The 136,336-nt window shown below is 49.5% G+C and overlaps 7 protein-coding genes across 20 annotated transcripts in view; 4 read left to right on the forward strand and 3 right to left on the reverse strand.

Moving 5' to 3' along the window:
* The first annotated feature begins 2,464 nt into the window (after window positions 1-2,464).
* Window positions 2,465-15,501, forward strand: LZTS3 (leucine zipper tumor suppressor family member 3). 5 transcript variants are annotated; one of them, XM_017944960.3, is made up of 5 exons: window positions 2,465-4,624; window positions 10,211-10,373; window positions 10,978-11,454; window positions 11,774-12,637; window positions 12,978-15,501. In XM_017944960.3, exons 2-5 carry the CDS (start codon window positions 10,302-10,304, stop codon window positions 13,674-13,676), a joined length of 2,112 nt encoding a protein of 703 aa, XP_017800449.1. In that variant the 5' UTR covers window positions 2,465-4,624; window positions 10,211-10,301; the 3' UTR covers window positions 13,677-15,501. The 5 variants fall into 5 exon arrangements, with proteins under 5 accessions (XP_017800449.1, XP_009214743.1, XP_009214744.1 ...); XM_009216479.4 differs by lacking the exon at window positions 2,465-4,624 and adding an exon at window positions 4,764-4,909; XM_009216480.4 differs by lacking the exon at window positions 2,465-4,624 and adding an exon at window positions 4,777-4,909 and having other exon boundaries at window positions 10,211-10,435.
* Window positions 15,502-18,580: 3,079 nt separating this feature from the next.
* Window positions 18,581-72,488, forward strand: UBOX5 (U-box domain containing 5). 4 transcript variants are annotated; one of them, XM_003905001.5, is made up of 5 exons: window positions 18,581-18,726; window positions 56,523-56,617; window positions 57,353-58,553; window positions 66,617-66,778; window positions 71,786-72,488. In XM_003905001.5, the coding sequence occupies exons 2-5, from the start codon at window positions 56,564-56,566 to the stop codon at window positions 71,992-71,994; spliced, it is 1,626 nt and encodes a 541-aa protein (XP_003905050.1). In that variant the 5' UTR covers window positions 18,581-18,726; window positions 56,523-56,563; the 3' UTR covers window positions 71,995-72,488. The 4 variants fall into 4 exon arrangements, with proteins under 4 accessions (XP_003905050.1, XP_003905051.1, XP_009214741.1 ...); XM_009216477.4 differs by having other exon boundaries at window positions 18,586-18,726; window positions 71,791-72,488; XM_009216478.4 differs by lacking the exon at window positions 18,581-18,726 and adding an exon at window positions 56,739-56,808 and having other exon boundaries at window positions 71,786-72,475.
* On the forward strand, window positions 18,597-32,590 carry FASTKD5 (FAST kinase domains 5). 2 transcript variants are annotated; one of them, XM_003905003.4, is made up of 2 exons: window positions 18,597-18,726; window positions 29,777-32,590. In XM_003905003.4, the coding sequence occupies exon 2, from the start codon at window positions 29,967-29,969 to the stop codon at window positions 32,259-32,261; it is 2,295 nt and encodes a 764-aa protein (XP_003905052.4). In that variant the 5' UTR covers window positions 18,597-18,726; window positions 29,777-29,966; the 3' UTR covers window positions 32,262-32,590. The 2 variants fall into 2 exon arrangements, with proteins under 2 accessions (XP_003905052.4, XP_031512471.1); XM_031656611.1 differs by lacking the exon at window positions 18,597-18,726 and adding an exon at window positions 29,128-29,149.
* A 21,904-nt stretch (window positions 72,489-94,392) lies between the features above and the next one.
* On the forward strand, window positions 94,393-96,691 carry AVP (arginine vasopressin). The gene is made up of 3 exons (XM_021921193.2): window positions 94,393-94,556; window positions 95,904-96,105; window positions 96,289-96,691. The coding sequence occupies exons 1-3, from the start codon at window positions 94,437-94,439 to the stop codon at window positions 96,459-96,461; spliced, it is 495 nt and encodes a 164-aa protein (XP_021776885.1). The 5' UTR covers window positions 94,393-94,436; the 3' UTR covers window positions 96,462-96,691.
* Window positions 96,692-106,598: 9,907 nt separating this feature from the next.
* OXT (oxytocin/neurophysin I prepropeptide) lies at window positions 106,599-108,068 on the reverse strand. Its single transcript, XM_017945525.3, has 3 exons — window positions 107,348-108,068; window positions 106,839-107,040; window positions 106,599-106,754 (listed from the first exon to the last, which is right to left on the reverse strand). The coding sequence occupies exons 1-3, from the start codon at window positions 107,465-107,467 to the stop codon at window positions 106,699-106,701; spliced, it is 378 nt and encodes a 125-aa protein (XP_017801014.1). The 5' UTR covers window positions 107,468-108,068; the 3' UTR covers window positions 106,599-106,698.
* A 22,182-nt stretch (window positions 108,069-130,250) lies between these two features.
* Window positions 130,251-132,590, reverse strand: MRPS26 (mitochondrial ribosomal protein S26). The gene is made up of 4 exons (XM_003904998.5): window positions 132,260-132,590; window positions 132,021-132,167; window positions 131,794-131,917; window positions 130,251-130,770 (listed from the first exon to the last, which is right to left on the reverse strand). Exons 1-4 carry the CDS (start codon window positions 132,469-132,471, stop codon window positions 130,636-130,638), a joined length of 618 nt encoding a protein of 205 aa, XP_003905047.2. The 5' UTR covers window positions 132,472-132,590; the 3' UTR covers window positions 130,251-130,635.
* Window positions 132,591-132,792: 202 nt separating this feature from the next.
* The window catches only part of LOC100997952 (progonadoliberin-2), a 4,294-nt gene continuing 750 nt past the window's right edge, over window positions 132,793-136,336 (reverse strand). The window contains exons 1-4 of one of the 6 annotated variants that reach the window (XM_009216473.4): window positions 134,831-136,336; window positions 133,929-134,084; window positions 133,661-133,818; window positions 132,793-132,854 (exon numbers count right to left, since the gene is read on the reverse strand). The exon at window positions 134,831-136,336 is cut by the window's right edge and continues 750 nt beyond it. In XM_009216473.4, coding sequence (XP_009214737.1) covers window positions 132,804-132,854; window positions 133,661-133,818; window positions 133,929-134,084; window positions 134,831-135,005 — 540 coding nt within the window. In that variant the 5' untranslated portion in view covers window positions 135,006-136,336 and the 3' untranslated portion in view covers window positions 132,793-132,803. Of the gene's footprint in view, window positions 132,855-133,660; window positions 133,819-133,928; window positions 134,090-134,830 lie in introns of all 6 variants that reach the window. The other 5 variants (XM_009216474.4, XM_003904997.5, XM_017944958.3 and 2 more) reach the window with 5 other exon arrangements.

Raw genomic sequence — 136,336 nt, forward strand, 5'->3', positions numbered from 1 at the left:
GGCTTCAGTTCCCTGCCAGTCTGTAGAATTATTCAAACAAGCCAGTTACCTCCCATACAGGAACCAGGGAGCACCTCACTCTCTTATCACTACAAAGCCTGCCCTCCACAACCCCTGGTGGTTCACTCCATTCCTGAGTGCACCTCCTGTATGGCCCTGCATGGCTTGTGGTGCCCTTTCCCATTGAGTATGTAACTAATGAACTGCAGTAAATCTCACCTGTCCAGTGTCAGGTGTTGTGTTTGGTCACTGCCATCACATGAAAGTGGGAACCCCTCCCTCAGCTATGGGGCAAAGAGGACGTGATTAAAACAAACATTCAAAAGACTAATGATATCCCATGCTGGTGAGGCTGTAGGGAAACAGGAACTCATGTAGCTTTTTTTTTTTTTTGAGATAGCAACTCACTCTCTAGCCCAGGCTGCAGTGTGCAGTGGCATGATGACTGTTCACTGCAGCCACAACCTCCCGAGTTCAGGTGATCCTCCTGCTTCAGCCTCCTGAGTTGCTGGGATTACAGGCACTTGCCACCTCACCCAGCTAATTTTTGTATTTTTAGTAGAGACGGGGCTTCACCATGTTGGCCAGGCTGGTCTCAAACTCCTGACTTCAGGTGATCTGCCCACCTCAGCCTCCCAAAGTGCTGGGATTAAGGCGTGAGCCATTGTGCCTGGCAGGTAATACATAATTCTTCATTTCAACTGTTCTTGGTTAATTGGGAGGATTCTTTTTGGGTACTCATTTTTGACTGATTTTTTTTGGCATCTGTTATGATAATTGTTTCTTTTTCTCATTTGACAAACTCATGGCTTATTAATTTCATATAGAATAATCTACAATTTTATTTTCTTGAATTGTATGTAGGATTTTCCCTCCCGGAACTGATGAACTGATGAGTACGGTTTTCAGTTTTCCTTTCTTCCTATGCTATTATTAGGAATTGGTATAAGGGGAATTGTGGCTTCATAAAATGAAATAGACAGTATTCTATCTTTTCTGGGTTCTGATGCAGATTAGTAGGGTGAAAATTATCTATTCAGTGAGTTTGGGAGATTTCTTCCATTAAACTATCTGAGGCCAGAGCCTTTTTTAAATTTTATTTTATTTTTTTGACACAAGGTCTTGCTCTGTTGCCCAGACTAGAGTGCAGCAGCACGATCATGGCCCATTTGCAGCCTCAACGTCCCAGGCCCAAGCCATTATCCAACCTCAGCCTGCTGAGTAGCTGAGACCACAGGTGTGCACCACTGTGCCTTGCTAATTTTTTTTTTTTTTTTTTTTTTTTTGAGACAGGGTCTCACTCTGTCGCCTAGGCTGGAGTGCAACGGCACGATCTCAGCTCACTGCAACCTCCACCTCCTGGGTTCAAGCGATTCTCTTGCCTCAGCTTCCCGAGTAGCCAGCACTACAGGCATTCACCACCACACTTGGCTAATTTTTGTATTTTTTGGTAAAGATGGGGCTTCACTAATGTTGGCCAGGCTGGTCTCAAACTCCTGACTTCAGGTGATCCACCCGCCTTGGCCTCCCAAAGTGCTGGGATTACAGGAGTAAGCCACCGTGCCCAGCCCAATTTTTAAATTTTTTTGTAGAAACAGGGTCTCCCTATGTTGTCCAAGCTGGTCTTGAACTCCTAGGCTCAAGCCATCCTCCTGCCTTGGCCTCCTAAGGTGTTGAGATTATAGGCGTAAGTAACCATGCCAGCCACCAGAACCTTTTTTGGACATATTTCTTGGATGATGTTTTTAACATCTTTTTTATTCTTGTAATTTTATTTCCCAGAAAATGATCCACTTTATCAAGGTTTTCAGGGCCAGACACAGTGGCTCAGGCCTGTAATCCCAGCACTTTGGAAGGTGGAGGTGGGTGGATCACTTGAGGCCAGGAATTTGAGACCAGCCTGGCCAAAATGGCAAAAACCCTGACTGTACTAAAAATACAAAAAATTAGCTGGGCGTAGTGGTGCACACCTGTAATCCCAGCTACTGAGACTGAGGCACGAGAAGCACTTAAACTGGGAGGTGGAGGTTGCAGGGAGCCAAGATCATGCCACTGCACTCCAGCCTGGGTGACAGAGCAAGACTGTCTCAAAAAACAAACAAACTTGTGTGATCATTAATCAGCAAGTGACAAATCATCTTAAGCAACAAAACAAAACAAAACAAGTATTGATTGGTTCGCTCAGCTGATGAACCGAGATACAAATAGTCTAATCTCAGCGCTTTGGGAGGCCGAGGCGGGCGGATCTCAAGGTCAGGCGTTCGAGACCAGCCTGACCAACATGGTGAAACCCTCTACTAAAAATACTCTACTAAACTCTCTACTAAAAATACAAAAATTAGCCAGGCATGGTGGTGGCATATGCCTGTAATCCCAGCTACTCAGGAGGCTGAGGCAGGAGAATCGCTTGAACCCGGGAGGTGAAGGTTGCAGTGGGCCAAAATTGCGCCATTGCATTCCAGAGGGAGACTCTGTTTCATGAAAAAAAAAAAAAAAGTCTAGTTCATGGTTGCTCTGAAAGAAAGGAAGGTGATTGCATTAGTTATTCATTGAACAGTTACACACTATGCTAGAGTTTGTGTAAATTTTAAGTGAGACTCTGTCTCAAAAAAAGAAAAGTTTTCATATGCATTGGACCAGAGTCAGATATAGATAGTATTCTCTTATTTTCCTGGTGTTCTTTTAAAGATGCAAAACCATATTATTCTATGAAATAGGAATGGAGACTATAAAGAGAGATTAAGTTGAGATCAAGACAGAGGTGGAATGGAAGTTGGCTGAAAGAAAATAAAATCAAACAAGCAGAATCAAATGTCTTATTGGAGAAAATAAACAGTACTCTTGACTCTGAAGAAAATCAAATCCGTAATGGTGAAGAAAAACTTGATATAGTCTCCCAGGGTGCAGAGAAAACAGATTTATTTGACATTGGTGATCCAATGTGATAGTTTTAGAGGACAGGAAAGAAAAAACCCAAATCTTTTCACAGAATGGACAGGAAGAAAACTTTTCTAAGCTGCAAAGAAGACCTCTTTTGTTTCTGGAAAATTAATAGATAAGGTCCATATTGATTTATACTGGCAAAATGTTTGACTTCTGAGGGTAAAGAAAAACCCTTGCAAGCACCAAGCAAACTGCTGACCATAAACAGACAAACCCAGCTTTGCATTTTCAGTGCCAGAAGACAATGAAATAAAGACAAGAGTTTTGAGGGGGAAAGCTTGAGACTCAAGAATCCTATAAACAGGAAATCACTGTAAAGGCATTCTCACCTAGGGCAAAGGCTTAGGAAATACAACATTCCAGAGTCCCCCCTGAAATCGCCAGTCATGTGAGAGATAGGTCCAAACGAGGAATAGAAAAATTAGAATACAAAAAACCGGCAGTGACATTGAAACCAATTAAACAGAGTTGGCAAAAGCCAAAAACAAGGATTGAAAAAGAATGTGGCTTAAAAAAAAAGTGTAAACAAAAGCTAGGTCTGTTGTCCTGATTAAGTGGACAAATATAAGTAGTGAGGGCGGCAGGTAGGAGGCAGAAAAGCACATTACATTTCTTATGACATAAAGGGGAATATAAAAACGAATTATTTGTCACTGACTTTACTAATTTGTGAAATGTGAACTATTTTCATTTGATTAAAGGCAGTCGCGAGAAGAATTAAAAACACTTTCTGCCTTGAAAATCACGATAGAAAATAAAAGCAAATGTGGGAAAATTCAGAAAACAGGAATAAATAAAAACTAGAGAATACAAAGTCGTAAGACCAAACACGACACCTGTAAACAGCAGAGACGTAATGCGTTAAATCCCAGCCACAGTAGAGACTGCAGTTCTTAGGACAGACCCTGGTGCCTCCAGGCCTTTGCTAGTGCTAAACTCTCGGCCAGGCTTGTTTCCCCACCCTATTCAAGGCTGAGGCCTCAATTCAAGGCCGACTTTCTCCTCCCGGCAGTCCTCCCGGGCCGCCCTAGGCTGAGTGAGCACTCCCCACAGTGAACGCTGCCGGCGCGGGCGAGGCCGGTGCTCTAGGTCCGGGACAAAGTCCCCACCTCAATCCCTCTCACCCCGGATTGCAGCGTGTGGTCTGGGGCCACGCGTTACGCCAGGCGCGGGACAGGGTGAAAGCGTTCAATCCTGCTGGGGTATAATGTGCATTTTTTCCCCGTCGCACCTTCCAGACGGTGATCCAGTGTGAGCAGCAAGTTTCAAATCGTCTCCGTTTGATCACGAACGGAGTTTACTGCCCTTCGACGCCTCCTGCACGACAGCCCGTGGTCCTCGCGCCCGGGCGGGTCGTTTCTCGGCCGGGTGGATCCACCCGCGACGATTCGTCCCGACCCCACCTAGCGGACTTGCAAGGTCCAAAGGCGTCCGCTGGGAGGCCGCGTCCCGAAGAGCTGGCGCGGGAGAGGAATGGGGCTCGGGGCTCGGAGTCGGGAGCCCCTTCACCCAAGCAAGAGGAGCTCCTCCCCCTCTTCCTAGACGTGGGATTCAGCGAGGGCGCGGTTCCATTGGATTTGTTGCAGAGGAACGACTGGGCCTAAACCCAAGCCCAAGGGCCTGGGGGGTAACGAGCGATGACCAGAGGGGATTGTGACTGTCTTGCCGCGCCCTAGAGAGGGTGAGGCGGAGGGGTCCCACGCGCGGGCGGGGCGCAGCGACGAAGGGGTTAAGGCGCCTCGCCCCGCCCCAGCCCGGACATTGGCTGTCCCGGGGGGCGTGGCCGGAGGGCGGGCTCGCGTTTGCCGCAGCCGCTGGTGGGCGGGGCTCGGGAGGGGAGCAGGAGGGGCGCGGAGCGGAGCCGGGCCCGCGCCGCGCGCCCCGCCGGGCGTGCTTCGGGCTGCGCCAGCGAGCCGGGCCGGTGGCGCCCGTGTCGGAGACCCCGCGCCGGACCCTGAGGCAGCGAGTAAGTGAGGCAGGCCCATCGTGGCATCCCTCCCGGCTCCGACCTGCCGCCGTGCCTGCTGCACTGCGCGGCATGTCAGACCTGACCCGGACTGGGTAGGGGACGCGTCCCGCTGCTGGGGTCCCAATGGGGAGGGGAGCGGAGAGGAGGCGGATGATGTCATGGATGCTTCGCCCGGCCTGGGAGGAGGTGGCGGCCAGAGGGGGTGCGGCTCGGATTATGTCACCTCTTCCCTCTGCGCCCCGCCCCCCGGGGCCACACGCGTTGGTGGGGAGCCTGGGGAGGTGCGGGCGGGATTTCCCCCATCGCAGGGACTCCTAGGTCCTGTGGCCTGTGGCTGGGGTCTCTATCAGTTGGCTCTGCGGGCCATGGGCTGCTGGTGAATGGCGACCCCCCCACCCCCAGCAGAAGCTCGTGTGTGCGCGCGTGTGTGTGCTCGGGGTGGAGGGGGCGCTCTCGGCCCCCTCAGTCCGGAAACACCGGCTTCATCAGAGCCAGTAGCTAGGTGATGGGCCCATTCTGCCGCCAGTGCTTAGGCCACCGAGGGAAGATGGATCTCCCCTTACTCATCCCAACCAAGAAGTTCTGGATATCTCTGCACCCCAAAAGCCCTGCAGTGCCCCCAGATCCCTTTCCTCCCTCCGTCCTGCTTCCTGGAAACCCCTTCTGCTCCCCCTGCCCAGATTCACTGCCTCTTTGCATTGCCCATAACTAGCATTCCCACAGGCATTTGCCCTGCATTTCTTTGGTGCAGGGCCCAGAGATCCCCAGGACTCTGCCATCTGTGCCCCTGGGAAACCTACAGGCCAGACATGGGGATGCCTCAGAGTGAAATCTCCCTGGAGTGACCTGAGCCAAGTGCTCCAAGACGCCCCCTCGGGTGGGTAGAGATCAGGGATGCTGTCCTGAGGCCAGCCTTTGGACTGGTCTAGAAGCATGTAGGATGGTCACAGAGAGCTGGCAAGAGCTTGTGTGTGAAGTAGAGAGGGGCTCAGGTCAGGGGAGATAGAGGAGGGGCATCAGGAGAGGCCTTGGGGACCCTGCTGCAAGCTGTACTCTTGTTCTGGGGACCAAGAGGAATACCAGGTGTTTCACCCATTATACATTTACTTCTTAAAATGCCTGCAAGGTAAGTGTGAGAACTCGAGGTGAAATTACCTGCATGAGGTTGCACTGCTAATCAGTCCAGCTGGGATTTACACTTGGAGCTGATGCTGCCAGAACTCTGTCTACTGCACTTGATCCTGCTCGTGGAAGGATTTGGACAGAGCAGGGGCAAGATCAGCTTTGCCCTTTAGAAGGAGTTCCCTGGCAGCTGCCTGGGGGAGGGAGTGCAGGAGAAGAAAGTCCATTGAGGAGCCCCCAGCAGGGGTGCTGGATGGAGGGGCTGGCTAGAGATTTTTAGGAGATAGAATGGTCTGGGGTTGGGGCCTCTGAGACACCAAGTGTTCCTAGCTTTGGGAGAGACACAGGTTGGGGGGTGGGTTGGAGGTACCTATACATGTAACTCTTAGGTAGAGTCCGTTTGGCACCTTCATGACGCTAATACTGTGTATAATGCCCCAGGCACTGAGGGCTGAGGTGACAGAGATCGAGGCAGTTGGACAACAGGCTGTCATCCCAGGGTGGTGCACTGATGCCAGGAGGCTGCCTTTGCAGACCATGCTCAGTTACCTGGGCCAGTTCAGGACCTTTCCTCTTGGTTCAGTTCCTGCTTATCAGGGAAACATCCTCTTCCTTGTCCTGCCAGTGCCCTACTGGGATTTTGTGGAAAGAAGCTGCAGCAGCCAAAGCTTGGGAGAGACAAGGGGCAGGGCATGTTTGCAAGGGGTTAACCATGACAGGTTAAAATTACAACAAGAAGCTCTTTAGAGAGTGAGGCTCCAGAGAGATCTTCTGTGGGTTGATAGTCAAGCATTCCCCAGGTAGAGCACAGAGAAAGGAGGCTCAGGACAATGGTCCTGGAAACTTGTTTCCATCCACGACTTGAGGCATCTGAGACTTGCTGGGGACTACACACACTCTAGAGAAACAGTAGGGCAGAGTGGCATATGACCAGCCCCAACCTATGCTCAGGTTATCCTTTCCCGGATTTCAGGGAAGGTAGTACTACATGTTTGTATTGCCCCTTATAGTTTACAAAGCACCTTCCCAAACATTATACCCTGTCACTCAAGATCAACATGATCACTGTTGAGGTTTATTCCTGCCCAGATCCAGGTCTCTGGTGCAGCCACCTTGCTTTCCCCTTGCCTAGATCTTTCATCCCACTATTGGCGCCTTCCCTCAGCATATTAACACTCAGGTTTCTACCATGGTTAATTTTAAAATTAAAAAAGCCCTTGAATCTCAAACCTCCTTAAATGACTGCCTTCTCTTTCAGCAGGAACTCTGCCATGTCTTTCTCTGCACTCCTCTAACCTTGTGGACTGCCTTTGTTTTGTACCACGTTTTTGTTCTGTTTTGTTTGTTTGAGAGGGAGTCTTGCTCTGTCACCCATGCTGGAGTGCAGTGGCGCGATCTTGGCTCACTGCAACCTCCACCTCCTGGGTTCAAGCGATTCTCCCACCTCTGCCTCCCGAGTAGCTGAGATTACAGGCATGCACCACCACACCCAGCCAATTTTTTTGTATTTTTAGTAGAGACAGGGTTTTGCCCTGTTGGTCAGGCTGGTCTCGAACTCCTGACCTTAGGGGATTCACCTGTCTTGGGCCTCCCTAAGTGCTAGGATTACAAGCGTGAGCCACCGCCCTGGCCTATTTTTTTTTTTTTTTTTTTTGACATAGTCTCGCTTTGTCTCCCAGGATGGAGTGCAGTGGCATGATCTCTGCTCACTGCAACTTCTGCCTCCTGGGTTCCAGTGATTCTCCCACCTCAACCTCCTGAGTAGCCGGGATTGCAGGCGTGCACTACTATGCCCAGCTAATTTTTTGTATTTTTAGTAGAGACAGGGTTTCACCACGTTGGCCAGGCTGGTCTTGAACTCCTGACCTCAAGTGATTTGCCTGCCTTGGCCTCCCAAAGTGCTGAGATTACAAGCGTGAGCCACCACATCCGGCACTTGTACCACTTTTCTGAAACCATTCTGACATAGACGTTGGTGATGTCTTCAGACCAGCTCCTAAATCCTCAGCACACTCTCCAATCCCAATGTTACCTGGCCCTGTTATTTTTGACACTGGAAACTGTCCCCATATTCTTGAATCCCCTCAATCTTGGCCTTCAGGGCCCACTTTCTCCTGGCCTTCTTCCTGCTCCCAGAGTGCCTCCCAGACTTCTGGGGCTTTGCTCCCTGGCCCAGTGCGGGACCCCACCCTCAGCACCCTTGAAAACTGATGATGTCAATTTCTCTCCATCTAGTGCTTTTTTTTTTTTTTTTTTTTTTTTAAGACAAAGTCTCGCTCTGTCACCCAGGCAGGAGTACAGTGGTGCAATCATAGCTCACTGAAACCTCTGCCTCCTGGGTTCAAGGGATTCTCGTGCCTCAGCCTCCCAAGTACCTAGGATTACAGGAATGCACACCACGCCCAGCTAATTTTTCTATTTTTAGTAGAGATGGGGATCCACCAAGTTGGCCAGGCTGGTCTGAACTTGGCTTCAAGTAATCTGCCCACCTTGGCCTCCCAAAGTGCTGGGATTACAGGCATGAGCCACCTTGCCTGGTCTCCATTTACTGCTTGAGAGGTATCTTTCTCTGATATTTCCCAAAGCAACTATTTTCCCCAAGCAGTCTCGCTCTATCATGTTAAGAGTGTCGCACCCACCCTGGTGCCCAGTCCAGAGTTCTCCCTTGTCCCCACGACCTGACCTCGTCTGTATGAAATTTTGCCAGTTCTTTCCCAAACCCTGCCCAGGCTTTCCTACTGGTTCCAAGCCTCAGGCCTTTCAGCCTTCATCCTCTCAGTCCGCAGCTGCTCCCCACATTGCACCCAGAGATGGCAAGGGAAGGGGGCCATGCTTAAGGTAGGAGGGGGTTGCGGGGCTGAGGCATAGCGGGCTGGAGTATGCTGGGGAGTAGAGGCAGAGCAGGGACTAGAGTGAGGCCAGAGAGGGACCCAAGGCACAAAGGGAAGGAGGCTATCACTCTCAGGGTTGTGCACTTGCTGATTGCACCCTTCATTTGGCTCTCTGTCCTCATCCTAGTCTTGGCCCTTGCTTATGGGGACAGACAGGTCCAAGGGAGTAGGGTGGCAAAGTGCTCTTCTCCACACCTGTGGGAACAGATGCTGAGTATGGAATTCTACAAAGACAGTGGACAAGCTTGGTAGTGAACTTTCCAACAACCTAGAGCTCTCATTCCTGGTGTAGGGGCCAGAAGACTCCTGAAGGACAACAGTTTTGTCAGGTTCCCTTGGTTTGGGCCAAGGATACAGCATTAGAACCCTGATGCCGTATCCTTGGTCTGGGCCAAGGATAGGGCATCTGGGTAGAAGATGGTCTGTGGGGCCATCGGGTGCCATGTGGACCCCTTAACTTCATAGGGAAGGAGGGCTCCCTGCCTGGTTTATGCAGGGTGTAGTGGGAAAAGGCCTGAAGGGCACCCCCTTCCATTTCCCACACACTTATTTGAGGGTCTAACCCGAGGCAGACACTGCCTAGTGCTCCTGCCCGGCTGCATTATGCAGATCTCTGGGGCAGGTGTTCCCAGGTGCGAACTTGAGACAAAGGAACGAGGAAGCAGGGCCTCCCTGAGCACAGGTAACCCGAGGCCTGGCTCCCACTGCGCCTGTGGGCCGGCCTTGGGGGAGGGGGACGCACACCCACAGAAGGGCTCAGAGGGTTTCATGGTAAGCTGAACAGGGTCAAGGTCCACAGGGAGCGAGAGAGGGGAGTAATCCAGGAAGTCTTCCTGGTGGCAGTGAATTCTTAGCGGGGTTCGGCAAGCGCAGGATCCTCGGGGGCGCTGCAGGGTGCGCGGCCCCTCCCCTCCCCTCCCCCCCCCCCCCCCCCCCCGTGGGAAACGCAGGCCCGGAGGGAGGCTCCGTCAGCGCCAGCAGCTGGCGCCACTGCGTCCCCTGCCCCGGCCTCAGCCAGCCCTGGGACCTCTGCAGAGGACTGATCCCGGGAAGGGGGCCCTGTCTTAAGACCTTGGGGCGGGCAGGCCTGCCACCTACTGCAGCCGCGGCCCCCATCCGTCCGCGGGGGACAGGGCGTGCCCTTGGCGGCGCCCACCCGCGACCCAGATGCGCACCGCCTACCCACCCTCCCCAAGACTCCCGTTTCCTCAGGCGCTCGCCGCCTCGGGGCGCCTGGCACGCGGCAGCCCCGCAAGGTAGGTCCTTCATTCCTCCCATTTCGCAGAGGAGAAAACTGCAGTCCGGGATGGCTCAGTCGGCCCCTCCAAAGCTGCGCAGCTGGTTCGGGCCGAGCCCCGACTGCGAGAGTGAGGCACATGGCCTCTGCAGACCGGGCCTCGGAGGGTCCCAGGCTTGAGGACCCGTCAGCCCCTCAACCCTTTGGAAAGGCAAGGAGAGAAGCCTGCGCTGGTAGTGAGCTTCCACTTCTGCCCTGACTGCAACACCTTAGGTTAGGGGGCTGGGAAGGACCCCCACCCTCAATTTTTGGATAGGAGTGTATTTCTCTCCCTCCCCTATCTTCTGAGGTTGGTTCCCTGTTGGATTCAGGTACTGCTCTCCCCTTCCAACCCCATTTCCCCAGCCCGTGAGGTTCGGATGTTAGGGTCCCAGACCCAGGATAAAGAACCCCAAAATTCTGGGGTTGCAGCAAAAAGTTGAGAGGGTCACTGAACCTGGGAAGCTCATGGCAGAGGTGGGGCTAACGCAGAATTTTAGGAATGGAATGCTGAGCTGAGCTGAGCAACGGCTGGGGGCTAGGTGCATGGAGCCCTGGGGGTTGGGCTTTATCAGGTGGGCAACAGGCAACCCCCATTCCCAAGTTCTCTCTTTTATCCCAGCCCTATTCCTTCACCTTGGATGCCTGAGGACTTTTTGTACCCATTGTAGGGAAGGGGACACTGAGGGGCAGAGTGGTGCTGGGTTGACTTGGCTGGGGTGGTGGGAGTAGGAGTAGGGTCTTACCTATTTCTGCCTTCCTACCTGTGCCCACAGTGCCCCCCTGGCTTAGTCATGGCGAAGCTGGAGACACTGCCTGTGCGCGCTGACCCAGGGCGGGATCCTCTCCTGGCCTTTGCCCCACGGCCCTCCGAGCTTGGACCCCCGGACCCCCGCCTGGCCATGGGTAGCGTGGGCAGTGGGGTGGCCCATGCCCAGGAATTTGCCATGAAGAGCGTGGGTACCCGCACAGGGGGAGGGGGCAGCCAGGGCAGTTTCCCTGGCACTCGAGGCAGTGGCAGTGGGGCCAGCAGGGAGAGGCCAGGCCGCTACCCCTCAGAGGACAAGGGTCTCGCCAACTCCCTCTACCTCAATGGCGATCTGCGGGGCAGTGACCACACTGATGTCTGTGGCAACGTGGTTGGCAGTAGCGGTGGCAGCAGCAGCAGTGGTGGCAGTGACAAGGCGCCACCGCAATATCGTGAGCCCAGCCACCCACCCAAGCTCCTGGCCACCTCTGGCAAGCTAGACCAGGTCAGCCTTTTTCTGGGGGTGGGAGGCAACCCAGAGAGGAAGGCAAAGTGGGCCTTCTTGGAGGTTGGGTTGTAGGGGCAGGATGGAGGCTGGGCTGGGGAGTCATGGACTGGGGACCTGGGGCCAAGTCTAGCGGGTGGATCAAGGACAGAGATCTGGCATTGGGGAGCCATGGGGTAGAACCCCAGATGGGGGACCTCAGGATGGAGATCCAGTAGGGGTGGGAGGTGGGGCTGGACAAGTCTCGGCCAGAGGGAAGAGCCTGGGCCAAGCCCAAGGCCTCATCCTGATGCCCAGCCCCTTCCTGCCTTTCCTACAGTGCTCAGAACCACTAGTTCGGCCATCGGCCTTCAAGCCTGTCGTACCCAAGAATTTCCACTCCATGCAGAATTTGTGCCCCCCGCAGACCAATGGGACTCCTGAGGGACGACAGGGCCCTGGTGGCCTCAAAGGCGGACTGGACAAGTCCCGGACCATGACTCCAGCGGGCGGGAGTGGGAGTGGCCTCTCAGACTCAGGCCGGAACTCCCTCACCAGCTTGCCCACCTACAGCTCCAGCTACAGCCAGCACCTGGCGCCCCTCAGTGCCTCCACCAGCCACATTAACCGCATTGGCACTGCCAGCTATGGTAGTGGTAGTGGCGGCAGCAGTGGTGGGGGGTCGGGCTACCAGGACCTGGGGACCTCCGATAGTGGACGGGCCTCCAGCAAGAGTGGATCATCATCATCCATGGGGCGGCCAGGCCACCTGGGCTCTGGGGAGGGTGGAGGTGGAGGCCTACCTTTCGCGGCCTGCTCACCGCCCTCGCCCAGTGCACTCATCCAGGAGCTGGAGGAGCGCCTGTGGGAGAAGGAGCAGGAGGTGGCAGCTCTGCGGCGCAGCCTGGAGCAGAGCGAGGCGGCGGTGGCCCAGGTACTGGAGGAGCGTCAGAAGGCGTGGGAGCGGGAGCTGGCCGAGCTGCGGCAGGGCTGCAGTGGGAAGCTACAGCAGGTGGCCCGCCGTGCCCAGCGTGCCCAGCAGGGCCTACAGCTGCAGGTGCTGCGTCTGCAGCAGGACAAGAAGCAGCTGCAGGAGGAGGCAGCCCGGCTGATGCGGCAGCGGGAAGAGCTGGAGGATAAGGTGGCCGCCTGCCAGAAGGAGCAGGCAGACTTCCTGCCCCGGATGGAGGAAACTAAGTGGGAGGTGCGGGCTGGGGATCTGGGCCTCCCCCCTTTGCCTCCCTTCTGTTCCTCTGGGAAACCCCAGGGCATTTGCCCCTCACTATCATAAGGGGGTGGGGGGTGGTGAAAGGAGCAGGGAGGACAAAATCAACTGGCAGTGCCTGTGAGGACCAGAGGCCATCCCCTGGGTGAGACATGTCCATCTTGAGTCCAGGCAGGTAACCCGGTGCGTCGCTGCGGATGAGGGGCTGAGCCAGCAGCCCCAGGAAGCTTGGTGCCCCTGGCTTCAGATCTGGTAGCTGGGTTGGGGTGAGCAGAGCTCTGCCTTTACCTGGCTTCTCCTCTCACCTGTTCCTGCCCAGGTGTGCCAGAAGGCTGGTGAGATCTCCCTCCTGAAGCAGCAGCTGAAGGACTCGCAGGCGGATGTGTCGCAGAAGTTGAGTGAGATCGTGGGACTGCGCTCACAGCTGCGGGAAGGCCGGGCCTCGCTTCGGGAGAAGGAGGAGCAGCTGCTCAGCCTGCGGGACTCCTTCAGCAGCAAGCAGGCCAGCCTGGAGCTGGGCGAGGGCGAGCTGCCTGCTGCCTGCCTCAAGCCGGCGCTGACCCCCGTGGACCCGGCCGAGCCACAGGATGCTTTGGCCACCTGCGAGAGCGACGAGGCTAAGATGCGCCGTCAGGCCGGGGTGGCCGCTGCCGCCTCCTTGGTTTCCGTGGACGGGGAGGCGGAGGCTGGTGGGGAGAGCGGGACGCGGGCCCTGCGGCGGGAGGTGGGGCGGCTGCAGGCCGAGCTGGCGGCTGAGCGGCGGGCCCGGGAGCGCCAGGGTGCCAGCTTCGCCGAGGAGCGCCGCGTGTGGCTGGAGGAGAAGGAGAAGGTGATCGAGTACCAGAAGCAGCTGCAGCTGAGCTACGTGGAGATGTACCAGCGCAACCAGCAGCTGGAGCGCCGGCTGCGGGAGCGTGGGGCCGCAGGGGGTGCGAGCACGCCCACTCCCCAGCATGGCGAGGAGAAGAAGGCCTGGACCCCCTCCCGCCTCGAGCGCATTGAGTCCACAGAAATCTGATCGACCTGGGCACTCGGCCTATTGACAAATGTCCTGTCAAAAGGCCACAGTCCCCAGGGTCCCCTACCCTCCATCTCCCCCATAGACCCCGTATCCCCAGACCAAAGAGGTTCTCTAAGCAGCTGTGACCAGGTTCCTCCCTCCCCACCTGCCCTTCCAGCTCCAGCACTGCCCCCGTGGCAGCCCACTTGGACCCTCCTAAAAGGAGGGAATAGGGGGAGGGCAGGATGAGCAGGGGCAATCCTAGGTGGTGGGGGAGTCATGCTCCCTTTCTTGGCACCCTCTTGTTGGAGATGGAGGCAGCAGGCCTGCAGTGCCATAAGGTGCCCCAGTCCTTCTGGGGGTCAGGGCTGCTACTGTTGGGCCACCCTGTGTCCAGTGATGCTCTCTGTGCTCACCTCCTAGGCCAAGGAGCCTGAGGGGGCCTGCACTGGGTTTGCTGAGACTGACAGACCCTGGGCTCCAGACCTCTCTCCCTCCTACAGTGCTCTCCCTCCCTGGGCAGATTGGCAGGACAAGTGGGAGCAGATGGCCTGCCTTTGGTTGAGAGGGCTACCTGCCCAGCCCCTCCCCCCAAGATCTCTTGGGCTCAGGCCTCAGAGCCTGGCCTGGTCGTGAGTGTGTGTCCCTGTGTGTGTGTTGCGGGAGGGGAGGACTGGGGCTGGAAGTCCGGCACCCAGGGAAGATCTGTCCTCCTGTTCTTGGAAAGGGTTGCCTGATGGCTTCTCGGCTCTACCCTCGCCCTTCTGGCCAGGATCCCGCAGGGCAACAGCCCCATCTGCTTGGCTGACCCCACACCCAGGGCCACTGTCCGGCTCCAATACAGCTATTAAGTACTACCTGCCTCTCAGGCACTCTCCTCACCCAGTTTCTGAGGTCAGACGAGTGTCTGCAATGTCTTCCCGCACTCTATTCCCCCAGCCTCTTTCTGCTTTCATGCTCAGCACATCATCTTCCTAGGCAGCCTCTTCCCCAAAGTCTCACCTTTTCTTCCAGTAGAAAATTCTGCTTGACTTTTGGTGCACTGCCCACTTCCCAGCTCCACTGGCCCAAGTCTAAGCCGGAGGCCCTTGTTTTGGGGGTAGGGGGAGAGTTGGATGTGATTGCCCTTGAAGAACAAGGCTGACCTGAGAGGTTCCTGGTGCCCTAAGGTGGCTCAGCATCTACCCAGGGTAGGCCTGGCATGAGGGGTTAGGTCAGCCGACGTCAGCTACTTCTCTTGGGGCCCTCTCAGAGTCCATCACCCCAAGACAGGAAGGGAAAAGCAAATTTCTAATTCACCAGCAATAAAAATTGGAGGAGGCTTGGCCCTCAGCCCTTGTATTTCTCTCTTTTTCACTCTCTCTTCCTCCCACCCCCAGGACTGAGTTTTGGGGGGCAAGGTGGAGAGAGCTGGCAACTACTGTGAGCAAGTCCCCTAGCCCCTGACCAGCCTCCTCCCATGACTGGTGACTGTTTAATGAGCTGTGCATCCCCCACAAAAACATGAGTGCCCCTCTGTGTGGCCTCTGACCCTTTGCACAGCCCTTCTGGGTGGTCCTCACCAGGTCTCTGAGCTGGGTGGGAGGCCATCCTGGCAACCACTGCCCATTCCATTCACCCCTCACTGTACCTGCCCTAGAACCTGGGCCTAGGCCACAGGGGCAGGGAGAAGAGAAGGCATTAGTAAGAAAAAACTAGAAAAAAATATGAACAGACTTAGCTTTGGGACGTCCAACCACAAAAGAAATTATATATAAATATATATAAATATATATCTCTACCATATGTGATGGAAAGACTTTTTGTTTTCCTTTCCCAAAGAAATAAAATGGAAAAAGCCTCTCGAGTGGTATTCTTTGGCCTGTTTATGTCTTTGCAGGTGTGGGAGGTGAGGCCCGGGTGGGGGATGGAGGCAAAGCTGGAGTAAACAGATTTCCCAGAGGAGGCATGAGACTGGAGGTGCTCACTGGGCCATGCTAGGAGGTTGGCCCAAAGCCCAAGCTCTGCCACGTTGCCTGGGAAGAGTTGTGGTGCCACGTATCTGCCCAGTGGGGCTTTCTCTTCAGCTCACACCGTTGTCAAAGGGGTTTCAAGCTCGTTCCAGCTCAGAATCTGGACACTAAGCTGCTAGCCAGAAAGCAGATGATGTAGGACAGCTAGATGCAGCCTGCGGTCGTCTAAGCCACCATACAGCAACTGGTAGATGTTTGCGGGTTGAATGGATAGAAGTGAAGAATGGGAATAGGTTTGCAATTAATGGTGAAGCCCCGAAGGCAAAAGGGACCCAAGCATGCTGCACAGCAGAGAGCTTCCCTTTACAACAATTCCTCTGTCATCCTCTCAAAGCACCACAATCAAGAATGCATTCTGTTGTAAGTAACACAAAGGACCTCAAAGAGTGGTTTATTTTTCCCCAACCTGACAAGAAATCTGGAGGTGGGTGTCATGGTTGTTGGATCATCGGGGACCTAGATTTTCATCCTCCCACTGTCCCATCCTTAGCATGTTATTCCCTCCTTACCACAAAGTGGCTGCCACAGCTCCATGAAGGCATTGAGGCTGCCCCACTTTATCATGAAAGTAAAAGCTTTCCCAGAGCCCTCCCAGGACCCTTCCCTTTAAGTCCTGTTGGCCAGAACTGAGTCACATGCTCCTCCCACTTCAAGGGAGAATGGGAAATTGAGCATTACAAAGAGAAAAGGATTGTCATGGCTGCCTGGGAACAAACATGGTTCATTCCTTGGGGGTAGGCACTCTGCTTTCTTTGGGTTCTACTGGCAAGGACAGAGTCATAACAATGATTAGTGTTTGCCCTGGTCTGGCCTGAATGAGAGAACCCTCCCTAAGCAGTGGTGTCTGCCGTCTGGAGCTCCAGATATTCAAACAGCGCTGTCTCCAGAGATCAGGAGTTGGGATGCCAGGCTTGCCCCTCCTTGCAGGGACGTGTTCTCCCTACATTGATTTTGTCTTCCCAACAGGATAGTGCCCTGGAGGGAGCATGATTTCTCAGCTCTCCTTCACCCCGCTTAGGAGGTGTGGACTGGTAGAGCCAAGGCATTGACAGGATATGAAGACCCTGATCAGCATATCTCAAGTGCCCTCAGGAATGGCAGCCGGGGGCCAGGCCTTTCTGATAGGTAGAGGCTTAGTAGAGTCTCTTTCTTGTCTAGGTACCTGTACTGACAGCTGTGTCAGTATATGTACCCAGTAGGACCCAGCCCTCCTTCTTAGGGTGGTGGAGAGTCGCCCTGGCTCATGCTCCATAGCTCTGGCCTCCCTAAGCTCCAACTCCACATCTATTTCTCTCAGCAGGCTCATCTATCCATCATGTCACTAGCTCTTTTCCTGGGAGCACTTTACAGATACATCTCTATTATACATGCATTTTTTTTTTTTTTTAAAGATGGAGTCTCACTGTCGCCTGGGCTGGAGTGCAGTGGTGCAACCTCAGCTCACTGCAACCTCTACCTCCTGCGTTCAAGTGATTCTCTTGCCTTAGCCTCCCAAGTAGCTGGGGTTACAGGCGCCTGCTCCCATGCCCAGCTAATGTTTTTTGTATTTTTAGTAGAGACAAGGTTTCGTCATGTTGGCCAGGCTGGTCTCAAACACCAGGGATTACAGCTGTGAGCCACCATGCCTGATCAATGCATTGTTAAAATTAGACAGGTATGGTGGTGCATGCCTGTGGTCTTAGCTACTCAGGAGGTTGAGGCAGGAGGATCACTTGAACCCAGGAGGTTGAGGCTACAGTGAGCCGTGGTTGCACCATTACACTCCAGCCTGGGCAATGGGGTAAGACTCTGTCTCAAAAATAAGTAAATAAATAAATAAAAATAAAAATAAATACATGTATTGTTTTTATCACTGTACAGGCTTAGAGAATTTATGTGAGCTGGGTGTGATGGCTCATACCTGTAATCCCAGCACTTTGGGAGGCTGAGGTGGGAGTACTGCATGAGCCCAGGAGTTTGAGACTAGCCTGGGCAACATAGGAAGACACTGCCACCCCCGTCTCTATGAAAATAATAATAATAATATAATAAGAATGAATTTGTGTGGCTTCCCCAAGGCCATAAAACCCTGAGTGGTGATCCTCAGATTCGAACCTGTGTCTAAGCTACTTACTTTTTTTTTTTTTTTTTTTTTGAGATGGAGTCTTGCTTTGTGGCCCAGAGTGCCCAGGCTGGAGTACAGTAGCAATATCTCGGCTCACTGCAACCTCCACCTCCAGGGTTCAAGCGACTCTCCTGCTTCCGGAGAAATCTCCAGGCTGGATTATAGGCGTGCGCCACCACACCCGGCTAATTTTTGTATTTTTTTGTATTTTTGTATTTTCATTTTTTATTTTTTAAGATGGAGTCTCGCTCTGTCACCCAGGCTTGAGTGCAGTGGTGCGATCTTGGCTCACTGCAAGCTCTGCCTCTCGTGTTCATGCCATTCTCCTGCCTCAGCCTCCCGAGTAGCTGGGACTACAGGCGCCTGCCACTACGCCCAGCTAATTTTTTTGTATTTTTAGTAGAGACGGGGTTTCACCATGTTAGCCAGGATGCTCTTGATCTCCTGACCTCGTGATCCGCCCGTCTCGGCCTCCCAAAATGCTGGGATTACAGGCTTGAGCCACCGCGCCCGGCCTGTATTTTTAATAGAGACGGAGTTTCACCACCTTGGCCAGGCTGGTCTCGAACTCCTGACCTCAGGTGATCCGTCCGCCTTGGCCTTTCAAAGTATTGGGATTACAGGCGTGAGCCACAGCGCCGGGACTAAGCTGCTTAATGACTTCCAGAGCGATCCATTCAGGAAGGTGTTTTCCCTCTGCAGGTCCTAGACTCCCCCTGTCTCCTCAACAACGTCCTCCAGTGGAAAATGTCCTTGGGAAACGCTGACAAAGTCTTTTGAGCCTCGGCCGCATCCGTTACTCGCGCAGCAGGCGGAAGTAGCGGGCAGTTGGCCGGAAGTGGGGTTGTGAGGCCCGGAGTCGCTAGAGGAGAGGGTGTCTGTGTCGCCGCCGCTGCTACCGCCCGCTGCGTTCCCGGTTTGGTGTTGCGGCGCCCACCTTCAGGAGGATCAGGTGAGTGGCGGCGGCCGCTTCCCGCGTTCACGACCGTCCTGGGTCTTGGCCTGTGCCTCCTGTCCTCCTGGCCGGCCCAAGGCTGACACGCACCGAGGCCTTATTCAGCTCTTGGCCGGGGTTGCGATTGCCTCTCGCAGGCCTGACTGGTGAGAACTTCAGTGACTCTCGCCGCTCCTGAGTTTGTGATCTTTGGCAAGGAGCTTATCTGACCCTTGTTTTTTTCCCTCTGTGAAATGGAGATCGTAACAGTACTTGTCTCACGGTGCTGTTATGAGAATGTAGTTAGATATTCTGCCGCGCCTCTCGTCACACTTTGATGTGCCTGCGAATCGCTTAGAGATTCTGATTCTGTAGGTCTGGGGTGGGGCCTGAGATACTGTGTTCCTAACTAGCTTCCGGACGAGGCTGAAGCCTCTGGGGCACAGACCACACACTGAGTAGCAAGGCCCTACAGTAAGTTGCTTAGCGTTCGTAATGCGGAGTCTTCAGTAAACATCAGTATGATAGAATGTATACTTTCGCCCCATTTTTAGCAGTTTTTGGTTGCACAAGCCTAAGGGTAGTATTGATGGCCTTCTCCCTTTTTCTTTCCATGGGTAAGAATAGTTGCTCTTCCTCTTTCTGTGCAAACCGTGACACAGCTCTTCTGTCTTGGCTCAGGGAACTTTGGGTCCCCTCATATCAACTATGTTCATCAGTCTCGGGTGATGCTTCACTGATTAGACCCTTGGACAGTGCTTCATCCTGTGGAGCTGATAGCCAGCTGCGTTAGCACCAGCTGTGGCTGGCGTTTTGTGCTCCAGTCATTTGTTGCTGCTGGAATCTGAATTCACGTTTTCTACACTGTGAATAGTAAGAATGGCCGCCTTTCCAGAACTAGATTCTGCAGCTCACTGACCTGAATGGTCCTGGGCAAGTCCTCGGATAATTTGCTACTACCTGGTAGACTAAAATGAAATCTGGGCCGGGCGAGGTGGCTCACGCCTGTAATCCCAGCACTTTGGGAGGCCGAGGCAGGCAGATCATGAGGTCAGGAGATCGAGACCATCCTGGCTAATAACGATGAAACCTCGTCTGAACCAAAAATACAAAAAAATTAGCCGGGCGTGGTGGCGGGCGCCTGTAGTCCCAGCTACTCGGGAGGCTGAGGCAGGAGAATGGCGTGAACCCGGGAGGCAGAGCGTGTAGTGAGCCGAGATGACGCCACTGCACCCCGGGCGACAGAGCGAGACTCCGTCTCAAATAAATTAAATAAATAAATAAATAAATAAAATCTGAAGACTCTGTGCAGCATAACGTAACTTAAAAAGTGAGGCCTTTCGCAGTTATGCAGGTCTAATGTTTATTAGTCAGTATGCTTTTCTTCCCCATCCATTGGTTTATTTTTTTAGTTCCTAATAAGGCCTTGTCACTCATCATGTGAATAAGTCAACTTTGATGTAAAACAATTCTAAGGTCAGGTGCAGTGGCTCTTGCCTGTAATCCCAGCACTTTGGGAGGCCGAAGTGGAAGGATTACTTGAGCCCAGGAGTTCGAGACCAACCTGGGGGCAACATAGGGAAAACCCGTCTCTACAAAAAAAAAAAAAAAAAAAAAACCACAAAAACAAAAAACCAAAATGTGTGGTGGCGCACTTGTAGTCCAAGCTACTTAGGAGGCTGAGGTGAGAGGATTGCTTGAGATCCTTGAGCGATCCTCGCCCGCGGGGTGGGTGGGTGAGAGGTAGGGGGCGGTGGTGGAGGATGCAGTGAACCAAGATTGCACCACTGCCCTCCAGACTGAACAACAGAGTGAGACCCTGTCTGAAAAAAACAAAAGAATTCTGAAACTCCTGAAATACTGTACTATACAGCTTTGCAAATTGTAAAAGCAGATAAAACCAAGTGTTTATTGAGCTGTACTTGGGCCATTTATTTGGGAATTTTCTCTTATGACGACTGTGTGCATGCAGCTACTTCTCTTTACCTGCCTGGATTTTGTAATTCCTCTAGAAGTCCCATTTAGATGGGCTGAGAGGGCATGAGTGCCTACTCCCTGTTGTTATGTGGAGAGGTTTTCTAAAGACAGGGTTTTATGAAACCCTTTAAAAGCAGTAGCTCTAACAGAATCATCTATAGGGCTTAGTCATACTATATCTACCCACATGCTTCTTGCCATTCTGATAGAAGAATAGCAGAGTCTTAGAAGAGAAGGGGGAGGGCTGTGTAGCTGGAAAAGTTTCACAAATGATTGCGATGTGCTGTTTTTTCTCCCATCAGCATGGAGTCTAGAACAAAGAGGAAGGGATGGATTGCTAGACTAAATAATTTTAGTTTGGTTTAGACCTGTGAGTGACACTGAACTTGACCTAAACACCTTTGCACTAGTGCCTCACCTTCACAGTACTGGTAGACTACTCTCTCAGAAGTCCTGCTGCTGTGTGGAAATAGAAACACAGAAGAGTCTAGCCCAGTTAACATCTACATTAACAGCTAAGGTCCTTACTGCCAGTCTCTAAGCCCTCACTAGAGGCTTTGAAGTTTTGTAGATTCTCAGCAGGAGACCCTCAGCACCTAGAGAAAGTTCGGTTTTTTTGCCTTTTTTTTTTTTTTTTTTGGTAGAGACAGGGTCTTGCCATGTTGCCCAGACTGGTCTTGAACTCCTGGCCTCATGTGATCTGTCCGCCTTGGCCTCCAAAGTGCTGGGATTATGGTCATGAGCCACCTGCTTAGCCAGTTTTTTTGCCTTTTTAATTCTCAAGGTTGCTCAACAAATTATTTGCTGAGACAAGAATGGGGTTGGAGTGTTCATTTATTTGTGACAATTTTATTGGAACCTAGGAAGGAAAAGTGTTAGAATTGAGGGATCAGATCTGGTAACTGGTAAATTGTATGTGTTTAAGGTGTCATATACTCAGTCTACAGTTAACATGATTCCTTCCTCTGCCTGGTCCCCATCCTCTAACTTCTAGACTCTAGTTTAAAATGAAGCTATTCAGCCTTGCTCAGACCTGTATGTGGAAGGGAGAAAAGTAAGATTCCTCAGTCCCGTGAAATCACATCATTCAGTGAGGTTTGGGCGTTGCTTTTTGGAACTGACAGGGTCCAGGGGTCTCTGAGGCTCTACTCTGTTTCGTTAGGCCCCCTAAAGGGGAGAAAAGTTTACTTGGGGCACTTAAACTAGGAAAGGAGTTTTGTGAAATCGTATCAGGTATTTTTGACCTTTATTGAAAGAGTCAGGCTGGGCGTGGTGACTTCCGCCTGTACTCTCAGTACTTTGGGATGCTGAGGCAGGCAGATCACTTGAGGCCAGGAGTTCGAGACCAGCCTGGCCAACATGGCAAAACGCTGTCTCTACCAAAAAATACAAAAAAAAAAAAAAAAATTAGCCAGGCATGTTGGCGTGAGCCTATAGTCTCAGCTACTTGGGAGGCTGAGGCAGGAGAATTACTTAACCTGGGAGGCAGAGGTTGCAGTGAGCTGAGATCACACCACTGCACTCCAGCCTGGGCAACAGAGCAAGACTGTGTCAAAAAAAAAAAAAAAAGAGTCAGGAGTTAATTGACTGAGCATATCATAGTGTTCCCTTTCTAGCTTTCTTATGGATTTTCCGAGAGTCCTTGAGTAAGGAGGAACTAATCTTCTCAGGTATGTTTTCCCTATCTGGTCATCCTGACGGCTTCTTCTTTGCAGTGTCTTTTCTCCCTACTGTTCTTCTCTGCTGCTTCCGTATCTTCCTTGTTTTTCTTTCCTTCTGGATAGTACTCAAGACCAACTTCTGAAGCAGCTCTATTTCAGACCTGTATATATAGATATGGTTTCTATAGAGTTACTGTAAATGTTGCATGGTGAAAAGAATAAGTAGCCACTATTTACCATTTGCAGGTTGGCCCTTCATGCCTCTAAGATTCCTTATTTTGTTATCATTTCTGTTATTGAACATCTTTAAAGAAGTTCTTAGATAGTAGAAAGTGCTTGCACTAAAAATAACTTTTCAATATTTTCCTTATCCATTAAGTTACTTTCTCCATTCATTATCTTGAACAATACCATAATATCTTGATAATACCTGCATTTTGTAAATTTAATTTTTGTCAAAATTGTACATGTACATGGTTTAAACAGTCAAATAGTTCAATAGAGCTTGTAGCACTAAATAATAGTTTCCTCCCCCCAACACCTTTTTTTTTTTGAGATGGAGTCTCGCTCTGTTGCCCAGACTGGAGTGCAGTGGTGTGACCTTGGCTCACCACAACCTCTGCCTCGCAGGTTCAAGTGATTCCCCTGCCTCAGTCTTCTGAGTAGCTGGGATTACAGGTGCCTGCCACCACACCTGGCTAATTTTTTGTATTTTTAGTAGAGATGGGGTTTCGTCATGTTGGACAGGCTGATCTCGAACTCCTGACCTCAAGTGATCCTCCTGCCTCAGCCTCCCAAACTGCTGGGATTACATACTTGAGCCGCTGTGCCCAGCCTAATTTTTGTATTTTTAGTAGAGACAGGGTTTCACCATGTTGCCCAGGCTAGTCTAGAACTCCTGGACTCAAGCAGTCCGCCCACCTCAGCTACCCAAAGTGCTGGGATTACAGGTGTGAGCCACTGCTCCTGGCCATCACTATATTTCTTTTTTCTTTTTCTTTTTCTTTTTTTTGAGACAGTGTTTTGCTCTGTCACCCAGGCTGGAGTGCAGTGGCACCACCTCGGTTCACTGCAACCTCTGCCTCCCAGGTTCAAGTGATTCTCCTGCCTCAGCCTCCTGGGTAGCTGGGATTACAGGTGTGCGCCAGCACGTCTGGCTAATTTTTATATTTTTAGTTGAGACAGGGTTTTACCATGTTGGTCCCGCTGGTCTCGAACTCCTGACCTCGTGATCTGCCCACCTCAGCTTCCCAAAGTGCTGGGATTACAGGCGTGAGCGACTACGCCCAGCCGGCCACCACTGTATTTCTAAGTAACACATTTGTGTTGCTATTTCTTGATTTCTTTCTTTCTTTCTTCTTTTTTTTTTGGAGGCAGAGTCTTGGTGTGTTGCCCAGGCTGGAGTGCAGTGGCATGATCATAGCTCACTGCAACCTTGAATTCCTGGGCTCAAGCTGTCCTCCAACGTCAGCCTCTTGAGTAGCTGGGACTGTAGGTGCATCCCACTATGCTTGACTGTTTTCTTTACTTTTCGTAGAGACAGGGTCTTACTGTGTTCCCCAGGCTGCTTTCAAGCTCCTGGCCTCAAGTGATCCTCCTGCCTCAGCCTTCCAAAATATTGGGATTACAGTTGTGAGCCACCACACCTGGCCGATTGTACCTTTTTATTATGGACTTTGAGGCGCTAGGTCTCTTGTATCATCAACCTCCCCCTACACCTCCTCTTCTCACTTTATCCTCCCAGTACAGTTTGCTCATAATTTTTGGTTAGGCTAATATCAAGATTTATGTTAATAAAACCATGTTAGTATTATTCTCAACTGAATAGGGAGTATGATATACTAATATTTTCTTTATTCTTTTTATTTATTTATTTATTTATTTTTTGAGACAGCGTCTCTCTGTGTCACCCTGCCATAGCAGGATCACAGCTCACTGCAGCCTTTATTTTTTGGGCCCAAGCGATTTTCCCACTTCTACCGCCTGAGTAGCTAGGACTACAGGTGTGTGCCACCAGGCTTGGCTAATTTCTAAATATTTTGTAGAGGTGGGGGTCTCACTACATTGCCCAGGCTGGTCTCAAACTCCTGGCCTCAAGTGATCTTCTCACTTTGGCCTCCCAGAATACTATGATTACAGGAATGGGCCATTGCATCCTGCCTGTGGTAACATATTCTATCTTGTATAACTTTTTTGTCTTCCCTGGCATTAATAATTTTTGTTACTGTTTTTATTAGCATGGCTTTTTGTCTCCTTATCTCTTGTTCGTGCCCAAATGGTCCGGTAGAAATATGATTCTCCTCCCCTGGGTACTGTCTGTGTCGTCCAGCATGAGCTGGTTGCTTTTTATGTGTGTTGACAGCTCTTGTCCTGGGATCTTCCTTCACCTGTTTCCTGGGGTTTCCCTTTGCTTCTCTGTACTGAACCCTAGTTTCTGGATCCCATATCTCTACTGCCAACTTTCAGGTCTTCAATTGTGGTAGCTCTCTTTACTTTGATCCTGGAGCATCCCGCAAACTCTTTCCTTCATGTGGATTTCAGCCTTTGAGGTCTTCTCTTTGTTCTTTTTTAAAGTACAGGTTGAGCATTCCAAACCTGAAACTCCAAAATCCAAAATGCTCCAAAATCTGAAACTTTCTGAGCACCAACGTGATACTCAAAGGAAAAAAAAATCATTGGACTTTTTCAGATTTTGGACTTTTGAATTTGGAATGCTCACTGATAAATATAAAGCACATAGTCCAAAAACTGAAAAAATTTAAAATCTGAAACACTTCTGGTCTCGAGCATTTTGGACAAGGGATATTCAACCTGCAGTATAAACCATAGTGATAGAATCCTAGACTGTTAGAGGTGGAAGGGACTTTCAGGCTTACCTAGTTCTAACCATCTAGCTCCCTGGCACCTGGAAATCCTAGAAGACCATTGATTGTTCAGCCATCCCACCCCACAATGCCCCCCGAACCTGTGTTTCCTGACACCCATTCTTGTCTCTCTAGTCCACCAGTAATGTGGGCTTGGGAGTCAGACAGTCTTTAATATTAGGCTCCACTCAACCCCTTGGCTGTATAACTTTTGGCAGGTTTCTTAATCTTGTGGTCTCTTTCTCATCAATAATATGGGATTAAAAGAGTCACATGAATTCAGAACACTGGAGCTGCACCAAACATTGATGTTCTAGGAGATGGTTCTTTTATTTCCAGACCACGTATAGTAATTTCATTAAGTACTCTTAGATAGAATTAATTGAAGTAATTTTAATTATTTAATGTTTTAAAATTAACATCATTTATAGAGATATTTGTTAATTCTTGTTTATGTGCTATTTGTTCCACTGAATATTAGTGTGTACATTTTCATGTGTTGATGTCTGCCACACATTTATCTTGTAAACCAGCCTCCTAGACAGACATTTTCTGTTTTTTGCTTTACTATAGCACAGCTATTTTTTTTAAAATGGGGCCTTTAAAGCTATTTTTTTTGGATCTACTTCTTTTTTTTTTTTTTAAGACAGTCTCTCTCTTTCACCCAGGCTGCAATGCAGTGGTGTGATCTCAGCTCACTGCAACCTCGGCCTCCCAGATTCAAGTGATTCTCCTGCCTCAGCCTCTCAAGTAGCTGGGATTACAGGCACACTACCATGCCCAGCTAATTTTTGTATTTTTAGTAGAGATGGGGTTTCGCCATATTGGCTAGGCTGGTCTCGAACTCCTGTCCTCAGGTGGTCCTCCCACCTTGGCCTCCCAAAGTGCTGGGATTATAGGCGTGAGCCATCATGCCTGGCCAGGATCTACTTCCTAAAATGAGATGAAGACTACAGATTTGAACAGTGTATGGCTTTAGTTTCACATTGTGGTGGATTAAATTAAATTACAAATTTGAAAGTAGGTCTTCTTTTTTTGAGACGGAGTCTCGCACTGTCGCCCGGGCTGCAGTGCAGTGGCGCAGTCTCGGCTCTCTGCAACCTCTGCCTCCCAGGTTCAAGTGATTCTCCTGCCTCAGCCTCCTGAGTAGCAGGGATTGCAGGTACCCGCCACCATGCCCAGCTAGTTTTTTGTATTTTTAGTAGAGACAAAATTTCACTATGTTGGCCTGGCTGGTCTTGAACACCTGACCTCGTAGATCCACCCGCCTCGGCCTCCCAAAGTGCTGGGATTACAGATGTGAGCCACCGTGCCCAGCCAAAAGTAGGTCTTCTTAAAAGCCCTATTCTGTCAACTGGAGAGTTCTGTTACCTGCTTTCTCTGTCTTTTTGGTTCTTTGTTTTTTTGAGACAGAATCTCTGTCACCTAGGCTGGAGTGCAGTGGCACCATCTTGGCTCACTGCAACCTCCACTTCCCGGGTTCAAGCGACTCTTGTGCCCCAGCTCCCCGAGTGGCTGGGATTACACGCTCGCGCCACCTTACCTGGCTAATTTTTGTATTTGTAGTAGAGATGGGGTTTCACCATGATGGCCAAGCTGGTCTCGAACTCCTGACCTCAAGTGATCTGCCTGCCTTGGCCTCTCAAAGTGCTGGAATTACAGACATGAGCCACCACGCCTGACCATCCTGCTGTCTCTTTCGTTCCCACCTTTCCTGTGCTGTAGTATTAATTGAGTTTCCTAATGACTATTTTGAGATTTTGAGGACTATAATCTTCAATTATCTTCTAAATATTAAAGAAAAACATTATTTTAGTACTATTTTTCTGTATTTTTTCTAATTTTAATTACATTTATTTATTTATTTATTTTTAATTTTTTTTGTAGACAGCCTTGCTGTGTTGTTCAGGCTGGTCTCAAACTACTGGCCTCAAGCAATCCTTCTGCCTCAGCTTCCCAAAGTGTTGGGATTATAGGCGTGGCCAAGTTTTTCTAATTTTTTAAAAGCTGGCCATCTGCATTTATAGAAATAGTAGTGTATAGTAGAGATCAGCAAACTTTTATGTAATGGACCAGACACGAAATATGCTTTGCAGGCCATACAATCTGCCACAGTTACACAGTTCTGCTCTTGTAGCAGGAAAGCAGACATAGACAATGTATAATGAATGGCCTAGCTATGTTCTGAAAAAATCTTGTTTACAAAAGCATGTGAAGAGCTAGATTTGGTTCTCAGGACATAGTCTGCTGACCCTTGATCTGAACCATACATTGAAATTTGGTGGGCAGAATGGTCCACAGGTGGTCAGGCATAGTGGCTGACACCTGTAATGCTGGCACTTCAGGAGGCCAAGGTAGGAGGATCACTTGAGCCCAGGAGTTTGAAACCAGCCTTAGCATTATTGTGAGACTCCATCTCCACACGCATACACACACACACACACACATACACACACACACACACACACAAACTGGGTTTGGTAGTGTGCATCTGTGGTTTTTGCTACTCAGGAGGCTGCGGCTGAAGTGGGAGGATTGCTTGAGTCTGGGAGGTCAAAGCTGCAGTTATGCCACTATACTCCAACCTGGGTGACAGAGTGAGATTGTCTCAAAAAAGAAAAAAAGAATGGTCCACAAGCCACGGTAAAGAACCAAGTGTAGGCCGGGCGCGGTGGCTCAAGCCTGTAATCCCAGCACTTTGGGAGGCCGAGACGGGCGGATCACAAGGTCAGGAGATCGAGACCATCCTGGCTAACATGGTGAAACCCCGTCTCTACTAAAAATACAAAAAACTAGCCGGGCGAGGTGGCGGGCGCCTGTAGTCCCAGCTACTCGGGAGGCTGAGGCAGGAGAATGGCGTAAACCCGGGAGGCAGAGCTTGCAGTGAGCTGAGATCCGGCCACTGCACTCCAGCCTGGGCGACAGAGTGAGACTCCGTCTCAGAAAAAAAAAAAAAAAAAAAAAAAAAAGAACCAAGTGTATAAAAATTTAGCGTGAGAGAATTCTACTGTGATTTACACAGAAATTCATACATATGTTCCTGCCATCTAGAGAAACCTGTGTAGCTGGGCTACTGGAACAGAGCCTCTGGCCTGCCCTGCTGTTCTTTGATGATGAACCAAATGATGATGTGCTGTGGGCTCTGGAAGAAAGTGGCTGACAGCAGAGTTGGGCAGGCATTTCAGAAAATCATTCTGGCACCCTTGGAACTTTTATGGAGTTTTCTGCAGCAACAGCTCTGTCTGGTACATCAGTTGACAACTCAGGTCTCCTTGGGTCTTGCTTGTCAGGCTTTGGCATTTAAGTGGAAAGAAAAAGAATAAGCATTAAGGAAAGTGAGAGCACAGCAGAATCAATTTCATAGTCTCTCATAGTTTCTGCCATGGGAGAAAAATGGGCATTATACTGCTCACAGGCAGAATAAAGACTCACTGGAAGCATTGCTAAGCTGCCTTCTCCAGAAGATGTCAGCGGGGCAGTTGTGTCAGTTGGTGTTCCCTGAACCCTGAGCCCAGCTTTGGGGTACTCTTTGCTTCCCACCCATGAAGTGAAAGTGAGCAGACTCTCAACCTTTTGCTTTCTTCCTCCAAAATGAGTGAGTTTTTGAGTATTCTTTCTAATAACAGAATTACTCTGTAACTATGTAATAGTGACTCAAATTCTGTTATAAGCTTCCTGGAGAGGAGAATAGGCATCTTCTAAAAAGTACAAGAACAGCATTAGAATGACAGAATTTTGGAATTAACAGTTTTGTACTATCAGAACAGGGAGGATGATCGTGGGTATAACTAATTAAATCTTTTTTTTTTTTTTTTTTTGAGATGGAGTCTCACTTTTTCGCCTAGGCTGGAGTGCAGTGGCACGGTCTTGACTCAACGCAACCTCTGCCTCCCGGGTTCAAGCGTCCTGCCTCAGCCTCCTGAGTAACTGGGATTACAGGTGTGTGCCACCACACCTGGGTAATTTTTTGTATCTTTAGTAGAGATGGAATTTCACCTTGTTGGCCAGGCTGGTCTTGAACTCCTGACTTCAAGTGATCTGCCTGTCTTGGCCTCCCAACTTGCTGGCATTACAGGCGTGAGCCACCGCACCCGGCCAACTAATTATCTCTTATACCAGATCCCACTTTTTACTTAGTGCTGTTAGCATAGCAGTTTTTATAAACATTCTTCAGGTAGGACCTATATGCCTTGATATCAAAGAGATAGAATGAATTGCTCATTTTTGTTCCCAGCCTTCTTTCTAGAAATCTGCCTTCCTTCTTCCTGTCAAATGTTAGCAGAGCACCGTCTCTTCTTTAGCTGTCACTGCTTGCCTTGTACAGTGAAGGAAGTCTGGTGAGCAGCAGTCCAGGAACTGCCCAGGGCTACCCTGGGTTGGGGGTTTTCCTAGGCCCTTACACAGAGCACACAATTTATCCTTGATATATGCTGTCATGTGGTTTGGGCATTTACTGGCATTGAACTTCCTTGAGTGGACAGTAGTGACATCCTGTTTTTTATAATGTGTAAATTTGGATGCTTTTATAGGTAGAAGCCACTCATTCTTCATCTACCCTTTTTTCAGTATCTGGCACCAATTCTGACCCAGTCATTTGTGATCCCTGGCTCTTGTGATATGCGGAAGATTTCCAGGCAGTTTTTGTGGAACACCTCCCCGTCCAGCTCTAATCAAGCACCATATAAACAAGAAATTGCCTGGTCAAACCTGTGAGGACTATATTCTGACTGCCAAAAAGATCAATACTGACACCAGAATGGCAGCTACTCTCAAGTCGTTAAAACTTTTAAGATACCGAGCACTTTGCAGTCCTTCTGCCTGTGGTGCAGCCCGAAGTGTATCATACTGGAATGTGAGCAGCAAACAGCATGGGGGACAGGACCCTCCAGAACACATTAGCCTCTGCCATTCTGCCAAAAAAGTTAAGAACATTTGTAGCACCTTCTCTTCTCGGAGGATCCTCACAACCAGCAGTGCCTGCCCAGGTTTGGAATTCAGCAAGACTTCTTCCTCTAAGGCCAGCACTTTGCAGCTGGACTCACCCAGGGCCACAAGAGTTGATGAAGAGGATGTAGAAGTTTTTGATTCCTTTGCAAACACCCGAGTTTTCCTACAGCTAAGACCAGAATACCGTGTTCACAGCTATAACGCATGCGAGACTTCTCAGCTCCTGTCTGTTTCAGAAAGTGAACTAATTTTGCACAAAGTCACAGTTTATCAGAATAAACTGCAGGCCCAAGTCATTGTTGATTATTTGTGTAAGCTGAGCTCTTTGCCTGCAGAGCAGCATCCTGTCTTGCTGCGCAGTACCACCTTTGCTCTGCTCTGCCAGCTGAGTGTGAAGAAGATACAGCTCTTTGATACCCAAGATCTGATCAATGTTTTGAAAGCTTTTGTCATTTTAGGAATCCCTCACTCCCATTCAATGCTAGATGTGTATGAGACCAAATGTTGCCATCAAGTATGGGAGATGAGTATGGATCAGCTCCTTTTGGTGGCTGATCTCTGGAGGTACTTAGGCCGCAAAGTACCTCGGTTTTTAAACATTTTTTCTAGTTATCTTAATTTGCACTGGAAAGATCTATCCTTGTCTCAGCTTGTTCACTTAATTTATGTTATAGGTGAAAATCGTCAGGTATCCCAGGACCTAATGCAAAAATTGGAATCATTGATCCTTAAATATATAGATTTGATCAATTTAGAGGAGGTTGGTACCATCTGTTTGGGGTTCTTTAAATCAAAGACTAGTCTCTCTGAATTTGTCATGCGGAAAATTGGAGACTTGGCTTGTGCTAACATGCAGCATCTGAGTAGTCACGCCTTAGTGAATATTGTTAAAATGTTCCGTTTCACTCATGTGGATCACATCAATTTCATGAAGCAGCTTGGAGAGATTGCTCCTCAGCGAATTCCTTCACTGGGAGTTCAAGGTGTCATGCATCTGACTCTCTACTGCTCGGCCTTACGCTTCCTGGATGAAGGAGTAATGAATGCAGTGGCTGCGTCTTTGCCTCCTAGAGTGGCACACTGTCGAAGTAAAGATGTTGCCAAGATTCTGTGGTCATTTGGAACTCTGAATTATAAGCCACCCAATGCAGAAGAATTTTACTCCAGCCTGATAAATGAGATTCACAGAAAGATGCCTGAATTCAACCAGTACCCAGAACACCTGCCCACTTGCCTGCTGGGCCTGGCATTTTCAGAGTACTTTCCAGTAGAGTTAATTGATTTTGCTCTCAGTCCAGGGTTTGTCGGGTTAGCTCAGGAGAGAACCAAGTTTAACCTCATTAAGGAACTGTATACCCTCGACGGTACAGTTGGCATTGAGTGTCCAGATTACAGAGGCAATCGTCTTAGTACTCACCTTCAGCAAGAGGGGTCTGAATTTCTGTGGAATTTAGCAGAGAAGGATATGAACTCAAAGCCTGAATTCTTAGAAACTCTCTTTTTACTTGAGACCATGTTGGGGGGGCCCCAGTACGTCAAGCACCATATGATTTTGCCTCATACCCGATCTTCTGACTTAGAGGTCCAGCTTGATGTTAACCTGAAGCCATTACCATTTAATAGAGAAGCCACACCAGCTGAAAATGTAGCTACATTAAGGCTTAAGCATGTGGGAGTCAGCCTTACAGATGATTTGATGAATCAGTTACTAAAAGGGAAAGCAAGAGGACATTTCCAGGGCAAAACTGAGTCAGAGCCTGGGCAGCAGCCCATGGAGTTAGAGAATAAGGCAGCTGTACCTTTGGGGGGCTTCCTTTGCAATGTAGCAGATAAATCAGGGGCCATGGAGATGGCTGGCCTGTGCCCCTCAGCCTGCATGCAGACCCCAGGAATGAAGCTGGCTATTCAGTTCACAAACAGGAACCAATATTGCTATGGCTCCAGGGATCTCCTTGGACTGCACAGTATGAAGAGGCGGCAGCTAGCTCGGCTTGGCTACCGTGTGGTAGAGTTATCCTACTGGGAATGGTTCCCACTACTGAAACGAACTCGCTTAGAAAAGTTGGCATTTCTTCATGAGAAAGTATTCACCTCTGCTCTCTGAAGGGCATTTAGGGGCATTTCTATGACAAAGCTGTAGGTGTATACTGTACCAGGTGTTGCAAAATGATTATAAAAGCCAGAATGTAAGTTTGGCAATAAAATAGTCTATTGAGGAGACTTAGTTGTGTCCAAGGCAGATTAGAGCTAGTGTATGTTACTGTGAATTGTAATGTAGTTGGATTGTACAAATTGCTGCAAATGTATACATATTACTCTTAGTAAATAATAAACATCTTAATATGTCCTACGGTCAAGTAAGTCCTTGTTGGATTTTTCTTTCTGTTTACCAACCTTATGTCACAGAGTTTTTAGAATAAAAGTATAGTCAGACATTGTGTAAAGCCAATTTTTAAAAATTTTATTCTTTTCTGGAGACCACCCCCCCCCCCCACTCACAGATATTTTTATTGTTTTTCTTTTTAAGCCAGTTTTTTTGTTTGTTTTTTGAGACGGAGTCTTGCTCTGTTGCCCGGGCTGGAATGCAGTGGCATAATCTCAGCTCACTGCAACCTCCGCCTCCTGGGTTCAAGCAACTCTCCTGCCTCAGCCTCATGAGTAGCTGAGACTACAGGCATGTACCACCACTCCTGGATAATTTTTGTATTTTTAGTAGAAACGGATTTTCTCCAGGTTGGCCAGGCTGGTCTCGAACTCCTGACCTCAGGTGATCTGCCTGCCTTGGCCTCCCAAAGTGCTGGGATTACAGGTGTGAGTCACCACGTCCGGTCTTTTTTTTTTTTTTTTTTTTGAGACGGAGTCTCCCTCTGTTGCCCAGGTTGAAGAGCAATGGCGTCATCTTGGCTCACTGCAAGCTCCGCCCCCCAGGTTCAGGCAGTTCTCCTGCCTCAGCCACCTGAGTAGCTGGGGTTACAGGCGCCTACCACCACGCCCACCTAATTTTTGCAGTTTTAGTTGAGATTTCACCATGTTGTCCAGGCTGGTCTCACACTCCTGACCTCAGGTGATCCACCCACCTCGGCCTCCCAAAGTGTTGGGATTACAAGCATGAGCTGCCACAGCTGGCCTATACCTTGTTTTAAAATAAGAATCTCGGCCGGGCGCGGTGGCTCAAGCCTGTAATCCCAGCACTTTGGGAGGCCGAGATGGGCGGATCACGAGGTCAGGAGTTCAAGACCATCCTGGCTAACACGGTGAAACCCCGTCTCTACTAAAAACTACAGAAAAACTAGCCGGGCGAGATGGTGGGCGCCTGTAGTCCCAGCTGCTCGGGAGGCTGAGGCAGGAGAATGGCGTAAAAACCCGGGAGGCGGAGCTTGCAATGAGCTGAGATCCGGCCATTGCACTCCAGCCTGGGCGACACAGCGAGACTCCGTCTCAAAAAAAAAAATAAAATAAAATAAGAATCTCATGCTGGACGTGGTGGCTCACGCCTGTTATCTCAGCACTTTGGGAGGCCAAGTGGGGAAGATTGTTTGAGTCCAGGACTTTGACACCAGCCTGGCCAATATAGTGAGACCTTGCCTCTGCAAAAAATATAGCAAATTAGCCAGGCATGGTGGTGTGCTCCCGCAGTCCTAGCTACTCACGAGGCTGGGGTGGGAGGATCTCTTGAGCCTGGGAGGTTGTGGCTGCAGTGAGCTGAGATGGCACCACTGACCTTCAGCCTGCACGACAGAGCAAGACCCTAACTCAAAAAAAAAAAAAAAAAAAGGGGGGGGGGGCCAAGTGTGGTGACTCAGGTCTGTAGTCCCAGCACTTTGGGTAGCTGAGGCAGGCTGATCTCTTGAACCCAGGAGTTCCAGACCAGCAACATGGCAAAACCCCATCTCTACTAAAAATACATAAAAGTAGCTGGGCATGGTGATGTACACCTGTAGTCCCAGCTACCTGGGAGGCAGAGGTGGGAGGATCACCGTAGCTTAGGAGGTCGAGACTGCAGTAAGCCGTGATTGTGTCACTGCACTCCCACCTGGCTGACAGAGTGAGACCCTGTCAAAAACAAAAAAGCTCTCATAGCTTCACTTACATTTCAGGATTTTTCCTCCAATACATCTTTTCACATGCTCTAAAATTAAAATTCTTATTCTTGTTTAGATGTGATTGATTGTCCTTAGTTGCTGATTCTTTTTGCTTTAAAGAGCCATTTCAGAATTAGTGAACTTAAAATTTTTTCCTGGCTCCCTCTTCCACATTTCTACTTGTCTTGCATAAACTGCCCCTACCCTCCTCATATTTTTCTTCTTAAAACTGGACCTAGAAGAATAGAATTACATAAGCGCCTGTTGGGCTAGTGGTTCCCAAGTCTGATGCTTAGGCAGAGTGGTTTTCATGGCAGTTAGCTCAGATGAGAAGGAAACATGCTACTTGTTATATTAGGAAGTCCAGTGGGATTCAGGTTTGGTTGTGTTAGAGCACAAACTTAAGGAGATTGTGTATATATAAGAAACATAATATAGGTCACAGATACAATATATGTGATTTGCAAATAGTTTTTCCCATTCTGTGAGTTGTGTTCACTTTCTGTTTTTAATGTTGTTGAAGCCCAATTTATTATTTTTTCTTTTGTTGCTTGTGCTTTTGGTATCATATTTAAGAAACCATCACCAAATCCAAGGTCAGGGAGATTTACCCCTATGTCTTTTCTGATAGTTTGAGCTCTTTATATTTAGGTCTTTGATCCACATTGAGTTAATTTTTATATGTAGCATGAGGGAACAGTCCAACTTCATTCTTTTGCATGTGGGTATCTAGTTGTCCCAGTATCATTTGTTGAAGAGAATATTCTTTCCCCGTTGAATGGTTTTGGCATCTGTGTCAAATCAATTGACCGTATATGTCGGGGGTTATTTATGGATTTTTATTTCTATTCCATTCATCTATTCTTATGCCAAGTCCACACAATTGGGAGGTATGAGTCCTCCAACTTGGTTATTTTTCAATATTGTTTTAGCTACTCATGGTCCTTGCACTTCCATAGGAATTTTAGGATCAGTTTGCCCATTTCTGCAAGAAAAGCCATCGGGCTTTTGATAGGGACAGTACTGAATCTCTAGTTTGCTTTGGGGAATGTTGCCATCTTAACAGTATTAAGCCTTCTAATCCATAATCATGGTATATCTTTTAATTTATTTAGATTTTTAATTCTTTCAGGAATGTTTTATAGTTTTCAGTGTATAAATCTTACATTTTCTTAGTTTTTTGTTTTGTTTTGTTTTGTTTTGTTTGATATAGGGTCTTGCTCGAGCAGCCAGGCTGGAGTGCAATGATGTGATCGAAACTCACTGCAGCCTCAAATCCTGGGCTCAAGCAATCCTCCAACCTCAGCCTCCCAAGTAGCTGGTACTACTACAGGTGCACGGCATCATAACCGGCTAATTTTTCTTTGTTGTTGTTGTTTTGAGATGGAGTCTTGCTCTGTCACCCAGGCTGGAGTGCAGTAGCACGATCTCAACTCACTGCAAACTCCGCCTCTCAGGTTCAGGCAGTTCTCTGCCTAGCTTCCCGAGTAGCTGGGATTATAGGACCCTGCCACCACGCCCAGCTAATTTTTTGTATTTTTAATAGAGGCAGGGTTTCATCATCTTGGCCAGGCTGGTCTTGAACTCCTGACCTCGTGATCCACACACCTCGGCCTCCCAAAGTGCTGGGATTACAGGTGTGAACCACTGTACCCGGATGTTAAATTTATTCCTAATTATTCTTTTTTGTGCTATTGTAGATGCAATTGTTTTTAAAACTTCTTTTATGAATTATTAATTGTGAGTGTTTAGAAATACAGATGATACACCGGGCGTGGTGGCTCACACCTGTAATCCCAGCACTCGGGAAGGCTGAGGCGGGCAGACCACTTGAGGCCAGGAGTTTGAGACCAGCCTGGCCAACATGGTGAAACCTGTCTCTATTAAAAATACAAAAATTAGCTGGACGTGGTGGCACACACCTTAGCAACTCAGTAGACTGAAGCATGAGAATCACTTGAGCCCAGGAGGCAGAAGTTGCATTGAGTTGAGATCATGCCACTGCACTCTAGCCTGGATAACAGAGCCAGAGACTCTGTCTCCAAAAAAAAAAAAAAAGACGGATGATTTAACCTGCTATTGTGCTTAATATTCATTTGTTAGCCCTAATAATTTTTTTGTTGTTGTGTGAATTCTTCAGAATTTCTTGTATAGGCTTGTTTCATCTGTGAATACAGTTTTATATCTTCTTTTCCATTTTGGATTCCTTTTTTTTCTTTTTTCTTGCTTTATTGCTCTGGTTGGAACTTCTAATAAGATGTTGAATACAAACAATGAAAGTAGGCATCTTTGTCTTGTTCTGGATCTTAGGGGAATGTTTCCAGTCTTTCACCCACCATTGGATATATACATATACTTTTCTTTCTTTCTTTTTTCTTTTTTTTTTTTGAGACAGAGTTTCTCCCTGTTGCCCAGGCTGGAATGCAGTAATGTGATCTCTGCTCACTGCAGCTTCTGCCACCAGGGTACAAGCGATTCTGATGCCTCAGCCACCCAAGTAGCTGGGATTACAGGAGTGCGCCATCACGCCCGGCACCTTTTTTTTTTTTTTTTGAAACAGAGTCTCACTCTGTCACCCAGGCTGGAGTATAGTGGCACGCTTTCAGCTCACTGCAACCTCTACCTCTCAAATTCAAGAGATTCTCCTGCCTCAGCCTTCGTAGTAGCTAGGATTATAGGCACCCACCACCAGGCCCAGGTAATTGTTTTTGTATTTTTAGTAGAGACAGTGTTTCACCAAGTTGGTCAGGCTGGTCTCGAACTGCTGACCTCAGGTGATCTGCCCACCTTGGAGTCCCAAAGTGCTGGGATTACAGGCATAAGCCACCATGCCCGGCCAATTTTTTTTGAATTTTTAGTAGAGATGGGGTTTCACCATGTTGGCCAGGCTGGTCTTGAATTCCTGGCCTCAAGTGATCTGCCCACCTTGGCCTCCCTGAGTGCTGGGATTATGGGTGTAAGCCACCAATCCTGACCTCTTTTTTTTTCTCTTTTTTTCTTTTTAAGACTGTCTCACTCTGTTGCCCATACTGAGAGTGCAGTGGCACTGTCATAGCTCACCACAGCCTTGACTTCCTGGACTCAGGTGATCCTTTTGCCTCAGCCGTCCAAGTAGCTGAGGCAAAAAAAAAAGAAAAGAAAAAGGGTCTCACTCTGTTGCCCAGGCTCAAGTGATCCTCCTGCCTCAGCCTTCCAAGTAGCTGGAACCACCTGTGGGCACACTACCACATCTAGCTAATTTTTTACATTTTGTAGAGCAGAGTCTTTCTATGTTGCCAAGGCTGGTCTTGAACTCTTGGGCTCAAGCATTACTCCTGCTTCAGTCTCTCAAAGTGTTGGGATTACAGGCATGAGCCACCACTCCCGGCTGAGTATGATGTTAACTATGGGTTTTTTATAAACCTTTTATCATGTTGAGGAAGTTATTTTTTATTTTTATTTATTTATTTTTTTGAGATAGAGTTTCGCTCTTGTTGCCCAGGCTGGGGTGCAATGGCGTAATCTCGGCTCACCACAACCTCTGCCTCCCAGGTTCAAGCGATTCTCCTGCCTCAACCTCCCAAGTAGCTAGGATTACAGGCATGTGCCACCCATGGCTAATTTTGTATTTTTAGTAGAGACGGGGTTACTCCATATTGGTCAGGCTAGTATCAGAAACTCCCGATCTCAGGTGATCCACCTGCCTTGGCCTGCCAAAGTGTTGGGATTACAGGTGTGAGCCACCACACCGGGTGAGGAAGTTATTTTTTATTCCTAGTTTGCTGAGTGTCCAATAAATATAATATGCAGCAAATACTCTTTATTTTAAAAATTTTTTCAGCACACACCACCTTTTGGATTAAGTGAACATTCTTTATTTTTATTTGTCAAATCTGGCAACTGGCCGGGTGTGGTGGCTTACATCTATAATCCCAGCACATTGGGAGGCTGAGGCGGGCGGATCACCTGAGGTCAGGAGTTCAAGCCTAGCCTGTCCAACATGTTGAAACCCCGTCTCTACTAAAAATACAAAAATTAGCCGAGCATGACGGCACGTGCCTGTAATCCCAGCTACTCAGGAGGCTGAGGCAGGAGAATCACTTGAACCCAGGAGGCAGAGGTTGCAGTGAGCTGAAATTGTGCCACTGCACTCAAGCCTGGGCAACAGAGCGAGACTCGGTCTAAAAAAAAAAAATCTGACAACCCTAAAAAAGTAGAGGGGAGATAGGGAGGGGAGGGCGGGCAGCAAGGGCAGCAGAAAAACAAACTGTTAGTACTATGCTCAGTACCTGGGTGACATGATTATTTGTACCCCAAACCTCAAGCATCATGCAGTATACCCAGGTAACAAACCTGCACATGTGTCTCCTGAATCTAAAATAAAAGTTGAAAAAAAAAAATCTGGTAACCCTAAGAAAGATGCAGCATTAAACCAGCGTGGTTTTTTGTTGGGTGAATTGGCAGAAGAGACTTAAATGTGTTTACATGTTGAAGATAGGTTTCAGTAGTTAGAGATAAGTTGAAAATTCAGGAGAGAAGCAAGAGCAGATGGAGTGGGCCATGGAGGAGAGGGAAAGGGTTAGGGTCAGGTTGTATGTTGGAGAGACTGGCCACCTCACCTGGGTTCCCATAGAATTTTGCTGACGCTGTTGTTAAGGTGCTGAGTAAATGTTATAAAAACCTTTGTAGATCTTGTTTTGAGACTGAGTCTCTTAGGGGAAAGACTGCTTATCTGTTCCTCGTTTTGAGCCTATATGTTTCTTAAAAGTAAAAACTGGGCCGGGTACAGTGACTCACTCCTGTAGTCCCAGCACTTTGGGAGGCCAAGGCGGGCGGATCACCTGAGGTCAGCAGTTCGAGACCAGCCTAGCCAACATGATGAAACCCCATCTCTACTGAAAATACAAAAATCAGCTGGGCATGGTGGTGTGTACCCATAATCCCAGCTACTCAGGAGGCTGAGACAGGAGAATTGCTTGAGCCTTGGAGGCGGAGGTTGCAGTGAGCTGAGATTGAACCATTGTACTCTAGCCTGGGTGACAGAGTGAGACTCTGTCTCAAAAAAAAAAAAAAAAAAAGTTAAAACTGAGGCCGAGTGTGGTGGCTCAGCACTTTGGGAGGCTGAGGTGGGCAGATCACAAGTTCAGGAGTTTGAGACCAGCCTGGCCAACATGGTGAAACCCCATCTCTACTAGAAATTTAAAAAATAGCTGGACATGGTGGTGCGTGCCTATAATCCCGGCTACTCAGGAGACTGAGGCAGGAGAATCGCTTGAACCCAGGAGGTGGAGGTTGCAGTGAGCCAAGATCGTGCCATTGCTCTCCAGCCTGGGTGACACAGTAAGACTTCATCTCAAAAACTAAAAATAGGTTGGGCACGGTGGCTCACGCCTGTAATCCTAGCACTTTGGGAGGCCAAGGTGGGTGAATCACCTGAGATCAGGAGTTTAAGACCAGCCTGGCAAACATGGTGAAACCTCATCTCTACTAAAAATACAAAAAAATTAGGTGTGGTGGTGGGTGTCTGTAATTCCAGCTACTCGGGAGGCTGAGGCAGGAGAATCGCTTGAACTCAGGAGGTAGAGGTTGCAGTGAGCCGAGATCGCACCATTGCACTCCAGCCTGGGCAACAAGAGTGAAACTCTTGTCTCAAAAATAAATAAATAAATAAAAATTAAAAATAAATAAAGAGTAAAAACTGTGTCTACTTGTGCCTAGCACAGTGCCTTGCACGTTAAGCCCTTAGAGGGTGATTTGGCTCCATGTGATATAAAACTGCACGCTTCTTTGGGGCTCTTACCTGTGTTCTGGTCTTTTTGCACACCTCTCACTGGTGGGTAACTGGGATGGACTGGGACAACTGTCTTTCATTTTAACCAGTTCTAAGAAAAAGGCACATGAGTCAAACTTTTTTCATGGATGGACAGGTAACTCAATTTAGAAGTTATAAGAAGTATTGCACTTCTTTAAAAGCTGAAGTGCCCAATTTATGAAATTGCTCAGTGCATTGGTTTTCCACCCACTCTTTGAGGTGAAATGCTTTTCTCTTACTTGACAGGTAATCTTTTCTTCTTTTTTTCCCTCTGTAACCTGTTTGAGCCTAGTCTTTAAAATATGTGTGTCTGCCAGGATTACTTTTCATTACATCTCTGTGAGACTCAAAGTCAGATTGTATAATGCTGCTGTGGTAACTTTGTAGGCTGAAGGAAGCTGGATGCTGAGGTGTTCAGAAAGTGTCATGGTCACCTTATTCTCTTCTAAATTATCCTTCCTCACTTCCCTACCACCAGGTTCTGAACCTCAACAGCAAAAACAAAAGGTTTGTTTGGTTGCTTCAAGCTCCAAGGAAGCACAGACAACAACCTTCCAGACAGGGCAACCAACTCTTCCAAGTTTGCCCAGGACTTTCCTGGATTTAGCACCAAAAGTACCATGTTCTGGAAAACTCCTTAGCTGTGGGTATACCAAAGACAGTTGGCCACTCAACTCCTGGATCCCTTCTTGGCCCTTCCCTTACACTTCCGTTTCTGAGCCCTAGTACTGGCAGCTGCAAAAAGTACTCTGAACATAAATCTCAGTCTTCTCTGCTGTCATCCTGAGACCTCAGGCATACATCAACTTTCAATACATAAAAGGAAAAAAAGAACAAGTTATCCCACCAGCCTGGTACGTCGGATATTTAAATTTCTGCATGCCCCCCATTACCTCTCCAACTATTTGTGTATACATCTTCCTAGATGTAGATTTTTTTTTTTTTTTTTGAGACAGAGTCTCGCTCTGTCGCCCAGGCTGGAGTGCAGTGGCCAGATCTCAGCTCACTGCAAGCTCCGCCTCCCGGGTTTACACCATTCTCCTGCCTCAGCCTCCTGAGTAGCTGGGACTATAGGCGCCCACCACCACGCCCGGCTAGTTTTTTGTATTTTTTAGTAGAGACGGGGTTTCACCATGTTAGCCAGGATGGTGTCGATCTCCTGACCTCATGATCCGCCCGTCTCGGCCTCCCAAAGTGCTGGGATTACAGGCTTGAGCCACCGCGCCCGGCCCCCTAGATGTAGATTTTAAACAAATGTTTGATCATAATACTTTCATAATACTTTTTTTTTTTTTTGAGACAGAGTCTCCCTTGGTCGCCCAGGCTGGATGGAGTGCAGTGGTGTGATCCTGGCTCACTGCAGCCTCTGCCTCCCAGGTTCAAGCCATTCTCTCACCTCAGCCTCCTCAGTAGCTGGGACTACAGGTGTGCGCCACCAGGGCTGGCTAATTTTTGTATTTTTAGTTGCAACAGTGTTTCACCATGTTGGCCAGGCTTGTCTCAAACTCTTGACCTCAAGTGATCTGCCCGCTTTGACCTCCCAAAGTGCTGGGATTATAGGTGCGAGCCACCACGCCCAGCCTATATATGCTTTTGCATTTTCCTACATGTATTTATCATTTAAGTGACATGAATGTCAAGACTAAACGTGTCTCTCAAGTTTGTTTCTTACAATGTGGGCAGTGAGCTTTACTGGAGTCTTCGGTGAAGGCTTAGATCTGGGTGAAAAATTTCAAGACCTCTGTGGAAGTAGAATATTTGGATTTATAAGATAAAATACTTTTTATTTTATTTTATTTTATTTTATTTTTTGAGACAGAGTCTTGCTCTGTCACCCAGGCTGGAGTGCAGTGGCACAATGTCTACTCACTGCAAGCTCCGCCGCCTCCCGGGTTCACGCCGTACTCCTGCCTCAGCCTCCCTAGAAGCTGGGACTACAGGCGCCCGCCACCACACCTGGCTAATTTTTTTGTATTTTTAGTAGAGACAGGGTTTCACCGTGTTCGCCAGGATGGTCTCGATCTCCTGACCTCGTGATCCGCCGGCCTCAGCCTCCCAAAGTGCTGGGATTACAGGCGTGAGCCACCGCGCCTGGCCAAGATAAAAGACTTTTTAAAGGATAACATGAAATTCTTGTGATAAAAGTGTTCTATATCAACTACGGTTGTGATTACCCAACTTTACACATAGAGTAAAATTGCATTGAACTAATTAGATAGGCACACACAAATGAACGCATGCAGGCCTGGTGAAATTTGAAAATTGGTGGATCATTATCAGTATCAGTAGGCTGGTTATGAAGTTCTAGTATAGCTATGCAAGATGTTACAGCCAGGCATGGTGGCTCACGCCTGTAATCCCAACACTTTGGGAGTCTGAGGTGGGTAGATCACCTGAGGTCAGGAGTTCAAGACCAGCCTGGCTAACATGTTGAAACCCCGTCTCTACTAAAAATACAAAAAATAGCTGGGCGTGGTAGCGGGTGCCTGTAATCTCAGCTACTCAGAAGACTGAGACAGGAGAATCACTTGAACCAAGGAGGCGGAGGTTGCAGTGAGCCGAGATCATGCCACTGCACTCCAGCCTGGGCAGCAAGAGCGAAACTCCGTCTCAAAATAAAAAAAGATGTTACTGTTGGGGGAAACTGAGTAAAGGGTATGAAAGGGTATGTGGGATCTCTCTGTATTGTTTCTTAAGAACTACACATGAGTCTACAATTATCTTTAAAAGTTTAATTAGATCTTTTAAAAATAAACAATTTATGGTTGGGTGTGGTGGCTCACGTCTGTAATCCCAGCCCTTTGGAGGCCGAGGCAGGTGGATCACTTGAGGTCAGAAGTTCGAGACCATCCTGGCTAACATGGTGAAACCCTGTTTCTACTGAAAATGCAAAAATTAGCCAGGCATGGTGGCTCACACCTGTAGCCCTACCTACTTGGGAGACTGAGGCACAAAAATTGCTTGAACTTGGGAGGTGAAGGCTGCAGTGAGCCGAGATTGCCCCACCGCACTCAAGCCTGGGCATCAGAGTGAGACACTGTCTCAAAAAATAAAAATAGGGGCTGGGCGCAGTAGCTCAAGCCTGTAATCCCAGCGCTTTGGGAGGCCAAGGTGGGCAGATCACGAGGTCAGGGGATTGAGACCAACCTGGCTAACACGGTGAAACCCCATCTCTACAAAAAAAAAAATACAAAAAATTAGCGGGCGTGGTGGCGGGTGCCTGTAGTCCCAGCTACTCAGGAGATTGAGGCAGGAAAATGGCGTGAACCCGGCAGGTGGAGCTTGCGGTGAGCCAAGATCACACCACTGCACTCCCGCCTGGGTGACAGCGAGACTCTATCTCAAGAAGTAATAATAATAATAATAATAAGGCCGGGCACTGCGGCTCACGCCTGTAATCCCAGCCCTTTGGGAGGCCCGAGACTGGTGGATCACTTGAGGTCAGGAGTTCGAGACCACCCTGGCCAACGTGGGGAAATCCTGTCTCTACTAAAAATGCAAAAATTTAGCTGAGTGTGATGGCGCGTGCCTGTAATCCCAGCTACTTGGGAGGCTGAGCTGGGAGAATTGCTTGAACCTGGGAGGCGGAGGTTTCATTGAGCCGAGATTGTGCCACTGCACTGCAGCCTGGGTAACAGAGAGAGACTCTGTCTCAAAAAAAATAAAATAAATAAATAAACAATTTCTTAGAAAGTAACTTTGAAATCCTTGTGAGATGCTCAGTAATGCATTATACATAGTTCATTTTCCTCCTTTTAAAGAATGCCCCTCCCTCAAAAAGAAAGAAAAGAATAAAAAGAGAAAAACTAAAGGAAGAAAATGCCAGAGGAAAAACTGAGATTACCAGTTTATTCCTAAGTGGTTAGTACCTTGGTACTCATCTTTGATGTCTTCAGGAAGCCGTTTGCAAGGAACCCCTCATGTAGTACAGAAAAGACAGTGGGGAACACATCAGCCAGAGAAAAGTGAAACCTCTTAAAGGGTGAATTGCCTTTAAGTGGTTCAGAATTGCTGTTGTCATCTAGGAGGTTAATAGCAGACTTTTCATTAGTGTCATTTCTCTCTCTGATTATTAGCCTTTGATGACTTACTTCTGACCAGTAGCTTTCAAACTTTTTTTTTTTTAACTACAACCTTTAGTAAGAAATAACTTTTACATCAAAACCCCAAATGAATAAATGCGTGTGTTTGTGTGTTCACATATATATGTAACTGAAACAAAACTTTCACAAAACAGTGTTCACCCTTATATGTGGTACATGCTGATATTTTCTATTCTACTTAATTTTTAAAAATACTAGTTATGGCTCAGTAATTTAAGTTCTTAATTCTCAACCTGCAATTTGGAGAAACACTACCTCAGCCCGCTAAGTGAAGTAGTCTAAACTTTTTAGCATGACATTCAAGGCCTTCCTCATCTAGCTCCATTTGCCTACCCATCGCTGGCTCCCACTCCACCTCTATAGCTAAGTGGCATTTTCAGCATTTCTTGAACCAGCCTCACACTTCCCTCCTCTGTGCCTTGACAGTTACTGATCCCTTTCCCCAGGTCTCCTTCCCTTTTGTTCATGTTCTCACCTCTTGGCTCCTGTAGTCTACAGTCTGTGGTAGCATTAGTATGGAGTGTCTGTCGCTCTTCAGAGTTGTCCGTGAGATCAGGCATGTGTCCTAGTCATCCTAAGTTCACATGTCACTCTGTGAATTCTCCCCTGAGTTGACCAATGTTTTGGCCAAAACTTTTGACCAATGTTAAAAAAAATTTTTTTTTAATGAAGTCACAATAATAAATACATTTTATATTAGATGAAGTGCTTGCATTCATTAAATATATTTGTACAAAACTGACTGAAACAATTTCATGACATATCCATACTATTTGCACCTTCATATTTTGTATTCTTTTCTAGTTGTTTCTTTTCTTTAACCCATTACTTGATTCCAAAACCACAGATTGAAAAACATTGATCTAGGTCATCTTTCCTCACTCTGTCATCTGCAGAAAGCTCTGTTACCTTTATATTGTATTACGTGTATATATATATATATATATTTTTTTTTTTTTTCTTTTTTTGAGATGGTGTTTCGCTCGTGTTGCCCAGGCTGGAGTACAGTGGCACAGTGTTGGCCAAGTGCAACCTCCACCTTCTGGGTTCAAGTGATTCTCCTGCCTCAGCCTCCAAAGGATCTGGGATTACAGGCACCCGCCACCACACCTGGCTAATTTTTGTATTTTTAGTAGAGATGGGATTTCACCATATTAGCCAGGCTGGTCGTGAACTCTTGACCTCAGGTGATCCGCCTGCCTGGCCTCCCAGAGTGCTGGAATTACAGGCATGAGCCACCGCACCCAGCTTTTTTTGAGACAGGGTCTTGCTCTGTTACCCAGGCTGGAGTGCAATGTTGGGACCTTAGCTCACTGCAACCTCCACCTCCTGGGTTCAAGAATATGTTCTATTATATAATCACTGTTAGAAAGAAGTCTTTATTATTTCAGGACTCACAAAGAAGACCGTTCATTTCATTTCTTTTTGTTCCCACAAGAAGATTTGTAGAGAATGTTTATTGCAGCATTTTTTTCATAGTAAAAAAATTTTAAACAATGTAAGTAATAGGACAATGGAGAAACTGTTTTAGTTGTACAATTAAATATGAGGAAATTAAAATGAATACACCAGATACAAACATTTCAGTATGGAAAACCTTAATATAATGCTTAATGGAAAAGCAAGTTGCAAGATGATACACATATTATCGTTAAGGTATATTAAAATACATGACTACTATATGTTGTTTGTATATATATGCATACCTATACTGATTTGAATGACAGACAACATTAGATAAAGCTTACCTCAGCCGGGCACAGTAGTTCACACCTGTAATCCCAACACTTTGGGAGGCCAAGGTGGGTGGATTGCCTGAGCCCGGGAGTTGGAGAACAGCCTGGGCAACATGGCGAAACCCCATCTCTACCAAAAAAAAAAAAGCCAAAAATTAGCCTGATGTGGTGGTGCATGCCTGTAGTCGCAGATACTCAGGAGGCAGAGGTAGGAGGATACCCATCACTGGAGTCCTGGAAGTCGAGGTTGCGGTGAGCCGAGATTGCACCACTGCACTCCAGCCTGGGCATGGGCGTGACAGCCTGCTTCCCCCACCAAAAAAAAAAAAAAAGAAGAAGAAAGGAAAAATAAAAGAGCTTACCCCTTGGCAAAAAGGGAGAGGAAATAGGATAGGTGCTGGGTTTTGTTATCTTTCAAATATTGCTTTTAACACTGAAATCAGAAGCAAACATAGCAAAATGTTAACATTTGCTAAGTCTAGGTGGTAGGTACAAGAGTGTCTACTATTTTATATTCTTTCTTTTCCTTATAAACCTGTATTGCCATCTTAGAATGCCATTATTACCTGTCTCCAAGCTACTTCTCTGAAAGCAGGGCATATTAGCCATGATCTGAGGTTTTAGATTAAGTTATACTCAAGCCTTGTCTTTCTTGTACTTAGATGCCACATCTGGCTATGCTTTGTAAGTATTTACTAGACAGTGTTTGCAGTGAGTTAAAGTTACATGGCCATTTCCTCAGCAGGACAGGGGAGGCAGTCTTTCTGGGCTAGGCTGTTTGCATTTTCTTTTTTTTTTTTTTTTTTTTTGAGACAGAGTCTCGCTTAGTCGCCCAGGCTGGAGTGCAGTGGCGCGATCTCGGCTCACTGCAAGCTCCGCCTCCCGGGTTCATGCCATTCTCCTGCCTCAGCCTCCCGAGTAGCTGGGACTACAGGCGCCCGCCGCCTCGCCCGGCTAATTTTTTGCATTTTTAGTAGAGACGGGGTTTCACCATGTTAGCCAGGATGGTCTCGATCTCCTGACCTCGTGATCCGCCCGCCTCGGCCTCCCAAAGTGCTGGGATTACAGGCGTGAGCCACCGCGCCCGGCCGGCTGTTTGCATTTTCATGTGTTGAGCCATTATTTTTTTTCTGGATTAAGTGTTAAGGCAGGAGGCATCTGACCTTAAAAGTTCAGGGTATTGGAACAAGATAGATGATAAGATTATACCTGTTAAAGACTTTGATAGCAACCAGGGTCTTACGGAATCCTACTGTTTGGACATCACTATTTCCCACAGAAACAGGTATCATTTGTAAGATTTTTTTTTTTTTTTAAATCTGCCATTCTCCTGTGACGACACACTCATTTGTTTCAATTTGCATATTTCAGTTTCATCTCCAGTCCTGAGTTGTTTTCTATCACTTTTCCCCCAATCATTCTTTATTATCATTAATTCTTTTTTTTTTTTTTTTTTTTTTTTGAGACGGTGTCTCGCTGTGTCTCCCAGGCTGGAGTGCAGTGGCGTGATCTCGGCTCACTGCAAGCTCCGCCTCCCGGGTTCACGCCATTCTCCCGCCTCAGCCTCCCAAGTAGCTGAGACTACATGCGCCCGCCACCACGCCCGGCTAGTTTTTTGTATTTTTAGTAGAGATGGGGTTTCACCATGTTAGCCAGGATAGTCTCGATCTCCTGACCTCGTGATCCACCCGCCTCGGCCTCCCAAAGTGCTGGGATTACAGGCTTGAGCCACCGCGCCCGGCCAATTCTTTTAATTTTTTTTTTTTTTTTTTTTGTACAGACCGGGTCTCACTATGTTGCCTAGGCTAGCCTTGAACTTCTGACCTCAAGCAATCCTCCTGCCTTGACCTCCCAAAGTGCTGGGAATTTATAGGTGTACACTACCCCACCCAGCCATTTCTTTTTTTTTTTTTTTTTTTTGCGACAGTCCCGCTCTGTCACCCAGGCTGGAGTGCAGTGGCGCCATCTTGGCTAACTGCAACCTCCACCTCCAGGTTCCAGCAGTTCTCCTGCCTCAGTCTCCCAAGTAGCTGGAATTACAGGCACCTGCCACCACACCCGGATAATTTTTTGTATTTTTATTAGAGACGGGGTTTCACCATGTGAGCCAGGCTGGTCTGGAACTCCTGACCTCAACTGATCTGCCCACCTCAGCCACCCAAAATGCTGGAATTACAGGCATGAGCAGTCACGCCCAGCTTCCTCCAGCCATTTCTTTGTTATTATTATTATTAATACACCTTATAATTTAGAGCAATTTAGACTTACATAAAAATTGAGCATTATTAATGCTGTTAACATCTTAGTGTGGTGTATTTCTTATAATTAATGAGCCAATATTGATAAATTATTATTAAGTTTATACTTTAAGTTTCATTCTTTGTGCTGTATAATTCTTTGTGTTTTGTTTTTGTTTTTGTTTTTGTTTTGTTTTGAGACAGGGTCTCGTTCTGCCGCCTAGGCTGGAGTGCAGTGGCACGATCTCGGCTCACTGCAGCCTCTGCCTCCTGGGCTCAAGTGATTCTCCTGCCTCAGCCTTCAGAGTAGCTGGGATTACAGGCATGCGCAACCATGCCCGGCTAATTTTTGTATTTTTAGTAGCATCGGGGTTTCGCCATGTTGGCAAGGCTGGTCTCAAACTCCTGGCCTCAAGTGATCCTCATGCCTTGGCCTCCCAAAGTGCTGGGATTACAGATGTGAGCCACCACGCCCAACCTTTTTTTTTTTTTGAGACAGTGTCTCACTCTATTGCCCAGGCTGGAGTGCAGTGGCTCGATCTTGGCTCAGTCAACCTCTGCCTCCCATGTTCAAGCGATTCTTCTGCCTCAGCCTCCCCAGCAGCTGGGATTACAGCCACCCACCACCTTGCCCGGCTAATTTTGTATCTTTAGTAGAGATGGGGTTTCATCATGTTGACAGGCTGATCTCGAACTCCTGACCTCAAGTTCTTTGCCCACCTTTGCCTCCCAAAGTGCTGGGATTATAGGTTTGAGCCACCATGCCCAGCCTGTGTTGTATAATTCTATAGGTTTTGAATTACAGATTTTGAATATATAGGTTTTGAAATGTATAATGTCATGTATCTACCATTACAGTGTAATACAGAATAGTTTCACTGCCACTTCATTTTTATCTCTATACTCCAGTGCCTAGTACAGGGCTTGCAAATGTTCCATGAATGTGTAATAATATCCCATCTAAAATTAAATATGAGCAAAATAAATTCAGTAGTACAGTACATTTAAAGAATAATTTGCCACAACCAAATAGAATCTCTCCTGGGAATAAAAAGGATGGTTTAAAATTAGAAAAATGTGTTAATATATCCCATTAGTCTGTCAGATAAGATAAATAATAAAAGACAATATATAGAGAAAAATCAGAATTCAGAGCATACCTGACTTTTTGAGACGGAGTCTGCCTGTCACCGGCTGGAGTGCAGGGTCGGATCTCAGCTCACTGCAAGCCCACTCGAAGCCACGCCATTCTTTCTGCCTCAGCCTCCCGAGTAGCTGGGACTACAGGTGCCCACGCCTCGCCTCGCTAGTTTTTTGTATTTTTAGTAGAGACGGGTTTCACCGCAGCCTCGCCAGGATGGTCTCGACCTCCCGGACCTCGGGTGGATCCCGCCTGCCTCCCCAAAGTGCTGGGATTACAGGCTTAGCTACCGCCTGACTTTCAAAAAAAAAAAAAAAAAAAAATATGAAAATTAGAATGCTTTATTAACATAAAGATGATATTTCAATTAACAATCAACATTTAGACCGGGCACAGTGGTTCAAGTTTCATCCCAGCATCTTTGGGAGGCCGAGATCGGTGGGATCACGCAGGTCAGATCGAGACCATCCTGCTAACATGGAAACCCCGCTTGGCTAAAAAATACAAAAAATAGTCAAGGCAGGGCGGCGCTTGTAGTCCCAGGGGCAGCCGGGAGGCTGAGGCAGGAGAATGGCGTAAACCCGGGAGGCAGAGCTTGCAGTGAGTTGAGATCCAGCCACTGCACTCCAGCCTGGGCGACAGAGCAAAACTCCGTCTCAAAAAAAAAAACGGTCAACATTATGTTCAAAGAGAGACATTTTCTTTTTCTTTTTTTCTTTTTTTTTTTTTGAGATGGAATCTTACTCTGTTGCCCAGGTTGGAATGCAGTGGCATGATCTCGGCTCACTGCAACCTCTGTTTCCTGGGTTCGAGCGATTCTTCTGCCTCAGCCTCCAGAGTAACTGGGGCTACAGGCTTGCACCACCATGCCTGGATGATTTTTGTATTTTTCATAGAGACTGAGTTTATCATATTGGCCAGGCTGGTCTTGAACTCCTGACCTTGTGATCTGCCCGCCTCGGCTTCCCAAAGTGCTGGGATTACAGGTGTAAGCCACCGCACCAAGCCCAAAGAGGCATTTTCTAATGGGCACAAACGAGGATGGCAACTGTCTTACTTTTTGTGTAATTCCGGAAGTTCTAGCTAATGCAGTAAAATGAGAGACAGAAATAAGAGTTACCATTTTGTGAAAGGAATTCTCATTATTATCAAGATAATAGGATTGGGAAAAAAAAAAAACCAAACTGAAAATGTGTTAAAATCAATAAGAGTTCAATAAGACAGCTGAACATATAATAAAGATACCAAAGTGAAAAGCTTTCCTATATAGCAATGACCAGTTAGAAAAATTAATGGGTTAAGAAGAACCTTTCATAAATAGCAACCTTAACTAGAAATATGTAGGACCCCTTAAGTTAAAAAGTCAAAATTGTACTAAGACCAAAGGGAAAAAAAATGACAAAAATCTACTTAAGATTTTTATCTTAATGTAGTAGTAAAAAGTTGCAAACAAGTTGGGTTTGGTGACCCATACCTGTAGTTCCAGGTACTTGGGGCACTCAAGCAGGAGGATTGCTTGAGCTCAGGAATTTGAGACTGTGGTGCACTGTGATGGCGCCTGTGAGTAGCCACCGCACTCCAGCCTGGGCGACAGAGTGAGACTCCATCTAAAAAAAAAAAGAAAAAAAAAATGTAAACAACCTAAATGTCTCCCAAAAGGAGAATTATTTATGCCCTCTGCTCCACCCTCTTTTTTTTTTTTTTTTTTTTGGAGACAGGATCTCACTCTGTCACCCAGGCTGGAGTACAGTGGTATGATCATAGCTCACTGTAGCCTCAAACTCCTGGGGTCAAACCATACTCCTGAGTAGCTGGGACTATGGACACATTGCACCGTGCCCAGCTAATATTTTTAAAATTAAAATTTTACGCCTGTAATCCCAACACTTTGGGAGGCCAAGACAGGCGGATCACGAGGTCAGGAGATCGAGACCATCCTGGCTAATGCGGTGAAACCCCGTCTCTACTAAAAATACAAAAAATTAGCCGGGCGTGGTGGCGGGTGCCTGTAGTCCCAGCTACTCAGGAGGCTGAGGCAGGAGAACGGCGTGAACCCGGGAGGCGGAGCTTGCAGTGAGCCGAGATCTTGCTACTACACTCCAGCCTGGGCTACGTGCGAGACTCCGTCTCAAAAAAAAAAATTTTTTTTTTTGTAGAAGTGGCATCTCACTTTGTTGCCCGGGCTGGTCTCAAATTTCTGGCCTTAAGCAATCCTCCTGCCTTGGTCTCCCAGAGTACTTGGATCATAGGTATGAGCCCCTGTGCCCAGCCTATTTATACCCCACGTTGTTCCAAAATTATTTTAAGCTACCTTTCATATTGTACTCTATTACATAAAAATAAATAATTCAGGCCGGGCGCGGTGGCTCAAGCCTGTAATCCCAGCACTTTGGGAGGCCGAGACGGGCGGATCACGAGGTCAGGAGATCGAGACCATCCTGGCTAACACGGTGAAACCCCGTCTCTACTAAAAAATGCAAAAAAAACTAGCCGGGCGAGGTGGCGGGCGCCTGTAGTCCCAGCTACTCGGGAGGCTGAGGCAGGAGAATGGCGTGAACCCGGGAGGCGGAGCTTGCAGTGAGCTGAGATCCGGCCACTGCACTCCAGCCTGGGTGACAGAGCAAGACTCCGTCTCAAAAAATAAATAAATAAATAAATAAATAAATAAATAAATAAATAAATAATTCAGGCAGGAAGAAATGTGAGGGATGGGCCACAGATTTTATTCGGAGCTTTCTAGCAACCAGAGTCAAGAAGGAATGTGATCCATCTTCATACCATAAAATACTGAATTGCTTGCGATAAACAACTCTTCTAGTACTGAGACCAAAGAGAAAATTTTCTTATGGGTCTCCAAGAGAGGATACCATATAGAACAGACAATGATCATTTGGTCCACTAAACAAAACAGTAACTGACTTTATAGAGCTGTTTCTTATTGAAGTTCCTTGTCACACAGTGCCAGTGAGCAACTTTGTGAAGAGTATTTGCAGGGGGTGGTGAGGCTGGTGATGGTTGTGGCTGGGATGAACATGAGGATAGGCTGGTGCACTGGTCTGAGGGTCAGCTCAATGGAGTGGTATATTTTAGAGATTATGGTTCTCACCTGATATGTTCTGCTACCGTGGTGTCCTATGAATCTTCACAAGTTGGCCACTGAATTTTTATCAATGTGTTACATTTATTTTTGCAGCTGGTGAGGATCAAAACTGCTAAGAAATCTGTCAGATAGTGGTGTGTGGGATAAGATCTGCAGCAGCCACGAGGAGTGCCAGGCAAGAGGCAAGAAAAGCCACTTAGACCAGCACCAAGGAGTGTGTAACAGGGGCTGGAATGAACTCTGTTCTGTAAATGTTCCCTCAACTTACATTTTGATGAGTGCTGTGGAGAGCAGGTAGTCTGTGTTTGGTCAGGGTTAGGTCCATATGCTTTTGTAGTTGACTGGGGTAGTTGACAGTCCCTGAGGCAGGTGGAGAAGCCTCATGAGCTGAGATGCTTGAACAGAAGGCTGACTCACTTCCACACAGAGGTGGGAAGAAGTAGCTAAGGGCATACCAAGATTTTCCTTAACTTCAGGTCTGATCTAACACATGTTGGAAAGGGCAGTCAAGGTTTCCACATCTCTGTATCTTAGAGCATAATAGCCACATTTTAGTCTAGAAGAACTCTTATTTTATTTTACTTTATTTTATTTTTTGAGACAGGGTCTCACTGGCACTCAGGCTGAAGTACAGTAGTAGCACAGTCATAACTCAGTGTAACCTTGCACTCCTGGCCTCAAGTGATCCTCTTGCCTCCGCCTCCCAAGTAGCTAGGACTAGAAGTGTGCACCACCACACCTAACTAATCTTTTTATTTTTTTGTAGAGACGGGGTCTTGCTGTGTTGCCCAGGCTGATCTCAAACTCCTGGGCTCATGTGATCCTCTCACCTTAGCCTCCCAAAGTGTTCGGTTTATAGATGTGAACCACTCTGCCTGGCTTTGTTTTTTCTTGACTGTCTGTCAGGGCCAAGAGGGGAAGAGGGAACTGCCTGGGACAGTGAAAATAAAACCCTGTCAAGTCCTAGAGCCCCCTAACCTCAGCCATCTGCTGGCGGCCAGCGCCATTCTGCTTTTGCCTGTCTCTAGTGTCATCATCTATGTCAGTAGCGTATTATCTGCTTTCCTTTGGCATCCTAGGCTTGCTTTTCCAAGGAGGAACATTTTATTTCGTTGGCTTGGCTGTATATTTATTTTAATGGTTCTATACTCAATTAAAGTGAATGGCTTAATTTTACTTTTAAAACAAACTGACAGGAAGCTACTGTGCTAGTTGGGCAGGGAAGCTGGGGGAAATGCTGCTCTAAATGAGTTCTGGTGTCTTCCCTTAAAAGAAATAACTGTAGGGGTTCTGAGGATATTTGCAGACACAATGCATCAGATACGTCATTCATTTTTACTTATTGTGGAGAACACGAAAGGTATCAGAAGCCTGGAGACATTGTTAATATAATCTTTCAGAAAAGGAATTGTAGAAACTTTAGTCCATGTGGATTCCAGGCCAGATTCTAAAATTCTCTGGCAAAGCAAAGGTGTGTGTGCCTCAAAGTGGGAAGCACTAGGAGTTTCAACACAGGCTCACAAAGAGCAGGAGACTTTAGGCCAGGGGCTCTCTACCCCATGAGATTCATGTTACTTCTATCACGATGAACTTAAAGCCAAATAGTATAACCTACTTATGTACACACGCTAATGTGTGTAGGTCCACACACACATACACACCCTTCCCCCACCACACACAGAATGCCCTAACAGTACTGTAAAGGAAAAAATTTTAGGTATGATAATAAAATTTATTCTCATGTATAAATGTTTGGGTGTGACCATATTAGAAGGCATAAAGAAATATTCAGAAGCTTTTACCATCATGCAGGGGCATGTGGAATGCAGACTGCTACAAATGCAGACTGGCTGAGGTGGAGAACTTTGCTCTCGGTGATGTGATTTTCAGAAATGGTGGGCATCTCTTGGTAAAGGTCTGAACAAAACCAAGTATGACCTTCCTTTGGCTTACGTGGAAGTTCCCATCCTAGGAAATTTAGCATATATGAAAACCATGTTTAAAAATACTTTGTGTTTATATGTAAAACTGAGTTAGGGGCTAAGCTGAGGTAATATACATTTGCAAGGCCCATGACAGATCTTCACTGTGCAGCAACTATCCACTCAAATGTTGCAGGATGCTCAGTATGCCTGGCTCCTGCAAGTGGCTCCTACTGATTATGACAACAAAAGGGGCCCAGAGGGTGACCCTGTCCCTGTTGGGCTAACAGAATTTTTCATGGCCATGACTGTCAGGGAGAAAAGCATAAATGGCTCGCTGGCCTCACCAAGGAGTTGAGTTCCACTGGAGAGGTCTGCCACTGGGAGGGGTGTTTTCAGTGGCTTCCCTGCTTCTCTATGGAGTTACCAGAAGCCATTGGAATTGGCCATTAAAATGACTGCTTGCATTAGATCATTAGATGTCCTTTTTTTTTTTTTTTTTTTTTTGAGGCGGCGTTTTGCTCTTGTTGCCCAGGCTGGAGTGCAGTAGCACAATCTCGGCTCACTGCAACCTCCACCTCCTGGGTTCAAGTAATTCTCCTGCCTCAGCCTCCCAAGTAGCTGGGATGACAGGTGCCCGCCACTGTGCCCAGCTGCTTTTTGTATTTTTAGTAGAGATGGAGTTTCCCCATGTTGGCCAGGCTGCTTTTGAACTCCTGACCTCAGGTGATCTGCCTGCCTTGGTCTCCCAAAATGCTGGGATTACAGGTATGAGCCACCGCGCCCAGCCTAGATGTCCTTTTAAGGTGCTTTTCAACCCTAATAATTTCTTTATTTTCCTTCCTTTCTTCCCTCCCTCCCTCTCTCTCTTCCCTCCCTCTCTCTCTTTCCTCCCTCCCTCTCTTCCCTCCCTCTCTCTCTTCCCTCCCTCTCTCTCTTCCCTCCCTCTCTCTTCCCTCCCTCTCTCTCTCTCTCCCTCTCTCTCTTCCCTCCCTCTCTCTCATCCTTCCTTCTCTCTCTTCCCTCCCTCCCTCCCTTCCTCCCTCCCTCTCTCCCTCTTTCTCTTTTTCTTTCTTTCTGTCCCTCCCAACTTCCTTCCTTCCTTCTGTTCTTCCTTTCTTTTTTTCTTCTTTTCTTTCCTTTTTTTTTTTTTTTTTAGACGGAGTCTCGCTCAGTCGCCCAGGCTGGAGTGCAGTGGCGTGATCTTGGCTCACTGCAAGCTCCGCCTCCCGGGTTCATGCCATTCTCCTGCCTCAGCCTCCCAAGTAGCTGGGACTACAGGTGCCCGCTGCCACGCCCAGCTAATTTTTTGCATTTTTAGTAAAGACGGGGTTTCACTGTGTTAGCCAGGATGGTCTCGATCTCCTGACCTTGTGATCCGCCTGCCTCGGCCTCCCAAAGTGCTGGGATAACAGGCGTGAGCCACCGCGCCCGGCCTCTTCTTTTGTTTTTTCCTTTGAGACAGGGCCTCACTCTGTCACCCAGGCTGGAATGCAGTGGTGTGATCATAGCTCATTGCAGCTTTGAACTCCTGAGCTCAAGTGATCCTCCCACCTCAGCCTCCCAAATAGTTGTGACTACAGGTGCCTATCAGACATAGCAAGACCCCTACAACTTTTTGTTGTAGAGATGGGGTCTCTACAACAAGACCAGCTATGTTTCCCAGGCTGGTGTTGAACTTCTGGGCTTAAGCAGTCCTACCACCTCAGCCTCCCAAATTGTTGGGATTACAGGCATGAGCCACCACACCCAGCCTCTAATAAATTTTCTATTTCTTAATGATGTGTTTGACTCATTATTTTCATTTTAATAAGAAAACATAATTGCATTGACAAGTATTAAATGACAAGGATGATTACCACCACTGCAATTATTTTTTGTGACCCTTTCCATTCTGAACACTCTGTCATTTCTCTGAGCTCAGCTACTTTTGCCACTCCCTTCCTGTGGCGACCCCCAGCACAGCTGATGGGCCTTGCCTCCATTGGATCTTTGGAACAGCTGTTGGCCAGAGAACTGGCAGGTCTTTGCTAACCTGTTGAGCCTGCCAGAGAAGTCTTCTCTATAATTTTTCAGTGACTGATTTTTCCCCAACATCATGTATAGGATATAAGGAAAGTGAGTATAGACTGTTGAGAGCGTGTGTGTTCAAGTTTTTGTTGCTATCCTGTTTGATTCTCTTAAGAATCAACGTCTGAAAGTTTAGAATTGAATTTTACATTTTCTAATACTTAGTTTTATTTCTTATTTAAGGCTGCTTCTGATGCTTGGAAGCTATCCTCTCAGCCACAAAGATGGTAATAAATCTTTGCCTCCCACAGTTCAGACCAAGAATTCACTGCAACAAGGTAAACAAAACAAATATATATACATAAATATATGCTATCTTTGTCATGTGTTTCATAATTTCCTGCCTTATGTGTGTGGATTTGATTCAGGCTTACTGCACTTTTGCCCTTGTTACTTTAGATTCCATCAGATGGTATTTAGGTAAGCATGGGGCAGGCTCACCTCTGGAATCACACAGCACCACGATGAGGTGAGCTGTGACTCATTTTGTGCAGGGTCCTCTTCACTGTGCTCTTTGTTCTTTGATGATCAATCTCAAGTCTTGTCAAAGTCATAGCAAAGGTAGAAATACTTTCTCTCCCCCGCAGTTCTCTCCCCAGATACTGTTTTGAAGGGAGTTTTGGTTGGATTGGGCAGGATTTTGTTGCTTGCTTTTTTTTGGTGGAAGGGAGGGCAAGGAGGTGAGGGACACGGGGTCTTGCTATGTTGCCCAGGCCTATCTAACTCCTGGGCTAATGGGATCCTCCTGTCTCAGCCTCCCAAGTAGCTGGAACTACAGGTGTGTGCCAACATACCCAGCTAAGTTGCTCGTATTTTTAAGGTTGGGCAATACTTGGGGACATGGTTGCCCTTGGCCTTTGGTCTGATCTTGGGTGCCTGCAGAAAAATCTGGGACAATTCAGTTTAATAGAGGAAATTTTAAAACGAGGAACCTCAGGCTTAAGCGTTTTCTTACAAGCGACAAATTGTCTTCATTTGGATCATTGTATCTTGCTTTTTTTTATTAAATCTAGATATCAGCTGATGGTTATGAAGTAGAAAATCTCATCTCTGAAGATCTCACAAAGAGAAGTCATGGTTTCAGGACAGAGTATTTCATTAAGCCACCAGTCTATGTGACAGTTTCATTTCCCTTTAATGTGGAAATCTGTAGGATCAACATAGACCTCACAGCTGGGGGAGGTCAGAACGTCACCGGCCTGGAAATGTACACATCTGCCTCATCTAGCAGAGTGTCTTGGAATACTCCCCAGTGCCGGACCCTGGGCCCAGCTGAGCCATCTGTCCCAGACAAGGAGGCGTTCACCTTGGTAGGCAAAGTCTTACTGAAAAACCAGAGCCAAGTGGTGTTTAGCCACAGGGGCTTCAAGGCCAGGCCCCCTTTTGGCCTGATGGAAGCCACACTCCCCTCCCCTGCTGTTGTGGCCCAGGAGCTCTGGAATAAAGGGGCTCTTTCCCTTAGCCATGTGGCCCACCTAAGGATCTGTATCACCCATGTGACAGGCGGCGGTATCCCTTGTATCAAGCGGTTGGAAGTGTGGGGTCAGCCGGCCAAGACCTGCTCCCAGGAGGTGATAGACAGCATCCTGCTGGTCGCCTCAGAGAACCTGCCTCAGGATGTGGCTCTGCAGGCCCCAACCTTGCCCATGGAAAGTGACTGTGACCCCGGGGACCAGTCTGAGAGCCAGCAGGCCCCCTCCAGCCTGCAGAAGCTGGCCGAGATCATTCAGGATGTGCCTGAGGAGTTCCTGGATCCCATCACCCTGGAGATCATGCCTTGTCCCGTGCTGCTGCCCTCAGGCAAGGTCATCGACCAGAGCACGCTGGAGAAGTGTAACCGCAGTGAAGCCACATGGGGCCGAGTGCCCAGTGACCCTTTCACGGGGGTAGCTTTTACTCCACACTCTCAGCCCCTGCCTCACCCCTCCCTCAAGGCCCGGATTGACCATTTCCTGCTCCAGCACTCTATCCCTGGCTGCCACCTGCTTGGGAGAGCACAGACGGCATTGGCAGTGATCCCTTCTTCCATTGTTCTGCCCTCTCAGAAAAGGAAGATAGAGCAGGCTGAACATGTCCCAGACAGTAACCTTGGTATAAATGCTTCCAGTTTTTCTGCCACAAGCCCTTTGGTCTTACCCACTACCTCAGAGCACACTGCTAAGAAAATGAAAGCCACCAATGAACCCAGCCTGACACACATGGACTGCTCGACAGGTAATTCAGCATCCTGTGTCTGTGGCCGGGCTCATCCATCTCCTTCCCAAGAGCTCTCGCTCTGCTGCCCTTTGCTTTGTGCTTGGCCAGTTTACATTCCCAAGGCTGTGCCTGTGCTGCCTCCTTCCCATTTCCCATCCTAGGGCCCCTCAGCTTTGTCTTCAGATTAGGGACAACCTGGAGCCTTGGAGGGGTTCCATGTGTTCTCGTCTGTTCTCATCTGTTCTCGTCTGTTCCAAAGCTTCAGTCTGCATGTTTCGCTCCTCTGCTGGTGATGGTCCCATGGGCACTATTGCCTTCCTTGGGGTCCCTTTATGTGCCCTGGCCTGGTCAACAGTTTTTCCTAGGTTTGAAGCCTCTGGTCAGAGCTGCTGGGAGGAGAGATGCCAGTCCCTCAAAGCAGAGTATGTCTTCTGGTGCCTTCTTTGTGTTACTCATGCGTCAGTGGGCTCCTCTTGGTGTTGTTTCTGTCACAGAGGTACAAGGATATGTTGCATGGAGGTTCTCCGCGCCCCCCCCCCCCCCCCCGCCCTTGTGGCATGAGGACACAGAAAAGGAAAAAGGACTAGGTTTGTGGGCCTTCCTTTCAGGAGAGGGTTACTGAAGAGAAAAGCCACACTGAAGAAGGTGTACTCAGTAAATGTGTGGACAAATTACAACATTTTCTTTGTGTTTCTTTTCTGTTGTTTTTTCTGTTTTTCTTCTTTATTGCATTTGGCAGGATCCACCAGGTAAAATTGCAACATTCTTTTTTTTTTTTGAGATGGAGTCTCGCTCTGTTGTCCAGGCTGGAGTGCAGTGGTGTGATCTCGGCTCACTGCAAACTCCACCTTCTGGGTTCATGCCATTCTCTTGCCTCTGCCTCCCGAGAAGCTGGGACTACAGGTGCCCGCCACCATGCCCGGCTAATTTTTTGTATTTTTAGTAGAGACGGGGTTTCACCATGTTAGCCAGGATGGTCTCGATCTCCTGACCTTGTGATCCACCTTCCTCGGCCTCCTAAAGTGCTGGGATTACAGGCATGAGCCACTGCGCCCGGCTTCTATTTTTTTTTTTTTTTTTTTTTGAGATGGAGTCTTGCTCTGTCACCAGACTGGAGTGCAGTGGCATGATGTCAGCTTACTGCAACCTCCGCCTCCCAGGTTCAAGAACTTCTCCTGCCTCAGCCTCTGGAGTAGCTGGGATTACAGGCGCGTGCCACCAGGCCCAGCTAATTTTTGTATTTTTAGTAGAGAAGGGGTTTCACTATGGTGCCCAGGATGGTCTCGATCTGTTAACCTCGTGATCTGCCTGCGTCGGCCTCCTAAAGTGCTGGGTTCTGTGAGCCACTGCGCCCAGCCTGCAACATTGTTGAGTATGAGATTTAAGGATCCTGGCTTCCTGCCTCTTCCCTGGGGCGTTGCCAGTGATTTCTGGGGCCAGTGATGCTGCTGTCACCTGAGGTGAGTAGCCCTGGTTCACTGAGTGACCTCTGCAGCTGAATGTGTTCAGTGTGAATGCCTCAGCGTAAGCCAGATGTTGGATCTTAGGCTGAGATAGATGTTTTTTTGTTGTTGTTGAGATGGAGTCTCACTCTGTTACCCAGGCTGGAGTGCAATGGTGCGATCTCGGCTCACTGCAACCTCCGCCTCCCAGCTTCAAGCAATTCTCCTACCTCAGCCTCCCGAGTAGCTGGGATTACAGGCATGTACCACCACACTGGCTAATTTTTTGTATATTTAGTAGAGACAGGGTTTCACCAGGTTGGTCTTGAACTCGACCTCAGGTGATTCACCCACCTTGGCCTCCCAAAGTGCTGGGATTACAGACATGAGCCACCGCGCCTGGCCTGAGATAGATGTTTTTATCATGTTAAAGAAGTATTGGTTATCTATTGCTAGGTAATAAATTACCCCAAAACTTACTGTCTTACAGCAACAAACATTCATTGTCTCATAACTTCTGTGGGTCACAAATCCCAGCATAACTTGGCTGAATTCTCTGCTTCAGGGTCTCCCATGGCTGCCATCAAACTGGTGGCTGAGGCTGTGGTCATCTCAAGGATCAACTGGGGAAGCATTTACTTCTAGTCTCACCCGCATGATTGTTGCAAGATTCAGCTCGTTGATGCATTGTTGGACTGAGGCCTCACTTGCTGGTTGGCTGTTGGCCAAAGGCTGCCTTCAGTTCTTTGCCACATGGGCCTCTCCATAGGGCAGTGCCCTGTGTGGCAGCTGTGCGTTCCAGAGAGAGTGCACAGATGAGGGAAATCCATCTTTTAGAATGTAATATTGAAAGTCACACTCCTCACTTCTATTGTATTCTTATTTTTCCCAAGGTATTTGTTAATTGCTTATTTATAATATCAAGAGAAATGATTTCTTAGCCTCCATCTTCATATTTCTTACTTCAAGAACACAGATCAGTGACAAACTTCTGTGTAATTCAACCCAAAGAATTCCTTCCTTCCTTCCTTCCCTCCTTCCTTCCTTCCTTCCTTCCCTCCCTCCCTCCTTCCCTCCTTCCCTCCCTCCTTCCTTGCTTCCCTCCTTCCTTCCTTCCTTCCCTCCCTCCGTCCCTCCCTCCTTCCCTCCCTCCCTCCTTCCCTCCCTCCCTCCTTCCCTCCTTCCCTCCTTCCCTCCTTCCCTCCTTCCTTCATTCCTTCCTTCCTTCCTTCGAGATGGAGTCTCACTGTGTCACTCAGGGTAGAGTGCAGTGGTGTGATCTCAGCTCACTTCAATCTCTGCCTCCCGGGTTCAAGCAATTCTCATGCCTCACCCTCTGGAATAGCTGGGACTACAGGTGCGTACCAACACGCCTGGCTGATTTTTGTATTTTTAGGACAGACTCTCACTCTGTCACCCGGCCAAGAAATTCTTTATATTCCAAAATTACTTTGCACTCTGAAAGATACCAGCCTTCCTCATCTTCTCATAATCCTTCATGGAATCATCATTTCTGTAGAAATCTGTGTGTGAGCCGAGTATGGTGGCTCACTCCTGTAATCCCAACACTTTGGGAGGCCGAGGCAGGCGGATCATGAGGTCAAGAGATCGAGACCATCTGGCCAACATGGTAAAACCCCTTCTCTACTAAAAATTAACAAATTAGCTGGGTGTGGTGGCGCATGCCTGTAGTCTCAGCTACTCAGGAGGCTGAGGCAGGAGAATCACTTGAACCCGGGAGGTGGAGGTTGCAGTGAGCTGAGATTGTACCACTGCACTCCAGCCTGGGCGACAGAGCGAGACTCCATCTCAAAAAAAAAAAAAAAAAAAGAGATCTGCCTGTGCCTTCTTTCTTCTTTCAGCTGCAGCAAACTTAGCTGCAACCCCCAGGAACACAACGAATGCACCAACAATATGAAACCTCAGACACCTGGCCAGAGGGCCGCTCATCTGAGGTTTCGTCAAAGCACTGGAAGCCACGGTAGTGGTTGTCCTTGATAGGTATGTCAGCCTCAACACCAGTGTCCTTCCTGCCTGGTGGAGAAATGGATCACTGTGTTCTGTTTGTTAGAAGCAAGTCTCTAAGTCCAGCCCACTCAAGGGGAGAGGATACCCAAGAACATGAATAGCAGGAGGTAGGGTTTACCTGGAGACATTTCAGAAACCCTCTTCTACCACTGATTCCTATTTTATTGAGTATTTTTATCCAGGATTGGGGAATCAAACTTTGTTTCATGCTTTTCAGTATCAGTGGAAATTATGTTATTATTATTATTATTATTTTTTTGAGACAGAGTTTCGCTCTTGTTGCCTAGGCTGCAGTGCAGTGGCGCAATCTCAGCTCACTGCAACCTCTGCCTCTCGGGCTCAGGCTATTCTCCCACCTCAGCCTCCTGAGTAGCTGGGATAACAGGCATGCGTCACCATACCGGCTAATTTTGTATTTTTAGTAGAGATGGGGTTTCACTATGTTGGCCAGGCTGGTCTCGAACGCCTGACCTCGGGTGACCCACCCACCTCAGCCTTCCAAAGTTCTGGGATTACAGGCTTGAGCCACTGCGCCTGGCCCCTCAGATCTTTTAATGTAATAAAATATGTTAATAGGTTTTCTAATAGTGCACCATTCTTACATTTGTAGAGTAAACTCCATTTGGTCATGAATCTTTTAATGTTAATAGTTTTCTGTTTTGTTTTGTTTTTGTTTTTGTTTTGAGACGGAGTCTCGCTCTTGTCACCCAGGTTGGAGTGCAGTGGTATGCTCTCACCTCACTGCAACCTCTGCCTCCTAGGTTCAAGCTATCCTCCTGCCTCAGTCTCCCAAGTAGCTGGGATTACAGGTGCCTGTCACTACACCCGGCTAGTTTTTTGGGGTTTTTTTTTTTTTTTTTTTTGAGACAGAGTCTCGCTCTGTCACCCAGGCTGGAGTGCAGTGGCCCAGTCTCGGCTCACTGCAAGCTCCGCCTCCCAGGTTCACACCATTCTCCTGCCTCAGCCTCCCGAGTAGCTGGGACTACAGGCATCTGCCACCACGCCCAGCTAATTGTTTTTTGTATTTTTAGTAGAGACGGGGGTTTGCCATGTTGGCTAGGCTGGTCTCAAACTCCTGACCTCAGGACACCCACTCACCTCGGCCTCCCAAAGTGCTGGGATTACAGGCATGAGCCACCGCGCCTGGCCCCTCAGATCTTTTACTGTAGTAAAATACGTAATAGGTTTTCTAATACTGCACCATTCTTACATTCGTAAACTCCATTTGGTCATGAATCTTTTCATGTTAATGGTTGTTTTTTTTTGTTTTGTTTTTGTTTTTGTTTTGAGACAGAGTCTCGCTCTGTCACCCAGGTTGGAGTGCAGTGGTGTGATCTCGGCCCACTGCAACCTCTGCCTCCCAGGTTCAAGCGATTCTGCCGCCTGACCCTCCCAAGTAACTGGGATTACATGCACCTGTCACCACACCTGGCTAGTGTTTTGTATTTTTAGTAGAGACGGGGTTTCGCCATGTTGGCCATGGAACTCCTGATCTCAAGCGATCCGTCTGCCTCAGCCTCCCAAAGTGCTGGGATTACAGGCATGAGCCATAATGCCTGGCGTGTTAATGGTTTCTTTTTTGTTTGTTTTTTTTTGGAGACAGTCTCTCTGTCGCCTAAGCTGGAATGCAGCAGTGATGCAATCTCTGCTCACTGTGACCTCTGCTGCTGGGATTTAAGTGATTCTCCTGCTTCAGCCTCCTGAGTAGCTAAGGACTACAGGTGCATAGCACCATACCCGACTAATTTTTTTTTTTTTTTTTTTTGAGATGGAGTCTCACTCTGTTGCCCAGGCTGGAGTGCAGTGTCACAATCTCGGCTCACTGCAACCTCCGCCTACCGGATTCAAGTGATTCTCCTGCCCCAGCCTCCCGAGTAGCTGGGATTACAAGTGCTTGCCACCATGCCTGGCTAATTTTTGTATTTGTAGTAGATATAGGGTTTCACCATGTTGGCCAGGCTGGTCTCGAACTCCTGACCTCAGGTGATCCGCCCACCTTGGCCTCCCAAAGTGCTGGAATTACAGGCGTGAGCCCCCTAACCTGGCCAATTTTTTTGTATTTTTTAGTAGGGATGGGGTTTTGCCATGTTGGCCAGGCTGGTCTCAAACTCCTGACCTCAGGTGATCTGCCTGCCTCAGCCTCCCAAAGTGCTGGTGGCTCACAGGCGTGAGCCACCATGCCCAGCCCTGTTAATTTTTTTGTTTGTTTGTTTTGGTAGTGACGGAGTCTCACTCTGTCACCCAGGCTGGAGTACACTTGTGCAATCTCAGCTCACTGCAACCTCTGCCTCCTGGATTCTAGCAATTCTCCTGCCTCTGCCTCCCTAGTAGCTGGGACTACAGGCACACGCTGCCACGCCCAGCTAATTTTTTCTATTTTATTAGAGACAGTGTTTCACCATGTTGCCCAGGCTGGTCATGAACTCCTGAGCTCAGGCAATCCACCTGCCTTGGCCTCCCAGAATGCTGGGATTACAGGCATGAGCTACAGTGCCTGGCCCCTGTTAATAGTTTTTAATGGTTCTGTTTGCTAGTGTTAGGATTTTTGTATTCATTAGTGAAGTTGGACTGTAGTTGTATGTGTGCGTGTGCCATCTTTGGTCAGGTGTTATCAATGTATTTTTGTTAAATTTAGAATTTTTTCTTTTCTGTGCTCTGGAACAATTGAATAGTATTGGAGTACCCACTCTGCCTGTCTAGTAGAAGTCCCTGTGATTGTCAGTGCCTGGTGCTTGTGGAGGGTAGCTCTTTGACACTCTTTCTTTCTTTCTTTCTTTCTTTCTTTCTTTCTTTCTTTCTTTCTTTCTTTCTTTCTTTCTTTCTTTCTTTCTTTCTTTCTTTCTTTTTCTTTTTTCTTTCTTTCTTTTTCTTTCTTTTGTCTCTTTCTCTTTTCCTTTCTTTCTTTCTCTTTCTTTCTTTTCTTTCTTTCTCTCTCTTTCTTTCTTCCTTTCCTTTCCTTTCCTTTCCCTTCCTTTCCTTCCTTTTTTTTTTTTTTTGAGATGGAGTCTCACTCTGTTGCCCAGGCTGGAGTGCAGTGGTGTGATCTTGGCTCACTGCAACCTCTGCCTCCTGAGTTCAAGCGATTCTCCTGCCTCAGCTTCCTGAGTAGCTGGGATTACAGGCACGCACCACTAATTTTTGTATTTTCAGTAGAGACAGGATTTGGCCATGTTGACCAGGCTGGTCTTGAACTCCTGACCTCAGGTGATCTGCCTGTCTCAGCCTCCCAAAGTGCTGGGATTACAGGTGTGAGCCACTGTGCCTGGCCTGGCAGCCTTTTCTTTTTCCTTATGGAAATTATTCTATTTAGAGTTGATCATTCTTTTAGTTTCCTATGTTCTTCTAAAAGACTATGCAAATAGTATGCTTAATGTTTATTTCTGTGTCTTTGGTTTTAAGAGTAAATTCTAGTTAACACGACCTTCAGAAACTCCTGGAAGCATCTGAGATGCAGTGGGGTGGAACAAGGAAAAACGTCCTTAGACATCAATGTCAGTTTGTGGAGGCCTCAGTCCTGTTGGCCTTGACAGACTTGGTGACTTAGGACCACGCTGACTAGGGCTCCTTCAAGGCCCTAAACTGATGTCCTGTGTCCTGCTAACAGTGGACAGAAGGTTCCGTTCCCCTCTTTGGGACAGCATTGCAAATTTTGCTGCCAGGCAGGTCCCTGGGGCTTTTCTTGGGCAGCTGTCCCCCTATCCCTTTGGCCTTCACCCTCACTCCATGGCTTGGCTTTCTATTGATCCTACACTGAAGGTTCCCTAAATTGTGGCGTGGTCAACGTGGGGTCTTAGTTCTATTCGGTAATAACTGCTTTGTTTTACTTAACAGGGAAGAGAGGACATGAACACCTAGAAAATGCAGATGAACCCCCCTGGGGGGTGGTGGGGTCCCCAGAAGGGTGGAGTTAGGGAAAGAGAAGACTAAGGCCGCTGGGGAGGGAATGGGGGCCAGGGAGCAGGAGTCCAAAGCTGGCATTTGCTTGCCCCAGTTATTTTCTTGGCCAGCAAGGAGGTCTTTAGAAAGGAGGCTGGGCACCGTGGCTCACGCCTGTAATCCCAGCACTTTGGGAGGCCGAGGCAGGTGGATCACGAGGTCGGGAGATCTGGCCAACATGGTGAAACTCCGTCTCTACTAAAATACAAAACATTAGCCAGGCATGGTGGCGCATGCCTGTAGTCCAAGCTGCTTGGGAGACTGAGACAGGGGGATCGCTTGAACCCAGAAGGCGAAGGTTGCAGTGAGCTGAGATGGCACCCCTGTACTCCTCAGCCTGGGCGACAGACCAAGACTCCGTCTCAAAAAAAAAAAAAAAAAAAAAAAAGGAGGGTGCAGTTCTACAGTTGAGCCACGAGGTGGCTCATGCCTGCCTAGCAGTTTCTCCAGGAGAAGAAAAGCCTGAAGCGGGTGGGATGGGCAGGAACTGCCAGGATTCCTAGGGCTTCACCTCCCGGTGTTCTGTTATAGTCTGCCAGTAGACATTAGAATGGAGTTTCATTACATTGATGTGTGAGATTGGAGGTGCCATTTTTATAGCCCTCGAAGGACTTGGGGCTGTTCTCTTTTGCGGAGCCTGTCTCTGGATGTTGTGCTGTGCGCATCTCTCGACAGGTCCACTGTCCCACGAGCAGAAGCTGTCACAAAGCTTGGAAATTGCCTTGGCATCCACCCTTGGCTCCATGCCCTCCTTCACGGCACGGCTGACCAGGGGACAGCTCCAGCACCTTGGCACAAGAGGGAGCAGCACTTCCTGGAGGCCTGGCACCGGCTCGGGTAACATGGGCCCCGCCATCTCCTTGGAGCCTTGGAATGGGTGGTCAGTTTTCTGTGTCTGGATGCTGGGCCAAGTCCCTGGGGGCTCTGTGGACCTGCCTGGCCAGCCTCCCCTTTCAGTTCCAACACCCAGCCTGGGAGAGAACCTGTTCTCCTGCCTTTTCCAGGGGTAGTTGAGGGGCTGCCTATGAACTTAAACTCCTCACAAGAAAAGCTTTCTTTAGTCAATCCTTAGTAATTCTGTGGATATAGGGCTTGGCCACCCTCTGCTGTGTTTCCTTGTGAGATCTAATATTATTTTCTCCTGAGGATTTTTGTTTCTCTTTTTTTTGTTGTTATTTATTTATTTATTTATTGAGGCTGCGTCTTGCTCTGTTACCCAGGATGGAGTGGCACAGTCTCAGCTCACTGGAACCTCCGCCTCCTGGATTCAAGCTATTCTGCTGCCTCAGCCTCCTGAGTAACTGGGATTACAGGCGCCCACCACCCTGGCTAATTTTTTGTATTTTTAGTAGAGACGGGATTTCACCATGTTGTCCAGGCTGGTCTCGAGCTCCTGACCTCGTGATACGCCCTCCTCAGCCTTGCAAAGCTCTGGGATACAGGAGTGAGCCACCGCCCCTGGCCTTTTTTGTTATTTTTTCTCATCTAGTCTGTCTCCAATCTGACATCCAGGGCACTTTATGTAAATGTAAAGAGAGGTTTGGTTGGGTTTGTTGTCCTCATCCCTTCAGATTAACACTTCCATCAGTGTCTTAGAAAGAGCAGTGGCAGCTTATGGGCCAATTTTGCCTAAAATGAACCTTGGCCCCTACTGTATGCCAGAATCTATTAGGATACAAAGCAAGAGAAACTGATTGCAGCACGAGGCATTTTTTATGAGATGGAGCCCATGCAACGCCTACTCTCTTGGCTTTTAGGCTGTTTTGCTTCTTTTCTCCTATCTTCGGTGGTCCCTCTTCAGTTTCCATTGCCAATTGCTTTCTCTACCAGCTCTGGCTCTGGACTCTCTAATCTCAATACTCTCTGTTACCCAAGTGAGAACCCACATCTCTGGCGACTGCCCATGTTTCCCTGTAGCTTCTGCCTCTCCCTGGAACTAATCCTGCCACCCTGACAGCACTCAGCATCCTCTCTCTTTTTTCTTTTTTTAAGATGGAGTCTTGCTCCTATTGTCCAGCCTGGAGTGCAATGGCGCAATTTCAGCTTACTGCAGCTTCCGCCTCCTGGGTTCAAGTGATTGTCCTGCCTCAGCCTCCCAAGTAGCTGGAATTACAGGGGCCCACCACCACGCCTAGCTAATTTTTGTATTTTTAGTAGAGATGGGGTTTCACCATGTTGGCCAGGCTGGTTTCGAACTCCTGACTTCAGGTGATCCACCCGCCTCGGCCTCCCAGAGTGCTGGGAATACAGGCGTGAGCCATCGTGCCTGGCCCCAGCATCCTCTCTCAAGGAAACATTCAGACTCTGCACTGCTCACATCTGCCTTCCAGAGCTTTTCCCCCTCACTGTCCCCTTCGTCCCACCTGGGTAAGGGCAGCATCTTCTGTCTTGTAGTGAAGCTTCTAACACAGAAGTCATTCTCCATTTCCTTCAGTGTCCCCATCCTGATATTCTGTTCATTATCAGGTCCTATCCATCCTCCCCCAAGGTAGACCTCAGGTTAGTCCCCTGCTCTCCTTCCTTGGCCCCTGCCCTGGCCGCAGCTCCCGCTGCCTCACCCCAGACTCCTGCAGTAGCTCCTGCTGGTATCCCCCATCCTTGCCTCACTGTGGCTCGTCATCCTCACAGCAGTCGGATCTTTTTATCATGTCAGCCCATCACTGTGTTCCACTCCTTCAGATCCTTCCATGGCATCCCCTGAACTTAGGATAAAACCTCAACTCCTGCTCCTTCTGAGGTCCTGCTTGCTGGAGCCCCCATGTCTCCTCCTCTGCAGTCTTATCTGAAGCCCACTCTCACTGTGTCTTTTTTTTTTTTTGAGACAGAGTCTTGCTCTGTTTCACTCCGTTGCCCGGGCTAGAGTACAATGGTGCAATCTCGGCTCACTGCAACCTCCACCTCCACCTCCTGGGTTCAAGCAATCCTCCTGTCTCAGCCCCCACTAGTAGCTGGGATTATAGGCATACACCACCAAGCCCAGCTAGTTTTTTTTTTTTTTTGTATATTTAGTAAAGACAGTGCTTTGCCATGTTGGCCAGGCTGGTCTCAAACTCCTGACCTCAGGTGTTCCACTTGCCTCAGCTTCCCAAAGTGCTAGGATTACAGGTATGAGCCACCGCACCCAGCCTCACTATGTCTTTTTCTTTTCTTTTCTTTCTTTCTTTCTTTCTTTTTTTTTTTTTTTTTGAGACAGAGTCTTACTCTGTCGCCCAGGCTGGAGTACGGTGGCATGATCTCGGCTCACTGCAACCTCTTCCTCCCTGGTTCAAGCAATTCTCCTGTCTCAGCCTCCTAAGTAGCTGGGACTACAGGCGCCCACCAGCATGCCTGGCTAATTTTTGTATTTTTAGTAGAGACGGGGTTTAACCATGTTGGTCAGGCTGGTCTCGAACTCCTGACCTCAGGTGATCCACCCGCCTCGGCCTCCCAAAATGCTGGGATTACAGGCGCGAGCCACCGTGCCTGACCACTGTCTTTTTCTTTAATGGATAGTCTGTTCTTTGTGCTTGCTCTCCTTTCATTCTTCGTGGCTGGCTCCTTTTTATTCTCACAGCTCTTCCTACAGGAGGCCATGTTAGCCCACCCTGTTCAAAGCAAGTCCTCTTTTTTATCCTCTCACTTAATCACCTCAGTTTGCAGTTATATACTTGGGTTTCCAGTCTGCCCAGGGCACAATAATTGTCTTTTCATTGATGATTTTTTTTTCCTGTCACTGAAACTGCCCCTGGGGCTCTGGGCCTCTGAGACCTTTTAATGGGACTTCTGGTCGGTGCTGGGGGGAATTGGGGCCCTCGCATGCTTCTGTGGTGTTGGGGCAGGTGTGGTTTTTAAAACTCTGATGAAAAATAAATTCTCATCATGCACTGTGGGTCAGGCAGGTCTCTGAAGCCTCTAGCAGAGCCTGTATGAAAGGGGCACCACTGAAAAGCAGTCAGCTCTTTCCTCCTACTTCCTCCCCTCCCTTCTTTCCCCGCTCTCCCCACCTTCATTCCTCCCTTGCTTCTCTCTCCCTCCTTCCTTTCCCTGTAGAGGTTCAACTTTCCACTCACTGGGGAATTCTTGGCTTGTGTGCATAGGAGAGGTACCCGGTACTTTTATGTTGCTTAATGTTTGGCCCAAAGAAAACACCCACAGCCAGGCCACTCTTTCCTGGCTACAGTTCTCAGGGATGTGGAGGCAGGAACACTTCAGTTCCTGCTCCCCCGTGTAGGGCACCCCTGCCCTCCCTTCTTTGGTGCCTGGTGCCTGAGTGTCGATGTCAGGTCCATTCATCACATGTGGATGGAGCACTTGCCCTGTGAGGTGCTGTGCCAGGTCCTGAGGCCAGATGAGAAACATGGACATAGTCCTGACCCTCAGGGCCTGCAAAGCCTGGGGAGGAAGCAGGCATCCTACCTTGGAGGCTGAGAAGGGCTAGTGGGCTCTGAAAGCACAGGAAAGGGGCAGTCTGGGGTGGCTTCCTGGAATGAGTGTAGTCTGAGCGAGGTCTCCAGATAAGGACATTCTAGGCAAAGAGAACAGCAAGCACAAAGTGAGGGTGCCAGCAGCACAGAGTGTGCAGAGAAGTGATTGGAAGCTGCTGGACTCTAAAAGTTGAGACTGGTGTGAAGAGAGGTGAGGAGGCTGGGTGGGCCGTGCAGGGAGTCTTGACTGTCCCAAAAGATGGGAAGCCCCTAAAAGGTAGAAAGCAGAGGCATGGGGTGGTCAAGTTACATAGGTGGGTCATTGGAGGCAGCTTTCAGGACAGATTGAGAGGACAAGCCTGGAGCAAGTTAGGAAGAGATGCATTGAGCGGCCTGGATTATGGTGATGAAATGGACAGAGAGAAGGGGGTTTAAGAAACATTTCTGAAGCAAATTGGTTTGAGGTTCCTTTGGGGTCCTCCAGAGAGTAGTGGCTAGGAATGGAGACATGGACCACAAGGAAGACAGGCAAGCCCATCCCCTGTCACTCTCCAGAGGGACCACGAGGGAAGGAAGAGCCATGGGTGCAGCCTAGTAGGGCATGGCCAGAGCTGCTCACTGTGACCCTCATTCAAGGATACCCTGCAGGAGTTGCGGAAGGAGGGAGAGCCTTCCCAGAGGGCCAGAGCAGCACAGGAGCGGGATTGAGGAGTCAGGAGCAGGGCTGCCAGTAGCAGTGAGGGGTCAGCAGGCTGCAGGGCTGAAGGGAGCAGGAGCCAGGTCCCAGTGGCAGGTGCGCTGCAGCCCTCAGCCCTGTCTCTGCTGACCTCCCTTCTCACACTTCCCCATCCTTGGTACACTGGACTACGTGCTGCTTTTCATTTTGTTTTTTTTTGTTGTTGTTGTTTTTTTTTCCTTTTTTGTAGAGACAGGATCTCACTATGTTGCCCAGGCTGGTCTCGAACTACTGGCTTCAAGTGATCCTCCTGCCTCAGCCTCCCAAAATGCTGGGATTACAGGCGTGAGCCACCCCACTGGCCTGCGTTTTCCTTCTCTTGTCGCCTCTCACATTTCTTGCAGTTTATCTTGTCAGAGTGAGCTGTGCCTTGCTCCAGCCTTGGCCACCTATTGCGGGGGAAAGTATACCTTGCTAGGAGACCAGGAGAAAGGGCCCAGTACTGCCTGCTGCCCTCAGAAGCCAACTCTTCTCAAGCATTTGTAGAGGCACTGAGATTTGGTCAAAGATGATAGAGGAGAGGCCTCCCAAGTTCCTGGGCTCCCTCTCCCGCTTCCACTCCCCTCCCTGATCAGCCTGGGGTGGGCTTGGGAGGGATGAAGCCAGATGCTGCAGCTGCACGGTGGGAAGCTCTGCCTCTCAGAGCAGTGTGGACCACGGAGCAGCTTTCCTAACCCTGGCCTGTTTTCCTTCCTGATTTACCAGAGCAGCCTGGGAGCATCCCAGGCCCCGAGTGTGCCTCCTGCAAAAGAGTGTTTTCTCCCTACTTCAAAAAGGAGCCGGTGTACCAGCTGCCCTGTGGCCACCTGCTGTGCCGACCCTGCCTGGGTGAGAAGCAACGCTCCCTGCCCATGACGTGCACAGCCTGTCAGCGGCTGGTTGCTAGCCAGGACGTGCTGCGGGTCCACTTCTGAGTGACTGGCCTCCACTGGAGGAGACCCATCGCTGGGAGGAGCTGAGGGGGAACAGGAGCAGGGCCACCGCACCCTTGAGGTCTGGCCAGGCCCCAGGCACAGAGCTGCCTGCTCCCTCCCGGGGCTCTTCTTCATCACCTCACAGTGTAGCACACTGCTTCTGCGCTGGTGGCAATAGGGCAACAAAGCCATAGGCCGGAGGGCGGGGGGATGTCCCTGCCTCCCCACCACTCCCCCTGCCTGAGCCCAGGGCCTGCTGGAGCCAGCCCCACCCTAGGCAGGAAGATGCCTGCTGAGGGCCCCCTATGCAGTTCGCATACCCCCCTATCCAGCAGGGCACTGTGGGTGGCTCACCCTAGATTGTGGCCGAGATCTCAGGAGTCTCTGCCTTCAGGGTCACCAAAAGTGGACCTTGGGGGCAGTGGGGGTGTCTGTGGAACGCATGACTCAGCCCCCCAACTGGCAGCCTTAATAAAGCGATGGTTGACGTCTGCTGTGGGCTTCCTCCTGGTGGCCTGACCATCTGTGTCGTCACACTCCTGTCACCCACCTACACCTACACAAGTGGAGCTCACAGGGTAGCTGTGTGCAGTCACTGCAGCCCGCCAGGCTGTCATTCCTGTCGACGGCCTGAACGGACACAAACTGGAATTTTCAGATCTGTCCCCTGCGTGGGGACTCAGAACCCAGGTTTGTAGGTGGGCATACGTGGTGGGAGGGTGAATGGCTCCCTCTGGCCAGTGCCAGCCATGCTCAGCTAGCTCCTGAAACCGCTCCCTGAAGGGGAGCACAGCGTTTCCGTGTGCGGCCGGTTTCAGGAAAAATACTTGTTTATAGGCTGCATCCTTTTTTCAGCCCAACATTTAACTTTATGGAGTTCCAAAGGGAAAATATATCCATATCCCTACGACTTGGTACTCTTACCAGATTCCAGCCACTAGAAGAACCTCAGTGAGAAAACATACCCGCCTTTCCCTGTTCCCTTCTAAGCACGTTTGGGAAGGAGCTGCCTAGGGATGCTTTGTCAAGCTGTATTTTACCCTTGAGCTTAGCCGCAGGTCCTGTGAACAGGCCGTGGCTGCACTGCGCTTTCTTTTCCTTTAGGCTGTCCAGGGCTCTAGTCCACACCCAAGACTTTAGAGATCTGGGTTTGGGGTTAGGTTGCTTTTTTTTTTTTTTTCAATTGAGACAGGTTCAGTCTCTGTTGCCCAAGCTTGAGGGCAGTGGTGCAATCATAACTCATTGCAGCCTTGAACTCCTGGGCTTAAGGAATCCTCCCACCTCAGCCTCAGGTAGCAGGAACTATAGGCATGTACCACCATGCCCAGCTAATTTTCTTATTTTTTGTAGAGACAGGGTCTTGCTATGTTGTCCAGACTGGTCTCAAACTCGTGGGCTCAAGCGATCCTCCCAAAGTGCTGAGATTGCAGGTATGAGCCACTTTACCTAGACAAGCCTGCATTTTTTTTTTAGTTCCTACATCACTTGTCCACAAAGATGGCTTCAGAGAAGTGGTCACATGCTCCCCTCTGCTTCCCATTGGCACTGGCCTTGATGCAGCCCTCACATGAGATTTGAGGGTCTGCATGAATGGCCTGTGCCGCCCTGGCTGGCGAGGCTCCTGTGTGCCCCTGGCTTTCTGGGTTTGTGCCTCTCCAGAATCTTGCCTTACCCTCTGGTGTGCTTGTGTTCTTAGAAAAGCCCCAGCATGGCTGGGCACAGTGGCTCATGCCTATAATCCCAGCACTTTGGGAGGCCAAGGTGGGTGGATCACTTGAGGTCAGGAGTTCAAGATCAGCCTGGCCAACATGGCAAAACCCCATCTCTACTAAAAATACAAAAATTAGCTGGGCATGGTGGTGTGTGCCTGTAATCCCAACTGCTCGGGGGGCTGAGGCACGAGAATCGCTTGAACCCAGGAGGCAGAGGTTGCAGTGAGCTGAGATGGTGCCACTGCACTCCAGTGTGGATGACAGAGTGAGACTCCTTCTCAAAAAAAAGAAAAAAGCCCCAGCATGTAGCAAAAGCATTTCTTGGTGAGTGTGGGGGCTGGTGATTCCCACCTTCCACCTGTCATGGTCTCAGGGAACAGCCTACTTCCCACCAGCATCTTGACACCCACAGTGTACTCTGGCTGCTGGGAACCCATCTCTCTGGGAGAAATCCTGTCCACCCAACCCCAAGAGCCCTAGCGTGCAGTCAGCGTCAGCACAGCGCTCCCAGATGAGGGCCGGACTGCCTCCCCTTAAACAGCTGTGTTGGAGGTACTGCCCAGACCGCCTGCAGGGCCCTGGGGATCTGCATTTCTAACAGGCTCCTGCCCCCAAGACTGGTCTGGTGGAAAACCCAGCCTGGGAGCCCCTGGAATGGCAGGCCCTGTCCTAGATACAGGTGGAGCCATGCCCAGGAGTTGCATTCGTTTTTCTTATTTGAAAGACTTCCCCCAAAAGGAAGTGGTCTTTTCACTACCCTTGCCAGAAACATGCTAAGCAGCTCTGTTTCTGTCCCCTAGAAAATGGGAATAAAATTTCTTTTGCTGTCACCTGGCTCTGTAAGCAGTGTATTTCTCACTAGACTGGACCCAGGCATAGAACAGCTGTAAACATGCAGAGTTTAGGTCCACAGACGGAGAAGACTCAGGATCCCAGAGCCTTGCTGTGGCCCTGCTGCCCTCCAGGGACCTTCCACCCCCTCCATGACCACAGGGTCCGCGGGCACATGTCTCTTCCCCTTCCTGTGACATTGACTCGATGGCCCTCTGAAGGCTGGTCAGGGCCATGGTACCCCTGTGGTTTGGTGGGGGCAAAGGGGCCCAGGCAGCACCAGTCTCCAAATCTCCCAAGGTGCAAAGGTCTACCCTGTGACTCTGCCTGTGGCCATTCTCTGTCCTCACTTGCAGTGGCTGGCTCTCCAGTTGCCCTTCCAGCCCCTGAGTAGGTGGAAGAGAGGCTGGCGTCAGAAAAGAAGTAGATGAACCAAATGGCCAGGAAGAAGAACAGCTGCTCACAACGTTCCATCTTCCTGCAGCTGGGCTGTGAAGTCCCGGAGCATCTCGGGCATGGGGCTTAGTAGCTTCTCCCAGCCCCACACCTGCCCGGCTTCCCCGCTAGCCCTCCAGCTTGAGGCCTCCCAATGGCTGGGCACTTTTCCATTCCCCAGGAGATGGGCCTTCTGACGCTGGGTTGCTGTAAGTAGGTCTGCAGACAAAGAGTCCTGCCCTGGAGGAAACCGCTTTGCCTGCCTGGCCACCTGCCTGTGGTATTGTGACATTGTGAGGCTGGGCTGGCTGCCATTGTGATGGCCACTGGGGTGGGAAGCTGCTTCAGGCTGGTTTCTCCCCCAGGGCTCCTGTGGGCCTTTGTTGAGCAGGTCCTGGCTTCAGAGCTGCCCCCCACCCCCCGCCCGGGGTAGGCCTGCTGTCACCTCACCTGGCTGCTCAGCGTGCTTGCCAGTGCAGGGTCTTTCCTTACAGTTCTGAATTGGAAGGGGCGTGGCTGGGTTGGAAATTAGTGAAAACTGCACTGTCCAGTAGAGTAGCCCCTAGCCACAGTGGCTATTCAATTAAAAGTAAATGAAATTTTAAACTCAGTTCATTACTCACACCGCCCACATTTAAAGTGCTTGATAGTCACATGAGGTTAGTGGCTACTGGGTTTCAGCCATAATCCCAAAAGACACAGTCCCAAAAGCCATAACCCTGAATGTTGAAATCCCTAAAGATCAAAATCCCTAAAGTATAAAATCCCTGATGTCTAATTGAATCCCAAACCATAAATGACAGATTTGTAATTAGGTACAATCAAGTCTTCTTACATTTGAACTTTTGAGATTGTGATGTTTAGGATTTCAGCCTTCAGGGATTTTGATCTTTTGGGATTTCAACATTCAGGATTATGGTGATTGGGATCCTGTTTTGGGGGTTAGGATCAGCACAGGTGGGTCCTATATTGTACAACACAGATACAGACCATTTCCACCATCACCAAAAGTTCTCCTGGACAGTGCTGGGTCAAAATAAGAGCTTGTTCCCCTTCCCTGGTATGAACTGTCACCTGAGAGAGGAGGAAAGCCCCCCCGCCATGGGGGCAGGAGAACAGAACAATGGGGTGCAAAATCAGACAGTTTTCAGTTTTCAGTACATTGAAATGTACCCCATTTCAGGCACCTCTCTGCAAGGGAGGGCGTGCGTTACAGCTGCTGGGTGAGAGCTCCACCTGGCTTAATGCACGCCCTCCCTTGCAGAGAGGTGCCTGAAATGGCTCTGTCTGTGCCAAGAGGTGTGACAAGATCTCCAGCGTGACACGGGACTAAGGGGAGGACATAGGAAGAAGACTTGGAATGGTCAAGTTTATTCCATCAGGGTTTTCACCAATAATAGGATAATGCTACCCTTAACCCAGCTACCAAGTGACCACCACACAAACATCTTGATGTTTTCCCTTCCAATGTTTTTCTGTAAAGAAAAAAATATTTATAGGTATATAGTGTGTGAGGCTGTTGCCTGCTATTTCTAACACTATCTCATGGACATTTGCCTTTGTCATTAGATACTCTTCTATAAAGCTCATTTGTAGGCCGGGCGCAGGGGCTCATGCCTGTAATCCCAGCACTTTGGATGGCCAAGGCAGGTGGATCACCTGAGGTCAGGAGTTCGAGACCAGCCTGGCTAACATGATGAAACCCAGTCTCTACTAAAAATACAAAAATTAGCCGGCGTGGTGGTGGGTGCCTGTAATCCCAGCTACTCAGGAAGCTGAAGTGGGAGAATCACTTGAACCCAGGAGACAGAGGTTGCAGTAAGCCAAGATGGCACCACTGTACTCCAGCCTGGGCGACAGAGCAAAACTCCGTCTAAAACAAACAAACAAATTCAGATTCAGTAAGGAAAAAGACTGATGGATGTGACTGCCTTAAAAAAAAAAATCCGCTGTGCATAGTGGCTTACACCTGTACTTCCAGCTCTTTGGGAGGCCAAGGAGGGAGGATCACTTGAGCCTAGGAGTTTGAGACTAGCCTGGGCAACACAGGGAGACCCTGTCTCTACAAAAAATACAAAAATTAGCTGGGCATGGTGGTGCGTGCCTGTAGTCCCAGCCACTCAGGAGGCCGAGGCAGGAGAATCGCTTGAGCTTGGGAAGCAGAGGTTGCAGTGAACCGAGATCGTGCCACTGCACTCCAGTCTGTGCAACAGAGGGAGACTCTGTCTCAAAACAAACCAAAAACCTCTTACATGGCAAAATTCATTAGCAAGTAAAAATAAAAATTACAAGCTGGGAAAATATATTTGCAACCTATGTTAAATGGTTAATATCCATAACATATAGCTTCTAAAAATAACAGATTCACAAAGAAATACAAATGACTTTTAAATATGTAAACAATGTCCAGCCTCGCTCATAATATGATGAAATAAAGAGGACCATGAAATGCCACTTCTTGCTTAGCAGACTGGCGAAAATCTCCATGTTTGGTCACAATCTGTAGGTGAGAGTTTGGGTTAACGGGAGCTGTCATATACTACTGCTGAAAATACAAAGGATACAGTCTTTGGCGGGGAATGTGGCAGTACCTGGGCAAGTCACGTATGCATGTACCCTTCTACCCAGCCATCCTACATCTAGGATTCTAGTCCAAAGATCCCCTGGAAAAATATGAAAAGAATTCTAGCCCCACCAGCAGGCAGCCTGGGCACCCAGAGCTGATCTTTACGGGGCTGAGGAGCCATGCCGCCCTCCGTGGAGGCGCCAGCTGTGTCCAGCCTATGGGCCCAGAAGCAAGTGCTTTACACATGCATGATTTTATAAAGGAGATTATAGAGACCTTGGAGGCCATCCATGCATGTTAAAAACTTTTGCATTCAAAAGTGTTAATAAAAGTTTATATATTGAATAAACAATGTCCTAGGCATTGCACTAAATGCCTATGTATTATCTTATTTAATCCCCACTTGGAGTTAGGATGAAACAGAGGCTCAGACCACAAGGCGCTCCTCTGATTGCCTACACGACCTACAGAAGTGTCTTCACTTGGTTCCAGATCCACTGTGCGATCCAGAACCAGAGGCACAATGGAGTCTAATTATGGAATAACAACCTCATGACCAGGCTCCAGCACAGCCTTTGAAATTCAGTATAACACCTCTAGGCACAAAAATAAAAGATGCTCCCCCATAAAGGCTCAGCAGAGTTAGTCACATGTAAATATACGAATCTCCTGGTTGAAATGTGAATGGAAAAGTACTCGTCGTGTGCAGTTCCTGGGAGAGGAGGCACAGACGGGCTCAAGAATGGCCCTATCTGCGACTCAGGGCACTGGGTACTAGGATCCTGTTGAGATGCGCTGCCTCTTTCCAGAGACCCCAGTGTGGGATACATGTGGCCAAAGAAGATCCAATTTGAAAAAGAAACTAAACTGGGTGTTGGGAAACCTTGTGAGAGTTGGTAACCAAAGGAGGCCTGTGTGGTCCTGGTGGAGTGGGAAGGTGTGAGGGGCAGACAGTGGAACAGGCCCAGGAAGAGGTCAGGAAGCAGAGGCGGGAGTCGGGAGCAAAGCTGGGCTGAGGCCTACAATGTCCTCTAAACTGCTGGAGAGAACTGGGCTTGAAAAGGGAGGGGACAGGGAATCAGCATGGGGAGACAGAGGCACAGGCTGGCCTCCCCACCCATGATTCTTGATACCCTTCCCTTGGGCCCAGGGCCCAGACACCGGCTCTGACTCAGCGGATGAAATGCAACCCCATGGCTCATTAATTAGGAAGCCTGTAATTAGCCTGTCTCAGAAACCAGGAGCCTCCAGAGAGAGCCCCTCTCACCTGCCTTCCTCCCTCCCGCCCGAAGGATGACATCAAGCTGGGGAGGTCCGGCTCCTGGGACTGAGGAGGGGAAAGCAGAGTGTGAGCAATAGGGGGAATGAAATACCAGGCACGCATGCACGCGTGTCTGCATGCGACAGCCTCGGCGAATTGACCTTCAGTCATGAGATGATGGAAATTATGCTAAGTGGCCTAAACACTAAATGTTTCCTCTACTGAAGAAACCCCAGGGCAGGCTTGGGCGTGGCCCAGGTGGGTCTACAACACCTGCAAAGCTGCGAGCCCCTGCAACTAAGTCTGAGAGTGAAACCGCTTCTGTGACCAGAATGTGGTTGGCACCGCGGTGTGACTCGGCAGTACTGCTTAGATGGCTGCTTTTAGCTGCCTCCCTCACGGATTCCCTGCAGCTCCTTTTGCACCTTTCTCTTCGACCTTGGATTTTTCCACCTTGGAAAAATCTGTTCCAAAGCTTAGTCTCCTTTCCTCCTGGCTTCATGCCACTGTGATTATTTGAAATTATTGGCTGCCAATTATTTGGCCCACTTTCCCAGCCAAAAGTGGGCTCTGTTCCTTCTCTTGACCTTGGAGAGGGTTGTGGCTGCTTCCACCTATAAAGCATGGCAACACTGACCTGTGATTTCTGAGGCTATCATAAAATGCCACATCACTCTGCCCTTGTTTTCTGGAGATTGACTCTTCGTCGAAGCCCTGAGCAGCCATTCAATGGCTTCAAGAGTGAATCAAGGCTGGGCGCAGTGGCTCATGCCTGTAATCCCAACACTTTGTGAGGTCAAGACGGGTGGATCACCTGAGGTCAGGAGTTCGAGACCAGCCTGTCCAACATGGTGAAACCCCATCTCTACTAAAAATACAAAAATTAGCTGGGTGAGGTGGTGGGTGCCTAATCCCAGCCACTCAGGAGACTGAGGCAGGAGAATTGCTTGAACCCAGGAGGTAGAGGTTACAGTGAGCTGAGATCTCGCCACTGCACTCCAGCAAGACCCTGTCTCAAAAAAAAAAAAAAAAAAAAAAAAAAAGTTGAATCCACCTCACAGGAAAGCAGGCAGTCCAGGCAACAGCGCCCCAACTGAGCTGAGCCTTCGGGCAACTCCCCCGCAAGTGCCCAGGCATGTGAGTGAAGAAGGCCCAGGTGATTTCAGCTTGTAGCCCTCCCTTCCTTCCTGTGGAGGCCCCAGACATTGTGGAACAGATAAAAGGTGTTCATTGTGACCTTCAGAACCTGTGAGCATAATAAAATGGTGGTGGGTTGATGCCACTGCATTTTGAGTGATTTGTTACACAGCAACAGTAACGGAAACAACCACAAAATCCTAGATAATTGCTACAACAGGGCTGGGGAAGGACAGAGAAACCAGGAGGCAAAGCCGGGATCCTCCTTAGCCAAGAGGGACTGCAAATGTTCCTATGCTGATAATTCATACCCTTCACTGCTACTGGGCCCGGGCAGGCAGACAGAGGACACACCAACTCGACTGGTCATTTACCCAAGACCCAGGGTTGGGTCCATGGTGGGTCCTGGGGACGTAAGGACCAAAAGGACCACTCTCTAGTAGGACAGAAAGAGAGGGAAACATGTGAATAAAGCATGTCTAGGGCTCCACATTGACCTGAAGGAGGAGGAGGAGGAGGTTAGTTTTGCTAAGGTTAGGGGTGGGGGCAGGAAAGATGAGACTCAGGTTCTGATATCAGAAGATATTTCAGTGGGCCAAGTGTGGTGGCTCATGCCTGTAATCCCAGCACTTTGGGAGGCCAAAGTGAGAGGATCGTTTGAGCCCAGGAGTTCAAGACCAGCATGGGTAACGTAATTAGCTGGGCATGGTGGCACACGTCTGTAGTCCCAGCTATTCAGGAGGCTGAGGTGGGAGGATCGCTTGAGCCCAGGAGGTGAAGGCTGCAGTGAGCTGTGTTTGTGCCACTGCCCTCTAGCCTGGGCAACAGAGTGAGACCCTGTCTAAAAGAAAAGAAAAGATCTCAGTGGATTTGTAGGGGTGAGGGGTGCTTAGCTTTACAGCATTTATTTCCCTTCCTACTATCATCCTGGGTTCCTTTCAAGGCACTACCCTTTCTCCATTGCATTCACTCTGAAGGAGCTTTATTCAGACACTTGAGGATGGGCATCATCCAACCTAATCCAAAAAGCCAGTCCCTCCCTGGAGTAGGCATCTGAGCAGAGAGATCAGGAGGAAGGCACCTGCCTCGGCCTCCCAAAGCATTGGGATTACAGGCGTGAGCCAATGCACTGGGCAGGAAATCCTTTTTAAAACATTCTAAGGAACCCAGCTTGTTTGGAGGAGAATATAGATATGGATTAATCTTAAATATTGCTTAAATTACTGAAATAATAGAAATAAGATTTAAAAATAATCCATTTTAAGACAAGAAAGAAGGAAAAAGAAGTGAAAAGGTGTCATTGTAGATGGAAAACAGAAGCAATGAAACTGAAAGTTCGAGACCAGCCTGGGCAACATATGAGACCGTGTCGCTACAAAAAAATTTTTTTTAAAAATTAGCTGGTGGCAGGCTGGGTGCAGTGGTTCACGCCTGTAATCCCGGCACTTTGGGACGCCGAGGCGGGCGGATCACGACGTCAGAAGATTGAGACCATCCTGGCTAACATGATGAAACCCTGTTTCTACTAAAAATTCAAAAAATTAGCTGGGCATGGTGGTGGGCGCCTGTAGTCCCAGCTACTCGAGAGGCTGGGGCAGGAGAATGGCATGAACCCAGGAGGCGGAGCTTGCAGTGAGCTGAGATCGTGCCAGTGCACTCCAGCCTGGGCGACAGAGCAAGACTCCGTCTCAAAAAACAAACAAACAAAAAAATTAGCTGGTGACCGGGGGCGGTGGCTAATGCACTTTGGGAAGCTGAGGTGGGCAGATCACAAGGTCAGGAGTTCGAGACCAGCTTGGCCAATATGGAGAAACCCCATCTCTACTAAAACTACAAAAATTAGCCAGGGCCGGGCGCGGTGGCTCATGCCTGTAATCCCAGCACTTTGGGAGGCTGTGGTGGGCAGATCACGAAGTCAGGAGATCGAGACCATCCTGGCTAACATGGTGAAACCCTGTCTCTACTAAAAATACAAAAAATTAGCCAGGCGTGGTGGCGGGCACCTGTAGTCCCAGCTACTTGGGAGGCTGAGGCAGGAGAATCGCTTGAACCTCGGAGGTGGAGGTTGTAGTGAGCCAAGATCGTGCCACTGTGCTCCAGCCTGGGCAACAGAGTGAGACTCTGTCTCAAAAAAAAAAAAAAGTAGTTGGCATGGGCCAGGTGTGGTGGCTCATGCCTGTAATCCCAGTACTTTGGGAGGCTGAAGCGGGTAGATCACTTGACATCAGGAATTCAGTCTGACCAATATAGAGATACAAAATTAGCCAGGTGTGGTGGCACATGCCTGTAATCCTAGCTACTCGGGAGGCTGAGGCAGGAGAATCGTTTGAACCCGGGAGGCAGAGGTTGTGGTGAGCCGAGATCGTGCCATTACACTCCAGCCTGGGCAACAAGAGAAAACTCCGTCTTAATAATAATAATAATAACAACAACAACAACAACAACAACAATAAGCTGGCAGGGTGGGTTGGGCTTGTAGTCCCAGCTACTTGGGAATCTGAGGTAGGAGGATTGTTTGATGACTGCACCACTGCACTCCAGCCTGAGTGACAGAGCTGGACCCTGTCTCAACAATAACAAAAAGAAAACAGAAGCTAAATGTTTGCAAATGAATCCAAGTACATGGGCAACCACCATCAATGTTAACAGATTAAATTTGCCTTGTTAAAAAAGGAGCTCTCAGGTTGAATAAAAAATAAAATATTTGCTGGGCATGGTGGCTTACACATGTAATTCCAGCACTTTGAGAGGCCAACACCAGAGAATTCCTTGAGGCTAGGAATTCGAGACTAGCCTGAGCAACATAATAAGATCCTATCTCTACAAAAACATAAAAAATAAAAATTAGCTGGTCATGGTGGTTGGTACCTATAGTCCCAGCTACTAGGGAGGCTGAGGCAAGAGGATCAGTTGAACCCAGGAGTTTGAGGCTGCAGTGAGCTATAATTGGACCACTGCACTCCAGCCTGGGCAACAGAGCAAGACCCTATCTCTAAAAAAACACACACGCCAGCACTTAAGGAGCTGTGGTGGGTGGATCACTTGAGGTCAGGAGTTCAAGACTAGCCTGGCCAACATGGTGAACATGGCCATCTCTACTAAAAAAAAAAAAAAAAAAAAGAAAAGAAAGAAGATAAAATGTAATAAAGGTATAAATCTTTATATTTATAGGTATAAATCTCTATAAACCCTATAGAGATTCAACATAATCAGAGGTTGGTTCTTTAAAAAATCACATGAAAGGAGCCAGGCACAGTGGCTCACGCCTGTAATCCCAGAACTTTGGGAGGCTGAGACAGGTGGATTATATGAGGTCAGGAGTTCAAGACCAGCCTAGCCAACATGGTGAAACCCCATCTCTACTAAAAATAAAAAAAATTAGCCGGGCAGTAGTGGCACGTGCTTGCAGTCCCAGCTATTCAGGAGGCTGAAGCAGGAGAATCGCTTGAACCCAGGAGGTGGAGGTTGCGTGAGCTGAGATAGCACCACTGCACTCCAGTCTGGGCAACAAAGTGAGACCCTGTCTCAAAAGAAAAAAAAAAAAAGTCACATAGAAAGCACCAACAGAGAAGACCCGGCAGCACTGCCTGGAATTGGCGTACCTTTGGGGGCTGAGGACAACGGTGTGGCACTCAGGGGGTGTGGACAAAGGTGAGAGTTAGCAGGGCCAGACCTGCAGGCCTCTTGGACATGTCTGGGCATTGTCCAGAGGGCAGTGGAAAGCCATGGACAGGTTTTGAGCAGGAAGTGGCATGGTCAGTCAGGGAGGCAGAATGGGATGGCTCTGAAGATAACCTGGGGCGGAGCCCAGGCATGTGAAGCAGGCCAAGGCGCTGGGAGGCCAGGAGCAGGCTGGGGCAGGGAGTTTGGGAACTGGGGCTGATAGGCTTCTTGCTCAGTAGCTCTGCCTGGCTTAGCTGTGTGGTCCTGGGCCACGGGGTCTCTCTGTGCTACAGGGTCCTCACACGTGAAGTGACCTGCACAAGTCTACAAATGCCTTCCAGCCTGGGGCTGGGGACAAATACCCACTGACTGACTCAGCAGCCAGTCCCGTCCCTCCTCTTCCTCACCAACAGGACCCCATTTTGTCAGGGGCCGGTGAGCACACCTAGTCTTAGGGGTGAGCCTTGACTGGCCCAACCCAAAGAAGGCAGCGGGCTGGTGGTGCTTGCCCTGCCTGGAGGGATTTAGGGGTGGGGGCTCTGGGCAGGTTTCTCCTCCTTAAGAACAGAGAGGCTCAGAAGAGGGAACCCATTTTGTGGCTGTCCTCTTGCCACGAGGAAGGACACTCAGACATGTGGAGGGTACCAGACAGGAGTGAGGAAGCCCCAGATGCCATCCCTGAACTTCCAGCCAGACCTGGGACCACCCACCTCCCAACTTGAATCATAGTAAATTACAAAGGTCCTTGGGGTTTAGTCACTGCTATTTTATTTTGTTTATTTTATTTTTTTATTATTATTTTTTATAAGACAGGGTCTGACTGTGTCACCCAGGCTGAAGTGTAGTGGCATGATCATAGCTCATTTCAGCTTCTGGTTCCTGGGCTCAAGCGATCATCCTGCCTCTGCCTTGCGAGTAGTTGGGACCACAAGCATGCGCCCCCATGCCCAATCTTTTTTTTTCCCCTCTTCGAAGATGGGTTCTGGATGTGTCACCCAGCCTGGAGCGCAGTGGCTATTCACAGGCAGGATCCCACTACTTATTAGCACAGGAGTTTTCACCTGCTCCATTTCCGATCTGAGTCGGTTCACCCCTCCTTAGGCAACCTGGTGGTCCCCTTGCACCCGAGAGGTCACCATGCTGATGCTGAACTTAGTGTGGACGCCAGCTAGGCATAGCCCACTACAGCACAGGCAGGAGTACAGTAGCATGATCATGGCTCACTGCAGCCTCTGCCTCCTGGGCTCAAGCATTCTCCTGCCTCAGCCTCGGGAGTAGCTGGGACTCCAGCACCTGGCTCTGCTAAGGTTTTGAGGCAGTAGTGTGGTGAACGGCACAGACCCTGGAGCCTGAGTTTGAATCCCAGATCTGCTGTTTATTACCTGTGCGTCCTTGGGCAAGTTATTCAACCTCTCTGTCCCTCAGTTCCTGTCTGCAAATAGAGATAAAAATACTTCCTCCTTCACAGGGTTTATGTGATTCAAGGAGGAAAATAAATGTAAAAGGCTTAAAACAGTGCTGGCACACACTCTGATTTTTTTTTTTTTTTCTCGAGACAGAGTTTCATTCTTGTTACCCAGGCTGGAGTGCAGTGGCGCAAACTTGGCTCACTGCAACCACCGCCTCCTCAGCTCAACGATTCTCCTGCCTCAGCTTCCCGAGTAGCTGGGATTACAGGCGCCCACCACCACTGCCGGCTAAATTTTGTATTTTTAGTAGAGACGGGGTTTCACCATGTTGGCCAGGCTGGTCTTGAACTCCTGAGCTCAGGTGATCCACCCACCTCGGCCTCCCAAAGTGCTGGGATTACAGGCGTGAACTACCGCGCCCGGCCGCACACTCCGTGTTTTTATTGCCTGTGGTTTAGCATGTTCATAGCCCGCGCGTCCTGTATGACGGCCTTACCACACACACACACACACACACACACACGCGCGCGCGCACACACGCACACACACAGTTGGGTTCTCTCTTTCACATCCCTGCACAAACTGTTGATCCCGCCAGGTGTGTCCTTCCCGTCTCCTTTTCCGGGGAATTTCAGTCCCCAGTCCACAAGCAACAAGTACACCCCGGGGAAGCCTTCCCTGCGCGGCGGCCTATCCTTCCCACTCGCCCCAGAAACCCTCCGCCGCCCGCCCGCCACAGGTTGGAGAGGTGAGGTGGGGTCTCTCTGGGCGGAGGTGGAACCCTCAATTGGCTGCCTAGGGCGAGGCTCACACGTGGCCCCCCGGACCGCCACGCGCCTGGCAGCGCGGCCTCTCAGCCGGCGTTTCCTCCACCGGCGAGCGGCACCGCTGGGCCTGGGGTCTGGGGCCTGGGGTCTGGGGCCTGGGGCTCAGACGGGGCCCTGTCAGGCAGGCAGAAGGGCGAGCGTAGAAGCCGGGGCCGCCTCCGCGGCAGCCCCCTCCGCTGCCGCCTGGATCGGCCGCTTCCCCCGCCCGGCCGCCCGGCTGATGGCGCTAAGTGATTCCGGGCGCCGCGCTCCGGGGTGGCGCAGACCCGCGGGGCCCTGGGGGCCGCCGGAGCCGCGCTCATGCCGCTCTTAGCAGTCTGCGCACAGCGCGCCTCATTAGGGGCCGCCGGGCCGAGGGGGGCGTGCGCCCAGCGCTGCGCCTCCCAATTTGTGCTCGACCCTGGCCCCCGAGCTTCCGAGCCCTCGGGTCCCCGAGGCCCGCCCTGTTTCCTGTCTCTCCTGGTGACTTCACTCTTCATCTCAGCACCCGCGGGTGTCTGGCTACGTGGGGGCTGGGAATGCGGATAGGCCTAGCTCTTCCCTAAGTCTAGCAAAGAGAACGTCTCTGGGACCCCAGGGCCGCAGTCATTGTCCCCAGCGGGTGCGGCAGGCCACGTCATTTGGAACCTGGAGCTGGGGTTGAGCGTCCCTAGATGCGAATCTACACGTCTTGCTGCCGTACACGTTTTCCATATAGAAACGAGTTTGTCAAAAATATTTTTCCTCGTTTATTTTGCCTTTTACTTAGGTTATTTTTGCAAGTAAGAATTTTTATTGTCTTTTCATTTCTGATTTCTTTTAAGCTTAATGTAATCCCCTCTAGAGATATGATAAATATTGAGACTTGGCTTCCCGCATCCCCTCCCCGCCACCCGCCCCCCCTTCCCGGCCCTTGTCAGCTGGTTTTTTTTCTTTTCTTTTGTTTTTTTTGAGACAGAGTCTCACTCTGTCGCCCAGGCTGGAGTTCAGTGGCGCTATCTCGGCTCACTGCAACCTCTGCCTCCCAGGTTCAAGTGATTCTCCTGCCTCAACCTCCCAAGCAGCTGAGACTACAGGCGCCCGACACCATGCTCAGCTCATTTTTTTTTTTTTTTTTTTGTATTTTTGGTAGAGATGGGGTTTCACCATGTTGGCCAGGATGGTCTTGAACTCCTGACCTCGTGATCTGCCCGCCTCGGCCTCCCAAAGTGCTGGTATTACAGGCGCGAGCCACTACGCCCGGCTTGTCAGCTGATTTTACTCTATTTAGCTCTTCAATCCAGCTGAGATGTGCCTTGGTCTGCAAAGAGCTGAAGGTGCGTGTCTGGAAAGAGCAGAAGGCCTCCTCCGCCCTCCTTTTTCACTTGGCCCTACAGTGGATCCGTTTTAGTTCCATACCTACCCGCCTCAGGCCCAGCATTTTTCTCAGAGGTTTCTCATCCCTGCTCAATGTATCCTTTTTGATTCAGTTCAGTAAGCAGGTCTTGGGCTTCTACATCTTCAGTTCGCTCTTGTTCCCCTCTTCATGGTTTACAGAGCATTTGTGTGGGTTCTTAAAAATACTACTGGAGGCCAGGCACAGTGGCTCACACCTGTAATCCCAGCACTTTGGGAGGCGGAGGTAGGCGGGTCACTTGAGGTCAGGAGTTCGAGACCAGCCTGACCAACATGGTAAAACCCCATTTCTACTATACAAAAATTAGCCGGGTATGGTGGTGAGCGCCTGTAATCCCAGCTACTAGGGAGGCTGAAGCACGAGAATCACTTGAACCTGGGAGGCGGACGTTGCAGTGAGCCAACAGGTGAAAAGAGAGAAAGCTGTATTTACTGCTACCAGCAGTGTTCGTTTGAAAATGAGGCCAGCTAGGCACGGTGGCTCATGCCTGTAATCCCCGCACTTTGGGAGGTCAAGGTGGGCACATCACTTGGGTTCGGGAGTTTGAGACCAGTCTGGGGAAAGTGGTGAAATCCTGTCTCCACAAAAACAAAAATTAGCTGAGCATGGTGCTGTGGTCCCAGCTACTCGGGAGACTGAGGTGGGAGGATCACTGAAGCCCAGGAGGTAGAGGTTGCAGTGAGCCATGATCGCACCACTGCACTCCAGCCTGGGTGACAGAGGAAGACCCTGTCTCAAAAAAAAAAGAACATGAAGTCAATGGCTGGGCACAGTGGCTCACGCCTGTAATCCCAGCACTTTGGGAGACCAAGGTGGGAGGATTACTTGGACCAGGAGTTTGAGACTAGTCTGGGCAACCCAGTGAGACCCTCATCTCTACAAAAAAAATTTAAAAAGGAAAAAAGATAGAAAGAAAATGAGGCCATGCCCTGTCTGGCAGTAGTAGAGATGTTCTATGGTACATACAGCGGGGGAATAAGAAACAGAAGGTGTGGGCGGGGCAGATGCTCTGCTAAGATTAGTTAACTGTTACCTCTTCTCAGAAAAGGTGGTCTAATGGTAAGGAAGTACTTTATAGAACATTCTGACATTTGGGGTTTAATCTGGAAGCTTGCAACGTTTTATTATGTAAGGATTGCAGAAATCTTAACCCTTTATAGCACCGTCATCTGATTCCCTTAAGACCTCAGTGGGACAGGAAGTGGGGTTAGTACTTCAAGTAAATAACCTTGGGAACAGGTGTGACTTGCCCTGGGTCACACAGAACTCACCGGAGAGCTGAAGCTGGTACTCAGAGCTTCCCTTCCTTCTTTCTATGATTTATTGAATACCCTCTACCTGGAGTGGGGTTACTCTACTGAGCATGAAAGGTAGAGTCCTTCCTTTCTGCCCTGGTGTTTCATTTTAAAGGGGTTACAGGCATACACACACAAAAAGATAGACACACACACAAAATGAATTGTGAATTGCAGTAGGTGCTATGAAATTCATCAACATAGTCCCAGACAGAAGATAAAAGAGATGGGGGGTGCTCTAGATAGGTCAGTCAGGGGAGCCTCCTCTTAATAGACGCCATTTAAGCCAATCAAATGAATCCTGGGGAGGGTGCGGGGAGAGGAATCTTCCAGGACACGGAAACAGCAGGATCTCAGATCCCAAAGCAGCAGTTGGAGTTGAGATTGATTTTAGAGGTAGAACTAAGCAAGAGTGAGGGAAAGAGAAGGCCCAGGGTGAGTCTCAGGTTCTGGGAGGAGCAGCTGGTTCGATGGTGGTGCGATCTCAGAGGTGGGAACCCTGGAAGAGAGCAGGGAAACAGCTGAGAATCTGGAGTTGCGTGTTGACCTCGTTAAGTTGGAGAAGTCTATTGGATATCCAAGGGGAGGTGTCACCGGGCAGTTGTAACTATAAATCTGGCTCTTTGGGGAGAGGCCCAGGATGGAAATATCAAATTGGGAATTATTAGCTTGTAGTAAGTATATAAAATTGTGGGATCACCCAGGAAGAGAAGAGAAGGGACACAGGACTAATTCCTGGGATGCTCCAACATTTAGAAGTCAAGGTCAAAGAGGAGGAGCCAGAAAAGGAGACTGAGAGAGAACATCCAGTGTAACAGAAGGAAAACCAAGATAGTGTGGCATCACTGGAACCAAACGAAGTGTGTTTCAGAAAAGGATAAGTGTGGCTGAGCGCGGTGGCTCACGCCTGTAATCCCAGCACTTTGGGAGGCCGAGGCGGGTGGATCACGAGGTCAGGAGATTGAGACCATCCTGGCTAACACGATGAAACTTCGTCTGTACTAAAAATACAAAAAATTAGCCAGGTGTGGTGGCAGGCGCCTATAGTCTAACCTACTCGGGAGGCTGAGGCAGGAGAATGGCGTGAACCCAGGAGGCGGAGCTTGCAGTGAGCGGAGATCGTGCCACTGCACTCCATCCTGGGCAACAGAGCAAGACTCCATCTCTGGAAAAAAAAAAAAAAAAGGGATAAGTGTTCACCCATGTCAAATGCTGCTAGGAGATCGTGTAAAATAAGGACATAGACATGACCACCACATTTTTCAATATGGAGGTAGTTTAAGATCTTGACAACAGGAGTTTTAATGGGCTGGTTTGGGCAGAAGCCCAGGTGGAGGGAGTTGAAGAATAAATGTTGATTTCTGGATAAATGGCAGGTGGAGTGAGACCCCATCTCTAAAAACAAAAACAAAAACGAAAAGGGCAGGTGGACCACAAGTGAAAAACCAAGATGATCACTAACTCCAAGGAAGACAAAAAGTTGTTCACAGATGAAAGATCATCATAATATACTACATGGCTTAGCTCAGAGGGCATAATTGCAATCTAACTTGTAATACTCATCTGTCATGATATCATCATATCTAGAAAATGGTGGATGAAGGGTATATGTCAGGGGAGCGGGGAGGAACTGGTGAAGGAACTGACTCCTTTCTTTTGAAAGGATAAATGAATCAGGATCATGAGCTGAGATGTAGGAGATAAAAGGACCGAGAAGATGTAAAGAGTAGGTTGGGAAAGGAAACCTGTAAGGGACATGTAGAAGGGTGTGCGGTGTCTGGGGGGTCCATGTGACATATGGAGTGATGTGTTGGACATGCTGCCAGTCAGCACAGTATAGAGACTTTTCCCAGTCAGTGGCGGTTTCGAGAAGGTGGGTCCAGGGAGAAAGGGGCCTTGGTGTGGGAGGTCAGTCTTAGAATGAAGATCCTGGTAGACAGATCTGGTCAGCACAGAGGTCCTCGCCTGTCCCATGGCTTGGGCCCCTCAGTCAGTCTGGCCTCATCCGTTTTCAGTTGTTGACTCAACCCCCTGCAGTGAAGAAGGGGTAAGGTGCTGGGCCAAGGCACCTTAGCCAGGCCTCCAGCCTCCCTCCTCCTCAGCTAGCCTCACAACCCATGGAGTCTCGACGGGGCAATGACCTCAGATCAAGCTTGTTTCCAGGCCATGAGTAGAATGAAAATGTCCCCCCCAGACTAATCCACGAAGCTGCTCTCTCTGGAAATATCTCCTAGCTCTTAACAAGAATAATGGCAGTGGCCAGCCATGGTGGTTCACACCTGTAATCCCAGCACTTTGGGAGGCTGATTAGGGTGGATCACCTGAGGCCAGGAGTTTGAGACCAGCCTGGCCAACATGGTGAAACCTTATCTCTATTAAAAATACAAAAATTAGCTAGGTGTGGAGATGGGTGCCTGTAATCCCAGCTTCTCAGGAGGCTGAGGCAGGAGAATCGCTTGAACCTGGGAGGCAGAGGTTGCAGTGAGCCAAGATCGCATCACTGCACTCCAGCCTGGGCAACAAGAGCAAAACTCCATCTCAAAAAACAAAACAAACAAACAAAAAAAGAATAACAGCATTAATAATGCAATACTGCTGTTCATCAACTTTACAATGGTGCAGGCACTTTTCTTTCTTTCTTTCTTTCTTTCTTTTTTGAGATGGAGTCTCGCTCTGTCGCCCAGGCTGGAGTGCAGTGGCATGATCTCGACTCACTGCAAGCTCCGCCTCCTGGGTCCATGCCATTCTCCTGCCTCAGCCTCCCGAGTAGTTGGGACTATAGGCCCTGCCACTATGCCCGACTAATTTTTTTTTTTTTTTTTTTTGTATTTTTAGTAGAGACGGGGTTTCACGGTGTTAGCCAGGATGGTCTCGATCTCCTGACCTCATGATCAGCCTGCCTTGGCCTCCCAAAGTGCTAGGATTACAGGCGTGAGCCACCGTGCCGGGCCAGGTGCAGGCACTTTTCTAAAGCTACCTTTTCTTTTGAAACAGGGTCTCACTCTCACCCAAGCTGGAGTGCAATGGCTCAGGCATGGCTCACTGCAGCCTGGGCTCAAGCGATTCTCCTACCTCAGCCTCCCAAGTAGCTGGGACCACAGGCATGTGCCACCACACCTGACCAATTTTTTTTTTTTTTTTGAGACGGAGTTTCGCTCTATCGCCCAGGCTGGAGTGCAGTGGCCAGATCTCAGCTCACTACAAGCTCTGCCTCCCGGGTTCACGCCATTCTCCTGCCTCAGCCTCCCAAGTAGCTGGGACTACAGGCGCCCGCCACCTTGCCCGGCTAGTTTTTTTTTTTGTACTTTTTAGTAGAGACGGGGTTTCACCATATTAACCAGGATGGTCTTGATCTCCTGACCTCATGATCCGCCCGTCTCGGCCTCCCAAAGTGCTGGGATTACAGGCTTGAGCCACCGCGCCCGGCCCACCTGACCAATTTTTAAATTATCTGTAGTGATGAGGTCTCCCTATGTTGCCCAGTCTGGTCTCTCGAACTCCTGGGCTCAAGTGATCCTTCTGCCTTTGCCTCTCAAAGTGCTGGGATTACAGGCGTGAGCCACCGTGCCCAGCCTTAAAGCTATTTTTATTTTTTAATTTAAAATGTATTTATAGGCCAGGCGCGGTGGCTCACACCTGTAATCCCAGCACTTTGGGAGGCCAAGGCAGGAGGATCACAAGGTCAGGTTTGAGACCAGCCTGGCCAACATGGCGAAACCCCATCTTTACTAAAAATACAAAAAAAATTAGCCAGGCGAGGTGGTGGGTGCCTGTAATCCCAGCTACTTGGGAGGCCAAGGCACGAGAATCGCTTTAACCCAGGAGTCGGAGGTTGCAGTGAGCTGAGATCACGCCACTGCACTCCTGTCTGGGCGACAGAACGGGACTCCAAAAAAAAAAAAGTATTTATTTATTTATTTAAAATTAGAGATGGGGCCGAGCACAGTGGCTCATGCCTGTAATCCCAGCACTTTAGGAGACCAAGGCCGGTGGATCACTTGAAGCCAGGAGTTTGAGACCAGACTGGCCAATATGGTGAAACCCCATTTCTACTAAAAATACAAAAATTAACCTGGCGTGGTGACGCATGCCTGTAATCCCAGCTACTTGAGAAGCTAAGACAGAATTGCTTGAACCCAGGAGGTGGAGGTTGCACTGAGCCGAGGTTATGCCACTGCACTGCAGCCTGGGTTGACAGAGTGAGACTCTGTCTCAAAAAAAAAAAAAAAAATTAGAGATGGGGTCTTGCTATGTGTTGCCGAGACTGGTCTTGACCTCCTGTCTGGGTCTCTCAAGTAGCTGGGATTACAGGCATGAGCTGCCATGCCTGACTCTAAAGCTTTTGTATAATAAATTTATTTTTATTTCAGTCCTCACAATGACCCTGGGAGGTGGGTACCATGATTTTCCTTACTTCACACCGGCAGAAAGTAAGGCACAGACAAGTTCAGTGAGCTGCCCAAGCCATGAAGTTTCAAGCAACAGAGGCCAGACCCTGAGCCGGGCTACCGGGAGCCAGTGTTGCTGCAACAACAACTGCCCAGTGTTGCCTCTCAAAGGGTCCTTGCAGTCCCTGAGGGGTCATTCCTGAAAAGGCCGACGTCATGGCCTGAGTACAGGCGGCCCCTCCTGGGATGCTGGCCCCCTCCCTGCCCTTTGTGGAGATGGGGCTGCTGTGTCCTCTGGAGCTTCCTCACAGCATCCGGCTGCACCCTGGAGAGGAGGCCAAGAGCCTGTGGCAACTGCAAGAGCTGGGGGCTGCACACAGCTTGAGAAGCAGAGGGTGCCCGGCCTGAGCCCCAGACCAGCAGGGCACTCTGGTGGCCCAGGGAGAGAGGCCATGTCCTCTTTAGACCTGCCACCTTGGGATTAGGAACAAAAAGTGGCTTTTTCAGGCTGGGTCCGTTTAGCTATGGCTCCTCCTGCACCTTCCCCCAGGCCCAGAACCCCCGGCCCCACTCCCACCCCAGGTCTGAGATGGTACCTGCCCTGATCCCCACATACTAAGGTCCTGGTGGGCGTAGGAATTGGGACAAACAGTTGTCAGGTTCCCTGGGACTCTCCCCACCTTTGAACCTTACTTGGCGTGGAGTTCTTGTTCCCCATAGTAGCTCCTCCCACTCATGTTTCTACCTGGGAGGGGGTGATGGGTCATGTGCCAAATGTGTCCCCAAGGCCCCCAGTTTCAGGGCCTGAGTCCCCATTCCCTGCTCTATGGGGGTGCGGGGTGTCATGTCTTGCACTTTCCCCAGCAGTCTGCCACCCCTCTACCCCGTGAGAACAAGTCCTTCTCATTCTGTGTCCCTTGACTCCACAACCGACGGAGGCTGCCTTGTCCACAAGTCAGGGATTCCCGTTTCTGGTGCAGCCAGTACAAAGCCCCTGTCCTCGCCACTCTGGGCTTGTGCTGTTCTTGGTCCCTTATCTTGTTGTCACAGGGCTAACCCTCCCCACACACCTAGCTGTCCCCTGCCCCACAGCTCCTAGGCCAGGGCCTGTCCCTGCCCCTAACACCCAGCCCCTCGGTTCCTCTTACCGTCTTCTTGGACCCTAAGCCCTTTCTGGGTAACCAGAAAGCTCAGAGACGGTCTCCAGGTGACCCCCAGTCTGTTCCTCTCCCCGAATCCAGAGCATTGCAGTCACAGTAGAGGCAATTGCTGTCATTCCGCGGCCCATGACAGCCTGGCGGCCCGCACCCCTCCCCCGTGATGCCCTGCACAGACAGGCCCACGTGTGTCCCCAGATGCCTGAATCACTGCTGACGGCTGGGGACCTGGCCACCGTGGGCTCCTGGGGAGCCACTGGGGAGGGGGCGGCGGCCGCATCTCGCCTCCAAGGGAACACCTGCGGACATAAATAGGCAGCCAGCAGAGGCAGCAGCACAGAGCCACCAAGCAGCGCTGCATACGGGGTCCACCTGTGTGCACCAGGATGCCCGACACCATGCTGCCCGCCTGCTTCCTCGGCCTACTGGCCTTCTCCTCCGCATGCTACTTCCAGAACTGCCCGAGGGGCGGCAAGAGGGCCATGTCCGACCTGGAGCTGAGACAGGTACTTCCCACGGTGGGCCATCTCAGGGCTGCCACAGTGGGCAGTGCTGACACCCTGGGTCAGGGGCTAGGAAAGAGGGAAGTCATGGGTGGTGGTAGCCTTTAGGGGAAGTGTAGGGGAGGAAGAGAGAGGCATGGTATGGCTGGGCAGAGGAGCCAATGGGGTGGGCCAGAGGAAACCACGCTTTGGAGGAGGCTGGGAGAGGCTGAAGGGGCTCCTGGTCACTGTCACCATCCAGACAGGGATTCAGGGAAGTGAGGGATGCTTCCCCAGTGACTGGGCTTGGGGCTGGATCAGGGAGAACGGGGCATCATGGCCTCCCCTGTGCCCATGGCGTTCTTGCATCTGGACTGGCTGGGGCAGCAGAGGCTCCGTCCTACCTGGCATTGGAGGCTTTCCTCATCCAGCCCCAGCCTCCCAGGCACAGGCGCCCAGGCCCCCACACAGAAGATGGCCTCTGGTCTGAGCGCACTTGAGTGGGGCATCCTGTGGGGAAGTTCTGCTGGGAACCTGGCCTAATTCTCTAGTGCTGGACGTTTCCTCCATTTCCAGCAGAGCTGAAGGAAATCCAATCACGATGTGCATGCAATTCTGTGCAGGCTCAGTGATGAGCCGTTGAGCAAATTAGACCACACCAAACTCAGCTAGAAGTCTAATGCGCTATCCATTGCGCCAGAGAACCGACTGTTGAGCAAATTAGAGTGGCCGAGTGGGCAACCCCCGCAGTCTCCCTTCCTCCTGCTAGGCTCCTTTGGGGTCCTGAGACACCTGGGTGTCCATGCCCTCCTCTAGGGCTGAGGCCCCTGCCACCCACAGGCGGACTGAGCAGGGGGTCAGGGCCCCAGCTGAGGCCGTCAAGCTTGGCGGGAGGCAGGGGCAAGGCAAGACAGGAGACAGGAAATGGGAGGAAGGGCCGGGGTTCTGGATGCGCAGGGCCTCTCTCCATGGTGTAGTGGGGAAGCGGGAGGGCCCGGGCTCAAGCTGCAGCAGTGTGAGGAGGAAGGAGGAAGGGTTTGGAGTGGGGGAAGGTGGGGCAGCTGCAAGAGTGGCGCCCACCAGCGATGGCCCCGAGGCTCGAGGAAGGGCTCCCCACGCTGTAGTCCACCGGAGACCCGTCCCTAGCTGAGGGGGAGGACGCTGAGGGCTATCACTGAGAAGTCATTCAAGAAACCAAGGTGCTGAGCGGATTTGGACGCCCGCCCCAGTGCGCCTGCAAGCTGCAGCCCCGGTGTCCCACCCGCACTCCGAGACCTGGATCCCAGCATCCCCGCCTCGCGGGGTTCCCCTCCAATCCCCCGACTCCCGGCTCCCCCTCCTCCCGCTTACCCCGCCCGTCTGTCCCCGCAGTGCCTCCCCTGCGGCCCCGGGGGCAAAGGCCGCTGCTTCGGGCCCAGCATCTGCTGCGCGGACGAGCTGGGCTGCTTTGTGGGCACAGCCGAGGCGCTGCGCTGCCAGGAGGAGAACTACCTGCCTTCGCCCTGCCAGTCCGGCCAGAAGGCGTGCGGGAGCGGGGGCCGCTGCGCCGCCTTCGGCATCTGCTGCAACGACGGTGCGCGGGGGCGGGGGTGGGGGGGCGGGCCTGGGGCTGGGGCGGGCGCAGACCTCTTGGGTGGGGGGACGCGGACCTGCGGCGGGGTGGGGGCAGGGTCAGGCACGGCAGGGAGGGTGTGGGCCCCCGCATCCCGAGCTGCGCCCACCCCAGGGCGCCCGCGCTCACACGGCCTTCCCGCAGAGAGCTGCATGACGGAGCCCGACTGCCGCGAGGGCTTTCACCGCCGCGCCCGCGCCAGCGACCGGAGCAACGCCACGCAGCTGGACGGGCCAGCCGGGGCCTTGCTGCTGCGGCTGGTGCAGCTGGCCGGGGCGCCCGAGCCCTTCGAGCCCGCCCAGCCCGGCGTCTACTGAGCCCCCCGCCCGCCCTACCGGCGCGCTGTCTGCGCCCGCCCCTGCAGCACGGACAATAAACCTCTGAAAACGCACGACCCCACGTCTGTCTCAGTCTCTGGAGGGAAGAGGGAAGGGGAGAGAGGTGGGAGCGGGGATCCCCGCCACCACGCCGCCCGGCCAGTCCCCGGACCTGAGGTCGCGGACAGATCCACCCCAGAGGAGCAACAGGTCCCGTAGAGGAAGCGATCTGCGACCTGCAGAGGTGTCGCTAGACCGAGGGACAGGGCGAATTGGGAGGCAGGGGAGGGGGAGACGAGAGGCCGAGAGTGGCCTTGGAGGGGGTCGGTTGGGTATCCTCCAGCAGAGGGAAAGAAGTAAAGGCAGAGAGGGGAAAGGCCAGGAGGACAAGACAGCAAGAGACCCAGAGACAGAGATAGCAGAATGATGGAGAGAGATGCAGAGACATTGACAGTGACGGAGAGAAGAGTGAGAGAGGCAGAGGGGACAGGCCAAGGGGTGACCATTCTGTCCCCATTTTCGTCCCAGGTGACAAACCACTCAGGGACCCACCCAGGTCCCGGGATTCCCAGTGCAATGTGTGTTTCACCCAAGGCAGTGCTCGTGTGTGGTGGCGGCGGGAACGTCACCCCAGACCCAGCGGAGACAGCGCCACCTGCTGTCCGTCCAGTGCGCCCACCATAAGGGCACCTCAGCCAGAGTGGGGGGCCACTAACAGATACAGTTCCACACAACCTCAAGCTCACTTGGACAGACAAGAAAATAACTGCTAAGAACATGTCCGCGACCCTTGACCACAACCATAGAGACCCTGAGCCCCACATTGAGAGCCACAGACACACCCAAAGAAACACAGATACAGCTGACAGGAGGATGGGCAGGAGCATGTACACACAGGCTCACGCACGCAGGAGTGCACTCACATTAGCTCCCGGACATGAAGACTTTCTGCCCTTTGACATGAGCCCCTTTGGCAAAAAGACATCCAGCAGCTCTCGGCATCTTCCTCTACATCTCTTGGGTTCTCTCACCCTCTTCTTGAACCGGAGGCCTTTCTGGTCCCATCTGCCCTTTCTCTCCTTTGTCTCTCAACCTGCTCTCACCTCCCCGTTCTGCCAGCTCCCGGGCCCCTTCTTGCCTCTCTCCTTGGCCCCTCCACACCCCCCTTCTGTCGCCTCACCCCCTCCGACACCTCCCATCCTTCTCTCTCTTGGCCTCCTCTGTTCTCTGCATCCTCTCCTTGGGCTTCCTTTCTCCAGGTCTTGGAGCCACAAGAGGCTGCATCTCCTTCGGGATCCTCTGCAAACTCTGAGGCCAGGAGGGAGTGCAGGAGGAGAGAAGTCCGCCTGGGCCCTGACCCTAACGCCCAGGCTTACGGCCAAGCCTGGTGACTCAAGCAGCCCAGCCTCAGCAGCCCTGGGCAGAGTCCAGGCACATGCCAAGGTCAGGCTCTCTTCCACACTCCCAGGGCTCCCCTTGGCTCTCACCCCGACCTGGTTCTGGGTTCCTCTGCCAGGCAGTGCCTGGCATGACTGGGTCTAGCCAGCAGGAGCAGGGACCATGCAGGCTTGGGTCACTGCCACGACCTCCTGCTCCTGTTTCATGTGGTCCACTCAGAGCCAGCCCCCATCTGGTTGGGGCTAGAGCAGGACCAAACCTAATAGGAATTTATTAACTCTTCCAACTGGGAAGTAGGAAGAGGCAAGTGGCTTGGCTGCACTGAATCCAATCCAAAGTGCTAGTGTCTGGACTTGGGGACAGTTTTAGAATGAGGTCTAGGAACTTTCTCTTCCCAAATACATACAGATTCAGAGACTCCTTTCCCCTCCACTTGTCTTCAAAACAATCAGGCTACTACTTCTGGGAAGGGGTGAGGAAGGTCTGCCCACTCACAATTTGCCCGAATGTCCACATCCCTGAACAGACTTCCACTCTTTCTCCCTCTCCTTGAGTCCCCTGACCCAGCTACAGAGCCATTTAGCAGGGAGAGGTCTGCCCTCATCTGCTCATTCTCTACAGGGCAAACGGGCTACGGCAAACCCACAGCAAGGGTCAAAGCAGTGTTCAAGCCTCCACACCTGCTATTTCATAAAAATGGTAACATTGGCAGTGTCTCTTTTTCTTTTTCTTTTAAAAAAATTATTATTACTATTATTATTATTATTATTATTATTGAGACGAAGTCTCGCTCTGTTGCCCAGGCTCGAGTGCAGTGGCGCGATCTCAGTTCACTGCAAGCTCCTCCTCGGGGGTTCACACCATCCTCCTGCCTCAGCCTCCCAAGTAGCTGGGACTATAGGTGTCCGCCACCGCGCCTGGCTAATTTTTTTGTATTTTTAGTAGAGAAGGGGTTTCGCCATTTTAGCCAGGATGGTCTCGATCTCCTGACCTCGTGATCTGCCTGCCTCGGCCTCCCAAAGTGCTGGGATTACAGGCGTAAGCCACCGTGCCCGGACTATTTTTATTTTTATTTATTTATTTTTCAGCATCTACATTAAGGACACAGCAGTGTCTCTTGTTAAAGAACTTCTTGGCCAGGTGTGGTGGTTCACGCCTATAATTCCAGCACTTTGGGAGGCCGAGGTGGGTAGATCGTCTGAGGTCAGGAGTTTGAAACCCCATCTCTACACCTGTAGCTGCACCTGTAGTCCCAGCTACTCAGGAGGCTGAGACAGGAGAATTGCTTGAACCCGGGAGGTGGAGGTTGCAGTGAGCTGAGATAGTGCCATATGTATGTGAGTCTATTTCTGGACTCTCTAATCTGTTCCACTGATTTTTTTTTTTTGACAGAGTCTTACTCTGTCGCACAGTCTGGAGTGCAGTGGCGTGATCTCAACAGCCATGTTGTCCAGGCTGGTTTCGAACCCTTGATCTCAAGTGATCTGCCTGCCTCAGCCTCCCAAAGTGCTGGGATTACAGGTGTGAGCCACTGCACCCGGCCTAGATCTATCCTTTCTATAATATTATACTATTTTGAATATGATAACTTTATCAGGTTGTGTGGCTTTTCCAACTTTGTTCTTTTTCAAAATTGTTTTGACTGTTCTAGTTCCTTTGTCATGCTGTATAAATTTTAGAATCAACTTAATGATTTCTACGAAAAAATCCTATTGGGAGTTTAATTAGAATTGTGTTGGATCTTTCAATCAATTTGGGGAGAACTGACATCCTTACTCTGATGAGTCTTCCAAATCAATAAACAAAATATATCTCTCCAGTTATTCAGGTCTTCCATTTCTTCCATCAGCGTTTTATAGTTCACCATATAGAATTTGTATATATTATGTAAGATTTCTATCCAAAAGATTTCATATTTTTCACACTATTTTAAATAGTGTTGTATTTTAAAATGTAATTTCCAAGTAGTTATTGTTAGTATATAGAATTATGAAGTATTAATGTTAACTTTGTATCCTGTGATCTTGCTAAATGTACTTATTAGATCTAATAACTTTTTTGAAGATTCTTTGGGATTTTCTACATAGACAGTAATTTCTTTCTTTTTTTTCGCTGAGGATTTTTGCAACTTTTTTCCATGCCTCCCCAGTCAGTGTGACAGCCATGCTCTGCTCAGACTTCATCTTGTTGCATCATGGTCAGGCTATTGTTCCCAGCAGAATCCTGGGGTAATCATGGGGTTCACCTCCTGAATTTCCTTCTGTCTATCATGCCTGAAATAGTTGCTATACATATTTTATCCTGTTTTGCAACTGCTTATGGTAGAGGGGCTAGTCAGTTACCAGTTACTCTGTGGACAGAAGCAAAAGTCCTACCTTAATATTAAAGAGAAATGATTGACCCTTCTGCTTTCATCTTGCTTGGGTCATAGACATAATGCTCAAAGAACAAGTAATAGTTTTGTGACATGAGGACAAAAGGTATATACTAAGGCTGACACAGCAGGAAGGCAGAATGGGTTGGGTTGTGAAGGCACTGTGGAATGGTTATACTACTAGTCCTAAAATGCAACTAGCCCACAAGTTGCATGAACAAACTGTTAATTCAAGTTGCTATCTGCTGGATTTTCTGTTGCTTACTATAGGTGGGCAAAAACCTATTAGGTTGCACCAATCTAATAATAAATTCAGTCCTAACTGATATAAAATTATAGCACAGAAAAAAGGTATATAACAACCTAATTTATGACTTAGATTCAAACATCAATATTAGTAAATCAACTGCAAAAGACTAAATAGAAGAGTACATCATGAGCAAATAGGATTTCTTAATGAATGGAAAGATGGCTCAACAATGGGAAATTTATTAATATCATTCTCAAAAGAAGATAAACACTGTCATTGCTAGGAGTTCAAAGAGTATCCAGTTACCTAATACTCTGGCTAAGAATGCTAGCTGTTCATCAAAATCTCTTCTCTCTCCATATCATGTATCTATTGCCACAATTAGATATGGATTAACATGATATGGAGTAACATATCATGTATTATGTTACATGGGTAACAAACTGCTCCCAAAATGAGGTGGCTTAAACACACCAATTATTATTTCCCATCACTCCATGGGTTGTCTGAATGGTTCTGGGGAAGCTGGCTGGATTTGGCTATCTTGACTGAACTTAGTCATACATCTGTTAGCAGCTGATAGCTCAGCTGTGGAATGTCTCTGTTCCACGTGGTCTCTCATCCTCCAGTAGAGTAGCTAGCCTGAACCTGTTCTTGTGATGAGACAGAGGAGCAAAAGAACAAACAAGGTGTACAAGACTTCTTGGGGTCTAGGCTCAGCTTAGATCTGCCATTCATTACTTCTGCCATATTCCATTGGCCACAACGAATTGTTTATGACAAACCACCATGGAGACATTTCAAAGTAGGTGGATGAGAACTGATTCAAGGAGTAGAGAAATAGACTTCTCTTGATGGGAGAAATTGCAAAGTCATATTATGGATGCAGCTACAGGGAGAGGTGGAGAATTGGGGCAATTTTTTTGCTATCTACCACAACTTCTTTCATCGTAATGAAATTATTGCTGGGAGCGGTGACTCATACGTGTAATCCCAGCACTTTGGGAGGCCGAGGTGGGCGGATCACCTGAGGTCAGGAATTCAAGAACAGCCTGGCCAACGTGGTGAAATCCCGTCTCTACTAAAAATACAAAAAAATTAGCCAGGCGTGGTGTCACGTGCCTGTAGTTCCAGCTATTCGGGAGGCTGAGACACCAGAATCACTTGAACCCCAGAGGTGGAGGTTGCGGTGAGCCAAGATTGAGCCACTGCACTCCAGCCTGGGTGACAGAGCGAGACTCCATCTCAGAAAAAAAAAAAAAAGAAAAGAAAAATTGTAGCTATATTTCTCCACCTCCATTGCAGTAAGGTAGGCCACATGACCATGTTTTTGTCAATAAAACCTGAGTAAAAGGAAAAGTGGCACTTGAAATCTTTTTTTTTCCCCTTTGAGACAGAGTCTCACTCTTGTCGCCCAGGCTGCAGTGTAATGGCACGATCTAGGCTCACTGCGACCTCTCCCTCTGGGGTTCCAGTGATTCTCCTGCCTCAGCCTCCTAAGTAGCTGGGATTACAGGTGTGAGCCACTGTGCCCGGCCAGCACTTGAAATCTTAAGACGGTGGGTGCACCTCTTACCTTCCACACTCTTTCCCTTTCCACCAGGTGGCATCCACAGCCCTCCAGCCTGAAGCATGCAGGCAGTGACAAGGCCTAGGGGATGACATAACTATATGATGGAAGAAAACTGGTTCCTAAATGTCAGGGTGGAACAGAACCAGGAATGTTCGTGTCAGGCTGATAGAAAAGAGAGGGAAATAAATATCTATCTTCCTTAAGCCCACAGTGTCTCTTTACCATTTGAGTGTTTTTATTACAACCGCCTAACCTTACCTTAACTAACTATAACCCTCAAATTCTGAAACAATTGAAAAATAAAACAAAAGAACATGGCTTATGGAGGCCAGAATACTACCTTTATTATTATTATTTTAGAGATGGGGTCTTCTTCTGTTGCCCAGACTGAAATGCAGTGGCATGATCTTGGCTTACTGCATGTAATCTCTGCCTCCTGGGTTCAAGCAATTCAAGCAATAATCCTCCTGAGTAGCTGCAACTACAGGTGCACACCACCACGCCTGGCTAATTTTTGTATTTTTTTGTAGAGACAGGGTTTTGCCATGATGGCCAGGCTGGTCTTGAACTCCTGACCTTATGTGATCCACCCCCCTCAGCCTCCCAAAGTGCTGGGATTGTAGGCATGAGCCACTGCGCCCAGTCAGCACTCTGTGTTTTAAGGCTGCAAAAGAAAATACTGCAGGCGTTGGATCCCAGGGAAAGAATGGCCCAGTGGGTGGATGCCTGAGGGGGTGAGGGGACCCTGAAGTCTCTCCCAAGGTGGGGAAAGCTGGGCTGACACCCCTCTGCTCTGTGTCAGAGCCACTGGGGTGGGAGGGAATGTGAGGCACTCAGAGGAAGGAGTGGGGTCCCAGTGGGAGGCCCAGACGTCCTGCGAATGTGGCAGGTGGACAGGCAGCTTGGAAAGCGCAAATCCACAGGCTCATGCCTATGCGAGTGGAGGTGGGGGGTCCCTCAGGTGTTCCGTGGGCAGATGCTCCCCTCTCTCTCTGGGTGGTTTCTGAGGGGCCAAAGAACTTTAACCACTTTCCTCAAATACCCCTTTCTGTGTATCAAACTGTTCTGAACAATTTGAAAAGAAGTCCATGTTCTCCACTTTGAGTCAATCTCTTGCTCCCTTGCATGACAAATCTCCCCTCCTCCTCACCCCGAGATGTGAGGTCAAAAGAGGGGCATCCCCTCAGAGCCCCAGCAAAAACCATTCCACTGTGCCGTAGGCCACTGGGGCTTTCAAAAGCCTCACTGCAGCTGCGTGAGGTGGCTCACACCTGTAATCCCAGCACTTTGGGAGGCCAAGGTGGGTGGATCACCCACCCTGGTCAGGAGTTCGAGACCAGCCTGACCAACACCGTGAAACCCCGTCTTTACTAAAAATACAAAAAAATTAGCCGGTTGTGTTGGGGGGCACCTGTAATCTCAGCTACTTGGGAGGCTGAGGCAGGAGAATTGATTGAACCTAGGAGGCAGAGATTGCAGTGAGCTGAGATTGCACCATTACACTCCAGCATGGACGACAGAATGAGACTCTGTCTCAAACAAACAAACAAAACCTAATACTATGTAAATGCCATGCCAATTGTTGTTATACTGTATTGTTGAGGCAATGATGACAAGACAAAAATGTCTAGACATGCTCAGTAGACAATTTTTTTCATAAATACACAATCCCAGATTGGTTGGTTCCACTGGTGTACATCTCACAGAAATGACCAACCGTTTAATTACAAACAAAAGTGAACCAATCCTATGTATACAGTTTCATGCATTTTCATAAACTGAGCACACCTGTTTCACCAGCTCCCAGGCCAAGAAACAGAATCTGAGCAGCAACCAGGAAGCCCCTGATACTGTTTCCAGCCACTGCCCACCCAAACCTCGAGGCCCATATATCTTTTTGGCCTGTTTTGTACCACCTGTGAAGGAAATCTTACGGTGCTCTTCAGTATATGTTTTCAGTCTTGCACCTGTGGGCTCATTCGCCCTGCCCCGCCCTGGTTGCGCCCGAGTGTGGGGAAGCCCCAGGAATGGTCTGTTCCTGTTTTCTTTGGAGTGAGAGAGTGGGCGTGGGCCTTCTGAAGTGCACTGCCTGGTGACATGGGCAGGTGGATGGGGGCGTGTTCTGGGGACTAGGCTTTTATCTGATTCCCAGTGTCTAGAAGCAGGGATAAATGTGGGAAAGGAAAATTAATAAATTTCAAATCACAAGACCCCAGAATCACTAAGTCAAAGGGAAAAGTCAAACTGGGAACTGAGTCAGGCAAAGCTGCCTCCTATTTTATTCCTAAATAAGAAACTACAAAGAGCTACATACTTCCTTCACAATTTACCCACAGGGAAATTGCTTGTGAGCCTCATTTCACCCTGGCAATGTAAATTGATAGCTTATCTTCACAGGTGCAGGACAAAGGCCAGAACTCTTAAGTCATCCCTCTGCTCACCTGAGACAAATGCATACCTGATTTCTCCTTCTGCCGCATTGTTTATGTAAAAATGCAGATTCACTGAGCCAGACTAAGGCATAAGTGACTATTTCTCTACCCCACTCTCACATGTAAATTGTGTATTCAGTGAAAGGCTGAACAAAGATTCAAAAGAAGGCAACCTTTTGTCTCTTATTTCCCTAAGACCTGGCAGCCCCACAACCCCCCTTCGAGTTGTCCTGCCTTTCCAGAACAAACCAATGTTCATCTCGCATGTATTAATCAATGTCTTATGTCTCCCTAAAATGTATAAAACCAGGCCAGGCGCAGTGGCTCATGCCTGTAATCCCAGCACTTTAGGAGGCTGAAGCGGGTGGATCATGAGGTCAGGAGTTCCAGACCAGCCTGACCACCATGATGAAACCCTGTCTCTACTAAAAATATCAAAATTAACTGGATGTGGTGGTGCGCACCTGTAATCCCAGCTATTCAGGAGGCTAAGGCAGGAGAATTGATTGAACCCGGGAGTCGGAGGTTGCAGTAAGCCGAGATCATGCTATTGCACTCCAGCCTGGGCGACAGAGCCAGAGAGCAAGACTCCATCTCCAAAAAACAAAACAAAAACCAGAACAACAACAAAAACATCAGGCTGTACCCTGACTGCCTTGGACACATGTCCTCAGGGAACCTCCTGAGGTGTGTGAGGTGTGTTCTTAATCAACTTTCTTTTTTTTTTTTAAATGGAGTTTTGCTCTTTTGCCCAGTCTGGATCTCAGTTCACTACAACCTCTGCCCCCGTGGGTTCAAACGATTTTCCTGCCTCAGCCTCCCAGGTAGCTGGGATTATAGGCGCCTGCCACCACCCCTGGTTAATTTTTGTATTTTCAGTAGAGTCGGGGTTTCGCCATGTTGACCAGGCTGGTCTCGAACTCCTGACCTAAGGTCATTAACCTGCCTAGGCCTCCCAAAGTGCTAGGATTACAGACATGAGCCACTGTGCTCTCCCTTAATCAGCTTTCTAAAATGATTGAAACTTTGGCTGGGCACGGTGGCTCACACTTATCAACCCAGCACTTTGGGAGGCAGAGGTGGGTGGATCACCTGACCTCAGGAGTTTAAGACCAGCCTGGCCTACATGGTGAAACCCTATCTCTACTAAAAACACAAAAATTAGCAGCATGTGGTGGTGGGCGCCTGCAGTCCCAGCCACTCAGGAGGCTGAGGCAGGAGAATCGCTTGAACCTGAGAGGCAGAGCTTGCAGTGAGGCGAGATTGCACCATTGTACTCCAGCCTGGGCAACAAGAGCGAAACTCCGTCTCAAAAAAAAAAAAAAAAACATTAAGTTGATTAAGACCTGTCTCAGATACTTTTGCTTCACTGATAGGAGATAGAGGTTAAGAGATTTTCTTTGTTCCTGTCATTTCTGTGGCCCTGGACTCTCAAGATCCGCTGTCCGCTTGTGAGGTCCCCAGCCCTGACATGTTTTATCGCACAGGCAGGAGTAGGGCTGCCAGGTCAGACCCAGCCCTGGGGACACCAGAGAGAGTCATGCAGGCATTCAAGCCCAGTCCCCGCAGCTTGGGCTCCTCTTCTGAGCATGCCAGTGGCCTCCTGGGGTCAGCTCCTAGGAAACATGGTGGCCCTTCAGCTGCTCCCCAGGACCCCCTCTCCCCAGGCCCGCTCTGCTCCCTCAACTTCTAAGTGTGGCTCAAGCCTCCTTTCAGGGGTCAGGAAGCCATTCAGTGTGCACTGACCACTTCCCGTCGTCATCCCGCTCAGACCCTTGTCTGGATTTGCTCCATCATCCTCGTCTTTTCGATTTTGAAAGATCCCCGGAAGTGCAGCCTGCTGTAGGCCTCAGCCCAGGCTGGGAGCGGGGAGCTGGGGCTGTTCCCACGTCCTCAGAGCCTTTGTGCCCCTCCCTCTTCCAGCCCCTCCAGGATGGTGGCAGCCAGAACAACACCCGCTCTGTCCCCTCGGGCAGCCGGGACACGTCTTCCTTGGCCAGCTCTGAATTTCTGCTCTGAGTGCAACAAGCCACAGGTCCAACGGGCGCGATCTTACAGTCACGCAATGCCCCCTCCCCGTCCCATTTCTGGCACTTAGACACGAGTCGAGTTGGAGGAGAAAAATCTGCTTTATTTTATTTTCACCATTTCTGGGGTGGCTATGCAGGAAGCGAGTGGCGCGCTTCGAAGGTGTTCGGAGCCATCAGGTTTCAGTGCTGGGAGAAGGTAGCTTCCATATCGCAGGCAGGGTCGGCGTGGCAGCCGTCTGGAGGGAGAGGTGGGGTCAGGAGACCCCCGGCCGCGTCCCCGCCCGCCTCCCCCTGGCCCCAGCGCGCCTCGCCCTGCTCACCCGGGCTACAGCAGAGGCCAAAGACGGCGCAGCGGCCGCCGCTTCCGCACGCCTTCTGGCCCGACTGGCAGGGCGACGGCAGGTAGTTCTCCTCCTGGCAGCGCAGCGCCTCGGCCGTGCCCACGAAGCAGCCCAGCTCTTCCGCGCAGCAGATATTGGGCCCAAAGCAACGGCCTTTGCCCCCGGGGCCGCAGGGGAGGCACTGCGGGGACGGGCGGGGTGAGTGGGAGAAGCAGGAGCCAGGGTGGTGGTGGGGACTCGGAGGACCCTGCGAGGTCGGGCGGGGTGCGCGGGGCGAGGATGCTGGGGTCCGGGGCTCGGAGTTCGGGCGGGACAGCGTGGCTGCAGGCGCGCTGGGTCGCCCTCTGGGCCTCGACCGCGGTCAAGGGCGGAGCGTCAACATCCACTCAGCTCCTGGGGTTCTCAGGCGAGGCCGGAGCGGGGCGCGCCCCTGTGGCAGCGGGTCCCTCCCGCCTCGGAGCGCCGCGGGACCAGGGCTGGGGACTTACCTTGCGCACGTCGAGGTCCGGCGCGGCCCTCTTGCCTCCCAGGGGGCAGTTCTGGATGTAGCAGGCGGAGGTCAGCGCCAGAAGGCCGAGGAGACAGCAGGCGAGGCTGGGGCCGGCCATGGTGCGGGTGCGCTGGGTCCAGGGTCGGTGACTGGTGGCGGGCTCTCCGGCCTGGCCTTTTTATGCTTGGGCATTGCGTCGGTGGAGCTCTGTTTAAGAGGTTGGTAGTATGACTGGTCACAGAGGGCCGCCGTGGGTCAGGCTGAGTGTGTACGGGCTTGCCTCTTCATTAGCAGGGCCTGGGCCCGGGTCAAGGTCACCGCGTTGGCTAATGGTCTGGGCACAGAAGGTGAGGTGCCTTGCGGAAGGGAGCAGGCCAGGGTGGCCTGGGCCACTAGGGTGGGACAGGGAGAATTTGAGGTGGGGTGTAGCCCAGCCGAGGACTTTATCCAGCCTCCCAGTACCTCGAGGAGGGGGGCTGGGGCAGGGAAAGTGGACACTGGGAGCCCTCCAGGTTGGAGGAGGCTCCGGCAGGGTCTACCCACCCTCTTGGCCCACCACGTATGTGGATCCTTGTCCCTTCTTTTAGGAACATTTCCTCTTCCTAAACCCAAATTTCTGGAAAACGTCTTCACCCTCACCACACAGCAACACCCACTTCCCTGCACCCGGAACTTAGATAGGAAGCGATCACATCTGTCTCTAATCTGTAACAGATACTCCACCTTTCCTTTCACTATAAATTAGGCAACAAATCACAGCGGAATTAGCAATACCTGTAGCTTTGTCACAAATCGAAATAACAGATAACTTCCTATCACAGCTGTCACAAATGCATCTATATACTGTTTAGATTTGAAGATTATATCTTCAAAATTATCACAGTTATTGGACCACCAGATCTTGCTATCTAATGGTTAATAAAGAAGCACATTTTGACACCACCAAAATGTGTTTTGACTGGGCGCCATAACTAATGCCTGTAATCCCAATACTTTGGGAGTCTGAGGTGGGCAGATTGCTTGAGCCCAGAAGTTCAAGACCAGCCTAGGCAACATAGTGAGAACCCCCAGCTCTACAAAAAATACAAAAATTAGCTGGGCGTGATGGTGCGCTCCTGTAGTCGCAGCTACTTGGGAGGCTGAGGCAGGAGTACCACCTAAACCTGGGAATTCAAGACTGCAGTGAGTATGATGGTACCACTGCACTCTAGCCAGAGTGACAGAGCGTGAGCAAGACCCTGTCTTAAAAAAAAAAAAAAAAAAAGTTTTAACATTTTGATATCTGAATATAAATATATATATATATATATATGTATTTTTTCTTGAGATGGAGTCTCTCTCTGTTGCCCAGGCTGGAGTGCAATGGCGGGCGCCATCTTGGCTCACTGCAACCTCCGCCTCCTGGTTTCAAGTGATTCTCCTGCCTCAGCCTCCCAAGTAGCTGGGATTACAGACCTACACCACCACGCCTGTCTAATTTGTGTATCTTTAGTAGAGAAAGGGGTTTCACCATGTTGACCAGGCTGGTCTCGAACTCCTGACCTTAGGTGATCTGCCCGCCTTGGCCTCCCAAAGTGCTAGGATTACAGGCGTGAGCTGCTGCACTTGGCCCTATAATTGTTCTTTTTTGTAATTACATTTCTTTCGTTTTCTACATCAAAATTTTTTTGGCCGGGCGTGGTAGTTGACCAACCTGGCCAACATGGTGAAACCCCATCTCTACTAAAAATACAAAAATACAAAATACAAAAATACAAAAATTAGCCAGGCGTGAGGCAGGCACCTGTAATCCCAGCTATTCAGGTGGCTGAGGCAGGAGAATCACTTGAACCCAGGAGGCGGAGGTTGCAGTGACCCAAGATCATGCCACTGCACTCCAGCTTAGGCGACAGAGTGAGACTCCATCTCAAAAACAAATTTTTTTTTTTGTATTTTTAATATATCTCAAAAGGAAAATAATTAAAAGAAAAGATGGATTACCCCAGTGGGAGAGGTATTGCTAGATATCATGAATAAGGAAGGAAAGGCGCTGCTCAACTCTCCCTTTGTGAAAGCACCTGCCACCCAGCTGCTGGGAGTGCTGTCTGCAGGTGGCCCTCAGGGGTAGCTCCTCTAGGGCCTGCTTCAGCTGCAGAGAGCCGCCTGGCCCAGGGTCACACCCTTCCCAGGTGGCCCACATGCAATGACTGTTCCATTTTGGCCCAAATGCAGGATAACTCTGAAGGAGCATTTTGGCTCCAGAGCTCCCTATGGGGTCAGCTGAGGTCTGCATAGCAGTTCTCCCTCTGCCCACTCCTATTTTTGTCCCCTCCCTCCCAAAGGTGTGGGTCCCCAGGGCCTTCTGTAATAAAAACCCTCTTTGTGAAACCACCTCTGTCTGTTCCCTAGGGAACGCAGCCTGAGGCAGAATGGAAGAAATGAGAGCACTGTGAGAGACCAGCCTCAGTGGTGGGCCGGTCCCGACCCCTGGGAGAGGAGAATGGGACAGTTCCAGACTCTCCTGCCCTCTTGTTGAGGAAGGTGAAGGACTGATAAGGCCAAGCGGGTCACAGAGCCTATCTGACCCTAGTCACTGGCATGAGTCACTGGCATGAGCTGTCTGGCACCCAGGAGCCGGTCAGGCTGACCTGCATTACAAATCAGCAGCCAGTCCTCTGTCACCCAGATTAACTTATTGGCATTCCAGGCCTAGAAGGCCAAGGGCCTGACCCAGCCATGGCCCAGAGAGGCCTCCCACCTGCTCTGTGGGCACGATGACCTCACTTAAGCTAACACATGTGCATAAATTACCATAGTTTTATGTCCGCCAGATGGGCCACATCCCTTCACCTGTTCAACAACTCCTCTTCTGAAGATGCTCTGGGCCCCATTACAAATGCCTGGAAACAGCAGCAACAAAACACAAAAACCTCTGCCCTCATGGGGCTTATATTCTAGTGGAGGAAGAGAGATGTTAAACAACAAACACATTTCAGTTAGTTAGGAACAAATATAAACAATAAACAGACTTCAGTAACAACACACATATTGCAGTAGATTAGTAAGTGCTACAGAGATAAAAGGGAGACCTGTTGCAATTTCACCGAGGGTAGTCAGTGTAGACTTCTTTGTGAAGAAGAGAAAATAAGTCGTGCAGATGTCTGAGGGGACATTAGCTTTCTATTGCTGCATAACAAATTACCACAGGCCAGGCACAGTGGCTTATGCCTGTAATCCCAGCACTTTGGGAGGCTGAAGCGGGAGGATCACTTAAGCCCAGGAATTAGAGACCAGCCTGGGCAACATAGGGAGACCCAGACTCTATACAATGGTTTTTTTTTTTTTTTTTTGAGACGGAGTCTCACTGTGTGGCCCAGGCTGGAGTGCAGTGGCCCGATCTCGGCTCACTGCAAACTCCACCTCCCGGGTTCACGCCGTTCTCCCGCCTCAGCCTCTGAGTAGCTGGGACTACAGGCGCCCGCCACCACGCCCGGCTAGTTTTTTGTATTTTTAGTAGAGACAGGGTTTCACCGTGTTAGCCAGGATGGTCTTGATCTCCTGACCTCGTGATCCACCCACCTCGGCCTCCCAAAGTGCTGTGATTACAGGCTTGAGCCACCGCGCCCGGCCTTATACAATGTTTTTAAAAAATTATCTGGGTTTGTTGGCATGGACCTGCAGTCCCAGCTACTTGGGAGGCTGAGACAGGGAGATCACTTGAGCCCAGGAGTTCAAGGCTACAGTGAACTAGGATGGCGCCACGGCACTCCAGCCTGGGTGACGGAGTGTGAGTCTGTCTCAAAACAAAAACAAAAACAAAAAAGCTACCACAAATTTGGCAGCTTAAAACAACATTTGCTTATTACATTGGGCCAGGCATGGCTTAGCTGGGTCTTCTGCTCTGGGGCTGCGGTCAGGGTGTCAGCCAGGCTGCATTCCTTTCCGGAGCCCAGGTAATTGTTAGCAGAATTCATTTCCTTGCAGCTGTCAAACTCGTGGTGACCTGCTTCTTCAAGGTCAGGAACAGAGACAGTCTCTGCTGCTTCAAGTCTAAGCATACAGGGAGTCCTTTTCTAAGGGGCACCTGACCTGATTAGGTCAGACCCACCTGGATCAAATTGATTAGGTGTCTTCATTACATCTGCAAAATCCCCTCACCTTTGCCATATAACGTAGTATAGTCATGGTTGTCACTTTTGTCATATTTTTCTAATGTTTAGAAGAAAGTTGACTGGGCACAGTGGCTCACGCCTGTTTTTGCTTTTGTTTTGAGACTGAATCACGCTCCGTTGCCCAGGCTGGAGTGCGGTTGGCTGGGCACGGTGGCTCCCAGCACTTTGGGAGGCCAAGGCGGACCTCAAGGCCATCACTTGAGGTCAGGAGTTCGAGACCAACGTGGTCAAAAGGGTGAAACCCTGTATCTACTAAAAAAAAAAAAATACAGCCAGGCGCGGTGGTGGAAGCCTGTAGTCCCATCTACTCGGGAGGTGGAGGAACCCAGGAGGTGGAGGTTGCAGTGAGCCAAGATCACGCCACTGCACTTCAGCCTGGGTGACAGAGTGAGACTCTGTCCGTCTCAAAAAAAAAAAAAAAAAGTTATGAGTTCTACCCACATGAAGCTGGAAAAGATTACGCAAGGGTAATCATTGTATAATCCACAGAAAGATACCGGGGGGCAGGGGGGGAGAATTTCAGGGATCTACTTTAGCATTCTGCCTACAATGGAGGGGTGGAAACAGCAAGTGCCAAGATCCTGAGGCAGGAATGCGCCTGGCATGTTTAAAGAGCAAGGAGGCCAGTAGGGCTGGTGCAGAGTGACTGAACTCCTGAGATCAGAAAGGTAACATGTGACTGCACCTCATAGGCTTTTTCTCCAAATGAAATGGGGGAATAAGAGGGAGTTCTGAGCCAGCTCACGATAACTTTGGATATAGTGCTGTGAAAAGACTCGGGGAGCCGGGCATGGTGGCTCAAGCCTGTTATCCCCACACTTTGGGAGGCCAAGGTGGGCGGATCACGAGGTCAGGAGATCAAGACCATCCTGGCTAACATGGTGAAACTCCGTCTCTACTAAAAATACAAAAAATTAGCCGGGCATGGTGGTGCGCACCTGTAGTCCCAGCTACTCGGGAGGCTGAGGCAGGAGAATCGCTTGAACCTGGGAGGCGGAGGTTGCGGTGAGCCAAGATCGTGCCACTGCCCTACAGTCTGGGCGACAGAGCAAGACACCTTCTAAAAAAAAAAAAAAAAACGGTGGGGAAACTAGGGAGGAGGCTATGCAACAATCCTCGTGAGTAATGTGAGTGCGATGTGCGCGTCGAGAAGTGACCTGATTCTTGGTGCATTTTAAAGGAGGTACCAACTGCGGTTTGCTAATGGATTGGATGTGAGTGGGAAAGAAAAAGAGGAGTCGAAGATGACTTCAATATTTCTTGGCCGGGCTGAGTGCGGTGGCTCATGCCTGTATTCCCAGCTACTCGGGAGGCTGAGACAGGAGAATCACTTGAACCCGGGAGGTGGAGGTTGCAGTGAACTGAGATAGCACCATTGCACTCCAGCCGGGGTGACACAGTGACTCTGTCTCAAAAAAAAAAAAAAGATTTCTGGGCTGGGCGCGGTCGCTCATGCCCGTAATCCCAGCACTTTGGGAGGCCAAGGTTGGGGGATCACCTGAGGTCAGGAGTTTGAGACCAGCCTGGCCAACATGGCAAAACCTTGTCTCCACTAAAAAATACAAAAATTAGCCAGGCGTGATGGCAAGTGTCTGTAGTCCCAGCTACTAAGGAGGCTGAGGCAGGAGAATCACTTGAACCAGGGAGGCAGAGGTTGCAGTGAGCTGAGATAGTGCCACTGCACTCCAGCCTGGGCAACAGAGTGAGACTCTGTCTCGAAAACAAAAACAAAAACAGAAACAAAACAAGATTTCTGGCTTGAGCAATGGGGAGGATGAAGGTGCCATCAGGTAGCATGGGAACCTGAGGGTGGCACTGATTTGAGTTGGGAAGAGCAGGGGCTCAGCGTGGACCTGTCATGTTTGGGATGTCCACTACACATCCAAGAAGAACCTGAGCAGGCATTTGGATGTATGTCTGGAGTTCAGGAGAGAGGTCTAGGCTGAAGCAATGGTCAGTACCAATATTTATTTATTTATTTATTGAGACAGAGTTTTGCTCTTGTCGCCCAGGCTGGAGTGCAATGGCACAATCTCAGCTCACTGCAGCTGCCGCCTCCCGGGTTCAAGCGATTCTCCTGCCTCAGCCTCCTGAGTAGCTGGGGTTACAAGGTCTGCGTCACCACGCCCAGCTAATTTTGTATTTATTGTAGAGACAGGGTTTCTCCATGTTGATCAGGCTGGTCTCAAACTCCCGATCTCAGGTGGTCTGCCTGCCTTGGCCTCCCAAAGTGCTGGGATTATAGGCGTGAGCCACCGCACCCGGCCAGTACCAATATTTAAAGGCCCCACCAGAGTGGCATCACCCTGGGAGAGGACAGATGGAGAAGAGGACTAAGGATCCCACTCTAAGCAAGGTAGGAGGAAACAAACAAGGGTCTGAGGACGGGGTTTCACAGAGGAGGAAGTGTGCCAGATGCCAAAGGATGTGTAAAGGAGGGACTGAAACTTGAACTTCTTTATTTAAAAAAATCCAGTGCAGTGCAATTTACAGATCATAATTTGTACCCACTGTAAGTGTATTGTTTGGTGATTTTTGATAAATTCAAACAGTTGTCCAGCCACTCCCACAATCCAGTTTTAGAATACTCTATCCCCATGTAAAGTTCCCCCATGCCCATTTGCCTCACTGCTGGCTCCCAGCCCAGCCCCAGGAAACCACTGCTGGAGATTTGCCTTTTCTAGAAATGTCACCTAAATGGAACAATACAGTACTTGATCATTTATGTCTGGCGCTCTGAGGTTCATCCCAGTTATTTTGTGTATCAGTAGTGAAACTACCAATGTAAAATTATAACTGAGACAGTGAAAGAGATCTGACCTAGCCAATTCCATCTTGCTTCTAACCTCCAAGCTGTCCTTGTTCATTCCTGGGCGCAGGCCGAACTTACTTTGGGACGAACTTAGTATATAGTTTATAGTTTAAAACAAAGGCAATAACAGCCCTTTCCCAAACCAAACCTCCTTCTTGCCTGGGGACTAGACTGCCTTGGTAGAGCTAACGTATTAGCCACAGTTAGAAATTATGGTTTAGGGGTCATGCAGCTGGAGGCTACAAGATTCTGACCCTCTCCAAATTGCTCCTGGGGATAGCATCACTATTGAAAAACCTAAGATCAGTGCTTCGAGAGGTTCTGCAGACCCTGCACTCTATGGATCAGCCGGCACCACCCAGATCAATAAACTGGCTCATCTGATATTGTGGCCCCCACCCAGGAACTGACTCAATGCAAGAGGACAACTTCTTCTCCACCCCAGCCAATAAACACTCCTGACTCAATGGCTGTCCCACCACCCAGCACGTTATTCTTAAAAACTCTGATTCCTGAATGCTCAGGGAGACTGATTTGAGTAACAATGAAACTTCTGTCTCCTGCCCAGCTGGTTCTGTGTGAATTACTCTTTCTCTATTGCAATTCTCCTGTCCTGATAAATTGGCTGTTTAGGAAGTGGGTAAAGTGAACCTGTTGGGCAGTTACAGTAGTTCATTCCTGTTTATTGTTTTTCTTCTTTTTTCTTTTCACTTTGTTGCCTAGGCTGGAGTGCAATGGTGCAATCTCAGCTCACTGCAACCTTGACCACCCAGGCTCAAGTGATCCTCCCCTTTCAGCCTCCAGAGTAGCTGGGACTACATGTGCGCACCACCACACCCGGCTAATTTTTGTATTTTTTGTAGAGGGTCTCACTTTGTCGTCCAGGCTGTAGTGCAGTGGCAGGATCTCAGCTCACTGCAACCTCTGCCTCCCGGGTTCAAGTGATTCTCGTGCCTCAGCCCCCAAAGTAGCTGTGATTACAGGTATGAGCCACCAAGCATGGCTAATTTTTGCATATTTTGTAGAGATGGGGTTTCATTGTGTTGCCCAGGCTGGTCTTGAACTCCTGAGCTCAAGCAATCCACTTGCCTTGGCCTCCCAAAGTGCTAGGATTACAGGTGTGAGCCACTATGCCTGGCCTCATTGTCATTTAGATTTGCATTTTTCTGATGATTAGTAATGTTGAGCATTTTTTTTCATATACCTGTTGGCCATTTGTATGTCTTTTTTTTTTTTCTTATTTCATTTTACTTTTTAGAGACAGTCTCATTCTGTTGCCCAGGCTGGAGTACAGTGGTGCGATCATAGCTCACTATAGCCTCCAACTCCTAGGCTCAAGCATGCATGTCTTCTTTTGAGATATCTATTCAGATCCTTTGCCCCCCCTTTTTTTTTTTTTTTTGAGACAGAGTCTCGCTCTGTCACCCAGGCTGGAGTACAATGGCGTGATCTTGGCTCACTGCAACCTCTGCCTCCCAGGTTCAAGCAATTCTCCTGCCTCAGCCTCCCGAGTAGCTGGGATTACAAGCACACACCACCATGCCCAGCTAATTTTTTGTGTTTTTAGTAGAGACGGGGTTTCACCCTATTGGCCAGGCTGGTCTCAAACTTCTGACCTTATGATCTGCCCACCTCGGCCTCTCAAAGTGCTGGGATTACAGGCGTGAGCCACCTCACCCAGCCCTTTGCCCACTTTTTATTGGGATTGTTTATTTTTTTGCTGCTGAGTTGTTTGAATTCCTTGTATATTCTGAATATTAGCCCCTTGTCAGATGAATGGTTTGTAAAGAGTTTCTCCCATTCTACAGGTTGTTTCTGTTGATTGCTTCCTTTGCTGTGTGGAAGCTTTTAGTTTACTGTATTCCCATTTGTCTATTTTTGTTGTTGTTGTTGACTGTGCTTTTGAAGTCTTAGCCATAAAATCTTTACCTGGACCAATGTCCTGAAGTGTTTTCCCCATGTTTTCTTCTAGTAGATTTATAGTTTCAGGTCTTATGTTTGTCTTTAAGCCATTTTGAGTTGAGTTTTATACATTATGAGAGATAGGGGTCTAGTTTTATTCTTCTACCTATGGATATCCTGTTTTCCCAGCATCATTTATTGAAGAGGATGTTCTTTCCCCAATGTTTGTTCATGATGCCTTTTGTCAAAAATCAGTTGACTGTAAACACATGGATTTATTTCTAGATTATCCAGTCTATTATTTTGGTCTGTGTCTATTTTTATACCAATAACCTGCTGTTTTGATTACTATACCTTTGTAGTAAATTTTGAAGTCAGGTGGTGTGATGCCTCTAAGTTTTGTTCTTTTTGCTCATTATTGCTTTGGCTATTAAGTATCTTTTGTGGTTCCATACAAATTTTAGGATTGTGTTTTCTATTTCTGTGAAGAATGTCATTGGTATTTTGATAAAGATTGCACTGAATCTGTGGATTGCTTTGAGTACCGTCATTTTAACAATATTAAGTCTTCCAATCCATGAGCATGGGATGCCTTTCCGTTTGTTTGTATCCTTTTCAATTTTTTTTTTAATCAGTGTGTTATAGTTTTCATTGTAAAGGCCTTTCACTTAACTATTAGTAATTAAGTTTTGGGGGAGTAAAAAGTTATATGTGAATTTTCTAGTGTGCAGGGTTTTGGCATCCATAACCTCCACATTCTTCAAGGATCAACCGTATTTTGTTGAGGATTTTTGCATCTATGTTTAGCAGGTATATTGGCCTGTAGTTTTCTTTTGTTGTGTGTGTCCTAGTCTGGTTTTGGTATTTGGGTAATGCTGGCCTCATAGAATGAGTTAGAAAAAATTTCTCTTCTATTTTTGGGAATAGTTTGAGAAGAATCAGTGTTAGTTCTTTATAAATTTGGTAGAATTCCGCAGTAAAGCCATCTGGTCCTGAGCTTTTCTCTGTTGAGAGACTTTTAGTTATTGATTCAATGTGGTTACTCATTATTGATCTCTTCAGGTTTTCTATGTTTTTTTCCTGGTTCAATCTTAGTAGATTGTGTGTGTCCAGGAATTCACAGATATCCTCTAGGGTTTCCAATTTGTCAGTGTATAGTTGTTCATAATAGTCTCTAATGATCCCTTGTATTTCTGTGATATCCGTTGTATGTCTCCTTTCTCATTTCTAATTTTATTTGGGTCTTCTCTCTTTTTTTTCTTGGTTAGTCCTGGTAGTGGCTTATTGGTTTTTTTTTCTCACACACCAAACACAGGTTTATGGATTTTGTTTATCTTTTTTTTTTTTTTTTTTTTTTTGAGACGGAGTCTCGCTCTGTTGCCCAAGCTGGAGTGCAGTGGTGCAATCTCGGCTCACTGCAAGCTCCCCCTCCCGGGTTCACGCCATTCTCCTGCCTCAGCCTCCGAGTAGCTGGGATTACAGGCGCCCGCCACCACGCCCGGCTAGTTTTTTGTATTTTTAGTAGAGACGGGGTTTCACCATGTTAGCCAGGATGGTCTCGATCTCCTGACCTCATGATCCACCCGCCTCGGCCTCCCAAAGTGCTGGGATTACAGGCGTGAGCCACTGCACCTGGCCGGATTTTGTTTATCTTTTTTAAAAAACAACTTTTTATTTCATTGACCCTTTGTGTCCCTTTTTTAGTCTCTATTCTATTTAGTTCTGCTCTGACCTTTTATTTCTTTCCTTTGGGTTTGGTTTATTCTTGCTTTTCTAGCTCCGTGAGGAGCATCATGAGGTTGTTTACTTGAAGTCTTCCTACTTTTTTTGATGTAGGCATTATATAGTAGGGTATAAATGACTGTTCCAATCATTTTGGCTTCCAAATGATTGGAAACTAAAAGCATGCAAGGCCAGTGCGGTGACTCACGCCTGTAATTCCAGCACTTTGGAGGCCGAGGCAGGCGGATCACCTGAGGTCAGGAGTTCAAGACCAGCCTGGCCAACATGGCGAAACCCTGTCTCTACTAAAAATACAAAAATTAGCTGGGTGTGGTGGCAGATGCCTGTAATCCTGGGAGGCAGAGTTTGCAGTAAGCCAAGATCGCACCATTGCACTCCAGCCTGGGCAACAAGAACGAAACTCTGTCTCAAAAAATAAATAAATAAATAAAAGCATGCAGGAGTTATCAGTCACTTATAACAGTCATTTTTCCCCCCAATTGTATGGAATTGCATGGAATATTTTTTTCCATCCATTCACTTTCAGTCGATGTGTGTCTTTACAGGTGAAGTGAATTTCTGATAGGCAGCATACAGTTGAGTCTTTCTTTTTTTTTTTTTTTTGGACAGGGTGGTGGTGACAGCAATCTATTTGGGCTGGTCCCCAGGCCCCTGGGTGGCGTGCTGGTACTGGCTGCAGCAGGCTGGGTGGGCCAGCGCCTGGGCCTCTGGGAGATGCACACAGGAAGCAGTGGTAGGGTAGGCAGGGTGGACCTGTTCTTGGGCTTCTGGACAGTGTGCATGTGTGGCATGCACACCAGTGGCAGTGAAGGGGATGGATCAACCCCTAGGTCTCTGGACAGTGCACATGGACGGCAGCAGTAGGTGGGGTGAGCCTGCCCTCAGGTCCCTGGAAGGAGTGCATGAGTGCTGACAGAGCAGGTCAACCCCCAGACCCCTGGATGACATGCATGGGTACCAGCATTGACATCAGTAGGTAGGGTGAGACCCTTAGGCCCCTGGATGGTGCACATGGGTGGTGAGTGTGGTGGGCTGGGCAGATTGAATCTCAGGCCCCTGGATGATGTGCACAGGTGCTGGAAGCAATCGTGGTGGTGAAGGGCAGGGCAGGCTTGTTTTCAACCCCCCAGATGGTGTGCATGGGCACTGGCAGTGGCAGGCAGGATGGATTGATCCCCAGGCCCTGGAAGGCATGCTCGGGCACCAGTGGCAATGGTGGTGGGCAGGGCGAGCCTGTCCTCAGATGTCCTCTGCACCTGCAACCAGTATGTGGGCTATCTCCACACAGTCAGTGGAGAATGGTAGCCCCAACAAAGAAAAATAATTCATGAACAGAATTTTTTCAGTTCTTTTTTTCTCCAGCTTTATTGAGGCATAATTGACAAATAAAAATAGAGCATATTTAGCTGGGCACGGTGGCCCACACCTGTAATCCCAGCACTTTGAGAGGCCAAGGTGGGCAGATCACTTGAGGTCAGGAGTTCAAGACTAGTCTGGCCAACATGGTGAAACCCTGTCTCCACTAAAAATACAAAAATTAGCTGCGTGTGGTGGTGGGCACCTGCAATCCCAGCTACTCGGGAGGCTGAGGTAGGAGAATTGCTTGAACCTAGGAGATGGAGGTTGCAGTGAGCCGAGATCATGTCACTGCACTCTAACCTAGGTGACAAGAGCAACACTGTCTCAAAAAAAAAAGAAATATATATTTTCTCACACTTATAATCCTAACACTTTGGGAGGCCGAGGCGGGAGGATCACCTGAGGTCAGGTGTTTGAGACCAGCCTGGCTAACATGGTGAAACCCCATCTCTACTAAAAATACAAAAATTAGCCGGGTGTGGTGGCGCGCACCTGTAGTCCCAGCTACTCACGAGCCTGAGGCAGGAGAATTGCTTGAGCCTGGGAAGGAGGCGGAGGTTGCAGTGAGCCAAGATCACCCCATTGCACTTCAGCCTGGGTGACAGAATGAGATTCTGTCTCAACATAAAAAAGGAAAACAAACAAACAAAAAACAAACCCAAGGGACTTCTGATGCGAGTATCCACTGAAGCTTACCACAGGTCCACATGGCATTCTGATTAACTGTGGATATCTTAAGTACCAGTTCTACTGGATCTACTGAATCATAAGGCCCAAAGTACAGAGTTGCCTGCCTTGCAACTGGATCTTTTAAGCTGTCCTCTCTTGCCCTAGATGCCCCTCAAAGCTGGCAGCACTTCTAGTCTTGATGAGCAGAACATTCAAATGTGGCCAATGTTGACTCCAAAATTCAGAGGTTCACTATGCAACATGTCTCCTTTTTAGAGATAAAGAGTGCAAGGTACAGCAACTTGTCCATCTTTTTTTTTGGTGAAAAGACAATCTGCCAGGCTTAGTGGCTCATGCCTATAATCCCAGCACTTTGGGAGGCCAAGGTGGGCAGATCATTTGAGCCCAGGCGTTTAAGACCTGCCTGGGCAACATGGTGAAACCCTGTCTCTACAAAAAAATATAAAATTAGCCAGGAGTGGTGGCATGCGCCTGTGGTCCCAGCTACTCAGGAGGCTGAGGTGGGAGGATTGCTTGAGCCTGGGAGGTCTAGGCTGCAGTGGGCTGAGATTGCACCACTGTACTCCAGCCTGGGTGACAGAGCAAGACCCAGTCTCAAAAAAAAAAAAAGAAAAGACAAACTGTTTTGGTATTACTATAAGAATACACACGTATTTACATAAGACTGGGCATTCATATGATGCCCTTTCTTTTTTTTTTTTTTTTTTTTTTTTTTGAGACGGAGTCTCACTCTGTTCCCCTGGCTGGAGTGCAGTGGCGCGATCTCGGCTCACTGCAAGCTCCGCCTCCCGGGTTCCTGCCATTCTCCTGCCTCAGCCTCCCAAGTAGCTGGGACTACAGGCGCCCGCCACTGCGCCCGGCTAATTTTTTTGTATTTTTAGTAGAGACGGGGTTTTACCGTGGTCTCGAACTCCTGACCTTGTGATCCGCCCGCCTCGGCCTCCCAAAGTGCTGGGATTACAGGCGTGAGCCACTGCGCCCGGCCTATGATGCCCTTTCTACCTTCGTGGCCAAGAAATTTATGCAGTCACACTTCACTGTGTCATCTTTTCCTTGGGAAATATTTCTCCTTCACTTTTCTTGAGTAAAATTTCTATAATGTGTACAAATCTTTTTTTTTTTTTTTTAAACCCCCAAGACAGAGTCTTGCTTATTGCCCAGGCTGGAGTGCAGTGGCGTGATCTTGGCTCACTGCAACCTGCACCTCCTGGGTTCAAGCAATTCTCCTGCCTCAGCCTCTCAAGTAGCTGGGATTACAGGCACACGCCACCACACCCAGCTTTTTATTTTTATTTTTTATGAGAAGAAGTCTCACTCTGTCACCAGGCTGGAGTGCAGTGGCTCAATCTTGGCTCACTGCAACCTCTGCCTCCAGGGTTCAAGCGATTCTCCTGCCTCAATCCCGAGTAACTGGGATTACAAGTGTGCGCCACCATGCCCGGCTAATTTTTGTATTTTTTGAGATGGGGTTTCACCATATTGGCCAGAATGGTCTCAATCTCTTGACCTCCAGATCCACCTGCCTCGGCCTCCCAAAGTGCTGGGATTACAGGCGTGAGCCACCGCACCTGGTCTTTTTTTGGGTACTTTTAGTAGAGTCGGGGGTTTCACCATGTTGGCCAGGCTGGTCTGGAACCCCTGATCTCATGATCTGCCAGCCTCAGCCTCCCAAAGTGCTGGGATTACAGGCGTGAGCCATTGCGCCTGGCCAAAGTGTACAAATCTTCAGCTTGATAGATTTTTACCCATTTGCATGTGTGGTGTAAAACACCACAGTGAGCAAGATACAGATCTTCCTCCAGCATCCCAGAAGGCTCCTTCCTGCTCTCTCCTAGTCAATGTCCTATCAGAGCTAGACTCGACTCTAGTGTGTATTACAATAGCTTAGTGTCACCTGTTTTTGAACTTCATATAGATGTATAACCACAGAGTATGTACTCTTTTGATGTATGGCATTTTTTTTTTTTGCTCTGCATAATCCCATTGAGATTAATCCATGTTGTTACATACAGCAGTGGTTCATTTCTTTTTCATTGCTGAATAGTATTTGATTATTAGAATATACCATAATGTGGCCGGGCGCGGTGGCTCACGCCTGTAATCCCAGCACTTTGGGAGGCCAAGGTGGGTGGATCACGAAGTCAAGAGATCAAGACCATCCTGGCTAACAAGGTGAAACCCCGTCTCTACTAAAAACACAAAAAAATTAGCTGGGCGTGTTGGTGGGTGCCTGTAGTCCCAGCTACTCGGGAGGCTGAGGCAGGAGAATGGCGTGAACCCAGGAGGCAGAGCTTGCAGTGAGCCGAGATCGCGCCACTGCACTCCAGCCTGTGCAACAGAGCAAGACTCTGTCTCAAAAAAAAAAAAAAAAAAAAGAGAATATACCATAATGTATTTATCCACCATTCTGCTGATGGACTTTCAGGTTGTTTCTAGGTGTTTTGTTTTGTTTTGTTTGAGACAAAGTCTCACTCTGTCACCCAAGATGGAGTGCAGTGGTGCAATCTCAGCTCACTGCAACCTCCACTTCCCAGGTTCAAGTAGTTCTCCTACCTCAGCCACCCCAGTAACTGGGGTTACAGGTGTGTGCCACCATGCTTGGCTAATTTTTGTTTGTTTGCTTTTTTTTTTTTTGAGACAGAGTTTCGCTCTTGTTGCCCAGGCTGGAGTGCAATGGTACAATCTTAGCTTACTGCAACCGCCACCTCCTGGATTCCAGTGATTCTCCTGCTTCAGCCTCCTGAGTAGCTGGGATTACAGGTGCCTGCCACCATGCCCAGCTAATTTTTGTATTTTTAGCAGAGATGGGGTTTCGCCATGTTGGCCAGGCTGGTCTTGAACTCCTGACCTCAGGTGATCTGCCTGCCTCAGCCTCCCAAAGTGCTAAGATTACATGCGTGAGCCACTGACCGTGCGTGGCCATTTTTTTTGTATTTTTAGTAGAGACGGGGTTTTGCAATGTTGGCCAAGCTGGTCTCGAACTCCTGAGCTCTAGCATTCCGCCTGCCTTGGCCTCTCAAAGTGCTGGGATTATAGGTGTGATCCACCACAATGGGCCATGAAGATAGTCTATTTGAAAATACATAATGAGAAGAGTAAAAGGAATGAAAAAGAATGACGATCACCTACAAGATGTAGAAAACTACCTCAATAGACCAAATCTAAGAATTATTGGTGTTCAAGAGGGAGTTGAGCAAGAGCAAGGGGTAGAAGAAAGCTTATTCAAAGAAGTAATAACAGGCTGGTATGGTAGCTCATGCCAGTAGTTCCAATGCTTTGGGAGGCCGAGGCAGGAGGGTTGCTTGAGGCCAGGAGTTCAAGACTAGCCTGGGCAACATAGTGAGACCTTGTCTCTACAAAAAATAAGATAAAAAATTAGCCAGGCATTACAGGTGGTGCACACCTGTAATCCTAGCTACTTGGGGGCTGAGGCAGGGGGGATCACTTGAGTTCAAGAGTTTACAGCTACAGTGAGCTGTTATTGTGCTACTGCACTACAGTGTGGGCAACAGAGTGAGACCTTGTCTCCAAAAAAATAATAATAATAACAGAAAACTTTCCCAAACTTGAGAAAGATACAAATATCCAGTTACAGGAAGGCCAAAGAACAGATTTGACCCTCTCCTCTCCCCAAAAAACACTTGAAAGTATAAAACCTCCTCTCCCCAAAAAACACTTGAAAGTATAAAACTACAGGCACGCCGGCTCACACCTGTAATCTCAACACTTTGGGAGGCCACAGTGGGAGGATCATTTGAGCCTAGAAGTTTGAGACCAGCCTGGGTAACGGAGCAAGACCCGACTCCTATTTCTAAAAAAACAAAATAGAAAGTAGAGTGGTAGCTGCCAAGAGCTGGGGAGGGGCAGGGGAAATGGAGAGTTTTTGTTTGATTTCTTGGGTAGATATTAGCACTATGCTTATGTTGAAAATGACTTTGTTCTGAAGAAATATATGCTTAAGTATTTAGAGATGAAGTGTCTTGATGTCTGCAACTTACCTTTTTTTTTTTTTTTTTTGAGATGGAGTCTCACTCTGTTGCCCAGGCTGGAGTGTAAAGGCGTGATCTCGGCTCACCACAACCTCCACCTCCTGGGTTCAAGCGATTCTCCTGCCTCAGCCTCCCAAGTGGCTGGGATTACAGGTGCGTGCCAGCACACCCGGCTAATTTTTTTGTATTTTTAGTAGAGACATGGTTTCGCCATGTTGGCAAGGCTGGTCTCGAACTCCTGAACTCAGGTGATCTGCCCGCCTCGGCCTCCCAAAGTGTTGGGATTACAGGCGTGAGCCATTGCACCTGGCCTGTTTAGTTTATTTCTTAAATAATGTAGTCAGGCTGGGTGCGGTGGCTCACGCCTGTAATCTTAGCGCTTTGGGAGGCCTAGGCGGGCGGATCACCTGAGGTCGGGAGTTTGAGACCAGCCTGACCAACATGGAGAAAACCCATCTCTACTAAAAATACAAAATTAGCCAGGCATGGTGGTGCATGCCTGTAGTCCCAGCTACTGGGGAGGCTGAGGCAGGAGAATCGCTTGAACCCAGGAGGCGGAGGTTGGGGTGAGCCGAGATCGAGCCATTGCACTCCAGCCTGGGCAACAACAGTAAGTCTCTGTCTCAAAAAAAAAAAAAAAGTCAAATTTACCAATCTTATCCTTTCTGTTTTTGAGGGCCCTGTCACTATCTTGATGCGTCTGCCCTCTGCTGGAGATAAGGGGAGCTGCAGGGCAGGTCTTGAACTCCAGCAATTCATTCCCCCTGTGTGACTGTATTATTTGGCAGTTAATTCTTCTCAGTCTATGATATGAGTTTAAGACTATTCTCTGGTTTCCCTAAAATAATGGTAATAATAATAACAACATGTGGCTGGGCGCGGTGGCTCACGCCTGTAATCCCAGCACTTTGGGAGGCCAAGATGGGCAGATCACCTGAGGTTGGGAGTTCGAGATCAGCCTGACCAACATGGTGAAACCCCATCTCTACTAAAAACACAAAAATATTAGCCAGCACGCGTCTGTAATCTCAGCTACTTGGGAGGCTGAGGCAGGAGAATCACTTGAACCCGGGAGGCGGAGGTTGTGGTGAGCTGAGATTGCACCATTGCACTCCAGCCTAGGCAACAAGAGCGAAACTCCATCTCAAAATAAATAAATAAATAAATAAAATAATAATAATAATAACATGTAACATCTATTGAGCACAAACGGTGTTGCACGCAGTGAGCTTAGCGTTACATCAGTTTCTCATTTAATTGCCACAATACCCTCATAGGTAGATACTAGTATTGTTTATCCCTATTTTACTTTTGAGGAAACTGAGGCACAGAAGGACTAAGAAATATTCTCAAAGATATGCAAGTAGTAAGAGGGAGAAGCTAGGATTCAAATTCAAACCCAAGCAGGTTGCACCAGGCTTGTTACCATAAATCTATTTTTTTGATTTATTTATATGGATTTCTGGGTAGAAGTAGTAAATGGGGCAACCATTTAAATACTCTCCCATCTCTCTTGGGGATTTTTTTTTTATAAGGTCTTATTTTATTTCTATTATAAACTCACAAAAGGGCCCAGAGAGCCCAGAAGTGTGACTCAATCAGCTGAAGTCGCCAAAGCAGCTTTTCCCCTTAACAGTAGTTAATATATTTGCAAAGATCATCCAAAAACAAACACACACTTAAATATCACCAGGTCAGGAAGTAACTGAAATATGGAACATTTGTTAACTCTTTTTTTCTTTTCCTCTTTTTTTTTGAAGATAGGGTCTCGCTGTGTTGCCTACGCTGGAGTCCAGTGGTGTGATCATGGCTCACTGCAGTCTCAACCTACCAGGCACAAGCCATCCTCCCACCTCAGCCTCCCAAGTAGCTAGGACTACAGGTGTACACCACCATGCCCAGCTAATTTTTATTTTTATCTTTTTAAAATAGAGATAGGTTTCCCTATGTTTCCCAGACTGGTCTCAAACTCCTGGGCTCAAGTGATCCTCCCACCTCAGCTTCCCAAAGTGTTGGGATTAACAGGTGTGAGCCACTGCACGTGGCCTAACATTTTTTTTCTAAGGGCTAAATGTCACAGTAGTAACGTATTCAGAGGGAAAAAACCCAAATGTCTCACATAAGAAAATGACAGTCCTGATAAACAATGCTAAAAGTGATGTAGAATACCTGTTTATAAACTGCTGTTTTCTTTCTTTCTTTTTTTTTTTTTTTTGAGATGGAGTCTCTCTCTGTTGCCCAGGCTGGAGTGCACCTCCACCTCCCAGGTTCAAGCGATTCTTCTGCCTCAGCCTCCGAAGTAACTGGGATTACAGGCACCCGCCATCATACCTGGCTAATTCTTGTATTTTTGTAGAGACGGGTTTCACTATGTTGGCTGGGCTGATCTTGAACTCCTGACCTCAGGTGCTCCACCCACCTAAGCCTCCCTAAGGGCTGGGATTACAGACATGAGCCACCATGCCTGGCCTGGGGAAAGATTTTTAAGGCCAGAGGAAGGGCAAATTCACTTTTCCCGCTTCTGGGGCATTTCTGGCAGCTGCAGTGGTCACCTGCGTTCCTGCAGTTCCAACAGCAGCAGCAGCAGCAGCAGGGGTGCCAGCAACAGTGCCTGTGAGCACTGACTCTGGTAGTGCCAGAAGGCTGTGTAGTAGGCATGGTTGACATTTGTATCTGTTTCAGATTTCCCAGCCACACAACCTCACTCCCAGACCATTTCTCTCCCTCAGTAGCCAGCATTAAAAAAAAGAAAAAAGAAAAAAATGTGAACTGTAACACAACTTCCCAGAGAACTTAAACCTCACACCTGTGTTTTTACTCTCAGTGAGGTTAAATGCATTTGGGGAGGATTTCTGTGACCCACAGAGCCACTGTGCAGTACTGCATAAGACTGGGGCTTATGCAGCTCTTTTTGTGTGTGTGTGTGTGACAGACTCGTACTGTCGCCTGGGCTGGAGTGCAGTGGTGCAATCTCGGCTCACTGCAATCTCTGCCTCCTGGGTTCAAATGATTCTCCTGCCTCAGCCTCCCAGCTGGGATTACAGGTGCCCGCCACCACACCCAGCTAATTTTTTTTCAGCCATTTTTTAGTAGAGATGCGGACACCATGTTGGCAGCCCAGGTACAGTGCAGGAACTCTGGCGTGATTCACCGCTCAGCCTCCCAAAGTGTGTTGGGATTACAGGCGTGAGCCGCAGCGCCTGGCCACAGCTCCTGACCTTTTTTTTTTTTTTTTTTTTGGGGGGCGGGTCACCGGCTGTCGCAGGCTGGGTGCCCGGTGGCGATCTCGAAGCTCACTGCAAGCTCCGCCTCCCGGAGTTCAGGCCATTTACCGCCTGCCTCCAGCCTCCGAGTAGCTAGGACTGCGAGCCGCCACAGCGCCCGGCTAGTTTTGTATTTTTGGCTGAAATGAGGGGTTTCATCGGTAGCCAGGGATGGTCTCGATCTCTCCTGACCTCGTGATCCGCCCGCGCCAGCCTCCCCAAAGTGCTTCCAGGATTACAGGCTTTGAGCCACACCAGCGGCGACAGCTCTGACCTTTTAATGTCACTTTCCTGGGCCCTTTTGTGGCACTATGGTGGGATTCTTCAAGTTCTTGACTTTGAGGTCCTGTAAACTGAACCATGAGGCTGACTCTGGCAGTGTTACTTTTATAAAAACTCATTATACATCACATCTATTGTTTATGCACTTACCTGAGCTAAGGAAGTATTCACTAAAGCACCGGACAGGGGAAATGACAGCATCATGGCTAGGCCTGGCTGTTTCAGGTTTTTGGGACTGCAATATTACTTTTGACTTCCTATTTGGGAAGGAAAAATCATTCCAAACTTAACCCTTTCTGCCAAAGTTGCTCTTATTTCAGGAGTCAACTGGCCTTCCTAGTTGTCCATGTCAACTGCACTTGTCAGAGTTGGGGAAATAACCACAGGGTAAGTGCAGGAGGTAACATTTCCCAAAGATTTCAGGGAATACTGGATAACTGTGACTGTTCCATATGGAAAATTTGGAGTATGCTGGGAAAATATGAGGAATGACTTTAGGTGTAATGACGTCTAGGGTGGTCTCCTTGATGGAACAGGTTAATTGGGCAAATGCATTCTTCTCTTGTCCTACCTACATGGACCACTATAAGCAGCTTGCCTTCACCTGGTAGCAGCACACCTTCACGATTCAGCCTGAGAGATGAACAACTCTACAGTTTTGCATAACCAGATCCTCAAGACCTACCTACACCATCCATCCCCAGGACAGCATGGCGGGGGGCCACTCATTGACACCATGCTTATTCTAGACAACTGGAAGGGGCAAGAATCCCAAGTTTCGTGGTAAAACATCTATACTTGATTGGGTCCTTCAGGAAAAATTTGCCACTCACAAATTGCTGGTCCATCCTGCCTATCCCACAAAGCCTGGTGGGCCTCCTCCCATCTTGGTGAAAGCACTTACTTTTGGGTGTTCTGCTCCAAATGCATTTACCAGGTAGACCCCAAATCTACCACCCACAAGTGGAGTCTTGAACAAGACATTCTCTGGGTGGTCCAGGCTGCAGCATGATTCTGGCAACTCTGCCCCTTGAAACCCTGCAGAGCTCATTGTCTGTAGCAGATCCAATCCCTACTAGGAACTTGAGGCAAGGATCTGAAGAGACTCTGGTGTTTTGAGCAAGGCCATGTCCATCAGGTTAACCATCCAGGGTTCTGTGGAGATCAGGCATTCTACCCTGGGGCATCACATGACTCTGCAACCTGGACTGGATGGGATCTGAGGCTACCTGCGCACCTGGCTGCACTCTATGTTCCATTAGAAGCAGGTGCGATGGCCCTGGGTTTGAGTTAACCCTGAAGGTACCAATAAGCTGCCTAGTGGTGCCTATACCAGCAAGGTGGCTGTGGGTAGAGAATAAAAACGTGACACTTGGTTTCCAGGTGGTTCTGCATGACCTAACGGCATCAGCAGTGAATGCTGAGTTCCAGCCCCATGCTGGACAGCAGTGGAATTAGCCCAAAGACAGAGCTTCGAGGTCAGCATGTCCTCTGTCTGAACAGACAGATGGCTTATGTCTGGATCCTGGTACAGAGGCCTTGGAAAGAATGAAACTGGAAGATGGAGACAAGGAGGTCCAGGGAGGAGTATGTTACATAAAACCGGACTTCCTAACACGGGCCTATGTGCCACATCACCAAAGGCTTCTTCCAGTGCAGGGGGCCAGATGGTCCACTCTTCACCATGACGAAGCCGGAGGCCATGGAAGACATCGTCAAACCATGTGTTTCCATCAGGTCTCACTCCAGATGCCTCGCACCTTAAAAGCAGGGATGCCACTGTGCTCTGGCTAAAGTTGTTGCCAGGGGAGAAGAGCTATTACCGGCCTGAGGAGGGAGGCCAAGGTTCTCAGGAGTGCAGTGCTCTGAGGACTGGGTGCCAGGCACCACCTCTGTTTGCACCTTATTACCTGCTTTCTCACCTGCAATAAGAGTTGCCCATATACCCTAAAAGGTTTTCATTTCTTGGGGGTCCCTAGGCCTTCCCTGCAAAGTGGGAGTCATGGAGAGAAGCTGGAGTTCATGTGCGTGGCAGCAAATGGAAGCTGCTCTGGTTGAGAAACATTCCTCCAGCTCATCCCAGACACTGCTTGAGGGCCTGCATCTGAACCGGGATTACGGATCTATACACTCTCTTCATCATCACAGGCAGTCCCGGTACCCCCAGAGTTTGGTTCAAGTGCTTGCTAAGCCACACTAACCTCATAAAATCTTGGTCAACCAGGTCTTCCTGCCAGCAGCAATCTGCTGGGTGGCCCAAGGGCGCTGGCAATGCCAGGGCAAATGTAGTCACTGAGGCCATGGGTGGACAGACCCATTCCTAATGGTCTCCCTGCTTTTAAGTCACACACCTGCCAATCCTAGCCTGGAATATTTAACTCTTCATGGCTTCATCACCTGTAAGGCAAAATACCACCTCTCTGTGGAACCCAGAAATGTGGTCTCCTCTTTGCCTTCTGGGTCTTGGATACACCAGACTCTGGCCAGCAAAGCCCAGTATAGAGCAGAGGCAGGCCCCTGGCCAATGGTTAGCTTGTGGCTCAGGTCCTGGGTGACATCTGCTCCAGGCTAGAGCCCTAAAGCTCCAGATGAGAGATCACTACACTTTTCCTGTAAAAAGTTAAATATTTTAGGCTTTGCAATTCATATGGTCTCTGTTGCAACTACTTGTCTTTGCCACTGTAGTAAAAAGAAGTCAATGAATGGGTATGGCTGTGTTCCAACAAAACTTTATTTACAAAAACAGGAAGCAGGCACGTTTGGCCCTCAGACTGTAATTTGCCCATCACTACTCTTGATGATACTCAGATGACCTGGCAGGCTGAGGGGGCTGTGGCCCTGTCTGATCCTCTGTGAGATGGAAACCACTCTAGGGTCTCCTGGTGTGCTGAGGCTGTACACAGGGGCAGAACAGGGCACTGTGTTTGGAAGTTTCTGACCAAGTGTTGACAGCAGAGGGCAAAACGTGAAGGCTGTGCTGGATAAGGCTGAACCGTCCTCATAAGCAGCACCAACTGCTTTATTCCAGGTCAGGGCCAACTCTTCCACCACAATACCAACATGGTCCCTCGGCGGGCACTGTCTTTACTGGGCCCCTAGGAGTCCCTGCGTTGTGACCTGACCACCAGCCCCTCTCTGGTGATGGCCCAGTTGTAGTTCTTCGGGGAGTCCAATGCTGCTTCCACCCGTGCCTCCAGGTTCTCTCGGGTGATGAAATTTTTCACCTCTTCCTATCGGGAGAGAAAAGCCCAGCTCAACAGGAACCCCGGGCACATGCCAGCCAGCCAGCCCACCCAGCCTGCTGGCCTCTCACCCCACTGAGAAAGCAGCTCCCACTCGCCCTGGGGAAGCATGCCTGGAGCCCAGGTCCTCTTTGAGAGCCCCTCTGGCCTCCCAGTGGAGTGATATCAGGTTGCTTTGCTACATTGCTCTTTTCTCAGACACTTTAGCCATAGCCCCGAGCGCCAGCTATGAAAATCTCACGTCCTGGTAGATGAAATCCATCCCTCAGTGGTCCCCTCTGAATCACTCTAACTCGTCCTTCCCCCTGTTACTTTATTACTTTATTTATTTATTTATTTTTTTGAGACGGAGTCTCACTGTCGCCCGGGATGGAATGCAGTGGCTCCATCTCGGCTCACTGCAACCGCCGCCTCCTGGGTTCAAGCGATTCTCATGCCTCAGCCTCCCCAGTAGCTGGGATTACAGGCGCACACCACGACGCCTGGCTAATTTTTGTATTTTTAGGAGAGACGGGGCTTCACCATGTTGGCCAGGCTGGACTCGAACTCTTGACCTCAAGTGATACGCCCGCTTAGGCCTCCTATAGTACTGGGATTACAGGTGTGAACCACCGCTCCTAGCTACCCTTATATTACTTTAAATCAAGCCTCATCCATTCTCACTGCATTACTCCTAAGTGGTCTCCCTGCTTTTAAGTCACACACTTGCTAATCCCAGCCGTGAAATATTTAACCCTTCACGGCTTCATCACCTGTTATGCAAAATACAACCTCTTTGTGGAACACAGGGTCCCTCCCACAGACCTGCTAGGCACCTGAACACTGTCCAATTACTCTGCTCACCTCCGGGTCTTTGCGCCTCACTGGCACTCTCTCTCCTCTCCCAAATCCTGATCTGCCAACTCTAAGTCTCTGCACATAGCCAGCGCCCGCGTCGCGGTACCCAGAATTCCCAGTGCCCCGCAAGCCGCGAACCCAACTGGAGTCCCACCCTCCGGAGGCGTTGCCCACCTGCAGCTGCAGCACTTCCCGTTCCTTGCACTGCACCCAGGCCTGCATCTCTTCGGCCTTGCGGGCCTGCTCCAACGCCTGCCGCTGCTCCTGCTCCCGTTCCTCCTGCCGCAGCCTCGCTATCCTGTGAGGGTCAAGGGGCCGAGGCTGAGCGGGGCCCGGGCTTCTCCCAGGCCGGCCAGGCCGCCCCGCCCCGCCTCCCGCCTCCCGCCTCCCGCCTCACGCACCGCAGCTCGTGCAGTCGCCGGTTCTCCTCCTGGTTCCAGGCCATCAGCTCGCGGTGCTCAGTGGCGTACTTCAGGGCCTTGCGCTCCGCCACAACTCCGGCTCGGGCCTCGTACGCCTTCCTCCGCACCTCGGACACGAACTCCTTCCTGGGTGCAGACGCGGCAGGAATCGGCAACCTCTTCGCCCGCCCCCACCGTCCCCAGCGCGCGCGGACGGCCACCTCCCCCCGGCCGCACACCTGAGGGCGCGCACGGTCTGGCGGTAGTGCTGGTAACGCTCCATCAGCACGAAGCACTCCGCAGGGTCCACCGGGGGCGGCATGTTCACGCGCCCGATCTTGGATTTGGCCGGCGGGTCGTAGCGGGTCTTGCGCCCGCGCACTGGCAGCACCAGCGGGGCCCGGGGCCCGCACTGGGTCCCCGCGCCCAGGCGGCTCAGCGCGCGTAGCATGGCCGCGACTCTTCACTGCGGCCGCGCTGCCGGAACGCCACCGTGCCCCGGAAGCGGCGCGGGGCACCTTGGGACCTGTAGTCCTCAGGCTGTCCCTCACACCTCGCCCGGCCGTGTGGCCTCTGGAACCCAAGCGGCGACCCTGCGGACGTCCGCACCCAGCCCCCAGGCTCTGGCGCAGCCCTCCCGCCAGGGCCCGGGGCCATCCCTTCGTTCCTCCCTCCCGCGGGGCCGGACCCGCCTCCCTCCAGCCCCCACGCAGGGAAAGGTCTCAGCGGGGAAGAGAGGGAGGGGACGAAGGACAGAATTCGAGGCAACAACTTCGGAGAACCTCACACTTTATTGGAGGACGGCGGGACGGGGCGGGGCTCTCGGGCTGCCGTCTGCGGAGGGAGAAGTGGCGGTCAGGCCTCAAGACACTGGTCTCGTGACCGCCGAGCTGCCACCTTCCCGGTCCTCTCCCTTCTTGTCCCCACCAGTCCCCACCTGGCCTCCCAGAGCTGGACGCGCCCCCGCCTCCCCTGGAAGCCTGAGGATCCAGCGGGTGTGGGGATCTCCAGCTCCCTTGGGCGAGCCCTCTTGTCCACACTAAACAAGCCTGACGCATGGAAACCTGAGCCCGTACACATAAATCAGGCGGTAAGACTTTGCCTCATAGGAACTTACTACTTTCTTCTTTAGTTATCGTGCTCTCCTGATGCACTTTAAATATGTTTGATTTGCAAAATAGTAACAAACCATTTCCCCACGCCTGCCTTCTGCTATGTCTTGGGGAGCTCTGCAGTCCCTGAGATGTTCCTAGTGCACATGTCAGTGACCACCTGGTCCTCTTAGCCCTGTTGACTATTTGCCTGAGGTTGCATCCCTCACCTCTTTCCACTGGCCCAGGGTCTGTCCATTTCAAGACAGTCATTGGCTCAATTATCTCCTTCTACTCTACTAGTGACTTCAGTCTTTAACCTAAGTGTTTTATAAATTGTCTAGAATCCTCCTGGGAAATAGGAAGGATAGCAGACAGCACCCTGCTGTGTGCAGTAGGGGCACTGAGAAATGATTGGTGGTGCTGTGGCAGGGGGCATTCTCAGTGGTGTTTCATTCTCCCCACCCTCCCTGCATCCACCCCTAAGCCACAATGGCCACTGATGACCAGTGGCTGGTCTTGATGCTGGGGACCTTTCATCCCACTCACCAGTAGTGTCTGTGCCAGATGTCGCTTCCTGCGAAGGGACCACCACGCCATGGTCCTGCCCTCCCAGGGCATGCTGTCTTCCAGGTGAGCCAGGGCATCACTTGGGAGGCCATAGGTAGCCTGGGCTGGGCTGCCTGCTGCAGTGCCCAGGGCCCTTCCTTAGAAGGGAACTGATGCTGTCCTCCCTACCCCGACCTCAGGCTCCGGGTGGGTGGGGGAGCCCCCAGCCATCACTTTCTTCCTCCCAATCAGGCTGGGAGACACCCACCTGGGGGCCTAAGGGCATTCTGAGGATCCTGGGCTGAGCTGAGGGCTCGCTTTCCTCCAGGGTACCAGCCATGGGACCAGTGCTGAGCCTCTGAGGGTCCAGGGTGAGCAGTCAGCAGCATCAGGAGCAGGAGGCCTCGCCTGGAACTGGCCATGGCTGCTCTAATGGACAGGGTACAGCATTCAAGGAGCCTTACCTCACCCCTACATCCCACCCCCCTTCCTACAGGGCCACCTTGGAAAACTGGCATCCCAGGGGCAGCTTTGGTATCTCCTTATGCCCTTCCCTCTCTGCCATGGCTCTTCATCCCAAGCACACAGGGGTCCAGATCCTGGGGGATCCTGGCCCAGCAGGGGACGATGCTCCAGGGGACCAGCCTTCTCCCTGAGCCCGGGACACAGAGGCTACCTGCCTTGCCAACTCTGAGGGCCCTCCCACTTGTCCAAGCCCATCCATCCTTCCTTCAAGGAGTTTCCAGAAGTGGAAGAAAGTTGGAGGGGAACAGAGACCTGAATTCAGGCCAATGGATGGGAGGATAGATGGATGGTCAGGGGAGTTCTCAATATAGGGGCATCTGGAGCACCAGTGCTAGGCCACAGAGTGGCAGGCCTTCCGCCCTTTTCTCTGTGGCCTGCTGTATCTCTTTCATAGTAGTTGGCGATGTGGAATGGATGTGTGGTGTTGATGGGGGCAAATGCTTCTACCCCTTATTCCCTCCCATGCCAGGGGCAGCAAGCACAATAGATGGTAGAGCTGTTGCGGAGAGGAGAGGAAAAGGGGACTTTTCTGGCATGGTTCAGGGGTGGAGGTGCTTGGGAATGGGGAAGAGGAGCAGCACACCATGGACCCAGGATGAAGCTCGATCCAGGTGTCCCAGCCCTTAGGGAAGGCTCCCCACTCACCGAGGAAGAGCTGTGGATGAGATGGCTCCTTCAGGCGGCTGCAGGACCTTAGCCTGATGGCCCCAGGATTTATAGACCAGGCAGCTCCACCCCCAGACTCCAGTGACGTCTTGAGAGGGGAGGGGGAGAAGCTTCCTACCCATCCCCCTTCCCAGAGCATCCACTCCACGAACATTCACCAGGCAGCTGCTGCCCTGAGGCCACCAACAGATGCTCCCTCGCCACCACCTTCCCAGGAGCCTCCAGGCCCGGGACTCCTGCTTCTGGCTGGCCCATGTCCTGGTCTCGCCTTCTTACTTGCCAGGCTGCATCTTCAAGCTCCTCATCTTGAGACCTAGAAAGCCCTCACAGCCCTCCCTGACGCCAAAAGAGCGTCCTGGGCAGGGGAAATGCCTGGGGGTTCCCCAACTCTCAGCTCAGGGCTTTCCCTGGTGTACAGTGGAGGCCTAAGAGTAGGGAGCCTGGCAGGCTGTTCAGAGGTACAGGGGAGGCTGTGACCACTGTCCCAGAGGGCTTGTTTGCTCACTATAGAGTGGGTTGGGTGGGACAATCCACATCCACATACCTGGGAACCAGGGCTGGGTCACTCCAGATGGCTGGGTTTGGGTGGGGCAGTACCTACCCAGGAGTGGCTTCTCTCCTGGCGAAGAAGCGGACCCATGAGATGGGGCCCAGCTGTTGGGCCAGTGCAGCCTCCCAGGGCCATCAGCAGCCGGTAGAATAATTTTGTTCCTCAAGGCTCTAACCCCTCCCCAGTCATGGATTTAGACACAACTAGCCTGGCTGCTGGAAGTGGGCTCTTGCCTCCCAGTCTGCATCAGCAGCTCAGCTTTCCCTGGCTAGCCATCAGCCTCTGGGGGTCAGAGGCCTATTTACAGGGTTAATAGCCAATCTCCGCGCTTGGGCTGAACAGCATATGGGAGGGCCAGGGTCAGGCTTGGCATTGTGGTGGACAGAGTCATTAGGAGAGCTGGTGCATCAAATCCTGTGACAAAGATGGGGAAGGGGAGGCATAATGGGCATCAGTCAGCCCTAGACACCTGGACTTCAGCAGCCAAGGCAGGATGGGCACACCTGTGAATTTCCAGACTGACTTATTAGCAGGGACCTGAAACGAATGTGTGGCTCGTATGTTCAGTTAAATTGTTTTGGCTTAAATACACAGACTTTGTTAACCGGGTGATTTTTAGGAAAACATTTGCTTTGTGGTTTAGTGAAAATGAATCTAAGTTCAATGTACTAGTTTAGTTCTGCTTGGGGTTTACAGAACGTTTTATTCAAAGCTGGTGTTCATTTAAAAGGGGGATGGGTGCCTTTATTTATTCTGTAATTTGATTGTTTTTTTTCCTGAAAAATCTAAACCGAGCTAAGCTTCCTGGGGAAAGCTCTGCTTTCCTTTTTTTTCTGGCAGCATACTTAGCTTTTTAGAAATGTTTGATGTCCTTTCTAGACTAGAACTCTGGACTCTTGTATCCTTCTCATTAGAACATAGAAAGCCATCTGTTC

The sequence above is a fragment of the Papio anubis genome, chromosome 16 (genome assembly GCF_008728515.1).
Source record: "Papio anubis isolate 15944 chromosome 16, Panubis1.0, whole genome shotgun sequence".
NCBI lineage: Eukaryota > Metazoa > Chordata > Mammalia > Primates > Cercopithecidae > Papio > Papio anubis.

Excerpts from the sequence above, each read along its gene's own strand:
- FASTKD5 (XM_003905003.4), top strand. The coding sequence starts at position 29,967 with ATGGCAGCTACTCTCAAGTCGTTAAAACTTTTAAGATACCGAGCACTT.
- AVP (XM_021921193.2), top strand. The coding sequence starts at position 94,437 with ATGCCCGACACCATGCTGCCCGCCTGCTTCCTCGGCCTACTGGCCTTC. Across the intron at positions 94,557-95,903 it reads CCGACCTGGAGCTGAGACAG|TGCCTCCCCTGCGGCCCCGG; the intron begins GTACTTCCCACG and ends CTGTCCCCGCAG. Across the intron at positions 96,106-96,288 it reads CGGCATCTGCTGCAACGACG|AGAGCTGCATGACGGAGCCC; the intron begins GTGCGCGGGGGC and ends GCCTTCCCGCAG.
- UBOX5 (XM_003905001.5), top strand. The coding sequence starts at position 56,564 with ATGGTAATAAATCTTTGCCTCCCACAGTTCAGACCAAGAATTCACTGC. Across the intron at positions 56,618-57,352 it reads CAAGAATTCACTGCAACAAG|ATATCAGCTGATGGTTATGA; the intron begins GTAAACAAAACA and ends TATTAAATCTAG. Across the intron at positions 58,554-66,616 it reads ACACATGGACTGCTCGACAG|GTCCACTGTCCCACGAGCAG; the intron begins GTAATTCAGCAT and ends ATCTCTCGACAG.
- MRPS26 (XM_003904998.5), bottom strand. The coding sequence starts at position 132,471 with ATGCTACGCGCGCTGAGCCGCCTGGGCGCGGGGACCCAGTGCGGGCCC. Across the intron at positions 132,168-132,259 it reads CAGACCGTGCGCGCCCTCAG|GAAGGAGTTCGTGTCCGAGG; the intron begins GTGTGCGGCCGG and ends GTCTGCACCCAG. Across the intron at positions 130,771-131,793 it reads GGGAAGTGCTGCAGCTGCAG|GAAGAGGTGAAAAATTTCAT; the intron begins GTGGGCAACGCC and ends CTCTCCCGATAG.
- OXT (XM_017945525.3), bottom strand. The coding sequence starts at position 107,467 with ATGGCCGGCCCCAGCCTCGCCTGCTGTCTCCTCGGCCTTCTGGCGCTG. Across the intron at positions 107,041-107,347 it reads CGGACCTCGACGTGCGCAAG|TGCCTCCCCTGCGGCCCCGG; the intron begins GTAAGTCCCCAG and ends CCGTCCCCGCAG. Across the intron at positions 106,755-106,838 it reads TGGCCTCTGCTGTAGCCCGG|ACGGCTGCCACGCCGACCCT; the intron begins GTGAGCAGGGCG and ends CTCTCCCTCCAG.
- LZTS3 (XM_017944960.3), top strand. The coding sequence starts at position 10,302 with ATGGCCTCTGCAGACCGGGCCTCGGAGGGTCCCAGGCTTGAGGACCCG. Across the intron at positions 10,374-10,977 it reads CCCCTCAACCCTTTGGAAAG|TGCCCCCCTGGCTTAGTCAT; the intron begins GCAAGGAGAGAA and ends CTGTGCCCACAG. Across the intron at positions 12,638-12,977 it reads TGGAGGAAACTAAGTGGGAG|GTGTGCCAGAAGGCTGGTGA; the intron begins GTGCGGGCTGGG and ends GTTCCTGCCCAG.